This window comes from Diceros bicornis, chromosome 25 (assembly GCF_020826845.1).
Source record: "Diceros bicornis minor isolate mBicDic1 chromosome 25, mDicBic1.mat.cur, whole genome shotgun sequence".
Lineage (NCBI taxonomy): Eukaryota > Metazoa > Chordata > Mammalia > Perissodactyla > Rhinocerotidae > Diceros > Diceros bicornis.
This window is the reverse complement of record NC_080764.1, coordinates 21,884,377-22,028,555: the sequence shown is the minus strand read 5'-3', so window position 1 is coordinate 22,028,555 and position 144,179 is coordinate 21,884,377. Positions and strand designations below refer to the sequence as shown.

The window sequence follows — 144,179 nt, the reverse complement described above, 5'->3', positions numbered from 1 at the left end:
GGTTATAAGGGTGCATTCACTTTATGAAAATTCATCCATCTGCACTCTTATGTGCATATTGTAATGTATATTATAGTTTAGTAAAAAGATTTTAAAAACCACTGAAATTGTAAAGAGACCTAATTTTCCATATTTACTAGAATTTCTCTTGGAGAGAAGTTTCTATGTGGTTGGAAGCAATATTTTCATGGGATGCTGGATAGAAAGTAGTATGGTAGACAGTCTCTGTTTTGCCTGCCCTGTATACCTTCTTGCTCTTCTGGAAATGAAATCTCAATTTTTTTTTTGATAACTATCTATTACATGATGAAACTTTCAGATACAATGACCTTTCCCCCAACTTCCCCCCTACAGGGGTACAAATGCAACTAAAGCCCCCCACTCAGAGAACCCTATCCATCTAGACACAACAATTGGTTCTAATATTGGCATATATCCCCAAAAGGGTCAATCAGAGTCCTTTTTAGTAGATCTGAGGTTGAGGGTGTTGGCACACCCTTGGACGCTCAGGTATGTCGGCCAATAAATCCCATTTTTATGTAAGCTAGTTAGAGTGGGTTTTGTTGTTTGCAGCCCAAAGGGTTCTTGAGCAGTACAAGTGATGAGGTCTCTGAAGGGTATGTTCAAGCAACACAGTTGATTGCCAAATTACCTTGTAAGAAGGGTGGTTCTAGTTAACACTGGAGCTTTGGCTAGGTAGTATATGCAACCTTCCCTGCTCAGTACTTTATTAATCTATCACTGTGTAATAAATTACCACAAATTTAGTGGCTTAAAACAGACCATGTTTATTACCTCCCAGTTTCTGTGGGTCAGGAATCCAGGCATGGCTTAGCTTGGGGCTCTGCTTCATGGTCTCACATAAGGCTGCAATCAAGTGGCAGCCAGGGGTGGGGTCTCATCTGAAGGCTTGACTGGAAAATTGAATACAAATTTAAATAACATCAGTTTGAAGGGGCACCAAATTATTAGCCTGCCTGGACCACATGTTTTGGCCTGGTATATATTCACGGCTAGTATAAGTATTCGTTGAGGATGGCTGGGGGTCTAGAAGGTCAGGAGCTTGGAAATGATGCATAGCAAATTAAATTAAATCTCTAAACCAAAGTGGAAAAATGCTCTGTAATAAGATACTTCTGTACTTCCAAAACCTTGAGAAATCAAAGGAGTATCATAAACTTTATAAAAGTTTTGCTATAAGAATACTAACAGTCAAGCACTTTATTTTTACATTAAGCACTTCAAATTGACTTTACATTAGTCATGTATTTGGATTTCCCCATAAGATCTTAGACATGCACCAGAAAAGGCAAGATAAATTGGTTAAGATCAGATACACCTCAAATTTAAAACTTGGAAAGGATGGAAATTATATATATTTATATATATATATATAATTTATATATAATTATTATAGTTAGAGTATAATTTTTATATTTTATATAGTATATACAGTACATTATATACTAAATATAATATACCACATAGATATAGATAGATAGGTAAATGAATAGATAGATAGAACACACTATTTTCCCTTTAGTTTATAAATTCTATGTTTATCTCCACCTTACCTCCAGTTCAAATTTCACCCTTTTGAGCTTATGGGAAGGAATGGAGGAAGAGGACTTCTATATCTACATTTGAGTGGTTTAGGGCAAGGGAATTTTTGTCAGTCAAACACAGGGATAAGAAAATAAAACCCTGTTGGTTCATAACCAATATGGCATGTCAGCTTAATGCTGGCACACATTCCCAAATTCACAGGCAATTTCCAACTTATGAATAGGCAATGTTCCAAAAGCTCATTTGTAACCATTCACTAAATAGTTCCTACTATTATTATCAGAAGTACACATGACTTATGATAAATATGAAACAACTCTGAAGATATAGTTAGTAGCAATTTTCTCTGTGACAGAGAAAGCACGTGTATATTCTGGAAGGTCTGAATCAACAGCATGGAGCCCTTGGTACTAGGTTCCATGTGCTAGGACTCATCAATAGTGTGACTTACGTGAGGTCCTAGGATCTCTGTGGAAGCCTGTGCTTTGAGTCCTATCTCCCCTCCATCTATTGAAAGGCTAATAAGACCAGAAGCTGAAGAAATAGTGGTAGCAGGGAGAGACGTGAAAGAACAAAGCACTGCAAAAATCCAGGGTCTCCTTTTCCATCACAGTCTAAGTGAATGCTACCCTTGGGGCAGATCCTAAGTTCCCACACACATAGAAATATCTGAAAAATGAAAGAGTAAGGCCACTTTTGGGAGACCTGTAATGAACATCTGCTGTTCTGCCTGCCCAGCATTACTTCTTCACTCTTTTAGTAACAGCGCTTCTGGTTTTCTTGGTTATCTACTCTCCCATGCTCTCAGTCCATGCAGCTCAGGTGAGCTGACCACAACACACCAGAGCTACACAGATGAGTGACTCAAGCTAAAAACATCAGAGTCACAGTGATCGGCTCATGGATGGGTATGTGGTCACATGGCCCGATTGAGATCACTGAGAGTCAGCCCTGGGACTTCTGGCAGGACAATTACAAAAGAAGCACTCTTTGGGCTTGTAAAATGGTAGGATGTAGAGCCAACCTGAGAATTAAACTCCCCTGGGACAGGGTTGAACCAACATTTGAGTAGCAAATCCCAGTGAGACACCAAATAAACGTCCTAGGTTCTTCACCTTTCTTCTCATTTAGGGTAGTTTTCAGTGTCCTTTGAATTCCCCGAAAGGCTGAGGATGGCCTTCATCTCAGCGGTTGTTAAGGAGCTTGAACTTACTACCCCTGGATCTAATCTCTACTTCCCAAAGTCCCCTTTAATATTTTTTTCCAGATGGCCAGTTGTGTCTTTATACTTCCGAATTCCTGATAACCTACCTCAATATGCCAGTGTTCAGAGAATGTGTATACAGACCAAACTTAACACAGTGAAATGCTCTTATTTAAGATCGAATTTTCCAACATAGCTCCCTAAAATGGAATAGGATTTTTCATAAAGTTCCATGTCACTGGAGATGTTCTGTATCACTAAGACTGAGCAGGGCTAAGTAAATTGCCCAAGATCACACAGCTGGTAAGTGGTAAAGCCAAATAATAACCAAATCTGTCTGATTCCAAAGGCCGTGCTCCTTCCACCATGCCAAGCTATATCACTTTTCTAATTTTTCTAGTATAGATAGATTTGCAATGGTGTTTTGCCTTTCCTCTGCCTCTCACTCCCTTTCAATCATCAGCGGTGTGCATTTCCAAGATGGGTACCCAGTATATGACCACAGAACAAATTGTGACTAAATTAGACATAGTAGATTGATCTAAAGTTATGCCTAATTTGAAGCATAATATCACAGAATCTCAGTTTATTCATCAGTAAAATGGGTGTAATAAAGAATCTGACTCCATTTTTTGATGTTTCACTACTGACAACTTTTAAGCCTCACCCATTCTTCCTGCTCCTTCTGCCCCTCATCTAGGCAAACTGATAGGAAAGCCCAAGTGCTCCCTCCTTTGGTGCTGGTGGGAAGTTCAAACCATGTGTGGGAACCCTCACCCTGGTCCAACCCCCTAACCACCAAAAAAACCCCAAGCCAGTCTCATTCCTTGCTCGCTCTCAAGCCATTTTTGATCTGCTTGGGAGCCACCCTGCTTTCCCCAGAAAGCCTCATTATGTGAGTAATAAAACTTTTCACACCCTCTTGCTGTGTACATAGCATCATCAGTCTTGACATCCCAAGACTTGGGGTGGGGGCTCCCCCTGTTTCTGAGGAGTGGTCACACAATGGGAACACTATTAACTACCTTCAAGGATTATTGTGAAAATTAGAGATAATGTAATAAAGCACAATGCTTTATAATCACTTAGTAGGCGTCCACAAGGTTGTGATAAAGTTGAAATCAGTTAATAATTATAAAGCAACTTAGAACAGTGTCTAGGACACAGTAAGTGCTTTCTAAGTTTTTGATAAAATAAAGAGCTCTTGTTATTATTTCTGCTAGTGTGTAATCAATGTTTTAATTTCTGCACATGAAAGAAAATCCGTAGTTGATATCTAAAATTGCATCTAGAAAGCATTTACTTAGAAGATGATACACTCCTAATCCACTTATAAACCCATTTAAGGAAAACAAAATTTCTGATTCCTAGATATCATATTTATGAGCTCAGGTGTAGATATATATGGATAATAATGTGCCTTTATGTTTCCTCATGGTAATAAACTGGAGAATATGCAAGGTGTCTGGCATCACTAGCACAGGTAGAGTTTTGGTCCATTCAGAATGGATACTTCCCAACAGGATTCTGATGATGTAAAACAATGGAGTTGAATAAGGTTCAACTCACCCCACCTGGGGAAGAATTCAGTGACAGAGATTCACACACACGCACCTAACAAACTGTCCACCCAATGGAAATTAAGAGGAGAAGGGATCTAACTGTATTTTTTAAAAGTCCCAAGATTTCCAGAGGTACTATAACTGAGGGCAGCCTCAGAAGAAGCTTTGATAGAGACCAAATTTGGGCATGTTTCCAATTTGTACTCTCTCATGCAAGTTAAATATGCATTTAATGCAACTCCACTATAAGCATGTGGTTGCAGCTAATCTGTAATCCTTTATCAAGTGAATGTCTGCAGTCCTTGACTTGAAGTATCTATGAACTGCAGGGAGACACGAGAGACCTGAGTTGCATCAAGGAGAACTATCAGAACCTACCTGGAGGATACACCAACAGCTGCAGGCAACGGCCCGGAAGACCTGTAGGAGGAAGAACCTGCAAGGGCAGAAACATCATCAGGATTGTGAGCCCATGTTTGGGAGAGGTCAATCCAACCATTCCCTGCTTCCCCTCAAGAGATGGTCGATGCCTCTATTAAAAAAGACTTCCTCCAAAAACAGTAAGTGATATTAGGACTATGATGGGCCATTGATCCTCATCCCCATTGACTTTGGTAGTAAGGCCCTTTCACTCCTTTTCAGAGGTAGAAGGAGGACAAGACATTGTAGTCAATGTGCTTTCAGTGGGAAAATCTTTACCATACACATTAAATTGAAAAGTCTAACACATTAAATTTCTGCATGGAAGACTATTTCTTCCATTTTTCATGACTGGTATTACTAACAAAAAAACTTGTACATGCAGCAAATGTCAAAATCATGAGAAGTTTCTCCTCCAATACAACATTTTGCAATGTGTGGACTGATGTATATTATAGGAGATAATTTCAGGTGACAGCTCAGACAGGCATTAACATACACTGAATTATATGGGGAGAAAGTTATTCCTCTTAATATTCATTTCATTTCTTCTGATTACTTCCAGGATAAACTCTCAGTTTGCTGTTGGTCTTTTAGCAGCCCTCTAAACAGGGAGCATGCCTCAGGCTTAGATACCAGGACAGAAAGATTTAGTTCAAATTTTGTCTAATGTTTTCTTGGTTTTCATTAGACTTAATTGTGTGTGTGTGTGTGTGTGTGTGTGTGTGTGTGTGTGTGAGGAAGATCAGCCCTGAGCTAACATCTATTGCCAATCTTCCTCTTTTGCTGAGGATGATCGCCCTGGGCTAACATCCGCGCCCATCTTCCTCTACTTTATATGCAGGATGCCTGCCACAGCATGGCTTGATAAACGGTGTATAGGTCCGCGCCCGAAATCCGAACTCACAAACCCTGGGCCGCCAAAGCGGAGCTGGTGAACTTAACCACTACGCCACTGGGCCAGCCCCTCATTAGATTTCATTTTATAGTGACATTCAATTTTAGCAAATGATACTTGGTCTCCAATTTTATGATAGTGATATGAAGTCCCCTTTAAAACAATTAATTTTAAGAAAGTGAGTTGATTAAAATATCAAACCAATACTAGCACAGGTGATACAAAGTTATAGGAAAAATTACGAAGGTAGCACAGAATGACTAAACTTTGGGAACCACTGGCCTAATGCATATTTAAAGCATTACAAGGCATAAACAATTCCCAGAAGATGATGTCTTCAATTAGTTCATCTCAATTCTAAATCCTGACCTGAAATATCTAAGAAGCGTAGGGAGGGGTGAAACCTGAGATGCCAATATGCTCTCTCCTGTGACTCTCCTTTCTCTCTTCCTCCCCATTCAACTTCCCAATATGCCTGCTTCATCTTCAACTGCTCTTCAAAGCCAAAATTTCACCATAAGATGTCAGGGGAGTCTTGTTTTAAGGCTAATGGAAATAACGTCAATGTAACCATTTTAATTAAAAGGTTATTTTCATCAAACCCATAGCTGAATTCAGCCCACACTGCTAAAAACATCTTGAAGTTTAAAGGACGATAATATTAAACTAACCAACTCTGCAGTTATCATATGATAGTAAGTATAAAATCAATTATTTGATATAGAAATTATGGGATGGTCTTCAACTGAGACCAACGTCATTGTAGTTTTAAATGACATGAGCTTTAGCAAAGATTAGATAGACAGACAAGTACAAATATCACATGTATATATTCATATCATTCAATAATATGGAGCACCTACTATAGGCAAGAGAGTGTGCTAGCTGCTGTAGTGGATCTATAGATAAGTGAAGACATGGCCCTTGGCCTCACAGACCTTAATCTAGTCTAGGTTCCCCAAAAGACAAAGTTTTTAAACATCCTGGCACAGAGAAAGTGCTAAATAAACATTAACTCTCCTTCCTCCCTCTCCCCCTTCCATGTTCTCCTCCTTAATGCAAAGTGAAAGAGCCCCATGAATTCCTTTTAAATAAAAAGGAATGCACTGCGGGAGCCTGTTGGCCCTTCTAATAATGCAAGTGACTTAACAACATGTACAAAATATTTAACTGGAATAGAGTCAGAATTTTCAGAGTAAATTATTTGTAGCCTCATTATACTGGCTGGAGGAGAATTTTTGGAAAGCAGAACAGAGGCCGCCCCATGGGAAGCCAACAGGGCAAATTCCAGGAACTGTATGTCCCCACACCACGACCCGTCCTAATGTCACCATACACTGCCAGGGCTGGCAGCTCTGACCACAGAAGCATGTTCAGGAAAACACTGACCACAGAAGCATGTTCCCAAAACACTCCCCACATTATTCATTCTTGTGAAGTGACAGGGTTCTCTGCAGGTGAGCCACAGAGCGTGGTCACACTCCCAGGATTCCTGCTCTAGATAAAGGGAACTCCACAACCCCACTCACAAAGGTTCTTGAGAAGACATGTATAGTCAGTTTTTCTTTTTTAAAGAAATGGAAAAGGGGCATATTCTAGGTGCCCAGAGCCTAGCACAGTGCCTGACATATCTAGGCAGCCGGGATATCATATGTTGTTTGTATAAAGAATGAACTAAAAATCTCACTTAGGAAATTGCCAGTTCTGTTGACAGACCTGTTAGGACTCTAATAAAGGGATAGTAGCTAACACTTACATAGCTCCTATTATATGCTAGACGCTGTTTTAAGTGCTTGAAGTTATTACATTTTTTTTACCCTTGCAACAACATTATGAGCTAAATAGAGTTATTAATATGAGCAACTATTATTATACTCACTCTACAGGTGGAAAATAGAAACTCATAACAATTAACTGACTTGCCCAAGATTGCCCAGCTAACAGTTGGTGAAGCTGAATTCAAGCCCAGGCCGTCTGGCTCTGGAGTCAGTGCTCCTAACCACTAAGCAATACTGCCTCACAAGAATAGTAGAAGCAAAGTTTCCACTGATACTATACTCTTCTTACAAAGAGATGCTTGAACATGTGTATAGCCATGTGTGTTTTAGTAAATACACACCTACATCCTATGACAGTAGCACAATTTGAAATCCTGAACCGTCCTCATCTAGTGAGGGCCCAGAACTTAAAAATATACTGTCCCTTTCAATTGGGTTAGGAAGAAAAATCTCACAGTTCAAACTAAGCAATAGTTTGCAAATGCACACCTTTACATACCAACCTGTGCATAAAAATTCATGAACCAGACTTTGGTTTGAGATCCTACTATGAAGAATAACCATATATTTAACTTACCAAAGACCCCAAACTGGCTTCCTAAGTGCAATCATTAACTCCAAACAGGTCAAGGCTCATGTAGAGCCACAGAAAAAGAAGTCCAGGCCGTGACTATTTCTTGAAGCTCCCAACTGTATAAAAAAGGGAAGAAATGCAAACACATGGTTACGTGATGTGTAGGTTTTCTTAAATACTCATGAGTTAATAATGTAACAAGTTAATTTTTAAACAAAACATAATATGGAGTACAAATTGCACTATTTAAATGGTAATTAAAAATTTATAAAAACATTAATTCAAAATATATTATTGAGGATGTGACTTGCTAATAGGACACAAGTTTATAAAGTTGCTGGTAGATGTAGCCTTTGTGAATGTGGGTAAAATCTCATTTGGAGATGGAATTTTGAGGCCCTTCCTGAATGACATACCTTGAGCCAAATGGCCTTCCTAGTATGTAGACCCTAGTGGAATCTAAGCATGTACCTCCTTCGCTCCTGCATCCCTTCCTTCCTTCAGTTGCACATTCCAAACAGATTATATATCATTATATGTTCACCTGATTAAAGAATCTAAAAATTTAAAAATAATGACAGTGAAGTCTCTCTCCCACCTCTGCCGCCTACATCCAGCCAGTTCTCACTCTCCTCCAGTAAATGATCAATTCCTTGTATAGTGTTCCAGAGATAGTTTCTCTGTATACACAAGTGAATACCAATATATGTCTCCTCTCCTTTATACTCAAATTCACAACATACCGTAGACATCCCTCTGCACCTTCTTTTCTTCACTTAATAATATGTCTTGGAGATTCCTCCATATCAGCACATAAAGAACTTCCTCACTTTTGCACAACTGCACAGTATTTCATTATATGCTCATTGTAAAATATATTTGGCCAGTGCCCTATTGATGAATATGTAGGTTCTAGCCCATTCTTTTATTTCATACAATGTTACAATGCACAAACATGTCCATTCATCATTTTACTTGTGTAAAGAAACTTTACGGAAAAATAGGAATGGTTAACAAACAAAGACCTCCATTCAAAGAATTATCTTTGATAAAGTATAGGAAACACGACCCTACTGAAAGCTTTTGTAATGGAAGACCTACCTAGAATGGCCTTATCCTTCTCTACTCTCCTGTTGTCCAACTCCTCCAAGGCTTAATGTCCACTATCATCTACTTTTAAAATGTGCTCTGGGGATTATCTGAATCAGAATCACCTTGGGGTGAGTATGAGAAAACGTGGATGGCTGGAGCCCACCCCAGACCTGATGAATTAGAATATTTTGGGATGGGGCCTGGGAATCTGCATTTTTGACAACTCTCTCTTCTCTCACTCATAATTCGAATGCAAACTAAAGTATCCACTGTGGTAGTAGAACCTATATCCTTGAATCTCCATCACGGGTATCAACTCCCTCCTCTGAATCCCTGAGGCATTTATCTCTCATAAATTCACTTCGAGCACTGCCTTCCCTCTTGCTGTTTTTTTGTGACTCTGTGAGAAGTGAAATATATATATCTGAACTCTGAGCCTTATCCTCTGAGTCTCAGGATGTGATGTTTACTTAAGGTTTTAATTTCACATTAACTGATTTACAATTCAGCCAGTTTGCAAGTTCCGAGTTAATGTATGAGGAACAACTAACAAATGATCACTAGAAAAATAAATGACCAACTTATCTTCAAAATGTTACTGATTTTGTTGTTTTTCTCAATTTGGTATTGGTTTCAATCTCTATATTTTTGTCGAACTCTTGTGGCTTTGAGAGCGACATTTGTTGCTATGCCTTTGGCCAAATAAAGTTTATAACAATTATCCATGGTTCTTAAAAAAAATCAGTATTAACCAATGACAATCATCATTGATAGGGATGCATAATACTGTGACACAAGCATTTGCTATTCTACCAAAATTAATAGTTTCCGAGGCCCTTCTTGACACTGCCTTTTATGTTACGAAAGGAAGAGCCAATTTTTGTTGAGTGCTTGTTATTACGAGGTGTTTACTATGAGAGGTGATATAACATAGTCGAGGATCTGAGACAGACTACCAGGGTTCAAATCCTGGCTCTGCCACTTCCTAGCTCTGTGAGCATTAGCAAGTTATTTAAACTCTCTGTACTTCAGTTTTTTCCATGTATAAAATGGGGATAATAAAACCATCTTGTAGATTGTAAAGGTGACCACAAATTCTTCCCCTCCCTCCACTTATGCCTTTGCAAGACTATATTGTAGATACCCCGTCAAGAGGTGGAATCTGTTTCTCCACCTCTTGAGTCTGGGTTGGCCGTGTGCCTTGCTCTGGCCAATGCAACACTGGCAAATGTGACACAACCGGATGCTTGTAAAGCACTTGCAGAAGCAGAGAGCCTAACTGACCAATAGATGAATGGAGATCCAACAAGCCCAAGCAAGCCCAGCAGAAGAATCACCCCACTGAGCCCAGCTCAAATTGCTGACTCTGATTGATCTACCTCCTAACCACGTCTGTTTCCTTGCTGGATTCCTTCCACTGTTCACTTTAACTATTGGTATTCCACAGAGTTTTTTCTTCTAATACTATAGTTTCTCTTTAGGAAATCCCAATTACTTTCATATCTCAACTATTACCCACATGCTTATGTCTCTAAATATATATCTTCAGTTCCTACCTCTTTCCTGAGCACCCTACATCCAACCATGTAAAGGACGCTCCAAACCTAACATGTCTAAGTACCAAGATACCACCTTCCCCCACAAACTGCTTTCCTCCTGTATTCCTGTATCGGTTACTGGCTTCATTTGGGTGAAACTAGAGTCCTTCAAATAGACATCAAATACTTTATTCTGCATCCTAATGGCTATCATATCCATCTGTCTCCTCTTCATCTCTATATATTTGCCTTGCTTTAGTCTCTGGTCCTCTTTCACCTAACTTTCACCTTCTAACTGCCCTCCAATTCCAAAATAGGTATTGCAGACTGAAACACCTTCAGGCACCGAGTATGTAACGTAATTGAGTAAAATAGGTCAGGTGAAGAAATTTTGGTATGGTGGCAAACTGGAGAACAGATGCTTTATCTAAAGTACTTCCAGATCTTTAAAGTAGGTGCAGAACTTGGGTTGTCAGATTTAGCAAATAAAAATTCAAGACTCTCATGCAATATTTGGGACACAAATAGAAAATTATTCTTTGTTTAGCTGAAATTCAAATTTAATTCTGTATCCTGTATTTTATCTGACAACGCTATCTAGAAATTTATTCTGAGATAAGAAGAAGGAAGGTAGAGGTGACTGATAATACAGGATAACAGACAGTGGAGTGGAAAAGTTAGGCTGTTAACTTAGGAAGGTCTCTGGTTGATCTCAGGGGTAGAAAAGTCAAAGTAGGCAGGAGACTAGCAAAAGTGTTAGAATTTTGTGTAGTGGATACCAGTTGGATTGCCCATCTGTTGTGGGTTGAATTGTGTTCCCCAAAAAGATATTTTCAAGTCATAAGCCCTGGTACCTGTGAATGTGACCTTATTTGGAAATAGGGTCTTACAGATGTATCCAAGTCAAGATGAGGTCACACCTAATCCAATGACTGGTGTCCTTATAAGAAGAGGGAAAATTGAACACAGAGATACAGAGAGGAGAATGCTATGCAAAGGCATGGGCAGAGAGTGATGCAGCTATAAGCCCAAGAACACCAAGGATTGCCAGGAGTCCACTGAGGCTAAAAGAGGTAAGGAAGGATTATTCCCCAGAGCCTTTGGAGGGAGCACAGTCCTGCTGACACCTTGATCTTGGACTTATAGCCTCCAGAACTGTGAGAGAATAAATTTCTGTTGTTTTAAGCCACCCTATTTGTGGTAATTTGTTACAGCAGCCCTTAAGAAACTAAGCCTTAGAAAACTAATTGGCCTAACCCTCTCCCTCTGTAACCCACATGGTTAGAGAGGATGCTCTCAGCAGCAATGTTGGTACGTGATTGGTCTGAGGCAAGGACAACAGGAGTAAAACTAGTGACTGCAGCTGAGCCACTGTCTCTTTGCCCTGGTTTGGTACTATGAGATTTTGGTCATTCTCCAGGTAACTGGACCTCAACTATGTAAACTTGGCAACCTATCTGTCCTGCTACAAGGTCTAGAGACTCAAAGCCAGTCCATCTGCAGAGATATGGCCACCCTTGAAAATAAATGAGTCCCTAGTTCCAGTTTGTTCCTGTGGCCCAGCACACAACTCTGCCCTTGGGTTTCTAAGACAACCATTCACCCTTATAATAAATTCACACTTTCACTTAAACTAGCTTGAGTTGGTTTCACTTAAGGTCTCTCTGTCACCTGCTACCAGAAGACCATCCGATACAGTTTATAATGGGCTCTGTGGGGAATGGGAAAGAATCCATGTAGGTAGGTGTACTAGTTTGCTCGGGCTGCTGTAACAAAGTACCACAAACCGGATGAGACTAGAAGTTCAAAATCAAGGTGTTGGCAGGGATGGCTCCTTCTGAGGGCTGTGAGGGAAGGATCTGTTCCAGGCCTCTCTCCTTGGCTTGTAGAGGGCCATTTTCATGTGCATTTAGCATTCTCTCTGTATGTGTGCCTGTCTCCAAATTTCCAAACTTTTTAGGAGGACATCAGTCATATTGGATTAGGGCCCACCCTAATAACCTCATTTTGACTTGATCAGCTCTGTAAAGACCCTATCTCCAAATAAGGTCACATTCTGAGGTACTGAGGTTCAGGACTTCAACATATTCAACACATATATTTTTAGGGAGACACAATTCAACCCATAACCCTAGGAGGCCCATCTGAGACTAGAAGTCCTGTGACATTTGCAAAAACTTACCAAGTTACTTTATACCCAATGGTCAAACAAAGTGCAGGTTATTTTTGGCAGTGGCCTCACTTTGTTTTCAGAATACAGCTGAGATTTGAGTCAAAGAAAACTGTGCCAACTCTAATTTCACCCAAGACTTAAGCACAGGAACTTGGTTTAATCCTCTGCGTTTCTCACCACCCACTGAAACTTCAATGCTCTCAAAATACCCGCCTTAGACCTCAGAGGTTACATTTCTAAACTCACAAGGTTTCACTTTGTTTTGATCACCATCTTTGATTTTAAAACTTTTACATTTAAAGAGAGATATCAATGAAGGAGAGGCCAGCTTGCTGTTCAGGCAGGAGTTTGCTAGTTCCTTTCAGGGTCAGGGGTAGAAGAGGGTTCCTAGTCTAGGATCCGATTTGCAGGGGTTGAAATAACAACCTTATTTTTTTGTATCTTCTTTACAATTTTCTCTGTAGATAACTACATTTTTAAGAAATTTCTATTACTCAGAAAATGTCATATTTATAGAGAGATAGCTTAAATAAAGAGTCTTATAAATGTCTTCAAATGGCTTTGAAATATCTCAGCAGGATAAGATTCTAAGTCTGGGTCTCAAATTTTAGGTTCAGAAACCTACTTAGACAAACTCACACTCACCAAGCTGACAAAAGACTAAAGTATAAACCAGAATGTTAGCTATTTACCCATGGTGGGGTATAGAACTTTCAGGGAAGAGCATACTCATGTTTGCTATTCAGGAAAGCCCCTTTATATGCAGCAGATGGATTCAAGCAGCACCAGGTGTAGACCGTGATGGATGCTGGCATGCACCATCCGATCTCCCCTCCAGGACTGAAGCACTCATTCCCTCAGCTGTGGAGGCCATGATGGCTAACAGTCACACTGCCCTCACCTCTTCTACCAAGATCATGCCCCCTTCTCAGGAGCAGCCTGCATGCCTTGATGGTTGATACTTTAATGAAAAGCCTTGGTCCCTTGCTCCAGTTCAGGACAAATCTGCAGGGCCATTCCTGCTCCAGAGATCCCTGTGGGATTAGATTAGGCCTTTGTTGTGGCAGCCTTGTAGCCCAACTTCTTCCTCCGCCATATCTTGTTTCATTCGTTAATCTAGAGGTATTGATCCTAACAGCCCTCCCCAACAAATTTCCTGCACATAAAACTATATCTCAGAGTCTGCTTCCCAGGTAACCTGATCTGCAAATATGCATACCTGGAGGTACTTGCACTATCATTTTTGACTAAAGATAAGAGAGGTAATAAATACAATGATCATAACAGCTGCTATTTATCTGGCAGGACCTGGACTCGATCCTGGGGATAAAAAGATGAATAAAACCATTCTCCTGCCTTCAAAGAGCCTACCAGTAGATATTCTAACATACAGAGCCACAGGGTAGAGAAGTCTTAGGGAAGCTCAAGGTAGAATCAAGGAAGGTTTTCTGGAGATGATGCCCCATCTGACTTTGGAGGGGTTAGTTAGAATTCACCAAGGGAAGGAAGATAAGAAAACATTCCAGGTAGAAGAAAGCATGAGCAGTGTAGTCAGGGCAATCATAATTATTGCTGAATTTATCAGAACATAGATTTGGCTGGAAGAAGTTTTATGCCACCAAATTCAGTTCATTCAGTAAAGCAGCCGCAGTTACAGAGGTGGTGGGCAGGTGAGTGGAGTGGCACTATAGTATTCTCAGTGCTTAGGTCTCAAAGCTTTAGAGTTTAAGAAGGGAGATGAGAGTGGAGAGGGAGGGCAGCAGTATTGCCATCCAATATGTGACCTCTTCACAGTGTTCTTTACTTGGATCCTGTGGGGCGGGACGTCCCTCCATCAACCATGCACAGAGATTTTCCCTTGAGTCATCCATCAGTCCATACCAGCTGGGCATCAGGGAATCTCTTCCCTCTGGACGCCTTCTCTCCTCTTTTTCCCAGCGTCTTATCAGTTTTTTTTTTTTTTGCCCCTCTGTCCTACCCCAAGGCCTCACTTATTCTTTCTAGCCTGTCAGTTAGAAAGACTCAAGCCACTAGTCAGTTGGGGCCATCTAGTTTTCCCCTTGGTGGAACAAGGGGCAGTCTTTGGATGGGGGAGAGAAGAGGCTTCAAGTGCTGTGCTTAGGAGAAGGGGATGGAGGAAACAGCCCTTTCATGCCCAGCCTCAGAGTGAAACATCACAAGACAAACCAATCACCTGCTCACAGTGGCCTCCTCCCATAATATAACTCAGATGTTCTGTCACGCAAACTGTCTGAATTTTTCCTTCTCTTTTTAAAAAAGATTTGTTTTCTCCTCCCCTTTCTAAATTCTAGTTTGGGATGGGCCAGAGCTCTAAAAGAGGAGTAGAGAGGCACCCTACCGCAGTGAAGGGACATCCTGATACATAAAGTGAGGCTCGGAGATGCCCCAACAACTAACTGATGAGCTAGTATTCAAACCCTAGTCCGTCTGACTCCAAAGCCCAGGGATGTTTCACATCACTGTTGTGAGGAATGAGAGCAAGCCAGGAATCTAACACGTATGGAGCATTTGTTAAATGCCAGTCCAGTGTCAGACATCTTACATGGGTCACCTCATCTAATTTGCCCAACAACTCTATGAAGGAGGTATAAACTCAAGAGCAATCATTCTCAAACAATTCCATCAAACATGCCCTTACCATGCAGAGGAGGGCCAGCTCTCATCCTTGTGTGATCCAGGAGTGAGCATCTGTGAGCAGATGCTGCAAACAAGAAATATTTGTGTGGCCTCATGTTTCCTCTATAATTTCATTAAAAATGTAGGCCTCAACTCCATAAAATGTTTAATGTTCGTTTTAATTTTAAGAGGTGATGTTCTTTCCCTCTTAAATCCTGAAGTGAAACTGACATTCCATAAAGATCTCCCTGTTTACGTTGTGGCTTCCTTCACCTTGCTTCTGATGCATCACTAAGTGGAAGCTTTAGAGGCATGAGCAATAAGTTTATAAATGTATCTTATGGTGGTTTACATCAGCAAATAGCAAGATGTAAGTTGCATGGGAAGAGAAACCTTGCCTGTCTTGTTTACCACAGTGTCCCTAGCACATGAAACAATGCCTAGAACACAGTAGGAACTTAAAATATACTTGCTGAATGATAATAAGAGGCAATCCTTAGAGTGTAGGCTTTTCATAAATAATTGAATCACTCTCTTAATCCCCATCTCCATTTAAGAAATTGAGGAACAGTCTGTACAGCTGCATACTATGCAAACATTATATGTATTGGTCTGGAAAGACAGTCAGGATTAGTCTAAAGCTTGCCCAAATTAGGGATATAGCCCCTCTTAGCAAGATTTTATTTTGCTTCTTGTTTTCTTTCAATGAGAAGGATATCGAGGACACAAGAGATGGCAGATTGACCAATAGGTACCATTTTCCCTTGGTTCCCTATGAAATGCCTCACCAAGTAATATACAGACACTACCTGTACAGCTTACATCTCTCAGACAGGGGTGAGATTCCTCAATCATCCAAACAGTAGCCTGGTTGCCTGTCTAAGCCCCTGTAGAGCCATCCAGTTATTATTTCCAACAAGATGGATCATAGAGGGTAGAGGTATTTTGCCCCCTTTTTATTACATTCTCTAGGGCAGAAGTCATGGGCCCATAACAATATCTGTTATGGACTGAATGTTTGTGTCCCCCTGAAAATTTCTATGTTGAAGCCCTAACCCCCAATGTGGTGGTATTTGGAGGTAGGCCTTTAGAGGTAATTAGGTTTAGATGAGGTCATGAAGGGGGTGCCCCCATGATGGGATTAATGTCCTTATAAGAAGAGGAAGAGACCAGAGCTCTCTTTCTCCACTGTTTAAGGACATAGCTGGAAGGCAGCCACCTGCAAGCCAGGATCTTCACCAGGAATGAAATCTGCTGGCCCCCTGACCTTGGATTTCTAGTCTTCAGAACTGTGAGAAAATAAAGGTCTGTTGTTTAAGCCACCCAACCGATGGTATTTTGTTGTAGAAGCCCAAGCTGACTAACACAATATCTAATCACAGGTTTCTTCTTGCCTTGTGTTGAATACAAAGGGATAAGTTTCTTCCTAGTTTTTATAAAACTGTTAAAAGAAAGCAAACATGATTTCTAAACAAAGGGGCTCCAAGAACAGGATTTGTAGACGTTTCTTGTTTTCTTTCTTTATAGCAGCTACATGGCCTTTCTCTGGGAAAGGGGCATCAAAATTTGGGTACAACTTAATAACAATAGACAATTGTCATAGTGTGTTAGTCTCAACCGCTTCCCATGACAAGGGAGAATTGTTACCTGGCCTTGTCGTGAAAGAGATTTTCCCAAGGATTTCCCATAATAATGATCTGTTGTATTTTTTTTAAAAGCAGGTTATAAAATAGTATATATTGTATAATTATATTTTTAATAATATAAGCATTTATAGGCATAAAGAATGTTCTGGAAGAATACACCCAAGGGTGTTAACAGAAGTTATAGCTACATATTGGAAATTATGTATAATTTTTTTAGTCTTTTCTTTTTGCTTAGCTAAATATTCTAATTCTTGTGCCACAAAAATGTATTGCTTTTGTAATAAGACAAAATGTTTCAACAGCTAAAATAGTACAACATCCTGAAAAGCTACATAAATAGTTTCTGAGAGTACCAAAATTACACTTATATTCTGTGCTTTCAGAAGGGGGTAAGAAAATTAACATTCATTAAGTACTTGCTATGTTTCAGCAGTCCTGCAAGGTGAGTGTCATTATTCCCATTTTACAGATGAGGATACTTGAGGTTCAAGAAGGCTACATAAATAGCCTAAATCATATACCAGTACAAAGCAGAGCCGAGATTAAACCAGATTCTTCTAATCCCAATGGCCACACTCTCTCTACTTGACTAGACAGCTTCCAGCATGGCGTAATAGAAAGTGCCAGAGACCCGGTTTTACTCATCACCATTCATGGCGCCTTGTACACAACAAGCTGTCAATAATGGCTGTACCTAAGCTGCATGTGAGTCAAGTTTCTATCTTATAGCTCAGGGAAGGAGTGCCATGTCAGGCTCCCAGGCACTCCATTCGCCCCCTTTACTCATCCTGAGTCAAGACTAATGGCTCTGAGAGTCTTGTTAGCTACAGCACGATATGCTGTGTCTTTTGAGACTAAATGTGGGTTACATTCTCTCTGATTGTGGTAATAGACCATTATTAGGGTGACTTAGAGCCCTTTGATAATTCTGAGATACACGTGCTCTCAAGGGAAGCGTCTCTACCTAATGGTCGCCTGACAATTGGCCTCTTGTTTTAACAACTGGCAAAACATCACAGCGTTGCCTCAATTGTCCTTTGTTTTCCTTCTGTTGGATGTTTTGTTAAGTATTAATAGGTCTTTGATTCCTCATCTCATCAAGGAGCTTCAGTCAACTTATTTATGATCTCTCCTTGCTGTCACATCACTTCAGGGAAGAACATAATTGCTAAACACTGTTTTCCCATCACTAAAATGGATGCAGTGGGGCATTCCATGCTGCACCTCATGGAGTAAGTTTGGCAAAGTGGCAAGTGGTGAGTGATTGGCAAGAAGCCAATGTTACAAGTAGGCGAGAGCAGACTCTGAACAGAAAGCGGGTGAGTGCTGACACATAGGGAGTGGAGGAAAGATTATGTGGGATGTGTGGTGATGGAGGGAAAGTACCTGCATTACAGCAAGGACTATTTATGAAGCTCTTACAATGGGCCAGACCCTGGGTGAGTGCTTTAGATGTGTTTCATGATTCATTCCCACAAGCAGAAACTGACGCAAGTTTTGTGAGACTCTGAAGATTATACACTTTGGAGTGAGAGTGGGAGTCTCTTAGATTACAAAATTAAAAATAAAACATGCTGGGGGCTGGCCCCGTGGCCTAGTGGTTAAGTTTGCATGCGCCGCTTTAGCGGCCCTGGGTTCACAGGTTCGAATCCTGGGCGCAGACTGATGCACCACTCATCAATCCATGCTGTGGTGGCATCCCACATACAAAGTGGAGGAAGATGGGCTCAGGGCCAATCTTCCTCAGCAAAAAAGAGGAGGATTGGCAGGATATGTTAGCTCAGGGCCAGTCTTCCTCACCAAAAATAATAATAGTAATTAAAAAAAAACTAAAACATGCCGAAGGCTCCCCGAAGAGGGGCCCATACCAATGAGGTACCTTGAAGCTTAAACTTCCTTGGCTTCATGGTAAACTCATAAACCCTCTCAAGTATATATTATCCATTCTACATATAAAGAAGCTCAACAGGGTTAAGTAATTTGCAGGGCCACAGAGCTACCAAGTGGCAGAGCAAAGATTCTAACCAGGCTTCCAAAATCCTTAAGAATTTCCCAAAGTCCCCAAATAGGTAACTCCCTTGAAACAGCAGTGTGACACCTTGATGTGGTTCTGAGAGTATGCTGGCGGGGCCCAGCCCCTGTCAAAACCTGCAGAACTTGGGGGTGTGGAATCCTGCCACAGACCTCTGCAGGAATTTGCACCTTTCAGATTCATAGAATCTGTAAGGAAAGCCACTGTTGAGGGAGAGAGAAAGACAGGTCTTAGTGACTCTGTTCTTTATACTTACAGACCAAAAATCAGGGGAGGAAAAGATACACATTTAATTAATCCACAGTCCTGGATAAGTAGCCACCAGTGATGAAAGCTAGATGCAGTGATGTGCTGGTAAACCAGCTCGAGGTGGCAGAAGGAGCCTCAATTTGTAGTGGTTCCCAATTTCTATGGTGTCAATACTTCCACTATGGCCGGTTTCAAGCTACCAATGGCTAGAAAATTCCTGAATATTTAGCAAACGGCTCTTACATAAGCAGGTACAAGCCACTACAGCACACCACCGGCTGGATGTTCACCTTGGCCCTGATGGTCATGGCCTCAAGTCCTTCAGTTATTATGAAAATCTTTCCTCTTCTTCTTTTTTTTTTTTGGTGAGGAAGATTAGCCCTGAGCTAACATTCATTGCCAATCCTCCTCTTTTTCCTGAGGAGGATTGACCCTGAGCTAACAGCTGTGCCCATCTCCCTCTATTTTGTATATGGGACGCCTGCCACAGCATGGTTTGATAAGCGGTGCATATGTTCACACCCGGGATCTGAACCTGTGAACCTTGGGCCACCAAAACGGAGCATGGGAACTTAGCTACTACACCACCGGGCTGGCCCCCATGAAGATCTTTCTTAAAACTCAGAGACAAATATTCTTGGCTCTGAGATCTTATCTAGTTGGGACTGTGGAAAGAGGACTTGAGATTAATTGTTAAATCTCAAGAATATTAGGGAAATGAGTTAGGGATTCCTCATGGTCCACCATGACCCATTTATAAAATCTTTCTGTAACACGTACCCAACTACTAATGCAGAGATGGACCCTCAGCCCCTGTCCCTCCCTAGGCACCAGACCTACTGACCCCCTTCAAGCCTCTGCTAGCCCCCCACTCTATGAGGAACTGCAACTGCTGAGGATAGGACAACTGATAAAAGCAAAAAGGGAGGAGTCCAACCTGCTCATTTTACAGATAGGGAACTGAGGCCCAAAGAGAAGAAAAGTGACAAAGGTCACATAGGATTTTAAATATTAGAAGTGGGACTAAAAGTTAAGTCTCCTGACTGTCTGCAATCCTTTCTAACACCTTGCTGTTTAAGCCATTAAATCTTATAATAAACATTTCATGATAATATCTTTAAATGGTATCGTATCTTCCAGATTAATTTTGTAGCAACATCGGGAAAGTGTTAATTTGGCTGTTTGGGGCCCTGATTCATTTCCCCTGCCTCTGCTGTTTTCAGTTTTCTAGTGCTGAAAACACTCCTCACTGCACAGGTGAGCCCAGGGCTGCCCAATGCAAAGACTAACAGAAAGCACAGCCTGAGACAGGGGCTTGTGCGGAGGGAGTTTATTTTGGGTTGTAATCCAGGGAAGCAGGGAAAGGCAATACAGGTGTGTTATTAAGCTCTGGGAAACTGAGACTTGACCCCACTGGGAATCCATGAGGAATCTTGTAGAATGTGTTTCAGAATTAGGGGGGTTCCTGCAACGTGGGTCCTTCAGTGTGAAAACTAGGAAAGTCCCGGGAAAACCAGGATGAATTGGTCACCCTATCAGAATCGTCGGCCCAAGAGCAGGAAGGAGGAACGCTTATCCACTAGCTCCTGTCCTTCAGTGGTTAAGTTGCCCCGTAAGATGCCAACTCTCTTGCACTTGCATGTTTGCATATGTGAAACTCAAAACACATTTCTGCAGGTGTCCAAAGTTGTGGAATGAGAACAGCTCCAGGGCAGAACGAGACACAGTGCACCTGAGGTGAGGCACTGTAGGCTCACACCTCTGGCAGCTGGTGACGCAGCAATGGCTGGAGTAAGGCTAGACTGGGAGGATGTAAAGTGGTGCACCAGGGCATCCAAAAACTCAAATTTGGGAAGTCCATTTAAAAATGTTTTAAAAATGTCACTGCAAATTCTTTGAAACTCTTTCCATCAAGAGATGTGATCTATGTCCTTTCCCCTTGAATCTGGATAGGCTTGTGACTGTTTCAACCAATGGAGTATGGTAGAAATGAAGCTATGTGACTTCTAAGGTTAGCTCATAAATGGCCTTGAAGATTCTGTCTTGCTTGCTGAGAACACTCATTCTAGAAACCCTGAGCCACCATGTAAGAAGTCTGACTGCTCCAGGCCACCATGCTGTAAGGAAGCACAAGCCACACAGAGAGGCTTATAAGAGGAGGCAAGAGGGTCAGAGAAGGCAATGAGACAATGGAAGCAGAGAGAGAGGAGATGTGATGATAGAAGCAGAGGTTGGAGTGATGTGGGCCATAAGCCAAGGAATGCTGGCAGCCTCTAGAAGCTAGAAAAAGCAAGGAAACAGAGTGTCGCCTGGAGTCTCCAGAAAGAACACAACTCTGCTAACCCATTTTTGACTTCTGATCCCCAGAACATACATTGCTTTAAGCCACTAAGTTTATGGTAATATGTTCCAGCAATAGCAAACTAATACAATGCCCAACTCTGCGCACACCCTCAGTAAATATTTGTTAGTAAATAAACGGATGAACTAGGCTACCAGCATCTCTTCTTATAAACGTGGAATTGTAATCCAGCATAATTTTAAAAGATTTTACTCTCTGACATGTAAATATTAGGAATTATGATATGTTGAGTTCCCCTAAACTCTTAAACCTAGACTAAATACAGGCAGGAGCAAGCCAAATAGAAAAAAATGCTGTTTTAAGAGACAATAACAGCTAAAATTTATTGAACACACACTATGTGCTTGATTTACCTTCTCTCATTTAATCCTTACAACAACCCTATGAGGTAAGCACTACTACCACCATCCACAGAAGGGTAAATAATTTGTCCAAAGTCTCGTAGCTCCTGAGTGATATGTCCAGGACTAGAACCCAGGCTGACTTACTCTAAAGTCCAAGCATGTATCCTCTACCATTTCCTGCCTTGGTGTGGGAAGGGAACAGCACAAGATGATAGACAGCCTGCACTGGGAGCCACCAGGTAAGGGTCCAGATCTCTCTCTGCATGAGTCTGGGAAAGTTCCCTGACTTTGGGGTCTGGTTTCTTCTTCTGAAAAATGTGGAGGTTGGGCCAGATGACTTTTAAATTCTCTTTCAGAACAAGGTTTCTGTGTCTACTTCCAGGGTGAAGAAAAATCACACGCACTAGAGGAGTGAAATAAGACAGGATAGTATTATATCCTGCTTGATGCACTGAAGGAATTTGCTTTCTTTGGTGAGCACCTGGTTAAGTTCCAGTATCCACCTGCTTATTTTCTCTTTACCACCATTGTTTTATAAAGGGAAAAGGATGAGTGTGGTAGACTGCAAAAATGGCTCTAATTCTCCATTCCTCCCTATAGCTATACCCCTTGCAATGGGAATTTGCAGCTCTTCCCATCAAGAGATGGAGATTATTTCCCCACCCTTTGAATATGGGCTGTTCTTGTGACTTGTTTTGCCCAGTAGAATACAGTGCAAGTGGTGGTGTGACAGTTCTGAGCCTAGACCTTGCATTCTTCCAAGCTCTCTCAGGCCTCTACCTGGCCATGAGAAAAGCCCAGGCTTGCCTGCTGGATAATGAGAGACCACACAAAGCAGAGCCATTAGCAGCCCCTGACTGGTCGGTCAGCAGACCACAGATGCATAAATGAGCCCAGCCAAGGTCAGCCAAGACCAACCCAGAACATAAGAACCACCTAACCAATCATAGACTTGTTGCATGCCACTGTGTTTGTTTTTTTATGCAGCTTTATTGTGACAATAGATAACTGATAATTACCTTCCAGGCAAAGCAGAGTCTGGTATATGAATTATGCCTGTATTAATCAGAAAAATTAATTAATCAGGAAAATTAATCTAGGTTGCAAGTGAAAGAAAGTTGACTCAGATTTGCTTAAACACACAGGGAATTTATTGGCTTACGTTATTGAAAAGTTCAAGGGTAGACACAGGTAGATCTAGATGCCCAAAACTTGGCATTAGGAACTTGACTCTTTTCATCTCTCATTTCTATTTTTGTCTGTCTTAGTTTCATTCTCATGCAAGTATTCCCTCATGGGGCAAGATGGCCACCAGCAACCTCCAGCTTATCCTCTATTGTATCAGCCATTAAGTAGAAAGAGAGTTTCTGTTTTCCAATAGTTCAAGTAAAGGTCTTGGGGACAACTTTCATTGGACTGACTAGGACCACATACCTACCCCTGAATCAACCACTTTGTTTTTTCAGGGAGATACACTGGGCCTGGGCCTGGGCCTGGATCATGCATCCAACCCTGGGGATAGGGCATGGGTTGGTATTGAAACTACACAGACTAAGAATAAACACAGGGGATGCCCTAAAAGAAAACTGCAGCAGTGCTACCAAAAGAATAGTGAATAGATGAAAACCAAATATGTCTTCTATACTCCCCAGTATTACTAATGAATTAAAGAAAAAGAGAGTAAAGTGATGACTTCTCAGCATTGATTCTTCTGCAGAACAGTAGGCGGTTCACTCCTACCTGTAAAAAATTCTCAACGTTGCTGCCAAAGTAGCTATCATTATGCACAATGCTTCTTCCACCCCACCCAGATGACTGGTTTAAAAATCAGATTGTGATCACATTTCTCTACCATTTAAGTAGATAATAAGATCAAGAGGCCATACAAATCAAAGGAAGGGCTTGTGATAGTCGTAGGGGCTATGAGGTATCTGAACTTGATCTCAAAGACTCTTTAAGTGTGCCCATGAGCTACCTGAATCATAAAGTTGCTTCCAAGCCCTTATTGGAGAGGCAGCATAGTGCAGTGGCTAAGAGCACATATTCTGGATACAGCCTGCGTATGTTTGGGCCCCCCCGACTGCTGTATGACTATGTGACTTTGGGCAAGTTACTCAGTCTCTCTGTCTCAGCTATCTCATCAGTAAATGAGAATAATAACAGAATTTCCCTTGTAGGAAGAGTAAATAGGTCATTATACGCGAAGCACGTGGAACAGTATCTGGTATATAGTGAGAGCTATAAAGAGTCAGCTATTAATCATCTGGGAGTCTGCACGTGTCAACAAGTCCTTTGAACCTAGAGTAAAGAAGTCTGGCACCATTAATCAGACATGTGACCTCGGCTGAGTCACTTATTTTCTCTGGGATTATTTTATTTCTTCATCTATAATATGACAGAAATTGTATCGACCCTACTTACCTCACAGGGCTGCCATAAGGATCAGAGGAGAGGATGGATGCTAAATTCTTTGAAAACCTCCAAGTCCTTTGTAAATAAGAGGTCTTATTAATACTAATTATCTCCATCCAAATTGTCTGATTTGTGTGTAATCAGGGCAGTTTTTCATCCCACACTGTTTTACACAAAGAATCATTAGGAAAGAAAATCTGCTGCTGACATAAAATAATGGATTCCCCAACCAAACTCAGTTCAAAGTCATTAGCATTGTTTCGTGATTTGAAATGTCCACCATCACCTCTCGCACCTAGCATGAAGGGAAGTTGATTGTAATGGAAATGGTATTAAATTGGGGATCAGGGCATCTGGATGCTAGTTCCCAGTTCTGCTGTTAATTTATTGTGTCATCTTGGGTAAGGCATTTTATTTCTCTGGGTTTCCCAGTCTGTAAAATGATGAATGCTTATAATGCTGTGACTGCATAGCTCTTGTGACAGAAATGTTCCCAGTCATTAGGGTTCTGGTCACTTCTTGGTGGAGTATTACTCATCACTTGGGATAAATCCCCACTGAACCTCTGGAAAATACATCTTCTGAGGCAGCATTTTATTGTAAATATAATATTTGATTAAGAGACTACATCCAAGAGTATATATTGAGACTACAATGTCTTTGTCTCTGGAATTTCCCACGAATACAAGCACAGATCAACTTATAGGCGCTCCAGAAGGAGATGGCAATCTTCCTTTTTCTGATCCTACAAGTCATCCGGCAATGACCTCTCTTCCATGGACATTCTTTCATTGTCCTTGCCTTGGGACTCTGTCAGGTTCTTCTAAGAAGCTGTTTCAGCAATTTCCTACTATGGTTTATAAGGCTCTACGTGATCTGTTCCCCCACACTCTCTCTGACTTCCTCTCCTCCTCACTCACTGCGTACCAGACAAGCTAGGCTCCTGGTTAGTCCTGGACCAGACTGGAGCTCAATCCTGCCTCAGAGCCTTTGCACTTGCTGTCCTTCTGCCTGGAATTATCTTCACCCAAATAGCCCCATAGCTCCCTCGGTCCCTCCCTTCCTTCAGGTTTCTGCTTCCCTGACTACCTTATATAACATAGCAAACCCTACCCACTTTGCTCTGTTTCTCCGTGAATTAGGTACCAGCTGAGCTGCAATAACAAAGAGGTCCAAAAACAAAGTGGCTTATATTATATAGTTTATTTCTCTCTCATGTAACAATCAAGAATTAAGAAGTCTAAAGCTGGGGGCTCTGCCATCTTCCACACTTGGCTTCTAAGGATGCTCCAGTGAATGCTATTTCTCAGCCATTGGGAAGGAGAAAGAAAGTGTCCAAGGCAAGTGGCTTTATCCTTCAGCAAATGACTTAGAAGTTGCACAAAACACTTCATCTCATATCCCACCGGCTTGAACTTGGTCACAATGCTACACTCACTTGCAAAATGGAGAGAAGGAAACGTAGTTTCTAATGCACGGCCATGTTACCAGCTAAAACTTGAGATAGGGGTTCTTTTTCTGAAAGATGAAAGGGAGAATGAATTCTGTGGAACAATTAAAGGTTTTTGCCACACTCTATCCACCAGCTATATGTATCTCCATAGCACTTACTGCCATCTGACAGTCTATAGATTTCCATGTTTCTTTTTTGTCTCTCCACACTAGAATATGAGCCCCATGAAGGCAGGGACTTTGTTTACTGCTGTATCTTCAGCCCTTAGATCAGTGCCTGACACATAATAGGCACTCAATAAAGATTCATTGAGTGAGTAAATGAATTTTTTTTTTCTAGCTGGTGTTCTGAGGCACTCACTTCTCTTCTAATTCACTTTGGATCTCACAGATCCAAATTTTCTTCGTTTTCTAGTGTTAATGAGATTCTGGTCCTATGTCCTCTTGGAGCCCCCAGGATTCAAGAGTGGAGTGTTGTCTTTCTAGATCCTATCTCAGGCAGCCATGACGTTCTCCAAAGGACTTTGGATTTAGAAGGAGAAGGAGTTAAAAGAAGACGCAATTTTTTAAAATTAGTAGGCTCTATTTTTGGAGAAGTTTTAAGTTTACAGAAATATCAAACAGAAAGTATAGAGAATTCCCATATACCCGCTTTCTCTCCCCACACAATTTCTCCCCTTATTAATGTCTTGCATTAGTCAGGTATATTGTTATAACGGAGGGACCAACGTTGATACATTATTATTAACTAAAGTCTAAGTTTGCACTAGGGTTCACTCTTTGTGTTGTATGGTTCTATGGGTATTGACAAATGTATAATGTTATGTATCCACCATTACAGTATCATACAGAATAGTTTCATTGCCCTAAAAAACCCCTGTGCTTCACCTATCTTCTCTCCCTTCCCTACTACCCAACCCCGGAAACCACTGATCTTTTTACTGTCTCTATAGTTTTGCCTTTTCCAGAAGGTCATATAGTTGGAGTCCTACAGTATGTAGCCTTTTCAGATTGGCTTCTTTCACTTAGCCATAGGCATTTAAGCTTCTTCCGTGTTTTTTCATTACCTGATAGCTCATTTCTTTTTACTGCTGAATAATATTCTATTGTACGGATATGGTACGGATGTACCATAGTTTGTTTATTCATTTACCTATTAAAGGACATTTTGGTTGCTTCCAAGTTTTGGCTATTATGAATAAAGCCATTATAAACATCCATGTGCAGGTTTCTGTGTGGACATAAGTTTTTATTTCATTTGGATAAATACCTAGGAGGGTGATTGCTGGATTGTATGATAAGCCTATATTTAGCTTTGTAAGAAATAGGAAACCATCTTCCAAAGTGGCTGTACTATTTTCCATACTCACCAGCAATGAATGAGAGTTCCTGTTGTTCCATATCCTCTCCAACAATTGGTACTGTCAGTATTTTGAAGTTTAGCCACTCCATTAGGTATGTAGTAGTATATCATTGCTATTTTAATTTGCAATTCTCTAATGATGTATGATTTGAGTATCTTTTCATATGCTTATTTGCCATCTGCATATCTTCTTTGGTGAGCTGTGTGTTCAGATCTTTTTCCTTTTTTTTTTTTTTGCTGAGGGAGACCAGCCCTGAGCTAACATCTATTGCCAATCCTCCTCCTTTTTTTTTTCCCCTTTTTCTCCCCAAAGCCCCAGTAGATAGTTATATGTCATAGTTGCACATCTTTCTAGTTGCTGTATGTGGGACGCCACCTCATCACGGCGGGAGAAGCGGTACGTCAGTGCGCGCCTGGGATCCAAACCTGGGCTGCCAGTAGTGGAGCGCGCACACTTAACTGCTAAGCCATGGGGCCGGCCCCTCTTTTTCCTATTTTTTGGTTTTTTTTATTGTTGAGTTTTAAGAGTTCTTTGCATATTTTGGATGCAAGTCTTTTGTCAGATATGTGTTTTGCAAATATTTTTCCCAGTCTGTGATTTGTCTTTTCATTCTCTTAAGATGCATTTTTAAGTGTATCTTTAAAGGTACTCTATCACCCAGATCAAAGAGTGGTATACAAGAAACTGAGAAGCATCCCATCCCCCACCATCCCCACTAATATTGAAAACATACCATTGTATATATGCAAAAAATTCTGGTAAAAATTCTTTGACTTCACATAATGCAACATTTAAAGCATGTATGTGTACATTACTTCTTTTGATGCGGGATTAATTTCACAAAGTCACATAACTGAGTGACCCTCCCAGGATTAGAACCCAGGTTTTCTGACTCCTGGTCTGATATTCTTTCCAATCCATCACATTGAATCCTATCATCAAGATTTTGTATTTGACTTTTCTGATTCTTACTCACCATATAAATATCTGTGTTCAGAGGAAGGCTTAAGTTTCCAGACTTGTTTATCAGCAACATAAAAATTTTAAATTAGCTATACAGGTATTGTTTAGGTTGCAAATGACAGAACCCAATTTAAACTGGCTTAAGCACAAAAGGGTGAATTAATGAACTAAGGTAACTAAAAAGTCCAAGGACCGGATGGATCCAGTGGCTCAAATAAATTAATCAGTTTCCTTCTCTCTCTCAGCTCCATTTCCCTTTGCAGAGACTTCATTCTCCAGGAGACCTTTCCATGAAGTAACAACAATGGCCACCAACAGCTTCAGGCTCCTATCATCTTGGCAAATTCTAGAAAAAGAGGCACCTCCTGCTCTGTAGGTCTAGAAAAAGTTCCAGGTAGTGCTCTTGGCCCAGCTTGGGACACATGCCCATCTCTGAACCAGTTACTCGGCTAAAGAAATACAGCCCAGGACACAGACTCTCCCTGGTGCTTAATCTGAACTTCAGACACTGAGAATGAACAAAGAGCGATTCTTCAAAGGCAAATCATGATGCTGTTTCCAGAGGAAGAGAGAAGAAATACTGTCAAGAAATCTACCAATGTCTACCACAGCAGCCAAGCTTTTATTTCTCTAAATCTGTCCCTCCTAGTTTACATTCTTAAGATGTGGGACAGTAAAAGGCACTGAACTTGAAGTTAGGAGACCCGAATTCAAATCCCTCCACCACTTAGCAGCTCTGCGAGTATAAGCTCTCAGATCCCTCATACTCAAAATGAGGATAGTACAACCTACCTCGTAGATGTGGGTAGGAGAATTATATAATGATAACAGCAAACACTAATATAAAGACCAAACGGACATAATAGTAAACTTTTACTTTCTATAGCATCTGGTAAGTGCCAGACAACGTTATAAGCACTTTAACGTAAGTAAGTCAGTGATTCTCAAACTTGAGCCTGTATCAGAATCACCTGGAAGGCTTGTAAAAGCACAGATTCCTAGGCCCCACCCCAGAGTTTCTGATGCACCTCCAAAGTTTCTCAGGTTTGGGGTGGGGCCTGAGAATTTGCATCTCTAACAAGTTCCCACAGGGCGCTGATGCTGCTGATTGAACACCACACTTTGAGGACCGACATATTAGGTCAGTGGCTCCTCAAAACAACCCCATGAGGGGCACTAGTATTACCACTAATTTGGGGGTGAGTAAACTGAGGTTCACATAGCAGTGGCAGAGCAAGGGTGTGAGCCTGGGAGGCCTGGCAGCAGAGTCCAAGCTGGCCTCTCCTTCCAAGAAGCAACTAGGATGTAACAACCAAGGCAAAAACCAATTTGGATGCGATGATAGAACCAAGGGGAGAGCGGGAAAATGGAGAGGGGGCGATAAATCAAAACTGTGGGACCCCTTATCCTGACTAAAAAAGAGGTCAATGGTCTAGTTAAGGATAGAAATAAAGATTAGAAATCACAAAAATGGGTAGGTAAAAATATGCAGATGTTTAAATTGTTCAAAAAGCAGGTTAATTTAGCTTATCCTCTGACATCTCCTAAAAGAAAATAAGGAATTTAAAGTTCATCACAGAAATGCAAATGGTGTGTGAAAGTGAGGAAGGAAAACAAGCCGAACATAGAAGGCAATAGTGTGTGTGCGTGCGTGTGTGTTTCAGGGGGTGGGGAAGGGTGTTACAAATATTTTAACACCGACTGAAAAACTGCACCAACTCCTCTGTAAAAAGTTGAGTCACTCACTGCATTAAAAATAAAAAGCAGAAGGAGAAGCAGCAGCAACGATCTGCAAGAGGCGTGCTTAAAACCGAAGACAAGAACAGTGTTGTGGATTTTTTATATTTTTCAAGAGAAGCTGGAAATCTGGATTATTACCTGTGAGGCCCACCAATTTGCCATTTCTGGTCTAACGTCTCTGATGCCTGAGCTTTAAACAAGGGAAAGGGGAACGGAAGCTCAGTGGTCCCAGGGCTACAAGGGATCTTGAGATGCTTTATGTCAAAGGATCTCCTTACCAACCAGTAAGTGAAAAGGCAGATTTGGTTATTACGCCTAATCTAAAGATGAGGAAACTGAGACTCAGAAATTAAGTCACAAGTGTAGGTATCAGCTAATACATGGAAAATCCTAGAAATGTGACCCAGGCGTTCTGAATCCAAACTTCGTGCTCTTGCTGTCTCCCGATTTACACACAACTGTGAACAGTACACAGGTCTCTCAAGAAGGGCATGATCTGTGGATCAGCTTTCCTTACTACCATAATTGAGCTACTAAAATATCCTCCTTGGCCCCCTCTTTCTTCTTTTCCCTTCACTCTCCTCTATTGGTTTCAGATCTCACTTCCTTGGTCCCTTATTCTGAGTCAGGATCATCTCCGGTTTGATATATTGCATCCTCTGAGCCCCTTTTTAGACAAGACCATGCCACCAGGCAGACCTGTCCCCTTCCTGCCCATAACATACAATATCTTAGTTAATCTTTCAACAGCCTTGGATTACTGTTGTCCCCTCTTTATAAATAAGGAAACCAAAACTCTCCCCACATCTGACTTTCACCTGGTCCCTTATGTTTTCCTTTTTATTAGCCCAAGGATATTAAGGATGATAACATTGCCATCCTTGACAAGGTGTAGCTTTGGATTAGGAACTAAAAGCAACCAAATTTGTACTCAACACTTTGAGCCTTTCATGTGCTGTTCCCTCCCTTTTATATTCTTCCCTCTACCTAGCTAACACCATTCGTGTCCATGCTCCTCCCTTGCCTGGCTAACTTCTATCCATCTTCCAGGCCTCAGCTTAGCTGTCACTTCCACCCCGAAGCCTTCTCTGGATTCCGCTTCCATGTCCAGGCTGGGTAAACTCCTCATGTGCTCTTATATTCCCCTGGGCTTGAAACTGCAGTGCAATAGGAACTAAGGAAACAAAGACTAAAAAGCAAAACTTCCAGGAGTTCCCAATCAAGCTCAAGAAGGAAAGAGTGAAGGAATTACGTGTATAAGTTTCCTGGCTGGAATGGATGGGGCAGGCAGAACGATTGTGGAAAAAGGAAACAGAGGATGGCACGGGAGTATTCAAGGCCTTGGCACAGAGGGCAAAAGCTAGAGGCAAGGAGATGCTCATAAGTAAACAATGGTCTTTTCAAGGCTGCCTTGGAACCTCAGAAACTTAGCTTTGGGAGAGACCTTAAAAGTCATGTGGTGCAACCTATATCCAATGCAGGAGTTATATTACTCTTGAGTTTGTCAAGGTTAAACCAAATATTGCATGCTTTGTTAATTCAACAGGCATTCATTAAACAACTCTTAAGTTCAAGGGATGCACTGGTGATACAAAGTTGAAAAAGTACATGGTTTCTGCCCTTAAGGAACTTGTCCAGTAGCCAGATAGTAGAGGATAAATGGTCACTTATTTATCCATTCAGCAAACATTTATTCCATGCTCTGTGTGTCTACACAATACCCTGAAAGATTGGTATTATTATCACCTCCATTTAATAGATCAGCAAGTTGGGTCTCAGAAAGCTTAAGTAACTTGTCCAAGGTTATACAGTTATGGTACCTGGCACCATTCTAAGTATCTTTCATTCATCGGCTTATTTACTCTGCACAACACCCTATGATACAAGTACTTTTGTTAACTCCATTTTACATATCAGGAAATGATGCTCGGAGAGGGTAAGTAACTTCCCTAAGGTCACACCACTAACAAATGGCAGAGCTAGAATTCAAACCCAGGCAGTCTGGTTCCAGCATCCATGATCTTAACCACCATGTTATATTGATTAATTGTTCAACCAGAGTTGTCCATATATGAGGATCATATAATGAGTAACAACGCAATACATAACTTGTGTCAGTTCTCTTAGCGTCCTTGATTTTCCTTTTTCTCTCTTCTCTTTACTGTTCCGTTAACTCCATTACCAAAAATAAATAACAGAGAAGGAAAACAACACAGTTATCTGTGGGTGATTTTAGCAATAAGTGGGGAAATTGCTTAGAGTGGGAGCTCCTACCCTCAGATAACGCAGACTTTTAACTCTCTGAAATCATCTACACATTTTAGTATGAATGCGCTTATTTGCCTTTTTCTGAGGAGAAGGTCTATAGCTTTCCTAGACTTCCTTAAGGAATCTGTGACCCATCAAGGTGAAGAACCATCCAAAGAAAAGAAAAAGCCAATTAGCCTACTGGAAGCCAGCCAAACACTGGGCACTTCTATATTTTATTATTATGGGGGGGGGTTGGTGAGGAAGATTGGCCCTAAGCTAACATCTGTTGCCAATCTTCCTCTTTTTGCTGATGAAGATTGGCTCTGAGCTAACATCTGTGCCCATCTTCCTCTATTTTGTATCTGGGATGCTGCCACAGTGTGGCTTGATGAGCAGTGCATGGGTCTGCACCCGGGATTCGAACCTGCGAACCTCAGGCCGCTGAAGCAGAAGGTGCAAACTTAACCGCTATGCCACCAGGCTGGCCCCATATTATTAAAAAATAAAATCCATAAATGCTATGGAGCCATTAAAAATATTGCCAATAACAATACAAAAGTGTTATGTCTACTTCACTTCTTCACCTGATTCCCTCCTCAATCTATGCATATTTTGCTTCCTTTCCTCCATACTGGACTATACTCGTCAAGGTTACCAGTGACCTTCACCTTGTCAGATCCAGCAGATACTTCTCTATGCTCAGCTTTCAGTATAGTTGGCCACTGGCTCTCCTTGCGTGCCAAGACTAGTCCGCTTCTACCTCACTGGCTCTCTCCCAGTCACCCTCCTGGTCACTGCTAAATGCTGGAGAACTCCAAGGTTCAAATTGGGTCCTCTTCCCTTCTTCATCCTCCTTTTCATCACTCTCTCCCTAAATGATCTCATCCAGTTCCATGGCTTCAAATACTTCAGAAGTTAAGCATATGTAAGGTATTTAACTCACACCTCCAGCCCTCACCTCTACACTGAGCTCTAGGCAGGAATGTACTATCTGTTTAACAGCTCTCCTTGGCAATCTAAGATGTAAACACCTCAGACTAAATATTCCCAAACAGAATTATTATTATTATTGTTAATATTATTAATGTCTGTCTTGTGTAACTCACAGAACAGTGCTTAGCCCATAGTAGACTCTCAAGAAAAACGTGTTGAATGAAAGAATAAGTGAAATATATATATACATATACACACACATACACAAAACTGTTTGTACAATTATGTTTACCAACACGACATTACGGTGGTAGGAAAAACAGCAAAATGTTAACAGTAGTTGTACATGAAATTATAAGATTTTTCTTTAAAATTCCTCTTCTATTTTTATTTAGAACGTAGTGGTTAAGCACATCAGAATCTTGGGCAGAGTGACCTCCGCCAGGCTGCCACTTACTAGCTGCACATCTTTGCTTTCCTCCTCTGCTAAAGGGGCTTAAAAATATGTACCTCATTTATACTCATTAAGCGTTCACAACGTGCTTTACTGTGAAACTCGATGTAAATAGCTTTGCATGATGCAGGGTACACAGTGAGGGACAGTGATTGTTAGCTGATTACAGGCATTTCTTCTTTTACAATAAATATGTAAAAAATACATATTTTTCTTGTAAACCTTTACCAAAGAGAGTACAAACAAAAACCTCGCCCAACAAGCGCCTCCAAGACTCCGACCGGCTGCCGGGAGAGTGCGCCTGCTCCGTCCGCTTCTTCCGCCCACGTGACCAGTTCAGGCTCCACCCCGTCTCCAACATGGCGGCGCCCAGTGGTTTCAGCTGCACGTGAGAAAGAGTCTGCGCGCCTGGGAATCGGAGAGTGCAAGTGTGTGAGCCAGTTTCCTCTCCTGTCGTCGGTAGCATCCCTTCGACCCTTCCCTAGGTCCTCGCGGCCGCTGCCCCTTTGCAGCCATGAAGACGAAGCCCGTTTCGCACAAGACCGAGAACACGTACCGGGTGAGCGAGGGAACTTGGGCCGGGAACCGTGGGTCCCTGCTGCCTCAGCCGTGGGACTGGCTCTGAGCGGACTCCCGGGGCTGCAGTGTTCTGGGCCAACCGTGAGTCACCTGCCCGGAGGCTCTGGCAGAAGAGGGAGATTTTTCCGGGTGTAGTAAATATGGGGTGGGGAAAGAAGTCTGGACAACAGATTTCGCTCGTGGTTTATGGGGTCTGGCCTGCCTGGGAATTGTTTTTAGTCCAGAGTTAAATTCATTATCACGGACTAGTTGTTTAGGAGCTCTTCTCCTCTGCTCTTTTATCCTTAAACACCGAATTGGGGGGCGGGCCGGCCGGAGGAGGTGAGTGATTTCCAGCTACTGGCTAAAGACCACTTTATCTGTTTGCCCATTGAAGGTTTCCTTGTTACTGTACAGCCGTAGGTCTGTATATATTTTAAAAAACTATTGTTGCAACGGCTGAGCTAGATACCTCTGGTTGTAGGGGGATATAAAACCTAACAATAGATCTGTCGAGGCCACGACGTCAGCTTTCACCCAGGTCCACCACAGTTTAGGTTGGACATTTTATATATTGGAAGTGGCGTAACTGAAAGAACTGAATATGTTCATAGAAGTATTTCATTATTTTCATGTGGTAGTGCAGTGCATTTAACACTATATCTTTCAGTTTGTTTTTACACTTTTGTGATTCATCTGTGATGTCTACTTTTAGTTTCAAAACTCAATTATACATTTTATGATTAACTGAAAATACAAGTTTGAAATACTGTTATTTGTAATGATAGTACATGAGGAGGCTTATTGAAGGTTTAACCTTTCTGCTTTCACAAGAAAATTGTCCACGTGTGATTATTATACAGCATTCAAACAGATATTCAAGGTGTGATAGGTATTAAATGATGTATCTTAAATATACTCTCCCCACAGTTTCTTACATTTGCTGAACGACTGGGGAATGTGAATATTGATATTATTCACCGGATTGATAGAACTGCAAGCTATGATGAGGTAAGAGAATGTTGTATTAGCCAATATTCAAGTAATCATAGTCATTTTTTAGTCTCTGTTCTTAGTAGAAGTGAATTGTTTTTCAGGCTGTTCCTTTCTGAACATGACACACATTAGACCTGTGCTGTCTAATACAGTAGGCACACATGGCAAATTAAATGTGAATTAAATTACAAATTCAGGTGCTCAGTAGCCATATGTAGCCAGTTGCTACCGTATTGGACAAGTGCAGATATGGAACATTTCAGTCATTGCAGAAAGTTCTCTTGGGTGATGCTGTGTTAGACAATTGACTTGATACTCAGGTGGCTTCTGTATTCCAGCTTCTCCCTTTCCCGTGTGCATTCCAAGCACTGCTGCAGATCTGTATTCCTGAAGCTACAATTTTAAAGAGATTTTGAGCAAGTCACTTTCCTGGGGCTTAGTTTCCTCCTTTATAAAAAGAAAGGAGGTAGACTACATCATTTTTTCCTGTTCTAAGCACTCTCTAACTCAGTCACACCTCTACTCAAAAATCTTGCTTTTTGCTTCATCAAGACATTATTTTTCTGCTAGCCTTTTAAGGTCCTTTATAATATGCCTTTAACTTAGGGATTCAACATCACTTCTTACTGTTCCTCGCTTGGCTCTAGGCAGACTCTGCTCACTATCTGTTTGAATGCCTTGTCTCCAGTGTGAATTCAGTGTGTCAAGTGATGTTGTCTAGATAAGCGCATAATGCTTTGGGAACTGTTAGTGAAAGGAGTCTAACCTAAATTCTTTGAGGGTGTAAAGTGGGGCGTCAAAAAAGATGATGTAGACAAGGTGATACTTGAATTGAGTCTTGTTGTTTTATAGGTTTTAGCATGACCAAGAGGACAGGAAAGGCTGTTTCAGGCTGAGGGAGAAGCCTGTGTAAAGAAACAGAGGCTAGAGAACGCATGTCACGTTCAAGAAACTGCAAAACAGTTCAGTGTGGTTATAATCGTGTGTAGGGTGTTTGTGTGTGTTGCTGGTGACTGGGATCAGGGAAGGGGGATTGGTGAGAGATCAAGCTGAAGAGATGGTCAAAGATCATAAAGGGCTTCATAGATCAAACTAAGTCTGGATTTTCTTGTGAAACTATGGGATATCATTCTAGGACTGTAAGGTGGGGGAGTCAGTGACATGATCAGGTGTAAGTTTTAGTTCTCTCTGACTTTAGTGTGGAGGAAAGAGCAGGACTGGAGTCAGGACAACCAGTTGTGAGGATTTGGTAGTCATCTAAGTAAGACATATTATGGTGGCGGCAGTCAAGATGGAGAGAAGGGAAGGGTTTCAGAGATATTAAAGGAGTAGACTGGCTAGAACATGTGACCTGCTGGGTGTGCAGGGAGGAAGGGAATGGGGTTAAGGTTTTTGGTTCCAACAACTGGGTGCTTGAGGATGTGACTTATCAAGATAGATTTATAGGAAGAGGAGCACGAGGTTTGGGGCTTGTTGAGTTTGATATACCTGGGGCCATCCAAATGATGATGTCCAAAAGACATTTGGATATATGTGTCTGGAGGAGTACAGGTGACTTCAGAGGTGGAATTACTGATTGAGCATTCAGTATATGGTTTATAGTTTATGCCACAGGAGAGGTTGAAAGTACTAAGGGGTAGAATGTTAACTTAGAAGAGAAGAGAGCTTAGGGTAGGATCCCGGGCTGGATGGTGCAGAATGGCCTCAATCACATGTCTAACTGTTGACTAGGGCTTGTCCTCCTGGCCTCTTATTCTCCAATAAACTAGACTAGGCTTCTTTTCATGTTGGCAGAATCTTTCCAAGAGAGCAAAAGCAGAAGCTACAAACGCTCTTAAAGCCTAGCTTTGGCAGTTGCAGAATCACCTCCATTGCACATTATTGGTCAAAGCAAGTCACAAGGCCAGGCCAGATTCAAGGGGGTGACTCCATCTCTTTGTGGTAGGAGCTGCAAGTCACATTGCAAAGGGACAGGGGTATCACAAATGGCTGATGTGTGCCAGTCACTGTTCTAGGCTCGGAATGCCTTCTACGTTTAGGTTTTAAACTCTTAGGTATATTTCTCTTCTGCCTTAAGAGACACTGAACAAAATTTAATGAGATTCTCTTTCTTTCGCTCTATTCTGCCTAACTATTGATTTTATTTCTTTTTTTTTTTGTTAAAGATTTCCAAAGCATAATTTAAGGGTTTACCTTTTTTTTAGGTTGTGGAAGATTTGGCATGCTGTTTGTGTGTGTGCCTAAGTATTTGCACTCTCTCTCCATATATATATATATATTCATACACATACATACACATGTATGGTAATAATTTAATGATTTTACCTTTCAAAGTACAAAGTAATATATACTGTGTTGGGGCTGGCCCCATGGTGTAGTGGTTAAGTGCACGTGCTCCGCTGCTGGCGGCCCAGGTTCGGATCCCAGGCATGCACCAACGCACCGCTTATCGGACCGTGCTGTGGCGGCGTCCCACATAAAGTGGAGGAAGATTGGCACAGATGTTAGCTCAGGGCCAGTCATCCTCAGCAAAAAGAGCGGGATTGGCATGGATGTTAGCTCAGGGCTGATCTTCCTCACACACACACAAAAATTATATATATATATATATGTGTATATATATATATATATATATATATATATATATATATATATATATACACATACACTGTGTTAACAAGCTAAACAACATAGTGGTGAACTTAGGAAAACCTGTTGTTTCACCACTCCCACCCCTTATAGCCAAGGAAACTAATAACTGACAGTTTGATATACATGTATTCTTCCATACTTTTCTCTCACACAAATATGGGCAAGCATTTATAGAGGTCATTTTTTAAAAGAAAAGTTCGTTCCTACCTTATGTTTCACTATGTAACTTACTTTTATCTCTTTGCAAGTATATCATCAACATTCTTCTAATTTAATATAGATATAACTCTTTTTAATAGGCACATGATATACCTTAGTGTGTAGAGACCATAAGTTATACCAACCATTTTCCTATTATTGGATATCTAGACTGTTTTATGTTTTCCCCCCACTATAATAAAGTGAATAAACATCTTTATACTGAGATGTTTGCAAATTTTATAAGAAATATCTCCAAAAAAGAGAATTGCCAGGTCAAAGGACATACCTGTTTTTAATTTTAATAGAAATGCCAGATTACTTCCCTTCAAGGTTGTAGCAGTTCATATTTCCAAAAGTAGAATGAAAGAACTATAAGAGTCAGCACGTTTTTCTGGGCCTAAAATTGTAAAAAACAGAAAACATTTTTTTTCCTTAGTGTGACTATTGCATAGGTTTTAGAGAATTATTTGCTGCAACCAAGTCAACAAAATATCGTTTTTATAAATCATCTGCCCGTATTGTATACCTGATTGCTCTTTTAAGTGTGTCAGTTAATACCCTTTCTTAAAAAAAAAAACTAAAAAGAATTTTTAAACTCTTGATCATTGTTATAAGATATTGATATATCATTATTCTTTCTTACTTTGATCATAGTTTTTCTTTGAATTATCTGATTAATGGACTACTTTAATCTTGGCAGGAAGTTGAAACCTACTTTTTTGAGAGTCTGCTGAAATGGAGAGAATTGAACCTTACGGAACACTTTGGTATTTTCTGTTTTGTTTCTATTTTATTCACCTATCATTTGCATCGTATATGGTCAAAACAACTAAATAGTGGTGTGATAGAAAAGCAGAACATATTCTTTTTTTTTTCACCCAGGGAAATTTTACAAAGAGGTTATTGACAAATGCCAGTCATTCAACCAGCTGGTCTATCATCAAAATGAGATAGTTCAGAGTTTGAAGACTCACCTGCAAGTCAAGAACAGTTACGCCTATCAGCCCCTTTTGGAGTAAGTAACATGTTGAGAGAAAGCTCAATGACATTTATCTGAATTTTAAGAAAAGTTACGTTTGATAGCTACATATGCCTTAGATCTGGTATTTGTAATTTAGAAACAAGAATTTACCTTTTCTGTTAGATCAAAATATTAGTATATTGCCATAAAGCAGAATCTTACGGGTATACTTTTTTGCTTTTGTTTTATACTTTGGAGAGAATCCCATTTTCCTTTGACACTATAGGAATGGTTGACCATAACTTGTGATGGAATGCACCTTCTTGCTCTGGCCTGATTTTGTTTCTGAACTCTTAAAATGAAAAATTTTATAAATCTCTTGAGATTTGGTTTGAAAGGTTTAATTAATCCTGTCATCATAGGCAATTTACTATCATTTGTGAAATAGATGTGCAGTCTTTGTTTTTTGATCTACATGTCTCAGAATCAGTTACTTCTACTTTTTTAATCCAGTTTAGTTGTACAGTTGGCACGAGATCTGCAGACGGATTTCTATCCCCATTTTCAGGATTTTTTCCTGACTATCACCTCAATCCTGGAGACTCAGGACACGGAATTGTTAGAATGGGCTTTCACTTCGCTGTCGTATCTTTACAAGTACCTGTGGAGACTGATGGTGAAGGACATGTCCAATATATACAGGTGACCCTTTTCTTTCTTTAATATGGAGATTTTTGGTTTGTTTTTAAATTTTATTTACAATTCAGTGCTATTTAGTAAATTTATAAAATTGTGCAACCATCACCACAATTATGAACATTTCCAGGCCGGCCCCGTGGCTTAGTGGTTAAGTGCACGCACTCTGCTACTGGCAGCCCGGGTTCGGATCCCGGGCACGCACCGACACACCGCTTCTCCGGCCATGCTGAGGCCGTGTCCCACATACAGCAACTAGAAGGGTGTGCAACTATGACGTACAACTATCTACTGGGGGGCTTTGGGGAAAAAAAAGGGAGGAGGATTGGCAATGAATGTTAGCTCAGAGCCGGTCTTCCTCAGCAAAAAGAGGAGGATTAGCATGGATGTTAGCTCAGGGCTGATCTTCCTTACCAAAAAAAAAAAAAATTTCCTTCATCCTCAAAAGATTTCTTATGCCTGCTTATAGTCAATCCTGCTCTCCATCTGCATCAGTTTTGAGAGCAAAAGCCCTATACACATGCTGAATATACACATGCCTTTGTGAGAACAACTGTGTGCTTAAGTAGAATGATCCTCCTCAATAATGAGATTTTATTAGCATTTAAGTTTTGTAAAGTTTTTATTTTTCAGTCAAGGGCAGTCTTAATTGATATTGACAACCATGATTTCTGACTCTCACCCTGTGTTTAGTTAAGACATGCATAACACCTGTCATGCATGCCTGCTGACATGGCTGCCTGACTCTAATATGTTCTTTAATTGCCTTTTTCCTGGCTTCTGTCTCCAAACTACCTTTCCAGCTCAATCTCTATTTCCTTATACAAAGTTGGTTCTCCAGCCAAAGTGGTCCACAGTTTATTCCTCCAGTCTACATTGACCTGACCTTCCCTTATCTCCAGCTATTGAAATCATACTCCCACTCTCAAAGCCTGGCTTGGATTCTATAACCTCCACAAATATTTCCGGGCACCTTGGCCAGAAGTGAAAGCTTTGTACTCTGAACACCTCTGGCATTCTATACCACTTATGTTACACAACTTCTATTATAATTGTTTGTTCATAATGTAAATCCTCTACAAACCTGGAAACTCTCCAAGAACCCTGTCTTAAATATCATGTTTTCCCAGCCCCTAACATACTTATTAAGCCAAAAGAGACACTCAGTATTTATGAGCAAATGTGGGCAGGGAAAGAGAATGAATTCCATAGTAGCTTTTTGTTTAAAGTAAGGGAAAGATTGTTTATAATCTGTTTCAGTCTGGGACTTGACGGAATTTTCCACTTGGTGGAATGATTATTTCTACATACTTTAATTGCTACAGGAAAACATAGGATTAACCCTTGACTCCCCCACCCCTATTATAGGTGTTGGTATGGGATAAGACTGTAGATTTTGTTTTTGTGCCACCTCCCTTCACCCTACTCTCCTTTGAACAAAGAATGAGAAAGAAATATTTTTCCGGCCTTTACTAGTTCTCTATGAAGCTTTTGGTAAAATGTTTTAGAAACCAAGATTACTTCATTAAAAACCAGCAAGATCTTGGGGGGAAATACAGTTTATTGGTTTCATGACTTTTACTGTTACTTTTTTATCTCCTAAGTCAGGCTCTCTAGTTCTAAATTGATTTGCTTTCAATATGACATCTTCAACAGCCTGAATATTTTCCTTGAATATTACTGAAACCGAAGTCAACTCATTCCCATTCAAGCCAGCTCTTTTCATTCATTCATATATTCAGTAAATATGTACTCTATGCCAGGCCCTGTTCGATTTCCCAGTTTCTGACAGGGATACCATCATCCTTCTCATCACTGAGACTTGGCACCTTAGAGGCATCTTTGACCCAGTTGTCTTCAAGGACTCCAAATCCTCTTGATTCTGTTATTCGCACATTCAGTCAATTCAGTGAATATTTATTGAACACTGTCTGTGTGTCAGGCACTTGAGATACAGTTGCAAATAAAACAGATAAAAATTCCTCTTCTTGCAAAGTTTGCATTTTAGCAGGGAGAGAACATCTTGGGCACATGCGTGGCATCTGCGGGGAACAGCAAGGAGGCCTGGGTGGTGGAGCAGCATGTATAAAGGGAGAGTAATTAGGCGATGTCAGAGATATGGTGATAGGGGCCCAGATCATAATGGGCCTTGTGGATACTGTAATGTCTTTGGTTCCATTGCAGGGACTCTTGAAATGTCTCTTGGGTCCATCTTTTGCCATTTCCCTCTACAACCGGCCTCTTGCGTGCCCTTGTTTGCCCAAGCTTGTGACTTGAGCAGCTTTCTAGTTGGACTGGCAGCCTTTTCTTTCTTCCTTTATTTCATCCTGTATGTTGCTGCCAGATTAATCTTTCTGAAAATATTCATTACTTATTCAGCCAATATTTATTAGTACCTTCTGTGAGCAAGGAATTGTTAGGTACTGGAGATATGGTAAAAATAGAGATATATTCCATGCTCTTCTGTCATGAAGGAGACCAGTTTAAACAATGTGATTATACAAGCAATTATTTAGTTATAGCTACATGGCTATATGACCTTGAGCTGATTGCTTAGCTTTTCTGCCTCAATTTCATTATCTGTAGAATGAGGATAATAATATCACCTACCCCATAGAGTCGTGCTGATTAGATGAAGTAACGTAAATGTAAGCTTGGGTCCAAACTCCTCTGCTTAGTGTTCAGAGCCACTTGTTTACCTGGGCAGCTTTATCTGCAGCTGCCCTCCCCAACCACATCATCCTTCCTCTTTTAGACTGGCCTCCTTGATATCTCTTGGCCATGATCATTTCTGCACACCCCATCTTTGATCTTGCTTTTATCCCTAGTAATATGCACTCCAGTACCCGCCTGAATTCTTCCCGTCATTCAAGGCTCACTACAAGTTTGAACTTTTCATGGAGTCTTTCCTGTAACATCAGCACCACCAATCCTAGGATTCTTAATGTTTGTGACTTTCAGTCTTCTGTTCAACCTGAGGTTGTCTTGGTAATCTAATGAGATTTTAAACTACTATTTCATACCTGCTACATATTCCTTACATACCTAGCACAGTGTTGGACATATAGTTGACATGTCCTACATCTTTATTAAAATTATACTTAATTAAACATGTCTTCTTTTCTCATTTATAGCATGTATAGTACACTCCTGGCTCATAAAAAACTACATATAAGAAATTTTGCTGCTGAAAGCTTTACTTTTTTGATGAGAAAGGTTAGTTTAATAATTTATATGTTTGTTACTCATTAATCCTCAAGAATCTGATGAACAGAAGCAGATAGTTTTTATAATGTGGTTATTATGGACTAATGCTTTTTTTATATAAACAGAAACCTGTTACTATTTTCGGTTTATCTCACCGTAAGGTCGTCTTTGCTCACTAATATGAAATAATTTGGGTCACTCTTTTATTGTTATTTAGGTTTTTGGTAGCTCTTAGTGTATTTATTTTCTCTAACTCAAGTCAGTTAATACATGAACAGTGCGTTTCACAGGAAGTTTTATAATAATTTCCTGAAAGGCACTGATGGCATAGTGTCATTTGTGTTTGTTTCCGTGGTAAATTTTAGAGGGTTTCTATAATAAAACAAAGACACTGGTGTCAAATTTCTTTTATATTCATAAAATATAATACTTTAGAAGACAGAATGTTGCCTTATGTAGTTTTTCTTGGTACATACTTTGATATTATACTAAAGAATTAATTACTCTTTTGTGTGACATTACAAGTGATAGTACGCTGTTATAGTAGTTTGCAATCATTGCAAGTGTCTATTCCTTTTAGAATTTTGTCTTAATTACATTTAAATATGAATCTGTGGACTAGCAAATAATAAGTCTTCATTTGCATATGTTTATGTTGTAAATACAATTTTCCATTTGCATTTTGTTTTAGGTTTCCGATAAAAATGGTCTTTTCAATTTAATGTTTTTTGATCTTGAAGAACATCCAGAAAAAGTAGAAGGAGTCGGACAGTTGCTCTTTGAAATGTGCAAAGGAGTTAGAAATATGCTCCACTCCTGTACAGGGAAGGTAAATAACCGGGAGGAATACTTTGAGTTTGTGTGAAAGGTATTAAAGAGAAAATAGATAATATTTACACAAACGATGTGGAGAGAGAATTGCCTAGAATAAATAGAAAGCACTAAATGGGGAGCAATAGGGCTTTAATAACAAGGCTTACCTAATGTAGGCCCTGGATCATTAGGTATTTTTACTTACAAAATCATTGCTCTTTTCTTTATTCTGTATCCTAGTAGGTAACATAAATTGGTTAATGAGTGAGGGTGGTGGGGAGTAGGCAGTTATATGATAAAATTCCCCATCCTACTTTGGAAATACATAGTTAACCATCAAAGCTGCCATATCCTTGATTATTCCGGATCAGATTTTAAGGTAGCTTAATCAGAGTGGGGAATAATCAGAGTAGGAAATAACAGTCTAATACTTGAAAATGAGAGTGTATTTGTTCATGTTAATGACTCTTGGATTCCCACAGGCAGTGAAGCTAATTTTGCAAAAGCTAGGACCAGTTACTGAAACAGAAACTCAACTACCATGGATTTTAGTTGGAGAAACACTTAAAAGCATGGTCAAATCCACTGTGTCCTACATCTACAAGGAACATTTTGGTACATTTTTTGAATGTTTAAAAGTGAGTTCTAATTTTTTAAGGATTTGTATGTAATGAGTCCAAGAATTGATTGTTGTTGCCCCTAGTTTAGCAGACCACTCCTGGAGATTGTATTTTATAATTGTTGTCTTTATACTTTTACACACTTATTAGGATTTCCCTTCCCTCCACCCCCTGTACTATTTTTATGTGACTATGATATCTTGAGATACAGTAGAGCATAGTGGTTAAGAGCACAGGTTTTGAAACCAGACTGCCTCTGTCTGAATGTTGGCTTTGTCACTATTCCTCAGTCTTTTCATCTGGTAAATAGTGGTAATAATATTCCCTACCTCTGGGTTGCTGGGAGGAGATACTTGCAAAGAACTTAGAACAGTGCATTCAGAAATGTTTGTTGTTATTATCATTAGTGACTCCCAGTAAATGTGTCTTTTTCTTTCAAAGCAAAAGAATGTGAAAATTTGAACTGCTTCGCACAATATTTTCATTATTGAATTAACAGATGAGTTTGATATTTTATGCTTATTGTCCGTTAAATTCTTTGTTTGCAGGAGTCACTTCTGGATCTACATACAAAAGTAACCAAAACCAACTGTGGCGAATGTTCTGAACAGATAAAAAGGTTGCTGGAAACATATCTGATACTTGTGAAACATGGAAATGGATCAAAGATAACCAAACCTGTTGATATTTGTATGGTGAGTTCCCAACTTAATTTGCTTAGAGTCTGTTCATTAAAAGCTGATTGCTAAGTGTGCATTGTTTTTTCTTTTATTTTACAGGTATTGTCTCAAACATTACAAATACCCCATCTCTCCACATCTTGCCGGGAGACCCTCTTGGATGTAATTTCTGCTTTGATCCTAGGAGAAAATGTTTCCTTGCCAGAGACCCTCATCAAAGAAACCATAGAAAAAGTAATTTACTTCAACAAATATTAATTGAGTATTTAATAAGATGTTTAGTATTGGGTAAGCCTCCTGGGAAATACAAATAAAGTGCAGCAAAGGCTCTGTCCTCAGGGAATTTATAATCTTGTTAAGAAGATGTGAATTGCATACTGTAATGGAAATAAGAAAACAAGTTGTGGTAAAAGCTAAGTCTGTTGAGCAAATATTCACCAAACAGGTATAGCTTACCATGTGCTGGGTATGGATTAGGTATCCCAGGGTGGATCCTGTGGTGCCTGTGATTTTTGATTGTTAGGGAGGTGAGCTCTGGGAGTGAGTAGTTATAATCTGTTGAACTGATCCATTAATGTCATGTTGAAACATAGCAATTAATTCTGCCTGGGGTTGAGGAACCGAGAACACTTTTCAAAGGACTTATATTTGGGATAGTCCTTGAAGAGTACATAGCAGTCTACCAGTCAGAGAAGGGGTTAAAAATGCTAGGAGAGGGAATAGCAAAGATGTGTTCAAAAATGTCTGCCATCTGGGCACGTGGACGTATGAGGAAGTGCAATGTGTATCAGCAAGGTTCTCCTTGGCTTTGAAAAGTTAGGTTGGATTTTATCCTGCAAGTAGTGGAAGGCCCTAGAAAAATGTTTAGCAGGGAAATAATTTGATGAGATTTGTATTATAGTGAGTCGAGAAGATGGATTGGAGGGAAGTGGGATTGAAAATAGACAGATCAGTTAGGTTCTTCCTAGCTTTATTCAGTGCAGCATAAAGTATAAAGGAAGGTATAAAATCATGCTGCTTGCCCTTTTGTAATTCTCTGTATCTGAGCAGCTCTAAGACAGATCCCTGTGTAATCACTAGAAATGCAGTGCCCTTTGCGTCTGTGTAAGTTCTTTTGGAGAAGGCCGAGCACGTGGACAGAATACTCGTTCCCACCGTTCCCTTACTCTAGTTGCTTTTCCGAGGAGGGCTCAGTGCCTGTGTCTCACACCTGGGTGTGGCCCTCTGCACAGTGGCAAGTGCAGCCAGCATGTTCTTTTTGCGTCCCTTGACTATATTAACTTGTATCAAGCATCGCACTACTTCCTGCTTGCAAGGTAGAGCACCTTGAAGGTTTTGGCTGTTTTTTATTTTCAGGAACAGGGAAAATACTCTCTGTGTACTTACGTTAATATTTTTTATCTGTGATCCGCAGACTTTTGAGAGCAGATTTGAAAGACGTTTAATTTTGGATTTTTCTGAAGTCATGTTTGCTATGAAGCAGTTTGAGCAGGTGAGCAGGATATTAAGTTTTAGATTTGTTTTGTTTTGTTTTTCATCTGTCATGATAAAATAATCAAATTTAAAATCCTGTGATGTTTTTTTGTTTTTTTGAAAGGAACAGAATAAGTATTTGATATTTTAGTCCATTTTTTTTAAGGCAATTATATTCCAGTTCTAGGTCACAAGTGAAACTTGATTCCATATGCTAAGGCATTTAAAATGATTAGGTAACCAATTTGTTTTTTAATAATCCTTTGAGAAGTTATAGAACCATGTGGTAAAATTGCAAAAATGGTTTGTGGAACTTTTATGTGAATTTGAAGCATAGAAAATAGTTTCTGAAATGGTTTGCATTGGAGGAATGTTGCAAATTCATTTCATTGCTTCCAAATAGATACCTGGGGGAATGAGGTAGAAATCTTTCTCATCAAATCCTTAGTTTATTTTATCTCTTTTCCCTCACCCCCACCAGCCATTTGCTGCTCCTTATAACTGAGTAACCCCACAGTATACTTCATGGAAACCTTTCTCTGTATCTGTTCTCTCATTTTTCCCTTTAGTCTATGATAATATACATTCTCATTTGTTTCAAGAAAAAATTCTTTGTATGTGTCTTAGTCCTGTTCCTTCTTGCCCAGTGAGGGCCCTTTATCTCACTCTGGTTTTCTTAGCAACTGCATCTTTTTCTTCTTGCCTGTTCCCTTTGGTCTTTTTAAAAAGTCTTATTTTGGTGCCGGCCCTAAGCCGGTGGCTTAGCAGTTAAGTGCGCGCACTCCGCTACTGGCAGCCCAGGTTTGGATCCTGGGCGCACACCGACGCACCGCTTCTCCAGCCATGCTGAGGCGGCGTCCCACATACAGCAGCTAGAAGGATGTGCAGCTATGACATACAATTATCTACTGGGGCTTTGGGGAAAAAAAGGGAGAAAAAAAAAAAAAGGAGGATTGGCAATAGATGTTAGCTCAGGGCTGGTCTTCCTCAGCAAAAAGAGGAGGATTGGCATGGATGTTAGTTCAGGGCTGATCTTCCTCACAAAAAAAAAAAATCTTATTTTTGTTAGAGTACTCTATGTATGTAGTTTAAAAAGTCAAACAGGGCTAAAAGACGGTGACTTGATTTGCACTTCCGTCTTACTCACCAGGAGCAATCACATCTAATGATTTTTAGCTATTTCTTTCTGGTATTTACTTCATATTTTTTACTCATCTGAATACACTGCTTTTCCTTGATTCATTAGTTTTCGTCCTCATCTGTAGATTTCCCTTTATGGTAGATGGATTTTGGTTCTTTTACACCTCTCATCCTCTCAGTAGAGTTACAGTACAAGTTTTGGTTGAAATCATGTTCATCATATACTTAATCCTTATAAACAAGGAGTATTTTATAATTACATTTCCTTTTTTGTATACCTTTTCATTTTTCCTGAAGTTACCAATTGCTTCATTCTTTAAAAACTGAAAATTGTTTTCTTTAAATAGCTGGTCAGTGAGTCTGTCTTCCAACAGCATAGTAGAATGCCTTTCACGTGGCAGACTGTCAGATAATTTAGCAGCTCAATTTTTCTTTTTTCTTTTTTTGGAGACGTTCCTCCTGGAGCATTTCAAGTCTGAATGGGTTGCTTTCTCAGCCCACTACACAGATGTCATACAAGGACTTCCGTCTGCTTTTCTCCTGTTTCCTGGATCCCATGTCTTCCTCTTGTTATAGTTTACTCTCTTATTTTGATGGAACACATTCTCCAGAGGTTCCTAAGAAAGAGTGGAAGTAAAATTTTGAGATTTAGTATGTCTGAAAATGTCTTTATTCTCCTCTCACGCTATATTGCTAGTAGGCTGGGTATAGAATTCTAGATTCTGTTATTTTCCCTCAGAGTTTTTTAGGCATTGCTCTGTTGTCTTCTAGCTTCCATTGTTCCTGTGGAGAGCTCTAATGCCATTATGATTCCTGATCCTTTGTTTATGATCTGCTTTTTCTCTGTGGAAGTGTTACAGTCTTCTCTTCATTAGGTGTCTGAAATGTATATCTGTTAATAAATGTGATTTCCATTCTTATTTTTAGCTTTTTCTACCAAGCTTTCTCTTATATATTGAGAATTGCTTCTTGATTGATGATGCTGCAGCCAAAGATGAAGCTCTGGCCATTTTGGTCAAGCTCATTTTGAACAAAGCAGCACCTCCCACTGCTGGCTCGATGGCAATTGAGAAGTACCCTCTGGTTTTTTCACAACAGATGGTGGGGTAAGTTGTAAGTCTTTATTCCCTATGATGTTGGTAGGATTACCTATTTAAAAATAATGCATCAAGAATACTGCAAAAAATGAAGATCTATATGTATCAACTGGAAAGATGTCCATGATATACTGTTATGTGAAAAAAGCAAGTTGTAGGGAGTATGTGTAGTATGATTTTTGCAAAGTTAAAACGTATATATAATCATAGGAAAACATATGGAAGGATACACAAACAGGTTAACTTGGTTAACGTCAAGAGGATGGCAAGTGAAAGAAAGAGGTGACTTAATTTTCTTTAATCTTTTATTCTGAAGTTGCAGTTGGAAGAAATAGTACAGAGGTTCTGTGAACCTAAGTTTACTGCAATATCACAACCAGAAAATTGACATTGGTACAGTCCACTGACCTCATTCAGATTTCACCAGTTTTACATGCGCTCGTCTCTGTGTGTGTATGTACATGGATATATAGTTCTATGCAATTATATCACACGTGAGGATTTGTAACCACCACCAGAGTCAAGATACACAGCTGTTCTGGAACCACAGGATCTCTCATGCTACCTTTGATAGCCACACTCACCCTGAAGCTCCCCACTCCATCCTTAACCCTGGCTACCACTAATCTGTTCTCCATTTTTATAATGTTGTCATTTCAAGAATATTATCTAAATGGAATTATACAATACATCTTTTGAGATTGGCTTTTATTCACTCAACATTAATTCCCTTAAGACCCATCCAAGTTGTATCAGGAGTCCCTTCCTTTTTATGTTGAACATCTTTTCATGTACTTGTTGCTGAGTAGTATTCCGTGGTATGGATGTAGCATAGTTTGTTTAATCATTTACTTGTTAAAAGACATTTAGGTCATTTCTAGTTTTTGGCTATTATGAATAAAACTGTTATGAGCATTCATGTGTATAACTTTTTGTTTCTCTGAGATAAGTGCCCAAAAGTGGAATTGTTGAGTTGTATCGTAAGCGCATGTTTAGTTTTATGAGAAACTGCTGAACGGTTTTCCAGAATGATTGTACCATTTTACCTTCCCACCAGCAGTATGAGTGATCTGGTTTCTCTGCATCCTCACCAGCATTTGGTATTAGCACTGTTTTTTTTATTTTTGCCAATCTGATAGGATGTAGTGGTATCTCGTTATGGTTTTAATTTGTGTTTCCCTAATGGCTAATGATGTTGAACATCTTTTCATGTGGTTATTTGCCATTTATGTATCCTCTTTAGTGAAATATTTGTTCATTTCCTTGGCCCATTTTCTAACTGGACTGTTTATTTCTTTACTGTTGAGTTTTGAGAATGCCTTATATATTCTAGATACAAGTCCTTTTGTCAGATAGGTGGTTTGCAAATATTTTCTCTCGGTCTTTAGCTTGTCTTTATTTGCTCAACTAGATTTTTCACAGATCAATATTTTGATGAGGTCCAATTATCAACTTTTCTTTTATGGATAATGCTTTTGATGTCAAGTCTAAGAACTCTTTGTCTAGTTGTAGGTCCCAAATATTTCCTCCTATTTTTCTAAAAGTTTCATAGTTATTTAAACTTACTTAAGTCCATGATCTATTTTGAGTTAATTTTTATATAAGGTGTGAGGTTTAGGTCAAGTTTCTTTTTTTGCCTATGGATGTCCACTGCTTTGGCAACATTTATGGAAAAGGCTATTCTTCCTCATTGAACTACTTTTGTACCTTTGTCAAAAGTCAGTTGGGCATATGTGTATGGGTCTATTTCTGCGTTCTCTATTCTGTTCCATTGATCTATGTATCTCTCCTCCTCTAAGATCACACTGTCTTATTACCATAGCTGTAAAATAAGTCTTGAAATCTTGAAAAAAATCCTCCCACTTTATTCTTCTTTTTCAAAATTGTTTCAGCTATTCTTGGTCCTTTCCCTTTCTGTATAAATTTTAGAAGAAACTTATTTATGTCTACAAAAATCCTTGCTGGGATTTTGTTTGGGGTTGCGTTAAATATGTAGATCAATTTGGGGAGAATTGACATCTCCCTAAGGATACATAAAACCATTAACTTTGTTTATGTCGGAAGGATGGTAAGGTGAAGAAAGAAGTGACTATTAACTCTTAGATTATATACCTTTGCATTGTTTTGATTGTTAAAAGGGCCATGGAATACTTTCTTAATTTCATTAAAAACAATGCATACCCTTTGGAAGTTGAAAACAAAGTTTATATAAACATGTGAGAGGATTCCGTTTATCATTTTTCAAGTAGTTGAGTGGATATGATTCTAGAAATTATAGATTAAGAAACAAGTTCCCTTATCATTCCTATTGTTTATACATAGGAATACGTAGAAATAAATAATTTTCTTATTTCTGTTGCATTGGTTAGACCTGTTGTCAAGACATTCCTTGAATTTGTGCTGAGTACTCAGCTTTGAAGCACCACAACATCCCATAAGGTGGGTGTCATTGTCCCCACAGTCACCCAGCAGAGTTAGTTTTTGAGTCTGATCGGCTTGAGATTCTGGAGGAACCCATCCTTTTTACATTTTGCTCTTCTGCTAACCTTAAAGCAGCTCCTCTATCAAAACACGCTAACAGATTCTTGTTGGTTTCTTACTTTGCCAAGCTCTGATTCCTGAGGGATGAGTAATGAGTAACTCCTATAGTCTTAATTCCTTGGAACTTTTCTCTTGATTTTGCGACACCTACCCAATCTCCCACAGTCAGATTCCTTGCAAGTGGCCAAAACTGTGGGTTCTGGGCAGTGAAAGTGAAGCTGCCTTGTTGGCTTCTGTGAGGTGAAGCCGAGGGCCTGGCTGAGGCTGTGGGTCAGACCTTCTTCCGCTGCCATCTCAGCCGTCTCACATCCTTCTTGGAATGTGGCGTGATAAGAATAAATAAATACATGTAGGCGTATTAACTTAAGGCAAGTGCTGCAGCTTCTGTGTTTCTTTCTCTGAGAAAATATCCTTCTGCCACCTCTACAAGCACAACACATGTGAATGGTCACCTTTGTCTGAATGTTCTTAGTAACGCTCCACTCTTACAGATTTGTTTTGAGAATAAAAAGAGATAATAGATGTGAAAAGACTCTTCAGAAGATAAATTTATTCTGTCATTTGACCAGTATTTATTGTTATCAGTTACTGTTCTAGGCTTTGAGATATAATAAGGAATCAGAAAAAGCTTCCTTCTTTTGTGGAGATGACGTTCTTGGAAGGGAGGGATGTGAGGCAGATAAACAAATAAACAAGATAATTTTAGAGAGTGATGAAAAGAAAAATAAAACAGGGAGAGGGAGAGTGAATGAAGAAGCAGCACTACCGCTCTCTGGAGAGGGGACCTTTGGACCAATTGTAATGATGGAAGGGTCCAGCCTTGCAAAGATCAAAGTGAAAGGCTTTCCAGGCGGAGGGAAGAGTTACTGCCAAGGCTCTGGGACAGGAATAAGCCCAGTATGTTTGAGGAACAAAAAGAAAGCCTGTGTGGCTAAAGAGCATCAAGCAAGGAGATGAGGAATGAGAGGAAGTGAGAAAGGTAGGTGAGGGTCAGATCACAAAGGGCCTTATAGGATAAGGTAAGGAATGTGGATTTTATTGGAGGAGTTCATTGGCAGGTGTGATGAAGCAGGGAATGACTTTCTAACTAATGACACTTTTTTTAAAGCGTCTCAATATTTTATTTGTAAGATTTTTGCCATTCATCATTACTGCTAGAAAGACTACATATTAAGGTGTAGGGACTTAGAAATTGCTGATTAAATTAACTTAATTATCTACCATAATTTCCAAACATTCAATATCCTGGTAAATATGAAACAAAAGAGAATGCAACTTTTGGGTTAATTTTAATGACAAAAAGAGCACAGGAATAAAAACCTGATATTCCACTTCTGTTGCGTAACAAGCTAACCAAATTGGACATGGAGGATAAATTATAAAAGAAATCATTTTACTTATTGTTTCTGTAACTTTTTTTGATTAGATTTTTGTCTTTCAAATAGGATTAAAGTATAGTTCATTGGCAAAAATTAAAAGAGGCAAAGAATAGTGCCAAAGTAACATACCTACAGCTGAATGTCATGCAGAAAACGTCATTGAGTAACCACTTATCAGATTAAAGCAGCAGAGAAGGTTACTTCTAAATCATAATCGTTTTAGTGACATTTGTTAAATTTACCATGATAACTTTGCAACGTCATTCTACATTTGTGAAGTAGTAAAATTCATGTCAAAAAGGAAAGGGAGAACGGAAGAAGTCAGTTCATTGCGATAAATTTACCTCTCTGGTTCTTAAAAAAGTGTCCATCAGCACAAAATTCAGAAATAATACCTAAAATTAGAAGAGATGATGTGGGCCGGCCCCGTGGCTTAGCGGTTAAGTGCGTGCACTCCGCTGCTGGCGGCCCGGATTCGGATCCTGGGCGTGCACCGATGCACCACCTCTCCGACCATGCTGGGGCCGTGTCCCACATACAGCAACTAGAAGGATGTGCAGCTATGACATACAACTATCTACTGGGGCTTTGGGGGAAAAATAAATAAATAAAATTATTTAAAAAAAAAAAACAAAAGAAGAGATGAGACTTGGTTAAGTTATGTAGCAAATTAAAATAGAAGATAAAAGAAAATAGAATGGGGGGTTGAAAAAGCCTCTCACTGAAAATCAGTAAATAACCCACATTTGTTTAGTTATTTGTATTCAACTGCTACTAGTTCCCTCCTCCCCTCAAAAGCTCCATGCGGAAAGGAACCAATTTTATTTCAAACTTCAGAGGGCAAGAGCGTTTATATTCTCTCTTATTCTAAACTTTTATGTATCTTTTCTTCCTTCAGATCCTATGTAAGGCAGAAGAAGACTAGATCCAAGGGAGGAAAGGAACAGATTCCAGTACTGGACCATCTTTTATCTGTAATTCAGTTACCCCCAAATAAAGATGCTATTTACCTTTCACATTCTTGGGCAGCCCTGCTTGTGTTACCTCATATTAGGTGAGAAAATAAACTGTGTCTAATTTTGAAAGAGATACATAACATGCTGATGAAAGTATTTGTGACCATTTCTTGCTATTCCCGTGAAAAAGCCATTAAAGGCCAGTTTGAACTTTTTTTCCCTTTCTCCCCGCTTCTTGGACAGACCTCTTGAGAAAGAGAAGGTGATACCACTAGTCACGTGCTTCATAGAGTCACTCTTCATGACTGTTGACAGAGGGAGCTCTGGAAAAGGTCAGTTACAATCACCATTTGTTCTCTTCTCTCTTTTCTGGCACACCTAAAGTAACTCTAAACACACAGAATACCAGAGAATAGCACTAACAGTGTGTTCTGGCATAACCTCCTAAAAGATAAATACGGAAAAAAGAAGATAAGATGAAGATGTTGCACTTGCACCTTATAATGTGGTGACTGGGTCAGGGCGGCTTGAACATAAGCTGAATCTGAAATGTGAAGTATCACAAGGGTGCCGTGGCATATAAGATCCCTCGTTTTCATTATGTCTTATTCCCCGTCTCCCATGCCCACTCTACCCTGGTATACAACTTACGCTCCAGGCATTTGCTTACCCTGAGCAAGACACTTTCTTTTTCAACCCTCTGGCTGCCCTTCGCATGTCTTCCTTCTACCTAGAGTCCTTTCTAGGTCTTTGTCATGTGGTAAACTTATACTTATCTTTCAAAATTCGGCTCAAACACAACACCTCTAAGAAGGCCTTGATGACTCTTCCAGGCAAAATTAGGCTGTCCTGCCCAGAACACCCTTTCCTATTGTATACTTGCACATCTCCCCCCAGAAGACTGAGAAAAGCAATTTAAAAGTAGGTATTTTGTTTTATTCTAGCACAGTTTTTTTCCTAATGCATGTGGTGTAATAGTCATTCATTCATTTAAACATTAATTTGCTAGGTTCTGTGTTAGATACTAAGTAGATATAGTAGAGAATAAAGCAGATTCACCACATTTCAAGTGCTCAGTAGCCGCAAGTGGCTAGTGGCTACCATACTGGTTGTGGCTACATATTGGCATTGACATTTCTACCATTACAGAAAGTTTTGTTGGACAACACTGTTCTAAAGTCTAGAGCAGGACTTGGCAAAATTTTTGTGTAAAGGACCAGATTATAAATATTTTAGGTTCAATGGGCCACATTCAGTGTTTGTGGCATATTCTTTTTATTTGTTTGTTTTTTATTTTAAACAACCTTTTAAAAATGTAAAAAACATTCTTAGCTTGCCAGCTATATAAAAACAGACTACCTACAGTATCTGACTTATGGGCCGCAGTTTGCCAACCTCTGGTCTAGGATTAAATGAATGTCTAATATTAATTGAGTTCATTGTGGGTAGTAGCCATTAGATTTGTAACTCCTTATAAAGTGGAGACATAAGAGCAACATGAGTTTTATACAAAGATAACTTCTTAGCTTTCAACAAGGCCAAGTCTGCTCTTTTCAAAAGTTCTAATTTGATAATGACGGTCAGTGGAACCCTTAAACTCACTCCTCATCTCAGTTAATGGAACATATGTTTGTTTGTTTTTGTGAGGAGATCAGCCCTATGCTAACATCTGCCAGTCCTCCTCTTTTTTCGCTAAGGAAGACTGGCCCTGGGCTAACATCCATGCCCATCTTCCTCCACTTTGTATGGGACGCCGCCACAGCATGGCTTGGCAAGCAGTGCGTTGGTGCACGCCCGGGATCCGAACTGGCGAACCCCGGGCCGCCGCTGCGGAGCGCGCGCACTTAACCGCTTGCACTACCAGGCCAGCCCCTGGAACGTATGTTTTTATTCTCTATTTTTGAATATGTTTTTCTCCTAAGAAAGTTAAAATATAAGATTTGAAACCTTCTCTTTCCAGTTCCTTTGTATTATGTTTTGACATTTGACAGATGATTCTTCAGAAGGCACAAATTAACTTTAAAAACTTTGTATAAATAGCAAGTGTTAGATAAATGAGATGTCTGATAGCTATTGTGTCAAAAATAAGTAATGTGGTTTCTCATATTTTTCTGCCCTTAGGAAACTTATTTGTTCTTTGTCAAGCTATAAATACTCTGCTAAGTTTGGAAGAATCTTCTGAACTTCTTCATTTGGTTCCTGTGGAACGCGTGAAGAATTTAGTGTTGTGAGTAAACATATCTTCCATTCAGCTTAATAAAGCTGAATAAAATATGAAAGCTTCTGTTTTTGTGAAATCTTAGACATAATAAAAATCCTTGTTTTGATCTATTTAATACTTGAGTTGTATTCACATAGGATATTTAGTATTGATTTAAATCCTTCGCTTAAAATAAGTACATTTTTTGACACAGTCTTTAAATACAGATTCATTTTTTTTATTGTTGTCTTGTTTACTTTTGGTGAGGAAGACTAGCCCTGAGCTAATATCTGTTGCCAGTCTTCCTCTTTTTGCTGAGGAAAATTGGCCCTGAGCTAACATCTTTGCCCACCTTTCTCTATTTTGTATATGGGGTGCTGCAACAGCATAGCTTGACAAGCGGCGTGTTGGTCTGTGCCCAGGATTCGAACCTGCGTGCCCAGGATTCGAACCTGCGAACCCAGGGCTGCTGAAGCGGAGCATGTGAACTTAACCACTATGCCACCGGCCAGCCCCCAGATTCATCTTTTATTTATTTATTTATTTATTTTTTTTGTATGAGGAAGACCAGTCCTGAGCTAACATCCAATGCCAATCCTCCTCTTTTTGCTGAGGAAGACTGGCCCTGGGCTAACATCTGTGCCCATCTTCCTCTACTTTATATGGGATGCCGCCACAGCATGGCTTCACAAGCGGTGCGTCAGTGTGCACCCGGGATCCGAACCTGCGAGCCCTCGGGCCGCTGAAACGGAGCATGCACACTTAAGCGCTACGCCACAGGGCCAGCCCCCCTCCCCCAACCCCCGAGATTCGTCTTTTAAAGGGGTATCTTATTATATGTCTAAACTGGTGTTTGGAGCGTAAAAGGGCATATAACGCTGATTACTCCCAAACGTAATATTGCAAGTGTTGACCTTTTGTAACTTTCTGAGTGGTTCCAACGTACTCAGTCCTACTACTTTCATATTCTGTCTCAGCTTGACACAATCAGCACTTCAGAAAACTTTCCTGTAGTCCTTGTACTGCATACCAAAGCAATCCAGTTTTTGTGTTTTTTTAAGTTTATGTTAGCCAGCTCCTGATTTGGGCAGTAGTATAGGGCTGTTACTGGGAAGCCATTGACTACTCAGCTTAGCACTCTTTCTAAAGGTCAGGCTTTTTGAAAACCTGGTAAAGTAGTTAACTTCTTTTTTGGGAGTCTAGTCCATTTTATTCTCATGCTTTTTAAAGCAGGTTTACTCATTTACTTCATTCAATAAATATTCATTTGGGGCCCGCCTCGTGGCATAGTGGTTAAGTTTGCATGCTCCACTTCGGCGGCCCAGGGTTCACCGGTTCAGATCCCGGGCACGGACTTACACACTGCTCATCAAGCCATGCTGTGGAGGCATCCCACGTACAAAATAGAGGAAGATGGGCATAGAAGTTAGCTCAGCAACAATCTTCCTCAGCAAAAAGAGGAAGATTGGCAGCAGATGTTAGCTCAGGGCCAATCTTCCTCACCAATCAATCAATCAATATATAAATGTATAAATGTATATATCTATAAATAAATAAATATATAAATAAATAATTTGTGTGTGTGTGTGTGTGTGTGTATGCATTTGCTTTTCTCACACACCAGCCCCTATTCTAGGCACTGGGAGAGATAGTCAGTGAATGAAACAGACAAAATTCCTTGCCTTCATGGAGCTAACATTCTAGCAAGAAGAGACACTAAACAAAAAAGTAAAATATATAGCATGTTAGATGGTAGTAAGAAAATTAAGGCAGAGTCAGGGGATAGGGAGAATCTGGAGACTGGGGAGAATAGCACTTTTTTAAATAGGGAAGTCCTCACCAAGAAGGAGACATTTGAACAGAAACCAGGAAGCAGTGAGGGAGTAAGCCACGAGGATATCTAGGATCTGAGGCACTCTTTTCCAGATGAGGGAGACGTGAATGCCGACGTTGGGGCAGGGGGTGCCTGGCTTGAGCAGCAAGGAGCTCCTGGGACTGAGCAGAGCAAGGGGTGGTAGTAGGAGAAGAGGACAAGGAGGTGGTGGTAGCAGACAATGTGTGTCACCTTTGGCCATTGTGGGGCCTTGGCTTTTACTTGGAGTAAAAGGAGAAGAAGCCACAGGAGCATTTTTGGCAGGGGAGTGACTTACGCCTAAACAGGATCACTCTGGCTGCTGTGTTGAGAAAAGGCTGAAGGGGAAAACAGGAGACCGGTTAGGAGACTTATTGCAACAATCCAGAATCTCTTTACATTTCCAAATCTGGGCAAAGCTGGCATTTCTCCAGGGTTCATTGAATTGGTTTAAATCCCTTTAAGGAGGAGTTTTTCTTTGATATCACCCTACATATAATATTATGTATTCCCTTTTTTTCTTTATCGTTCTGTTTCAACTTCTCACACTATATTCTTTGGTAGAAACAAGGCATCTGTAGAGGTTTTGTAACAGTAAGGCACACATCACACAGAGCGGGACCAGTATGTCCCCTGCGGAAGGCCAGCTGGCCTCCCAACCAGGTGGCTCTTAGCCTTGGAGGTCCAGAAACCTCTAATAGGAGTGGATCCGGCTTTGAGGGTGGAGGTGTAAGCTTCCAGTTGTAAAAGTTGTAGATGCAGGCCTCTGTGCTCAGTGCTGTGCTAGTTACTGTTTAAGCGCATAGGTTTCACAGCCAAGACAACCTGGATTTGAATCTGGTCTCCACCATTTACTAGCTCTGTAGCTTTGGGTAAGTCAGTTAACCTCAACTTCATTATCTCTTGAAAGGAAATAGCAATACTTCTCTCCTGGAGATTAAGTTAGACAACACCTGCAGTAATAGCAGTATACAAATTGCATTTATTGTGTCCTTATATGCCAGTCACTGTTCTGAGTACTTTACATACATTATTTAATTTAATCCTCACAACAACTCCATGAGGTGTAGGTACTGTTGTCTTTATAGATGGGGGAACTAAAGTTCTGAAATAAATCCAGAATCCAACTACTCAGTACCTGCTGCCGCCTAGTCTACCACCATGTCTTATCTGGATGCTGGCATTAGCCTCCTAACCAGGTTCCTTGCTTCCATCCTTGCCCTGCTGCTGTCTGTTTTGTACCCACCAACCAGAATGATTCTTTTAAATGAAAGACAGATTGTGTCACTCTTTTGCCAACAACTCTCTAAGACAGTAATTCTCAACCAGGGGCGGTTCTGGAGACATTTTTGGTTGTCATAAATGGGGGCTGCCACTGGCATCTAGTGGGTAGAGGCCCAGGATGCTGCTAAGCAACCTGTACAGGACAGCCCCCCACAGCAAAGAGTTGTCTGGCCCGAAATGTCAGTAGTGCCACTGTTGAGAAACGTGGCTCTAGTGGTATCCATCTAACTCGACACAGAATCCGAAGTCCTTATCTTGTTCCTCAGGACTCTGTGTAATCAACCCCTGGTATTTCTGACCTCATCGCCAGCCTCTTCCCTGTTAACTCAGTTCCTGCTAGACTGGTCTCCTTGGTTATCCTCAAATAGACAAGCACTCCTGTCTGGGACTTGGCATCGCTGCTCTGTCTGCTTGGAATGCTTTTCTTCCAAATATCTGGTGGCTCACTACTTCCCTTTCTTTGGTCTCTGCCTCTATGACCACCCCCATATCAAAGAGCACTCCTCTTTGACCCCTCCATCCCAGTCTCTCCATCTAGCCCTCTTACCCCGATTTACTTTTCTTCACCAAACTCATCACTGTCACACTTATTATGTATTAGTTTATTTATTTGTTGGCTTCCTTCCTCTATTAGAATATAAGCTCCAGGAGGATAGGGACTTTGTCTTCTGTTTACTGCTACATCCGGTGTCTAGAAAAGTCACTGGCACATAGTAGACACGTAGTAAACATTTGCTGAAGGAGGATGGTACACAGAGGGTAAGCGGCTTGCCCAGGGTTACACTGCTGTTGGATGATGGAGTTGGCTTCGAACGTTGGCTGCCCTACCCCAGAGCCCCTGTGCTGGACCCCTCCTCTGTACTGCTTCCCTCATTAGCTCAGTGCCTGGCACATGGAAAACACTTAGTAAATAGTATGTATCCCTCTTTTTGTCTTTGTCGTTTACAACTATTTGGATCGAAAAGACAGCATTGGATTTTAGTCATAATACCATCTTCTCATCCTGCCTCTGCCTCCAGCTGGCTGGATGTCCTGGAGCATGTCACTCATGTTGCTAGGCCTCAGATTCTTCATCTCTAAAATGATGCTACATGTCCATGTAAAATTCCTACCTCTTATATTACTTTCATCAGTGATAACTTTTCGTAGTTTCTAGTGTAGTCAATACTGTGGGGTATTTGGTGCAGTTTGGGTCTAATAAATATCTCGTTGCAGAACGTTTCCCTTGGAACCGTCCGTGTTGCTGTTGGCTGATCTCTATTATCAGAGATTATCCTTATGTGGCTGCAGAGGCCCACTCTCCGAGGAAGCTTTAATGGAATTATTTCCCAAGTTACAAGCAAACATTTCAACTGGTATATCCAAGGTAATACTGTTCTGCGGTGTGTTCTCGTTTCTCATCTTTTGTTTCTATATGTATTGCCAGTGGTGGGCAGAGCTCCTTAATCAGAAAATGCCACTGTGAGGTGATTTCTGTTTAAAGCAGCAATTCCTAAACACTGACCTAAACTGATTACAGCAGGATTAATTGGGGAGCTTAATAAAAATAAAAATTTGGGTCCCCACACCCCAAAATTCTGATTCAGTAGGGTTGAAGTGGAACTGAAAAATCTGCTTGGTTTTTTAAAGCCCTCGAAGTGATTCTGCTGCTCGTTCAGGTGTATAGAAATACCTGAATACATTATGTAGAAATAAAAATCACTAATTTTAATGGCATTGCAAGCTTAATAAGATTCTTTGCATTTACTTACAAAGATGCTTATGGTGTCACAGTTCAAAGAAACAACATGCTTTTATGGGCAACCTTGTCTTCTCTGTCTAGTCTGGTCATTAATTATTCCATGTGCCATTTGAATAAGGTGTTGATTGGTGTTGAATATGAAATAAGGGATAGAATAAACATGTATTACTCTGACAAGTGGTATATTTTTCATAATTCCATAAAGCTTAGATCTCACTGACTGTTAATCAGTTTCTTCTTATGTTTAAACTTTAGAGTTTGAAACATGCCTTTTACTTTCTCTAGATTCGGCTTTTGACAATAAGGATCCTAAACCACTTTGAGGTTCGGCTTCCGGAATTGATGGAGGTACTTTAACTGTTCAATTTGGATAACTTTTTTAAAATGTAATTTGAGATATATTTTTATTTCCAAAATGATAATTTGGTAGAAAATTCAAACACTATGTAAATATCTATCATAAAAATTGAAATTTCTTTTGTAATTATTACTCCTGCCTCCCCGTCCACCCAACAAGGTCACCACTGAAAACCCACAGTTAATTGGTGAATGTTCTTACAGATGTTTTGTATACAGACACATAATTTAAACAAATGGTGTCATGGAGATTTTTCTGTGTCAATACTTCTAGTCCTATCTCATTTCTTTTGAAGTTTGAATAGTACTGTACAGTTTAAAATATCTTATTTAACCAATTTCCTGTTGATGGGTGCATAGGTGAGTTGTTTGTAGTTTTTCATTGTTTCCAATAATACTACAACGAACATCCTTACACAGATATCTTCGTGTAGGGAAATATTTTAAAATGCAAATTACTATTTCCAGAAGTAGAAATTATTTCTATTAAAAGTGAATTGTGTAGTGAAAGTATATATACATTTTCTTTGTTTCAACAAATTGTACGAATTAATTTGAGTCATTTTGAGATTTACTTTCCTGTTTTTTACTTGTCATTACTGTGCTAGACACTAAACCTAACATCTACCAAAAAGTAAATGGCGTGAAGAAAAATGAATCATTTACCCAAAAAAAGTGTTGCTTATTTAATTTAAAACATTAACATATGCCAGTTTTTCTTTTTTAGACCTTTGGTTACATTATTGTTCTTTTTGGCAAATCGAAATACTGACCTGCCTCCTTGGGTTTCTCTGGTTGTTCAGGAGGATGGGCTCTCAGAGCGTCAGTCTGCCTTTGCTATATTACGCCAGGCAGAACTTGTTCCAGCAACCGTGAACGATTACAGAGAGAAGCTTCTTCATTTGAGAAAACTAAGACACGATGTGGTACAGACTGCAGTCCCTGATGGGCCATTACAGGAGGTATAAAACAGTGTCCTTTTTTTTGCTTAATTTATACTTTAAGATCTGTTTAGCTGGCTTTTGAAAAGAGGAGCATACCAAGTAGTCACAAAAAAAAAACAATTTTTAAAACTAGATAAATCCTCAGGTTTCTTAGATGCTTTGAGTTAAACAGCTCTGCCAGCCTTTTCAACAGTAGAAATAATTTACTGTCCTCCCTTCTCCTGAGTATGTGTGTAGTATGTGAAGGTAGGTAGGAAGAGCCAACAGGAGGTCTCAACGTCAAGTTTAAAGCCTGATGTTCTCCAGATTTGTCCACTGCTTCTCCGGATTTGTCCACTGCTGCAGGACATCAGCCCTCTACCTTTTGTATCGAGAATTTCTGTCCATGATCCTTGAAGATACATCACGATCCCTTGGGGAATAAGGCCAAGTGGAGGCATTCTCCGTTCCATCAGAGCTGTTCTGTTCTTAATCTGTGTTGTATGTTAGTGTCCTGTGTAACGTTTCATTTGGAAAAAGAGTTCTGCTACTAAAGTAGATACAAACACCCACCCCCAAATAATAATAGAACTGCCATTCTACATGATGCCTCCCTCGTACATGGGGATGCTAGTGACAATGACTGTTGTTCCAAAAGGGAACTGAGAAAACTTTAGACCCTCTGAACAGAACTCCTTTAATGCACAGTTTTGAGAACTCAGACATCTGCTTGTGAAGCCTCAGCCACCATTCACAGCATACTTTCTTGGGTTCTTTGGCATCTGCTTTACTGATTACTGTTCAAGTTTTGTCTTATCAGGTAACGGCAGTATTTGTTAGGAGGGAATGTAATCAGGAGTCACATCTGTTTATTCAAATATATCCTTTATGCGTGAACATCTGGAGTGAGTTTAAATACTATGTTTGCTTTAGTGATTCTTCTGTGTTAAATAGCAAGTGACATTTTGGGGAAAGGAGGAAAAGTATTATATACTGGATTTTGGATTGGTGCCTACAACTTTTTTCTTAAAGCACAAGCTTCCTTCCAGACCTCAGGTTGTGCAAGTCAGGATCTTTGCATTTTGGGTGCCATTCTGTTATAGTTCATTACCCATTTACTAAACTATTCTCCTATAATTGCAGGTGCCACTTCGTTATTTATTAGGCATGTTATATGTTAATTTCAGTGCTCTGTGGGATCCTGTTATTGAACTCATAAGGTAAGCATGGGTTAAATGGATGAAGCTGTTATGCCTTAACTACTACAGAATAATGGGGCCGGTATTATACTCCTAGGTGTGATTTAAAGGAATGAGTGTGTATAGTATTTATAGCTACCTTAAATCCTTTGTGGGACAAGGTGAAGAAAAAATAAACATTAATTATTCTCTCTAATGCCAAGTTTTTCAAAGGTTCAAATGTTATATGTATGTTTCTTTGTACATTGAAATAATTTTGGAGGACTTTCTCTCTTTACTTTATATGATATGTCTGTATTTAATTTTTTTAAGTAACAAAGTATTATATAATAATTGCATAATTTTATTTATATATTATTGAGTCATTGAGCCAAACTTTAAAAATAAGAACTTTTTAAAACCCTTGCTGTCTAGTATCCAAAATCCCTTTAGCTCTAATAAAGGACCTTAATAACCACATAGAAAATATATATGTTGTGCCTCATATGTAGAAATCTGTCCATTTGGAAACATTTGTCTTCAGACGGTCCACCCTGCTTTTTCTCAGATTGGAAATACATCATATAATTTTTATTTATTTATTTTTTTCCCCCTAAGCCTCAGTAGATAGTTGTATGTCATAGCTGCACATCCTTCTAGTTGCTGTATGTGGGACGCGGCCTCAGCATGGCCGGAGAAGCGGTGCGCCAGTGCGCGCCCGGGATCCGAACCCAGGCCGCCAGCAGCAGAGTGTGCGCACTTAACCGCTAAGCCGCGAGGCCGGCCCCAGAAATACATCGTATGTCGCCTCTTAAAACCTTAAGTATTAGTTCTTATTTGACAGAAGCAGAATAAACAAATCCCTTTCCAATTTGGAACCAATTTGTCTGCCTTTTACTGCCCTTCAAAGACATCAAACCATTATGCTGAAAGCAAAGCCTTCCAACATCAGCTTCATAATTTTTTTTTCGTGCTTAAGCAAGATTCTGATTTGTGTTACCAATAGCCACTATCAAAAATGTTAGCTCTTCAATTACTGAATGCCTTTAATGGTTCTTCATAGCTGGCTGGGCTGTCTTCCTGCTGGGTACATCTTTCTGTCTGAAAATTGGTTTATTTTTTACGTATAGTCACCAACATATATAGTTCATGTCTCATGTAAAGTTTATGAATATTCTTAGAAAATTAATGACAGAAAGAATATAAACGTTTTGAAAATATTGTTGCTAGGATATCAAGTTATATAAACACTTGTATGATTCATCTAGTTTCTTCTTTTTAAGTTCTGAAAGTTATGTTTCATGTAGTTAGTGAATATTTATTTTGCCCTTGTGTTAATGATAAGTATATTTGAATTTGGTGGAGGAAAAACCAACATTTTAAAGTTAGCTTTGAACAAATTGAGTTTTCTCCCTAAACAGAGGTCTCTCCTTCCCTTAATGGGGCATACCTCATACCCCATACCCCATTCCCATTACTGTGCCTTTAAAAATAGTTGTCTTATATGGATCTACTTAGGCTTTTAAAAATAGCCTTTGGTACTTTATGACTATAAAAATGAATTGTGCTCAGTGCAGGCATTTTGAAAAATATAGAAAAGTATTGGGGCTGGCCCCGTGGTGTAGTGGTTGAGATCGCGCACTCCACTTCGGCGGCCTGGGATTCGCAGGTTCGGATCCCAGGCGCAGACGTATGCATCACTCGTCAAGCCATGCTGTGGCGGCGTCCCATATGCAAGGTGGAGGAGGATGGGTGGGCACAGATGTTCCTCAGCAAAAAGAGGAAGATTGGCAGCCGATGTCACTCAGGGCCAATCTTCCTTGCCAAAAAAATATATATATATAGAAAAGTACAATAAGTTGTTTACAACCCTGCATTCAGGATAACTTAACATTTTAGTTCTATCTTTTCACTCTTTTTTTTTTTTTTTTCCTGTGAGATATTTCAAAATAAGGACCATACCACATGTTTTGTTTTGTGATCTTTTCTCTTAGTTCTCATGCACATGAAATGGAAAATAAGCAATTTTGGAAAGTCTACTATGAACATCTAGAAAAAGCAGCTACACATGCTGGTATGTAAGGAGACATGAAGCAGGGCTGGGAGGAAAAGTGTCTAACTGTTTAATTTTGGCTGCTTAATTACATATGAAATTGGGAAACCGAAATGAGAAATGTATTATCTTTGATAACCTTTGGATATGGTTGATTGTTTCCTTATATTGCTAGAGAAAGAAATGCCATTACTTGAGGAAACACATAGGACAAATGTTAACATTTCTCTAGTGGTTATGATGACTTTTTTCTTTCAGAGAAAGAATTGCAAAATGATGTAAGAGATGAGGAGAAGCCCATTGGAGATGAAAGTTGGGAGCAGACTCAGGAAGGAGATGTTGGAGCTCTTTATCTTGAACAGTTGGCGTTGAAAACCAACTGTCAGGAAAGACTGGACCATACCAATTTTCGGTTTTTACTCTGGCGAGCTCTGGCAAAATTCCCAGAGAGGGTAGAGCCACGGTCCAGGGAACTTTCCCCACTTTTCTTGAGATTTATCAAGTAAGTGTTCTCTTCTAGGAATATGTCCCTGGTAGAGTGTGAGGAAGAGAAGGTACAAAATATTAGGCTCCCAAATTGGCTGAGTTCTTCTTTATACATCTGTTGTGTTTTCATATCATTGGCACATCTATAAAGCACTGGCTCTATCAGATAACAACTAAATTACTTTTGTTCACCACTTAATTTTACATGAATCAAAATTTAGCCAGCCCATAAATGGTGTTAATAAAAAATTCCAGGTTACAAAATAAGAAGGGCCATATTGAGTTAGATCAATGTACAAAGGCCTTGTTATTTCTTGCCCTGTTGTTTATTGTTTTATTGCCTGCCTAGGGCTTAAAAGTATTTTCCAGTAATCCAACCCCAGCCACTCTGTTTTGAGCCTCTTGATATTTCCCATGATGCTGAGGAATGTACTCGCAAAGTATCACAAGAACTTTCTGGAGCATTTTTTTGTTTTGACTAGATATGCTGTGTGAGAGTCAGATTGCTTTAAAACTCTAAAGATAAGGGATGTGGTGTACAGAAGAGTACTAATCAATCAATAGAAAGTATGTTTTCCAGTAGTATTTCATTACATAGGAAAATGCTATAGGTTAGGGTAAGCAGGCTGCAAACCACAACATGCCTGGCTTGTTCAAGGAACAGCAAGGAAGTCTGAGTGGCTACAGCATAGTGATCCAGAAAGAAAGTAGTTGGAGAGCCGGCCCCGTGGCTTAGCAGTTAAGCATGCGCGCTCCACTGCTGGCGACCCGGGTTCAGATCCCTGGCACGCACCAACGCACCGCTTCTCTGGCCATGCTGAGGCCGCGTCCCACGTACAGCAACTAGAAGGATGTGCAACTATGACATACAACTATCTATTGGGGCTTTGGAGAAAAAAAAGGGAGGAGGATTGGCAATAGATGTTAGCTCAGAGCCGGTCTTCCTCAGCAAAAAGAGGAGGATTAGCATGGATGTTAGCTCAGGGCTGATCTTCCCCACAAAAAAAAAAAGAGAGAGAAAGTAGTTGGAGATGAGGGCAGAAAGCTAACAGGAGACCAATTTGTGTGCGGCCTTTAAGTGATAGTAAGAACTTTGGTTTTTGTTTTTGTTAGGAAGATCGGCCCTGAGCTAACAGCTGCCAATCCTCCTTGTAAAAGTCCAGGCAAGAAATGATGGTGACTTGACCAAGGTCATAGTAGTGCAAATGATGAGAGGTGGTTGAATTTGGGGTATTCTTGGAAGGATTTCAATTGAATAAGATATATTTTTGAAGGATTACAACTAGATCAGCCTTTGGGATTCGATCAGCCAGCAGATCAGCTGTGGTATCTGTTGGATTGATCAGCCAACAGATCAATCAGATGTAGTATGGGTGTGTGTTGGGGAGATGAGTACAGGCAGGAGGAAGGGGAAGAATTGAGGATGTCTCTAAGGTTTTGACCTGAACAACTGGAAGGAGAGTTACCATTTACTGAGATTGGGAGGAATGCAGAAGTTTGCAGGTTTGTGGAGAAGATCAAGAGTTCACTTTTAGACATGTTAAGTTTGGGATACTGGATAGACATCTAAGTAGAGATGTCAAGTACACAGTTGAATTTGAAATTTCAAGTTCAAGGGGAAGGTTTGGTCTTAAGGTAATAAATTTGAGAATCATCTATATGAGGATGGTTCTTAAACTTAGGAGACAGGGAATGAAGCCACGCCTAGAGAGTGAATGTAGAGAGAGACTGACACCAATGTTTAGAGGTTGGGAGATAAGGAACCAGCAAAGGAAGCCAACAAAGAGTGATTTAAGAAGAACCAAAACCACTTAGTATCCCAGAAGTCAAGTCAAGAAAGTATCTCAAGGAGGGAGTGATCAATTAAATCAAATGTGTCAATCAGATGAAGCATAAGGATTAAGTGTTAGCTTTGGAAGTGACTTGAAGAAGAGTTGTTTTGGTTAACGTGGTGAGGATGAAAGCCTGATTAAAATGGGCCTAAGAGAAAATGGAGAAAAAAGCTGGAAACAGCAAATATGGACAGTTCTTATAAAAAAAAAGAAGCAGACACAGGTGGAGGGAGACGTGGGAGCAAGGAGAGAGCTGCTGTTGTTGAGTTGCTATTTAAGATTTAAACAGCGTGTATGTATGTAATGCTGGTGTGGATGATCCAGGAGAGAGGGGAGAATTCATAATGCAAGACGGGATAAAATTGCTAGAACCATGTCTTTGAATAGGTAAGAGGAGATAGGATCCAGTCATAAATAAAAATATTTTCATGAATAGTTCATTCTGGCAAAGATACAGGCAGGTCAGTAGATATGGTGGTGGAAGAGTAATGATTTTCTCTTTTTCACATAACTCTTTGGGCTTTAATTTATTTATAGAATGAGAAGAGTGTTATTTAGCTTCCTTGCCTTGCTTTGAAAATCATATATAATAATGTTTATCAGTCATTTTATGAATTGCAAAAGGCTCTGCATGTGCAAACTTGTGTTAATAGTGTTGGTAGGATATGAATTTCCTACCATGTTAATTTTCCAAGTTTTTCCCAAAGAAAGAAATAGATTACTCCTTACCCTAAGGATAAAGACTTTCCTCTAATCGTATAAGGTACCGTGGGGGTGGGGATGGAGAGAAGAGCCTGTAACAGAAAGTGGGTCTCTGGGTGTAAGAAGACTTACAGACTAAAGATACACAATTTTTTAAAATATTTAAGATTAGTTGGCAATGATTACCTATGAAAAATACTTTTATAGGTGATTCAAACTAATGGAAAACCCAAAGGTCACCTTTAATTCTGACTTTGAAATATATTATGGGCTTTTTTTTTTATTTTTTGGCTAGAAATTTATATTTCTAAATATGTTTCAAACATTTTGATATTAAAACTAGTTTGTGAATCCCTTGTAAACATTCTTTGAGAAGAACCAAACCAGAAGCAGGAATGAATAACAATGACAACAATATCCCAATAATAGATGACATTTAGTGAGTGCTTGCTTTGTGCTAGACAGTCTTATAAGTCCTTTGTGTGAATTGTCTTATTTAATAAATGAAGGCATGAACATGTTGTGCATGGAGATAAAGTTTAAAAATATGTCATGTGGTTAATCGAGTGTTGAGAGTATAATAATGGTGTTATTAAGTGGATGATGGTACAGTTTGTAAGTGACAGAGAAACTTTGCTTGTTTCATTCATTCATCCTTTTTTTATTTTTATTTTTTTGATATTCTTTTTTTTTTTTCCTGAGGAAGATCGGCCCTGAGCTAACATCTGAGCCAATCTTCCTCTTTTTTGCTGAGGAAGACTGGCCCTGGGCTAACATCCATGCCCATCTTCCTCTACTTTATATGGGATGCCGCCACAGCATGGCTTGCCAAGCGGTGTGTCGGTGCGTGCCTGGGATCCAAACTGGCGAACCCCGGGCCGCCGCAGCAGAGCGCGCGCAGTTAACCACTTGCACCACCGGGCTGGCCCCAATCTCCCTCTACTTTTATATGTGGGTCACTGCTACAGCATGGCTGATGAGTGGTGTAGGTCCGCGCCCAGGATCCGAACCTGTGAACCTTGGCCACCGAAATGGAGCGCACCAAACTTAACCACCAGGCCCCAAGGCCATTCATCCATTTTTTATTAAGTGCTAGATCCTGCTAGGTGAGAATACAAAGCTGAATGTGATAGTGTTCCAGCACTCCAGCTGTGTATTAACCTGGAGTTGAACATGTGTTAACCCGGAGTTTCTTCCAGGTGCTATCCTCAAACATGTTATTTTATCAGTGTACTTTTGAGTGCAGACTTTAAAGTCTTTCTGATCAATTTCCTTACATATAGCCCAGTGCCATGCACAAAACAGACAACAAACTAATAATTGCTGGATGAATGAAAGTGACACAAAATTAATACACTGAATGACAGTCTTCAAGATATTATTAGTTACCTGCAACAGTGGACCAAAATTGAAGGGCTGGAATTTAATAAAAACAAATGTGAATACCAACTGCAAAAGCTTAGTTTAGAGGAGATAAAATGTAAAGACTTACTGATTTTCATTTCCAGGACCTTCAGTTTGAGTCTGTGTCGTGTTGTGGCTGCCCCCAAAAGCAACAGTTGATAATCAAGTTCCATTTATCTTATCAGACCATACCCGCCAGACTAAATTTTGTTGAGGTACTGTGTTTTTGAAAGGACATTGGCAAAGCAGAATGTATCTGGTGGAAAGTGACCAGCATGGTCTTTATACTTTAGTATAATCCACTCCTTTACCCACCTCCCCCAGTTGTGGTTTCAGAGATGGGGAGGCTGCTTTCAGCTCAGTCCAAAACAGACATTTCAAATATTTTCAACAGTGTAACAATGGAATGGGCTGTCTTCTGCAGTTCATGATTGACTTGTCAAATAGGGTACTTAAGAAGGGCTGAATAACAAAGAATAATGTTATAGAAGAGGCTTGACTGAGGTGCCTCTGATGTTTCTTCAGTGTGTGATTCTGTGAACTGTGGACATACATCTGTCATGAACAGAAAGGACATTTCAGCTTCATCTGTCTAACGTCACTCTCTTTCCACTGCAGCAATGAGTATTACCCAGCAGATCTGCAAGTTGCTCCCACCCAGGATCTGCGAAGAAAAAGCAAAGGAGTGGTAGCAGAGGAAATAGAAGAGGAGCCTGCTGCTGGGGACGATGAAGAATTGGAGGAAGAGGTGGTGCCCCAAGATGAGCCTTCACAGAGGAAAAAGACAAGAAGAGCTGCAGCAAAGTAAGTTCAGCATTGCTGATCAATCACAGATCCACAGTTCTAGGAGGAGTGGGAAGAGATCTCTAATGTGAAATAACCCTAGACAAGATGAACTGCTCAGATAATTGTTTACATAAGTGCTGCATCTTTCTAGAATTTTCTTTTACAGCCCAAAGAAAACCGCCAGTAATCTGAGTTTTTTGTTTGCTTGCTCATTATTATTTATTTTTTCTTGTTTAGCCACAGTCTGTTAGAGTTGGGGGGACTTTTGGGGTGATCTAGTCATAGCTCCTTTTATAGATGAGAGCGTTGGGACCTGGAGCTGTTAAATGCTCTTTGACCTCTGTCGTTCGCTTTCCTAGCACCAGGGCATTGTGTTTGTGTGCTAGGGGAACACGTAATGGAACATCTTTTCTCTTATAAATAAGCATGTCAGCACTTTTACTTTGCCTTTTGACTTATCTCCTTCTGGTTACTTTTTTTTTTCATATTGTTAACATTCTCTTTCTCATTCTCTGGGCATTCTCTTTCTCATTCTCTGGGTTATTCATTTAACCTAAATTGTTGGAAACTTTAGCGAAAGAAGTGATCATGCTTTCAGAAAGTACTCCAGCTTACTTGAAGATTGTCTGAATTGAGGTCAGAGATCCACTGGATTGGTGCTACTGTGTTATTTTAACACTTTAGATCTCAATCTGGTATGCCCATTGTTGAGTCTTTCCCATGAGCCATTTATTAGTTCATCCATTCAGCCACTGTGTTGAGTGCCTTTTGCTAAGTGCTGGGCTATGTAGATGGGTGGTGCACAGCCTCTGCGATGCAAGGAGCACAGTCTAATGCCTGGTGAAATATTCTCTTAGGAGAAATATTTTTAAAGGAGTTATGGGAGCACAGTAAAGAATGACTTAATTCTACCACAAAGAGAAGACTTTTACAAAGGAGAGGGCACCTTTGAAGCGGAAAGACGGAAGTTTGCCAGAGGCAGCTAGGGCAGGGCAGGACTTGCCAGCTAATGGAAACAGTGTATAAAGCACGGGGCAGGGAAGATCATGGCCAAGCTGCATGAAACTACAGTTCCTTCTCTTCCTCTACCTTCTCGTAACTAGGAACATTATATCCCCCACTACTTCCTCTAAGACAGAGATTGCTGTTTTCTTCTTAGTATCCTTCAGCATAACAGCTAGCAAAAGATTAGTTCTCGTATTTGTTTGCTGAATAAATGAATAAGCTGTTTATGCATTCACACCTCTTCCTTTCTCACTCCGTGACCTTTGCTGTGTCCTTGCCTCATCTCTACCAGGTGAAATTCTGTTCTCACTTTAAAGCACTGGATCCCATGCTATTTCTTCACTGAAGCTTTTCCTGTTTTTTAAACTGAAAGCTATCTTACCTGGCTTCAAACTTTTAAAACAGCATTCATACCTCTGTCATGGTGCTACTCCTTGCCTTGGATATTAGTTAATTTTTTATAGATCTGCCATGTAAATCAGAAGCTCTTTAAGGTCTATGTCTTAATTAATTTTTCTGCCCCCTGGAGCCAAACCTAGAATATTGATAATATAAACCATCATTGAAAATCTGAGTATATTGATTACCACATTCTTGGTGCCACGTCAATGTATTCGTAGTGGAAGTTTATAATCCTTTATGGAACATGCTCCTCACTGGCAAGTATTTATTGAGAACATGTAAATTAGCTCCTGTTCTCTTTGGCTCTTTAAGGCTACATGGCACGTAAAAACCATACTTAATAAATGTTGGGGATAGTTGATGTTTCAGTAGAAAATTTTAAAAGTTTATTTGTAAAACTGGAAGGGCTCGGTGATAAGTAATTACAGGGACATAATATCATTCAGGGCTCTCTGGAGAAATGGAACTGATAGGATGGAGATGTATGTATATATAGAGAGATTTATTTAAAGGAATTGGATCCCATGATTATGGGAGCCAGCCAGTCCAGAATTTGTAGGGCAGGACAACAGGCTGGGAACTCAGGCAGGATTTGATGCTGTAGTCTTGAGTCTGAAATTCATAGGTAGGATATCTATGTTAACAGTCTTATGGCAGAATTCCTTCTCTGGGAAACATTGGTTTTTGCTCTTGAGGCCTTCAACTGATTGGATGAGGCCCATCCACTTTGTTGAGGGTAATCGCCTTTATTTAAAGTCCACTGATGGTAGATGTTAACATCTACAAAGTACTTTCATCGCAATATCTAGATTAGTGTTTCATTACATAACTGAGTACTGTAACTTAGCCCAGTTGGTACATAAGACTAACCATCACAGACATTTAAACTAAATAGAAATAATAGTGCTACCCTTACTCTTATTTCTCTACAATATCTAAAGAGGTCATAATTTCCAGCTTATTTTCTCTATATTAGGTAGTAGGACTTTCACAGTTTTGCTTTCTTTTGCCTAGGAGCAGAGAAATGCATTGTTTGCTAAATTCTTAGGCGCAGAAGCCCCACAACTTGTATTCTTTCATTTAATCCTCACAGAAAACCCAGGAGGTCTTGTCCTTGTCAAAATTAGGAAACTGAGACTCTGCAACATGAATTAAGTAACTTTCCCCAAAATCCCACAGCTCAGGATGGCAGAATCACACACGCAGCATGGTTTCCCCCTCTCTTCACTTCTCCCTGCTTATGTTCTTGAAATAAGCAAATAAAATCTCTTCATATCTTAACAGTTTATTCATTCAGAATATTTTTAAAGTTCTAATACATCTTATAAATTATACATAGAGAGAAAACAGTTTCTCAAGTATTTTTAAAGCCTCATGAAGCCTATGAATTAGGAAGTTGAGTGAGTAAATGCAGTAGAAGCTCCCTTCTCGATCTGTTTTAGTGGATAATGTAATTTGCTCTGAGGCAGTCCCATCTTCAAATTTAACTTTTGACCAAAGAAAATTGCTCTTTCTTCTTCCTTCTTGGTCAGCAGGAGGCATGGTGACCTAAACTTGGACCTCTGTTGCCTGACATCAGTATTTTTGTTAAATGAAAATGAGGAAGAATATATTTTACCACTTTCTTGTCTTCTGCATAGAAACTAGAAAAGGAATCATTCCAAAAATCATCTGTATTCAACTTTGGAATGTATTATTGTTTTGATTACTTTCTGTGTTTGGTTTAATTTAATCTGTTCTAAGCACGTTCTGAATGATTTTCTAGGGTGGGGTGCCTGGATTTCAGGGGAAGGCCTGCCTGAGATTTGGAATTTCTGGAGAATAATTTTCTAAATAATTAAAACCTGTTGGTGCAATTAACAGTGAAACTATAGTCAAGGTGTTTTGGAGCACTTGTCAAAGAGACTAAAATTGGTGGGTGCTATCATCTTAAGAAAATAATCTCTGTTTTTTAATTCTGTAGTGCCTGCCTTCTGCCTTTTTATTTTTTTCCCCAGGCAGTTAATTGCTCATTTGCAAGTTTTCTCTAAGTTTTCGAATCCACGGGCCTTATATCTGGAATCCAAATTATATGAACTGTATCTTCAGGTAAGTGAAACAGATTCTTGCCACTACGGTTCTTTGACCTTTTCTCTACCATTTTCTTTGCCAAAGCAACTTTTGGTTTTCAGTAATTGTTGAATAGGGCCCATGTTTACATTTTAAATATAGTTTGTTTTTAAATTAATAGACTTTTTCTTGTATCTTGAGAAATAGTTTTAGACAGCACTAATTCAGTTGATTTTAAAGGCATTTTGGGTGACTAAACATTGATCAGCTGTATTAACAATGAGTGTAGCAAAACGTTAATTACATGGTGAGAATTAGCTTTTAAAAGGGAGCGGGGGGTTGTGCCAAGAGCACTTACCTACTTTTCACTTCTAGGTAAGTTAACCTTATGGAACTCTAGAATTTCAAGATCTGTTAGATTAAGTTAAAGCCGATAATTGGAATAATAGTCTGTTGCAGTCACAATATATGACCCTGAATTCCAGAGAAGATTGTAGAAAAAATTTAATTTCAGAAGCAGAGTAAGCATTGGATGTCATTCTAAGCCATCTGGGGAAACAAAGTTTTCTTTTTCATTTGGATGTTTTTTAGATGAAACTTATATCATTTCAGTAGAATTTATCTGTGTTTTGCCCATAATTTGGATATAACTTGTTTATAAAGCCAGAGCTCAAAAGTCTCAGTTACCCACAGGAAGCAAAATTCTGAACTGATGTCAGAAAGGCCTCAGAGCTGGGTCTTGTTTCTGGCATCGTACTGACTGCCATTACTTTCCTAGTATTATATGAGATTTTCCTCATCACAGGACCAGCCCAGTTGAGGTAAATCCAGATTCATGTAGAGAATTGGTCTTGGCAAAGACTGATAGACCCGAGCATCTGGCATGTGGGATGCAGATGTCAGAGCTTTGTTTCCGTTTTGTTCTTTGCACATATTCTTTACCTCCAGGAAAATGTAAGGCTGTTGTCAGGAATTAGCCTTAACCCACGTCTAAAAATTTAGATTCTAAGAAATCTAATTTAGCAAATTAACGCAAGTAAATTGCTATCCCATAGTATGTGTATACGTGACTTCATTAATTTGTTCTATAAAATATCATTCTTAGTTGTTGCTACACCAGGATCAAACGGTGCAAAAAATAACCCTGGACTGCATAATGACATATAAACATCCACATATCGTCCCTTACAGGTAAGTTATTTGAAGCTAAAGAAATGCTATTTCTTTGGCTGATTTTTGTCTTTCTATCTGAGGGCCTCTTCTAAAATAATTTCATGAAAGCCTGGGAAATTTCCCTCTTTTCTAAGGCGATCGTAATGCTATTTTCAGGTAAGACATGAAAGTTGGAAGTATGTTTGTTTATTAAGAGTACTTCTCCATAGATAAGAAGACAGGAAAGAGAATATTAATTGAAAAGTATGTGTTGAAGAAGGTGATATCATTTCTCCTTGCTTATATAATGTCATAAAATATTGGTGATTTCTTAGGGAATCACAATAAGCATGCTCTAAGAACTGAAGACAGCTTTTGTATTAGGCTCTTTTAAACAGCTGAGTTATTGACTAAGTCTAACCCCTTACAATCTCTTTTACCTTTTAAAATTTGAAAACCTGTCATTTTGGAGGGTATTTTAGTGAGGATTTTCCTTTATGGCTGTCAACCACAATAGAGACTGTTCTTTAATACCTGTTTCAGTTATACACATTACTCCACTGTTTTGCATTTTTTAAAAGTACTGTTGATTATTAAGTGATGATTTGTGCTATATTCTATTTTTAAAGGGAAAACTTACAAAGATTGCTTGAAGACAGAAGCTTTAAGGAGGAGATAGTGCATTTTAGCATTTCTGAAGATAATACAGTAGTGAAAACAGCCCACCGAGCAGATCTGTTTCCTATTCTGATGAGGTATTTACACTGTGTGAAAACTGATTTTTTTAAAAGTTGGTCACAAAAACAATTGTAAATATTAATATTATGATTTTTTTCTGCAGTTGTAATGGAATATTTCATTTTGTATTGTCTTTTGATTTTTTTTTTAATTAGACCTTTTGGGGTAGTCAGATTGTTATAGAGACTTACTTCAGAATATTTTGTCCCTAACATGAGGAAAGATCTTGCCATGGGATTTTTTTTTTTTTTTTTGTGAGGAATATCAGCTCTGAGCTAACATCCATGCTAATCCTCCTCTTTTTGCTGAGGAAGACCAGCTCTGAGCTAACATCTATTACCAATCCTCCTCCTCTTTTTTCCCCAAAGCCCCAGTAGATAGTTGTATGTCATAGTTGCACATCCTTCTAGATGCTGTATGTGGGACGTGGCCTCAGCATGGCCGGAGAAGCGGTGCGTCGGTGCGCGCCCGGGATCCAAACCCGGGCCGTCAGTAGCGGAGCGCGTGCACTTAACCGCTAAGCCACGGGGCTGGCCCGCCATGGTATTATTTTAATAATAATGTTAAAATTAAATCCAATATTTCTCTAAGTGTTACTATTGAGAAAGAAAAATAATTCATTCATTTGGTATGTAACTAATTATGAGATATAAAAGCTGTTGATTTTTTGTGTTATTTAACCATCCACGGTACAAAACTTTATTAGTTTTAATAGTTTTCCTTGGATTTTCTTGATTGAAAAAATAATAGTAAATAACACTTGTCAGATTGTTAGTCCCTTGTGTAAAAACCCTTTGAGGTCCTATTCTATGAGAATAAAATGGAAAGTCCTTACTACTCCTTAGAGGGCCTAGTATGACCTAGCCCCAGATAGCCTCTCTAACCAATTTGTTTCATTTACCACCCACCTCAGAGCCCAGTTCAGAGTCTTTGGAATTGCTCATCCTTCTGCTTGGAACACACGACAGCCAACTCCTCTTCTTCACTCAGTCTCATTTCAAATGTCATATTATCAGAGATGCCTCTTTATGTAAAATCACTCCTTTCCCTAATCACTCTCTAGTCCCTTACCTTCCTTTGTTTTTCCCCTTAATACAGTCATGTGTCACTTAATGATGGTGATATGTTCTGAGAAATGTGTCGTTAGGCAATTTTGTCATTGTGCGAACATCATCGAGTGTAATTACACAAACCTAGATGGTATAGCCTACTACACAGCTAAGCTATATAGTACTAATCTTATGGGACCATTGTTGTATATGTGACCCGTCATTGAATGAAAGGTCGCTCTGCGGTGCATGACTGTACTTAATCATCCAACATAGCCTTTTCCTTATTGTTTATCTCCCTTGCAGAAGGTAGACTCCATGGCCCTTAGTAAATATTGGTCAAATTAATTTTGTTCTCTTTTTTCTGTATTTTAACCTGTGTATTAGCTACGTAGTCTAGAAGAATTGACTGTGGTGGTAGTGGTTGTGGTTATTTGCTTCCAGAGCAGCCATTCTGAAAGTGTGGTGCGCTGGTTCCGGACAGGGGCCTGGCCCTGAGACACTTTCAGCAGGTCCACAAGGTTGTAACTTTTTTCATAATGCTGCTAAGACATTATCTTTTTTCATTGTGCTAGCATTTGTGCTGCAAGGCAAAAGCAATAGAGGGTAAAACTGCTAGTGCCTTAGCGTGAATCAGGACAGTGTCTCCAAACTACTAGTCATTCTTTATTGCCACACTCCTGGAATTTAAAAAAAAATCTAGTTTCACTTAATGTCCTTGATGAGTCTCAACCCTTGAATACATGTCTTTTTACTATTCTGTATGACGAAGTGGAAAGTATGCATAAAGCTCTTCTGCACACTGGTTGTCTCAGGAATGGCATGTTTTCCAAATAACTGATGCGTGTTACAGAACCACGCATGGGTGAAAGATCCAGTCAAAGTGCAAGATAGATGGATTTTAATGTAACAGAGTCCGCAAAGTACATTGGTGTGGTTTCAGATTCCACATTGTGGCTAGCTTTAAGAAACTACCACTTGTGAAGGTTTGGTGTAGTATCAAAGTAGAATATCCACAATTATCTGAAAAGAATTATCTGAAAGTTAAAAAAATATTTTTTCTTCTCCAACTACATATCTGTATAAGGCTGGATTTTCTTCAACCACAATATATTGCAATAGATTGAACGCAAAAGCAGATATGAAGATCCAGTTATCTTCTAATAAAGCAGATAATAAAGAAATTAAAAAAAAAAAAAAAGTTAAGCAATGCCGCTAGTCTCTCTAATTTTTGGAGGGGAGAGATTTGGAAAATATAATTATTTTTCATTAAAAATGTGATTTATGTTAACTTGTTTTAATTTCTACTATGATAAATATCAATAGATAAAACTCATATACATAAAAGCTCTTTGGAGACCTCAATAATTTTTAAGAGTTTAAAGGGCTCCTAATATCAAAAAGTTTGAAAACCACTGTCTTTGAGTTTTAAATAAGTCAATAAGTTTTATCATGTTAAGAAAGTATTTTCTATTACTAAGTTATTTAGAATTCTATCAGGAACGGATGTTAAATTTTATTAGAATGCCCATTGAGTGTGTATTAAAATGATCATCTTAACTTTTTCCTGTGAGCCATTGATCTATATTAATCTAATAGGTTTTACTAATGACTCCTGCATTCCTGGGATAATCCTTATTTAGCTTTAATATAGTTTTAATGCAGCACTGGATACTGTGTTTAGAAATGTTGTGTATTCTGTCTATAAGCAAGATTAGTATATAGTTTTATTTTTGTTCCTTAACCAGTCTCAATATCACAGTTATACCACTGTCATAAATGTAAAAAGACTGTTTTCTTCTTTCTCTCTGCTATGAAACTTTATAGCTTGGAAATTATTTTTCCTTAAAAGTTTAAAAATTTACTTATAAAACTATATGAGCTCCATGTTTTCGTTTAATTGAAATCTTTTCAGTTTCCTTATTTTACTTACAGTTCTATTCTCTAATTTTATTTCCTTTTAATCTGTATATTCTTATTTTCACTTTTCCTTGATTAGACTTACCTATGGCTTACCTCTTTTATTGCTTTTTTCTCTCACAAAGAACTACCTTCTGGCCTTTTTCTTTACTATTTCCTTCTTCCTGTTTCCCTTAGCCTTGTTTTCTTGTGGTTTTTCTAAATTTGTATGCTAAGTATCTAATTTCTATTTTCATTCTTCCTTGTTTCATAATATATCAATTTAAATCTGTTGCGTTGCTATCCTAGCCTTTTATAAGAACAAAAGCATTAGTATTATGTTTTAGGATTAATATGCAAACAAATAGTGTTCTTTTGACTTCTTAGAATTCTGTATGGCCGAATGAAGAATAAGACTGGGAGTAAAACGCAGGGGAAATCTGCTTCAGGCACCCGCATGTCCATTGTTCTGAGGTTCCTTGCTGGAACCCAACCTGAGGAGATCCAGATCTTCTTAGACCTGCTGTTTGAACCTGTGAAGCACTTCCAGAACGGTAGCTCTCAACTACCTCTCACTCTGAATGTGTGTTGTCTGCTATAGACTTCTAATGTCTCAGGCTAGGTTTCCCATGGTCAGCGTCTTTCTAATGGAGTTGCTCCTCCCAATCTCAATGATGGTCTTTTTGCTGAAATGCAATTCATTTTAAACTTTGATTGAATTAGGTGGAGCTCACAGTTGATGCTGGGGATTATCAGCATGCATGTGTTTATAAGCCCCTGATTAGAAAATGTGTGCCTTTTTTTGTTGTGCATTTAGGCTATTTGAAAAATGGTAAATACTTATCCATATACAATGAATAGGTTTCTAAATTAATCTTCAATGTTTTGGCATTTACTCCTTCATTGGGTCATTCATAATTGAGTATTGATTTGTTGACTATGTTCTGTACCCTGGACACTCTGTTGAAAATAGACAAGTGAGTATTTATAATCTGTGCCCTCAACCTCACAGTCTAAACAAAGTGGGTGTAGTAAGTGTGTACAATGAGCTGTAATGCTCTGTGGTATATTCTCTGGTATGCATTGTTAGTAAGTAATAGTAATAATAGCTAATATTCATTGAGTGCTTTCTTCATGCCAGACATTATAATGAGCCCCTTTACACCCTACTCAATTGCCTTAAAACAACCACATGAGGTGTCATTACTTGATTGTCCCCATTTTACAAATGAGGAAAGTGAAGCTTAGAGAGGTAGGTATTTTGCCTTGTGGCCACTCAGCTAGAAAATGATAGAGTTGAGATTCGAACCCAGATCTTTCTGACTACAAAGCCTCTGCTCCAGTCCCATAATTGCTTTGCTTTAGGCAAACGTAGATATTTATTTGTAGGGTAGTGTGTTGCATATGTTTTGTATTTTTTCTATGCTCATGGATCCAGCTGTTTAAAAGGTTTTCATTCAGTGTAATATTGCCATGTGAAGGAAGTTGGCTCTAATGAATACAAAAGTTTTTGTTCAGTGTAATAGCCTCCGTTGTAGGAGGGTAGCTATAAATGATACTCTGATGAGTGGACAGCTTAGGTATACGAATCGGTAAGTTCATGATCTCGTACCAGTTGGTTTGAAGTAAAGCTCAAGCAATAACAATTCAAGTCTTTTAAGTAAATTATGGAATCAGTATGGCAGCTGTTTATAAAGGACTATTGTTTTATTTATTCACCAGGGGCTACAAGAGAAATAAAACATTTGGTTCTCAGTCTCCAAAGAGCTTATAATGTAACAAGACGTTTTCTATGAAACTGCCAAAGTCAGCATAGTTAGTGAAAGCTGAGAGTAAGAAAAATGTATGGAATGTCGTTAGATGGAATAAAAGACTAATAGTAACTCACATTATGAGGAATAGTATACATAGGGTGACAATTGGGTTTGGAAACTTACTTCTGTCACAAGTTTCTTACTCTCCTTTGCTCCTCAGTTTCTTCATCTATAAAGTGGTAATAGTAAAACCTGCCGTACCTAGCTCACTGAAGATTTGGTGAGAATCAAAAGGAGATAATGTATGAGGAAAGTACATTATCGTCTATAAATCATTATAACAATAGAAAATGCTATGTACTATTGAGAGGAATTGAAAGGAAGCTATAATTATAAATAGTAACAACTAATGTTTCCCTATACATGATATCTCTGTTCCTCTGTTTTCACTAGGAGAATGCCATTCTGCAGTCATTCAGGCAGTAAAAGATTTGGATTTGTCTAAAGTTCTTCCTTTGGGTCGTCAGCACGGTATTTTAAATAGCCTTGAAATAGTATTGAAGAACATTAGTCATCTGATCAGTGCATACTTACCAAAGATTATGCAGATATTGCTCTGTATGACAGCAACTGTATCACACATCCTTGACCAACGAGAAAAGGTGAGAGAGCTTCACTGGAGATACTGTCTTCTTGGACTAATATGAGTCTGTGTCTTACTTGGGAAGTGGGTTGGGGCCTGAATATCTAACACCATTCCAGGTTAAATCTTTGCTGTGTAACCCTTTGAAAGTGTCTCTTTAAAACAATCTTCCATATAATGGCAATCTTCATTGTTATAAACAATTATGTATAGTTAGAAAATGCAGGGGCTGGCCCCGTGCCATAGCGGTAAAGTGCGTGTGCTCCGCTGCTGGCGGCCCAGGTTCGGTTCCCAGGCGCGCACCGATGCACCGCTTGTCAGACCATGCTGTGGTGGCGTCCCACATAAAGCAGAGGAAGATCAGCACAGATGTTTGCTCAGGGCCAGTCTTCCTCAGCAAAAAAAGAGGAGGATTGGCATGGATGTTAGCTCAGGGCTGATCTTCCTCACAAAAAATAAATAAATAAATAAATAAATAAAGTACATTCGCATTGTCATGCAACCAACCTCCAGAACTCTTTGGAAAAAAAATGCAAATTATATCAAGTGTATATTTTAAAAGGAGGTGAAATAGTAGGGAGTGAGTTAATTCTGTATAGGTCTCAGAAACCAAAGTCAGGGATGGTTGAGCCAATGTTTCTTAGATTTTAATTTCAAAAGTCGAGAGGTGTAGGACATCTTCCAGCTCTCATCTGTTCAGAATGGTTGGAGAATGAATAGAATACTGTTAGCATCATCCTTGTTATTTCGAGATAGAGTTGCTCAGAGCTCTTTTAAAAGTAAATGCTTGCCTACTATAAGTCCAGTGTGTGAATAAAGGTAAGCAGCAAGATCAGGCAAGACAAGCCAACTGGCTAACTGCCAAGGGGCTTCAGGAGGAGGTGCTCACTAAGTATTTTCTGAACTGTATTAAAGACTGTATTTATGTTCTGTTGAAACAGGTATGTGGATATAATTCTACTCTTTGGAGTTTACAGAAATGTAATGTCTTTATGGACTGAAGGTTTCTTGGAGAAAATGGGATTTGAACTGAAGATCCAGACTCAGACTTCTGCTGTTGATCCTCAGTTAATGATAAACAGGCACAGTTTTAATTTGGCTAAAATTCATTTCATTTGATTTATGGATGTGCCTGATGAACTGCCTCTCACATATGGCCATGATCACTGAAAATTGACAACCAAAATTTTATGTTGCTTTTTTGGGCTATGCATAAATATAGATCTGCTTTTGTAATGAAATAATATCCCCTGATTACCAAGATCCAGAGGTTTAGAACACACTTTCCATTTTGGTAGGCACCATTTTGTTTTCCTCCTCATTCTTTCTTTCATTCCTTCAGTGAATATTAGTTGAGCCCCTACGAAGTGTCAGGCACTATTCTAAGCACTGGGTATGGAGCAGGAAACAAAGCAAAGAGAAGTTCTTGTCCATTTATTTATTCAGTAAATACTTACTACATATCTACCACCTACCAGACATTGTTCTAGGTGGGGAATGAGGTAAGGACTCAGTATTATGAGGAGAAAAATAATAAATAAATACACAAATAATTAGAATAATGTCAGATGGCGGTAAGTTCTAAGAGGAAAATAGAATGAGACCCATCTACAGATCTCTGAAAATCATTCTCTATGTAGCACTTCCCTCTCCAGTACTCTGCCCTGTGAATGCTGGCCCCCTTGGCCTCCCCAAGCCACACAACTCTGTCTTCTCATCCTGGGAAGGTCGCAGGATTCTGCCTGGCTCTTCCTTTCTGCACTAATGCCTGAAACTCTCCAGGCAGGAAGCTGGGAATGTGTAGGATTCACCTCATTTGTTCCCTTCTCGGGGCTTGCTGTCCTCTGCTGCCTGCTGTCCAGTATCTAAAATGCAGTGTGGCATACACTCAGTGCAGTTTTTCAGTTGCTTGGGAGGGAAGGCTAAATCTGGTCCCTGTTGCTCCATCTTGACAACAAGCAGAAAAACCACCAGAAAGGAGCGGGCAGAACAGTCCTCCAACTAAAACAGGGCTAGGAACAGCTCATGTTCCCAACAGCCAGAGCAGAAACCTGGTAATACCCAGGGCATCAGGGAGAGTCCTCAGCAGGAGGTTGCCTCAGCAGTGGAGCCAGATTAGCCCTGTAATAAAGGCTGCTCTGGCATCGCCTAACAAGGCTTAAAAATATCAAACTTGTTCCAAGTAAATTAACCACATCCCAGAACAAAACTCAAAAATTTGAGTGATTTAAATGGAAATGAAAGTTACAGTGTTTGACATCCAGTCAAGCTGTACCAGGCATGCCAAGAAGGAGGAAAATTTTACTCATAATGAAGAGAAAATACAATCAATAGAAGCAGATTCAGAAATGACACAGGTGATAGAATTAGACAAGGACTTAAAACAGCTATTAGAAATACACTCCATATATTCAGGAAAGTAGAAGAAAGCATGAGCATGTTGAGGAGAGACATAAAGATGTGAAGAATTTAAAATAAAATGAGGGAATATGATAGGAGGTGACCAAACTGGGGGTGGATGAGTGCTGCTTTTACTTTGGTGGTCAGGGTCCTCTCTAAGGAGGTGATACTTGAGCTTACACCTGCCCACCCATGAGAAGGACATTTCAGGCAGAGAAAATGACTAGTAGCACAAAGTCCTTGCGGTGGAACAATCTTGGCACATTCTAAGAACAAATGGAAGACTGAGATGGCTAGCGCACAAGGAGTGGGAAGAATCATATAAGATGAGGTCAAGGAGTAGCTAGGTCTTCGTGGGCTCTGAGGAGGAGCTGGGTTTACTTCTGAGTGTCGTGGGAAACCTCTGAGGGGTTTGAACAAGGGAGTGATACGGTCTGCTTGATGTTTGAAAAATGTCACTTTGCTTTGTGGAAAAGAGGCTGTGAGGGGCCAAGAGTAGAAGCTGAAAAGAAGTCTTAGACAGTTTTTTCTCTATGTTATATGAGAGCTTCAGGGCTATAGGGGGAATTATGTGAGAATTTTCATTTTTGCCTTATAGTGAGTGATAGTGACTTTACCTAGACACGGATATATTAAATCAGGAAAAGTTAGAGGTTTTTTAAACCCTCTATAAGTCCTCTGACTTTCTGGTTAATTTAGAAGAAGTTACTCAGTAACTCAGCCTTACTCCCGAGTCAACAATCAGTAACTCAGAGGATCATTTATGCAATTTCACAGTTCATTAGTTAGTGAAGTGCCAAGGTTCTTGACAGACAGGGCTTTCCTTCTTTTTGTCTTTTGGTTCTTGGATGAGTCCAAAGAATTCTTTGAAGTGCTGTCCTGAATTATTGCACAGTAATATTGCTTAAGTGAGTTAAAGTTCTACATTTGTGTGTTTGAGCTAAGTTATACATTTACTTTTTTGTATCTTTCAGATCCTCCAAGGAATTGACTGACACTGAAATGTGTATAGTGAGGGTTGTTTTGGTTTGGTTTTATTTTTTTTTGTACATTTAAACAATGGAGTAACTTGTAAATGTATATAAACTCAGTCATATTGACTATTCCTCCAGGAACTAAAGTCTGCAATTGCCTATTTTCAGGGTTTTTCTCCAGTTTATTCCCAACAGTTATTGAGTAAACGGGGCAGCTGGCACTGTGGTTACAGAAGTGAATAGAACGTGCAGATCCTACCTGATGGGGAGGAGGGCTGGTGGAACTGGGGAGAAGGTGAGGGGTGTCTGGTGTGGCATCATATTTGCTAAGGTCAGTTTCTTACTTGCTCCAGGGGATCATGATACCATGTTTTTTCAAATATCAGTAATAATTGTTATCTTTCACCAAACACAGTACAGCTGATAATGAAAATATTGCCAGTAGAATTGGAGCAGAACAGAATGAATTCTGTGTCACCTTTTGTGCTTGCCTATCATTTCCTCTGTCTTTGTAACTTGTACAATCAGATAATTAGCCAAAAGTAGATGGTAGAAACTTGATGGGTATGTGAAATATCATGATTCCTCAGACTTGCACAGCAAATTAATGACATCCTTGTTCCTATTCACCTAAATTTAAAATATGCTGTTTCCGATTCAAATACTTCTGTTGATCAGAGTATCAGGTTTTCATGACAAATAACTTCCCTATTAGTTTTCCTCACGATATCTTGGCCATATGACTTGATATTCACTATATTAGAGCATTCGTGTTGTCTTTATAAATTTCAGGGTGGTTTTTAGATTTTGATGTAGGCAATTAAGGTCGTATGTAAAAGTAAGTTGCCACTTATGTCTCCAGAGCCCACAGTATATTAATCAAGTGGAAAAACAGTTAGAGGTTGAATCTTCCCCCATTTGTTTGGTTTTTACAAAATTCTGTGCTTGGGAGAAATCTCTTCTCAAATTTATAGTTCCTCATCTATCAGATATCTTTGGCATTTTCAGTCTCCCACATAATTTAATAAATTTTCCTTCAGTAAGATTTTAAGTTGGTGGTCTAGTGGTTAAGATCCGGCACTCTCACCACCATGGCCCAGGTTGGTTTCCTGGTCAGGGAACCATGCCATCCATCTGTTGGTTGTCATACTGTGGCAGCTGCATGTTGCTGTGATGCTGAAAGCTATGTCACTGGTATTTCAAATACCAGCAGGGTCACCCATGGTGGACAGGTTTCACCAGATTAAGACAGACTGAGAAGGACCTGGGCACCCACTTCCAAAAAAATTGGCCATGAAAACTCTATGAATAGCAGCAGAGCATTGTCTGATATGGCGTCAAAAGACCAGGCAGGTTTCCACTCTGCTGTACACAGGGTCGCTAGGATTCAGATTGACTCAAAGGCAATAACAACAACAACGATTTTAAGTTGAGGTCAGGACTATGGCTATCATACCATTGGACCCATTGGTGGGAGCTCAATAAATTGTTCTACTCTGAGCCTGGACAAAGTGGCTGCATGTTTGTGATTTTATAACTCATAGGGAAGGAAATGCCAGTAGAAGTAGCAATATCTATTGTAAAAGAAGTTTGCTGTTAATTCACATCCACCCACTCCAGCCTCTGTGCCTCTAGATAGACAAAGCTTGTTTTTTTCCAAATTGTATTTTTCTTTGAACTATATATTTTGAGATCTTCACGTGCCTTAATTCAGTTGCCTCATTCTCTTTTACTGCATGAAGTATTCCACTGTATGGAGAGACCATAAATTTTTTAACTAGTCCCCTAGACTAATTTTAACAAGAATAATTGAAAACTCCTAGTCTTAAAAAAGGTAAAAAATAATACAAGTATGAAAACAAAAAAGAAAGTGACTTTCATTTAAAACGAAGGTCTAATATATTTTTTTCTAATCTAAGGTATTGTGATGGCAAAAAAAGTTTTGTTTAGAATGTTCTGTTCATAGGAAGAAATCAGAATTTTATTTGAGACAATTACTTGAATAAAAAAGTAAAACAATGTAGAACACAAAACAGCTGTTCCAGTTGTGATTTTTTTTTCCCTTTAAGAACACTCTAGTGTGGTTTACTGGGCAATGATAACGGAACACATCTCACCATTGGATTTTTTAAGTCTCTGCTTTCCCATCTTGTTCAATGAGAAAAGCAATGACTTTCTCAGTTGACATTTCCATGTGAATCAGAGCCAAAGTCAGCAGACTTAATAACAGGATTTCCAGTTTGATTCTTAGCAATCTGAATGCTAAGAGTGCCTCCCTGAGGAGTCAAGGATAAAAATGATGTATATTTTTGTAATAGAAGATCTTTGTTTTACAGATACAGCTGAGGTTTATTAACCCACTGAAAAGTTTGAGACGTCTTGGAATCAAAATGGTGACTGATATCTTTTTGGATTGGGAGTCCTATCAGTTCAGAACAGAAGAAATTGATGCTGTATTTCATGGTGCGGTTTGGCCCCAGGTAAACCTTGATTTCTACATTCTGCCTAGATACCTTCTGCTGCTTTTGTTGAATACCTTTCCTGGTCTTTTCTTTTATATCGAGCCTTTCTTTATTTCTGGAAGTTTCAGAACACTTTTCTTTGCCTCCACTACCACCGGAAAGCTCAAGAGCTAGTTTCTCCAGTGCCATGGCATTTATACTTAAGGCTAATTTGAATATGATTGTGTCTCTTAAGCAAATGTAACATAACTTTTGTAGCAGGTCCCATGATATGCCTCTGGATCTTGACAGTCACAAGGGAAATACACAGGTATTTTTGTTACATATTCCTTGTTTGATTTCTCTGGTTGTAACAACTTGATGATGATAACTGGTGTAGTTATAGCTAGGAAGACTGTTGGAGAGACTTGATTTTAGGAAAAATTTATAACTGCTTGAGCTCTGTCACTTCTGGTCTACTGAAACCTAAAGTACTTGGTTCCTTTCAAGTGTCTAGCACTTCCATGCGCTATCTTGGCGGTTTTTCCTGAGTAGATGTTATTTTGGATTCCTTTATTTTTTCCTCAGCTGTCCTTTAAATGTTAATCTCTGTCCTTTGGCTCTTTTATCCTCTGGTGTGGTCTCTGTGCTTGTTCTGCTTTTAGTTGTTTTTTTCTACAGTTGTGTATAGGTTTTCATGTTGCATTCTGTTTTTGTTTTGTGTCCTAGATCAGCAGGCTTGGATCTGAGAGTCAGTATTCTCCCACTCCTCTGCTGAAGCTAATCAGCATCTGGAGCAGAAATGCAAGGTATAACCTTTTTGTTTTCAAGTGTTTTAGACACATCTAGTCAAAATTAGTCAGGAGAACTAATAATTTATTATCTTTCCATAGTGAACTACTATAGGTGCAGATACAGAGAGTAGTAAGGCAGCTAAATCTGAAAATAGACAGTGTAAAGAAAAATACAAGTTGCTGAACAATATGTATAGTGTGATCCAGGAAAAATGCCGTGCATGTGTGTAAATAGAAAATGAAATAGAAAATGTCTGGAGGGATACATGAGAAACTGTTAATGTTACCATAGCATGTGGAGGTTTGGGTGGGCCAGAGAGGGGAAGGGAGACTCTTCATGATACATCTTTGGAGTGTTTAAATTATTTATAATTTAAAAAAGGAAAAAAATAGGTAAAATAACATTTTGCAATTTAATGTGAATAAAAACTGTAGTGTGTATATTATATCAAAATTTACACATTTTTGCTGTTTTTACAGTTTCATTAAAACTTGAAAATTAGAAGTATTGGAGTTGATAGGGATGTTGTTCCAATGTGTAATAATTCTGTGAGCAGTTTGATTTGGCCTGGCAAAGGGAAAAACAGAATGTGAAACACACCAGATAATTATATCAGCACATAAATATTATCATTTTTTGCACGCTTGATTGAAAATAAAAGCTGATTGTAATTTGGCATGCTTTGTCTTTTTCCCAATGCCCACTTAAAATCAGAAAAATTTCATAGGCTTTTTAGATTTTCTAGACATCTTATATTCTTTGTAAAACTCCATCTAAATATACATACAGCTCTCATGGTCATAAGTTGTGTATCCTTTTGAGGACATTATGAGCTGTTAACAGGATCTTCATCTACTGATGGTTCAGAGATGCTGTGTTACAGACCAAATGCATAATTACTGAGGAGTGTGGAAACTTGACCTATGTTGTTTATCTCAGTGATGGAAACAGACTTAAGTTTGCCCTGATCTGTTTTGAAGAATGAAAGACAAAATAAAAGAAAACGTTTTATTATTGTTCAGTAATGTTAAAATCTTGGCATCGGTTTTTACAAAATTGGAATCATACTGTATAACCAGCTTTTGATTTTGTTTTTTTCATGTACCATTATGGCATGAACATTTCCCCATGTCATTAAATAGTCTTCAAAAACAAACGAAGACCTTGACACTCTTCCTCGGTAAAGCCTGTTTTAATTTTACTGGTAGGAAGGGTTCTTTTCATTTATTTCCCAATTTAAGAAAGCAGTTACATGTCTTGTTTTATCACTAGACATTTATAAGCAGCACTTTAGGCATATTTAAGAAATGTTTTATAGTTGTGTAATTTTATGCAAATAAGCCATAATGAACTTTCATCCAAGAAGACTTTACAATAGTGACTCAGTTTTGTATTAGTTGCGTCCTTACTCAAGGTATAGATCCACATCATTGGATGCCACTTCATTCTCTTCTGCAATTCCTCTCTCATTCTTGGTTGGAGAAAAATAGAAGTCACACAGCAATAGAGGCAGTAGGCACCAGAGCTTTTTTTCTTTTCTGTGTAACACACTTACCTGAAAGAAATCTTTAGAAGGGTTGACTTCCCTTGAAATCTCCACAGCAATAGCTGTGCGTTATGTAGTTGTGTGTGGAAGAATTAATGAATGAAAATTTCAGAACCACTTGATAGGAATGTTACTTTTCAATAAAAAAATCAATTTTTGTGTTGAAGTATGGCTACAGTTTACATAATGTCAATCAGACATTTAAGCAGGTTTTCATCTACAGAGAATTCTAGCATTTTATTTTGTATTTGGATAAATGCAGGTAGATCTGAACTATAGCCAATATCTTTAAGCTTACAACTTAGGTTAAATTGTCTCAGAAATTGAGTGAACTCAGGACAACAAACACTTGCATACTAACTAGAGTGATCATATAATCTATTGTCCCAACGGAAACATTCCTCAGGGTGAAAAGAGATGCTATGAATAATTAAGCCAAAATAACCAGCATGAACTGGGAGTGTCCCTGGCTACTCTCTCAACAGCTGCTCTGGTTCTGACCACCATGACCTCTGTGTGGCTCAGTCTCTTCCTTCTCTGGGCTCTTTCCACTCCTGGAAGGCTCTATGATCACATGCTGCCTTTATTGCACTCATCTCTCTTCTTAGCTTACCTACCTAAAGCTCCTTAAGGGCAAAGACCATTTTGCATTTGTTGTATCTTCCTCCGCAGAGGGTTACCCCTCTTAAACCATGGTTAGTTGGTATTGACTGCATGTTGAATGAGTGATTGAAATTTTTGATTCAGCCATATACTTAAGCGTGGAGCATGCCCAGTGTACTATGGCATCAAGTTATATTGCTGTTCAAAAAACACAGTTTGGTCACTTAGCACTTGCATTGGATTTGAATGGGCTCTTACTAGGACCTTGCCAGCAGTTGAAAGCAGTTCCCTCACTTTTTTTGCTTGAAAAATTTTAAGATAACATACAGCATAGTGGTTAAGAGTACAGTCTTTGAAGCCACACAAACCTAACTTCAAATCCTAACACCACTGTGTCTCCTTAGGCAAGGTTGGCGTCTTTGAGTCTCAGTTTTGCTACCTGTAAAATGGAAGTAATAACAGTACCAATCTCATTGATAATAGAGATGATAATATGTAAAGCATCTTGCATGCTGCCTGCCCATGCTATGCCCAATATCTGTTGGGCAAAGATGTATATTGGGCCTGCCCCGTGGCTTAGTGGTTAAGTGCGCGCACTCCGCTGCTGGCAGCCTGGGTTCGGATCCTGGGTGTGCGCCGACACACCGCTTCTCTGGCCATGCTGAGGCCGCGTCCCACATACAGCAACTAGAAGGATGTGCAGCTATGACATACAACTATCTACTGGGGCTTTGGGGGAAAAATATAAATAAATAAAATTATTTAAAAAAAAAGATGTATGAATATAACCTCTTACAATTTTTCTATCAGTTTGTCAGTACTAAGTACGTTAAAGTGCTTGAACCCTTTTTCTAGTGATGATGAATTGATAAAGCCAAACTATCTGAATTTTTGTTTGACTTTCCTACTAATTGTTAGGATTGCGTCTCTGAGTGTAAAACAGCTGCTAGTTTGCCCTTGGCTGGAAAGCCTTTGTGCTCTCTACCTGTATCAGTGTGTTTCCACTGGGGGGGATGCTTATATCATTGGAGATGGATTCATCTACCTCCCCTGACAGATGATCTTGATCTCTGAATGTTGTGTATCCTGACACAGCAAGTGTTTGTTTGGTTTGTACTCCTAATTCCCATGTTGTAGTACATTGGTTTTTATGTGAGTGTATAACCATTCGCATTCTAGAAGGCTTATAATTGAAAAACAGGCTGTCTTCAATACGTTTCTTTTAGAAAGGGCTTAGACTGTGGTTCAAATCTCAGCTCTACCACTTAGCAGCTTAATTGCTTATGTTTGTTAGATACCTAGGATTATTATCCATCAAATTTTAGATTTTAAAGCAATTTCCCCTTTGAGTAATCTTATTCGTGTTGATACACACACACATATATTTGTTGAACAACACGAAAATTCATATGGAACATGTTTTTAGAAATAAACCTACTGAGAAATGTGATGACTATTTCAGTGTTTTTTTCTTGCAGATATTTCCCTTTCCTGGCTAAACAGAAACCTGGGCACCCAGAATGTGACATCCTGACCAATGTTTTTGCAATTCTCTCAGCAAAGAATCTCTCTGAAGCCACAGCTAGTGTTGTGATGGAAATAGCTGATGACCTTCTTAACCTTCCAGATTTTGAGCCCACAGAAACAGTTTTGAGCTTGCCAGTAACTGGATGCGTATACACAGAAAGTGCAGATGGTATGTATGCTGTACAAAACACATGATTCTTAGACTTCTGAGGTAGCGTTTGTTCCCTCAGAAAGGAAAAAGTCAATAGAATTTGATTCTTAATAGTTTATGCAATTAAAAGAGTTTCTTTTCTCTAGGAATTAATACCAATTCATATAAACTGAATTTTCTTTGCAGTACTAGAAATTCAGATTACTTACGGTCTGGAAAGCTCAACTATCCTTCAGGAAATTATCAAATGATTCCCACTATCATGTCTCTGAATTCTTCCTTCCATATTATCCTAACAGTTCTTTTGCTATTACCAAAAATCGTTGAAATAAAGCCTCAGGGGTCTCGTATATAAATTTTTAATTTAGCTAATGGTGTAGCTATTTGACTAAGAAGAAAGTTATTTAATCTTTAAAGTTGAAATTTAAGTTTCATGGTAATTGAGTGCTTTCCTTGTCTGTCATTATGAAGATACTGTACAATTATCCTTTAAGAGAATAGTTAATTAAAATCAAAACATTTATTTCAGAGTCTATCACAACAGGAGGACGATTAATTCTACCTCATGTACCTGCAATTCTCCAGTATCTCAGCAAAACCACAATAAGTGCAGAAAAGGTGAAAAAGAAAAAGAATAGGGCACAAGTCAGTAAGGAACTCGGCATTCTTTCAAAGTAAGTGATATATTGGTCCTTAAAAGTTAACATTACCATTGTGGTTTTAATGTTTTTTAAAAATTATATCTGGTTTTTCCATGGTTTTAACATGGTAATAAGAAGCCAAAAAGGTCTTCAGTATTTTAAATGCCCTCCCTTTTTAAGTTAATGTAGGATTGTTTCTCTGCTGGAGTATTCATTGGAAACCTTTTATGGCCTCTGCCTTCAATTAATTATTAAAGAGAACAGACTTTTCAAAATTCTAAAGTACACTGATAGATTTGCTTGTTTCTTAGCCTTTGCTTGTTTTGTTCAATTAAGATTTTGAGTTACATGAGATCACAGTTTTGATTTTTTTTATTTTAATTGATAAAAGTTAAAAGAGCAGGTTGTTTTGTTTGTTTTTAAGAGTCAAGAAGATCTTGCAAGAGTTTTTAAAGATTCTCTTTGGCAACAGACCTAATAGTATGTAATTGTGATTTCTAGAAAGTGGAAGGTTGGTAAACCTGAGCAAAAAATGATTGTCTTAAACTCTCAGTTGTTATAGGACTTGGTTGTGGAAAGTTTATTTTTTCTGTTACTTTGGGCAACAACAACAAAAAGTGATATACTAGAATCTTCCAGAAACATTTTTTTTTATTTTTGTTTGTGAGGAAGATCAGCCCTGAGCTAACATCCATGCTAATCCTCCTCTTTTTGCTGGAGAACAGCTCTGAGCTAACATCTATTGCCAATCCTCCTTTTTTTCCCCAAAGCCCCAGTAGATAGTTCTATGTCATATTGCACATCCTTCTAGTTGCTGCATGTGGGACGCGGCCTCAGCATGGCCGAAGAAGCAGTGCGTCTGTGCGCGCCCAGGATCCGAACCCGGGCCACCAGCAACGGAGCGCGCGCCGCTAAGCCACGGGCCGGCCCAGAAACTTTTTTTTTAAATGTTTTACTTATGCTATTGTATTTCTGAGTTATGCAAAATGGGAAACCACACTAAATACTTTAACTCATTAAATTTTATCACAGGCTATGTGCTAATGAAAAGATGATGAGCGAGATTAGGCACCAGAAAGACCAGGGTTTGAAAGACCTGCTCTATCTCTTCCTAGCTGTGTGACATCAACTGCTCTGAGTCTCAGTTTTCTCCAGGCAAAACGGGGCTATTAATTCCTACATTGTAGGGCTGTTGTGGGAGTTAAATTGAAATAATCTACATAAAGCGTTAAACAAGTCTTGACCCTTAAAAATGTTATTTCTGCAAAATAAGAAATTACTAATTGCCAGATTATAGCGTTGGAGTTTGCTATAACCCAGCTACACAATCAGATGTTACAAAAGAAATAGAGTAGTAGCCATGAGCCTAAATTGGAGAGAAATAAGAGTGAGTGAGCACTGCTAAATAACTGAGTTAAACTTTTTATACATGCGCACATACTTAGAAGCCACCTGTGTCCTTTGTCGCTGATGTTTTTCTACAAAAGTTTAACTTCTTAGAGGAATACTCTTAACTTGTTGTATATCTTCCTTACATATCAGTTTTTTTCCTTCTCTAGGATCAGCAAGTTTATGAAAGACAAAGAACAAAGTTCTCTACTCATTACACTTCTCCTTCCTTTCCTGCACCGTGGCAATATTGCTCAGGTATAAATTCATAGGACATTTACTTTGTCTTTGAATTGACACTTTACCAGTAGGTTTATTTGTGCACAATAATTTTACGGGTTAGATTCTGTGATGTATTTGTCCCGAAATATTTGTGTAAAGACTATACAGAAACATAAAACTTAATAAAGGAGAAAAATTGGGACAGAAATAGGAATGGGGGCAGGCAAGAAGGTAGAGACATCATCATCTACCGTAACAGTAAAAATCGTCTACCTAAACAGTATCTAACTATAACATCTACCTTTGTTTTCCTGTTTGGCTTCTAATCCATTTCAAGATTTTTTTTTTCCTCTCTGACTTTAATCAATAACAAACCTGGAACCCAAGAAGTGCATTGTATAATCTTAAATATGGATCACAGTGGCAAAACTGAATGAAAAATCACATTGTTTTAACATTCAGACATAGCTGAGAGTTTCTGATATGATTTTCAAACTGTAGTTCAGCCTTGATTTAAAGAGTCTTCCCATGGCTCAAACTCATGTATAAGGCCTTAGTAGATATACTGAACATCTCTTACCACATTGTAATTTGGTGTAGAAGACCACAGATCTGCAGACAACCAGAAGTGTGTATTTTTCTTTGGCAAGCTCGTTTTTCTTGGCTCTTTTTTTTACTAGAAAATAGAAGGAATTATGTTTTGAAACTATGCATATTTTCCATTAGAATTAAAGGAGGAAACTGTTAATGGATGTTATTGTGGGTTTTACGTTAAGTTAAAAGGCTAAGAACTTTTTAAAGACTATGAAATAACTTTTTCAATTACTGTTTTTACTTCTTGTTCATAGTTATTTGTTTTCTGTGCTGTCATCTTAAAGCTAAGTCGATCAGTTTTATAAATTACTGAAATATGATTCTCTTAATATTTTTTCTTAAGGATACAGAGATTGATATTCTGGTGACGGTACAAAACCTGTTAAAACATTGTCTGGAGCCTACAAGCTTCCTTAAATCTCTAGCAAAACTCTTCTCTGTTATTAAGAACAAGTTGTCAAGACAGTTGCTTTGTACAGTGTTCCAGGTCTGTAATATTCATTTTTACTCCAAATCACCCCTTTTTAAAAAGATAACTGTGGCATGTAAAGCATGTTAGCAGCTTTCTTGGTGTCCATGTGCTGTTTCTACATAAATTTGTTGGAGGCAGGGAGTTGAAGGGAGGAGGGCAGAAAAGTTAAGGCTTTATTCACTAAAAATATACTGTTTTCATTTCTTTTAGACTCTTTCTGATTTTGAGAGTGGATTAAAATATATTACTGATGTTGTCAAGGTAAGAAAGAAAATCTTATTTCTCTTTTACTTCAAAAGTATTATCATTTTTGTTTATTTAAGATTTCTAGGGCCGGCCCCGTGGGTTAGCGGTTAAGTGCACGCACTCCGCTGCTGGCAGCCCGGGTTCGGATCCCGGGCGCGCACCGACGCACCGCTTCTCCGGCCATGCTGAGGCCGTGTCCCACATACAGCAACTAGAAGGATGTGCAGCTATGACATACAACTATCTACTGGGGCTTTGGGGGGAAAATAAATAAGTAAAATCTTTTTAAAAAAAAAAAAGATTTCTATACCTTCATTTATATGGTTTCAATGGCATTTCTCGTAGCTTAACGCCTTTGATCAAAGACATCTTGATGATATCAACTTTGATGTTCGCTTCTCGACGTTCCAGACCATCACCTCTTATATTAAAGAGATGCAAACCGTGGATGTTAACTACCTGATTCCAGTTATGCATAATTGTTTCTATAATCTGGAGGTAGGTTGTTATAGCAAAAATTTATGAATTGTTTTTTATTGTTTTGGTAATGCAACTCCATGACCTAATGTCTTCATTTGTGTTTTGAGGAGAACAAGTTTTGTTTTTTTTTTTTGTGAGATCAGCCCTGTGCTAACATCTGCCAATCCTCCTCCTTTTTTTGCTGAGCAAGACTGGCCCTGGGCTAACATCCGTGCCCATCTTCCTCCACTTTATATGGGATGCCGCCACAGCATGGCCTGCCAAGCAGTGCATCGGTGCGTGCCCGGGATCCGAACCAGTGAACCCTGGGCCACCGCAGTGGAGCACACACACTTAACCGCTTGCACCGCCGGGCCAGCCCGAGAACAAGGGTTTTTAGTATAAAATTTCTTTCAGTTGAAGAATATTTTGTTTGGCAAAGACCATATTGTTATTCTCATGATTTGAGAAACAAATATCTTGAATAAAATAATATATGTAGAAGCACTTTGAAAAGTCAAAAAGCTGTATGTTAGAATAGGGAAATCTGTAGAGACAGAAAGTAAATTACCGGTTACGAGGGGTTGTAGGGGGAGGGATGAATGGGGAGTGACTTCTGATTGGTACAGGATTTCTTTTGGGGGTGATAAAAATGTTCTGAAGTTAGATAGTGTGGTGGTTGCACAACCTTGTGAATATACTAAAAACCATTGAATTGTACACTTTAAAAGGGTGAATTTTATGGTATGTCAATTATATCTCAATTTTTCAATGTTATGTAACTATATTATTTGACAGTTTGCCCTCTTTTATTGATAGAGTGGAAATAAAAGGGGCTTGGACTATATTAAGTACCATGTTGCTGAACTGAATTAAAACCCAAAAATGGGGAAAATGAAACCCTTGATTCACAGTGAAGTGTGTCATGGCATCAATAATCTCTTTGTGGCATTTTATAGTTACTCATCTGATATTAAGGATTATGTAACATATGAAAAAGTAATCTCCCCATTTGGGACTCATTCTTCATATATCATGTCAAATTTCAACACAAGGGATTCTGAATCACTGCCTGGTGGGCTGAGTTGGGAATACTTTCTCCACACTCACTACCTACTTTCCTCAAACCAGGAACTCTAGTGCAACTAACCAGAATTATACCAGCCAACTGTGTCATTTTCAGTGATCACTTGTTATTAAATATTGAAAACTAGCTTAAGTGAACCTTTTGTTCTGTTTGCTTTGAGAAGTAAAACTAATTAAAAAGTCTATTTCACAGTATTTTCTGAAATTGAGTGGCACTTCTCATTAAGCATGATTTTTCAAAGTCACTTACTATGTTCCTCACAACTCTACGTTTGGTTCTTCCTTAGGAAGTACTTGTGGGACATTTCTTAGTAGAGATTTTTACACAGAACAATGGCAAAATTTTGTAAACTCTTCCATTGGGAAATAATATTCCATATTATAGTCATTACACAGAATAATTAGGAGTTTTTTCCTGTTTCCAGTTAGGAGACATGTCTTTGAGTGATAATGCCAGCATGTGCTTGATGAGTATCATCAAAAAGCTAGCTGCCTTGAACGTCACAGAGAAAGACTACAGAGAAATCATTCAGCGTTCACTCTTAGAGAAACTGAGGAAAGGATTGAAGAGCCAGACAGAGGTATTGGGGTTTGCAATTGTAACTTTTTCTTTTAAGTACTACTATCTGCGGTTTGGGGTTTTGTTTTTATTTTCCCCTACCTCTGCTGTTGTTGTCTAGAAAAGTGATAAGGATTAGTACATTTAATTAAAATCCTTAATTGCGTAAACATTCACCAAACTTTTGACAGGGAAGTGGGAATGGAAAGGAGGGCAGTCTCTTGTGATTTTATATAGTTTGTTTTTGCAGTGGGAATGTTTTACTTTTAAAAAAATTTTAATGGCTTTTTTTGTGTTTGTTCATATTATTTAGGAAGCAAATTCTTTTTAAAATTAAAAAAAAGATTTTTTTCTGAATTTGCAGAGTATTCAACAGGATTATACGACACTGCTTTCCTGTTTAATTCAAACCTTTCCAAATCAACCAGAATTTAAAGACTTGGTACAGCTTACTGATTGCCATGATCCAGAGATGGACTTCTTTGAGAATATGAAGCACATTCAGGTAGAAGGCAATTCTGCTTTTTTCTTGCCTATAAAATAGGCATTTCAAACACTTCTGTCTTATTTAAAAAGATATATTTTAATTTTCCAAAAAGTTTTAAGCTTCTCATTTCTTGGTCTTCATGATCAGCAGTCACATTTGCATAAGAGATGATCATTTCCTGGAGTCTGATTTCCTTGGTGGTGTCACAAACCACAATAATAGTGTCACTTTTCTCTGCCATTTCATAAGAAGTGTAAATGCTTTCGGATCCATTGTTAAACAAGTGCTATGGATTATGTCTCTGGAAGCAAATGAAGGCACAGGTGTTTGCTCATGTAACACATGGCCTGTATTTCACTCCTTTAATCTTTTCGTAGAAAAAGAACATGATACTGAAATAGAGCTAGTTGTAAGAGAGATTAATCAGTAACTAATTTGTATTTTATCTAACTCATAGATCCACAGAAGAGCAAGAGCCTTGAAGAAACTGGCAAAGCAACTACTGGAAGGCATAATCATGCTATCTTCTAAGTCTCTTCAGAATTACATCATGCCTTACGCCATGACTCCAATTTTTGATGAGAAAATGCTCAAGGTAGGGCATTAGATCTAGAAACCAGTAAACCTCTACCCTTACATACCATGACACACTTCCAAAATGTAGATGGGGTTGGTAGCATCCATATTGATGTTGTCACCATGATCAGAGGCTTAGAATAGGTCTAAAGCCCTTAGAATTGTGCCTGGCACATAGTAAATGCTCTATAAATGGTGGCTATTATTCTTATTTTCACTATTGTTAGCTTACAAAGGACAACCACAAAATATTTTCCCCTCTTAGAAATGATCACGTTACTAAGATGGCACTCTTTTATTTTTATATCATAGGGCTTAATTCTGGTAAGCTCCGCTAATCAGCAGAGTCATTGTTTTCCCAAATGGCTTATAAAAAATTAAATAAAACAATGGCTACCTCTTCTTTAGCACTGTACTGGATACAGGCACTATTCTAAGTACTTTAACATATAATCTTACTTCATCCTCACCGCAACTCAACCCTGTGGGGTAGGGACTGTTATCACTATTTTACAGCAGAATAAACTGAGAATAAGTGAGGTTATGTAACGTTCTCAAAAACACACGGTCAGAACTGGTATTTGAACTTAGGACTGTCTTTACCACTATACTACGCAGTGCCTAGAACAGTGCCTGGCACGTGGTAAGGACTTGATAAATATTTATTGATTAAATAGACTAATGAAAGACGGTGTCCAGAAATTCAAGTCTAACTGAGGTAATATCAGGATTTGTGACTTGAATTTATTCTGTGTTGATTATATGGTCTTGTGGAAGGATAGGTTTCCTCTATTGTTTCAGGATTTTCAAAAATTTTTGAAGAATTACCTAAGTAAATAAAAGAATACTCCCCTAAATTCCAGTTTAAAGAGCCAATGAGCACTACCAACTCAGAGTTTAATGGCAGTAAAATAGGAAAGAGGTGTGGGTGGAAAAAATAAATCATACTTAGCTTTGCTTGGTGTTAGCATGTTATATCTTTTTATAGTCTTTTATTTTTAAGCTATTTGTGACTTTACATTTAAAGTTGGTTTCTTGTAGGTAGTGTATAGCTGGGTCTTGCTTTTTTATCCAGTCTGACAGGCTCTGCCTTTTAATTGGTTTTATACCATTTACCTTCAATATGATTATTAACATGGTTGGGTTTAAATCTGTGATCTTCTTCTTTTTTTTTTTTAATGAGGTGTGCCCCATTTAACATTAACTTTTTTTTTTTTTTCCCCCCAAAGCCCCAGTAGATAGTTGTATGTCATAGCTGCACATCCTTCTAGTTGCTGTATGTGGGACGCGGCCTCAGCATGGCCGGAGAAGCGGTGCGTCGGTGTGTGCCCGGGATCTGAACCCGGGCCGCCAGCAGCGGAGCGCGCACACTTAACCGCTAAGCCACGGGGCCAGCCCTGTGATCTTCTTCTTTATTTTCCATTTGTCCCATTTTGTTCTTTCTTCTATTAGATTAATTGGATATTTTTAAATGATTTTATTTTATGTCTTTTGGCTTATTAGTTTATCATTGTGCTATTTTTTCAAAGGTTTTGCCTCTACATTAGTTTTAAACTACACAATACATTGTTATTTTTGCTCTAAACAGTCAAGTGTCTTTTAAAGAGATCTTTAAAAATAAGGAAAAGATCTTTTATATTTGCTTACATATTATAATTTCCACTGCTCTTCATTCTTTTGTGTAGATCCAGATATTCATCCTGTATCATTTTACTCCTGACAGGAAGACTTCCTCTAAATTTTTTGTAGTGCAGGTCTACTGGTGATGAATTCTTTCAGCCTTTGTCTGTCTTTTCTCATCTTTGTTTTTGAAAGATACTGTTTCTGGGTATAGAATTCTAGTTTTAACAGGCTTTTTTCTTTTCGTACTTTAAAAATATTGCTCTACTGTCTTCTGGCTTATGTCATTTCCAACAAGAAGTCTATCTTATTTACCTGTGTTCCTCTGAGTGTAATGTATCTTTTTTTTTTCTGGCTACCTTAAAAATTTTCCTTTTATATCACTGGTTTTAAGCCATTTGATTATGATGTGTCTTAATGTAGTTTCCTTTTTGTTTCTTGTGTTTGGGATTCATTGTGCTTCTTGGATCTGTAGATTTGTAGTGTTCATCAATCTTGGAGATTTTTCGCCATTATTTCTTTCAAGATATTTTTGGTTCCCCTTCTTTCCTTTGGAGACTCCAGTGTATATTAGGCCACTCAAAGTTGTGCTATAACTCACGGAGGTGCTTTTTTTTTTTAACAGTTTTTCTGTTTCTGTATTTCATTTTGTTTTATTTTTCTATTGTTAGGTCTTCAAGTTCACTTATCTTTTCTTCTACAGTGTCTCATCTGCTGTTAATCCCATCAAATGTACCCTCCCTCTCAGAATTGTCTTTTCCACCTCTAGAAGTTCAATTTGGGCGTTTTTTATATCTTATGTATCTCTTCTTAGCACGCTCATGCTTTCCTCTCCCTTCTTGATCATATGGAATATAGTTACATCAATTATCTTAAGATCTTTATCTACTAAATCTATCATCCGTGTCATTTCTGGGTCTGTTTCTATTGGTTGAATTTCCTTCTCATTAGAGATATTTTTCTGCTTCTTTCTATGCCTGCTAATTATTTATTAGATGCCAGACATTGTGAATTTTACCTTGTTGGGTGCTGGGTATATTTGTATTTAAGTATTCCTGAGAATTGTTCTGGGATGCAGTTAGGTTAGTTGTGAGTAGTCTGATCTTGAGGCTTGCTTTTAAGCTTTGTTAGGCAGGAACAGCCTATAGTCTAGAGCTAATTTGGCCCTACAACTAAGGCCCTTGCTTTCTGTGTACCTAAACACCCAATGCCCCATGTGATATGAGGTTTTTCACTCTGGCTGATAGGAATGTGAACTATTCTTGTCCCTGTGTGACCTTTGATGATTGTTTCACCTGTTATTTTTTGGTGGTTCTTTTCCTATCTCTTTCTTACTCACATATACGGATCAGTACTCAGCTGAAGACTCAAGGGGTTCTTTCTCAGACAGCTTTCCTCTCTGTGTTGCTCTCTTTCCTCTGGTACTCTGTCCTGTGGACTCTATCCACCATAGCCTCAACTCTGCCTTCTTAACTCAGGAACAACACAGGGCCCTTGTTGGGTTTCCCCTCCTGTGCAACAACCTGACAGTTCTCTCCACACAGTGAATTGAGGTAATTATAAGGCATACTTCATTTGTTTCCTTCTCTCGGGGAACACTGACCTGCACTGTTTGATGTTCAAAGTCAAAAACTTGTTTCATATATTTTTGTCTATGTTTCTAGTTTAAGGTATGAGGGTAAATCCAGTCCCTCCCTATTCTCCATCATGGTCTAAAAGAGAAGTCTCCATGGCAGTATACTCTGAATGCTCAGCAACGCAATCTATAGTTAACTTTGGTGTTTATCAGCTTTTACGCCTTGTATTTATTTTATGCACCATCTATAGGCTTGAACCCATCAGGGAGGTTTGAGTAGAAAAGAGTCCAAAATGTGTTAATATTCTTTAATTAAAGGAAGATGTCATTCCTTTAATTGACACAACTTTGCTTAGAGCCAGGGGCAAAAATGGAGTATAGTTTGGGCGTTCTTTCCTTTCTGTAACTGCTGATCACCTACTGTCTAAGCTTTTTAATGTACCAAGTTAGCTCTGTATTTTATTAGCAAATATTTGTTCTGTGTTAATGCTCTTGATTTGTTTTGCAGCATGAAAATATAACCATTGCTGCCACAGAGGTTATTGGAGCTATTTGCAAACATCTCTCTTGGTCAGCATATATATATTACTTGAAACATTTCATTCATGTCTTACAGACAGGACAGATCAATCAAAAGTTGGGTGTCAGGTATGGTCAAACCTTCTTACTTTTATTTGGTTTTTAAAATGTGAGTTTGGGATTATTTCCTGAAATAGTCTTTCTATAATCTCAATTTACTTTTACCTTGTATTAATGAGGTTATGCTAATGTTTATTAAAGTCAAAAGTACTTAAGACTCGTGAAAATAATTTTAATGTTTGTAAGTCTTTAAGTTTCCTCTCCTGTTTTAATAGTCAAATGATATTATTAATCAAATGAACATTTCCGTGTACCTTTTTTTTCAATAGTTTGCTCGTAATAGTGTTAGAAGCATTCCACTTTGACCACAAAACTCTTGAAGAACAAATGAGAAAAATTCAGAATGGAGAAAGTAAGTTTTTAAAACTTTCTTAAGCTAGATTTCCATCTCATTCTGAGATAATTTATGATGATGAATTAAAGATGGAAAAAGTCAACTTATTGCCTCTTTCTGCTCTTACAGTAGTGACCAATGAATGAATCAGGAGGAAGTTAAAATGAATGGTTTGAGTGTTCTTATAGAAACTTATTTAACAATAGAAGAGACCAGTCTAAATTGTATGGGTGAAAATTATTCACGTAGAAATCCAATTTTATCACCTTCATGTGTGGAAGGAGCATTAAGCAAGGAAAATATAAGAAAAGAATCAAAAATTACAGCAATAATTAATGAAATACAAAGTATACACAATAGAAAGAATCATCAAAACTAAAAATAGAGTTTTGAAATTATTATAAATTGGCAAAGCTCTGACAAGATTGATCAATGAAAATAGAAGGCATAATAAACAATGTTACGAATTTTGAAAGGTCACAATTAAATGAAAAAGGTAAGATAATATGACCTTTGTACTTATAAATTTGAATACTGGGGTGAAGTATACAGATTCCTAGAAAAATAAAATACCAAAACTGATTTTAGAAGAAGTAGAAAATCTAAATGGATCTCTAACCATCGAAGAAAATGAAGTTTAAAATTTTCCCCTGACGACAATGCCAGACCTAGACTGTTTTATAGGCAAGTTCTACAAACATTCAAGGAGTGGGTAATTTCAACCTTATACCAACAGTTTCACACGGTGGAAAAAGAGGAAGCGCCCACTAACTCATGAAGTTGGTGTAACTAGTTAATGGAATTTAATGTATTAGCATACAAAAAACATGTAAATAGATACACAGTAAACAGCTGATTAAATTCAATATCCATGCATGATAAAAATAATCAAACAAGGGATAGAAATTTCCTTAACGTGAAAAGATATGAACATGACCTAGTCTATACAGAAGTCAAAATATAATGATGTACATCTGAAATTTATATAATGTTATAAACCACTGTTACCTCAATAAAAAAAAAAATCCCTAAACATATCTTACTCAAATGTTAAAGGATTAAAAGCCTTTGCTTTAAAACCAGAATGAGGCAAGGATACCTACTACTACTACTTACATTGAATGTGGGACTAGAGGTTCTGGCCAGCACAGAAAAATAAGGAAAGGAGTGAACACTTATATAGGTCAAAGTATTTATCCTGATTATTTTGGCTAAAGATATTGAAAGATTCTGGCTCCCAGTTTGCACTATTGCAACATTCCTTCCTACTCGAAATTTTCTAATTCTTTCATTCATGATAAAGTCACTCTCAAGCCACACTAATGAATAGAAAAGACTGGTTTGAATTTGTAGGAACCATTTGTATTTTAAACAATTAATGTGCTAAAGCCCGTTAACAGTTTATCTTCAGTCAGTTGAATCTGCATTTTACAATTTTACAGAGACAGAAACATGAAAAAATTAAAATGCTTAATTTGCTTAACTATCTCTTTTCTTCTTAGATATAAATGAAGTTTGAAACGTTTATTGATCAACTACTATGAGCTGGGCTTTTATAGACATTATCTCGTTTGTCCTCATAAGAATCTTACAAGAACTTTAGTTGTTAGTTACCCCATATTTTTATGAGAAATTGAGATTCAGAGATGTAAATAAACCAACTTTCCCAAAGCTACACAGCCCATAAACAAAATAAAGACTAACAGCTACCATTTTTTGAAAGTCATTGAAGTGTGAGACACATATTTTTAAGTACATTGTAGACTATCTCATTTAATCCTCACAATAGCCTTGCAAAGTAGGTGCCTTCTCCATTTTTCAGGTGGAGAATCCAAACCCCACTAGGCTTAATTAATTGACTATGATCACAGGGCTTGTTAGCAGAATCAAGTCTAGACTTGCCTAATACTGTACTGCCTAGTTTTCTTTAATAAGCTGAATCCTGTAATGAAGGACATTTCTGCATGAGAACTGTTGGCTGCCATTATGGTTTTCATGCTCACGAATGTAGGTTTTTGCTTTTGGAAACCTCCAACCACAGTACTTTGGAAGCTTTGTTTTGGTTAAGACCCTCCTGCCCCACATCCTCCCAATGTTCCCAAAGTACCCTGTACTTGCTCTTCCACACTCTTTAATAATTGCCCGTTTACTTGTCTCTATCCCTCATTAGACTCTAAACTGTGAGGAAGCAAAAAAACCATAACCCTCTCATTTACTGCTGTTTCCTCAGCACTTATCTCACCTGCCCATGGTTGGTGATTAGATATTTTTTATTGGACATTGGTAGAAAAGAGTACTTAACACAACTGTGTTGTTTGCTTACTTGGTTTAAGGTGACTTTTGTTGTTTACTAAACACAGACACAATAGAAGTGACTGAGTTGCCAGAGGAGGAAGCCATGGAATTAGAGCATGTGGATGAGGAAGAGAAGGAAAATAGATGTAAGAGTTTGTCAAACAACGATGAAGAACTGGGAAACCCTGATCCAGGGGATTGTGAAGGGACATCAGTTAAGGAATCCGAATGTATCACGAAGTCCATCTCTGTCCTTCCTCGGAATAAGGAAGAATTGGAGAAAACAATTAAAAATATCCAAGGCGCCATAACTGGGGACATCCTACCCAGGCTTCATAGATGCCTGGCATCTACGGTAATCATTTGGTTTGGGGCCCAGCAGGTCTGTGTGAACTCGGGTCTTTGTAGGGGCCTGTCAGACTGAGGCGCCTAACTGTTATCAATTGACTTCAGCTTCTGGGTTTCCTTTTATCTCAACATTTCATAATTCACCTCCTTTCTCTTATCTCGTCGCCTTCATGTTCATCTCCTGTTGCAGCTTAGGCAGTGTGTTCCTTCTTCATTATGATTTTGATATGACAGATAAGTATACTTTTCTATCTCCAAAGTAGATATTAAGATGACTCCTATTTCCAATAAAGGTTATTAAAAATTAGAGTATGTTGCCCTTTTCTACTTCTTCGCTACTTCTCTACTTTTCAAAAGCCTTCTTTCCCCTTGGTTAATAGGGGTAACACTTAGAAGGGCATTCTCATGAAGCCAGAGCCATTCCTTCTTTTTTTTTTGTGAGGCAGATCAGCCCTGAACTAACATCCATGCTAATCCTCTTCTTTTTGCTGAGGAAGACCGGCTCTGAGCTAACATCTTTGCCAAGCCTCCTCCTTTGGTTTTTCTTCCCCAAAGCCCCAATAGATAGTTGTATGTCATAGTTGCACATCCTTCTAGTTGCTGTGTGTGGGACGCGGCCTCAGCATGGCCAGAGAAGCGGCGTGTCGGTGCGCGCCCAGGATCTGAACCCGGGCCGCCAGTAGCGGAGCGCATGCACTTAACCGCCAAGCCACCGGGCCGGCCCCAGAGCCATTCCTTCTCACTATAAAACAGGTCGGCAAATTGTGGCCTGTGGGCTGAATCTAGCCTGCAGCCTTTTTTTAATAAATAAAGTTTTATTGGAACACAGTTACACCCATTCATTTTTATATTGTCTAAGTCTGCTTTTGCGTTACAACAGCAGAATTGAGTAGCTTCAACAGAGGCCATAAAGCCAAAAATTACTTAATATCTGGCCCTTTACAGACACAGTTTGTCAAGCGCTGGTGTAAAATATTGACTTGGTCATTTTGTATATTTGTAAATAAACCATATTTGCGACACTGTGTTTCATAATAACCAACAATGTCACTCAAACACTTGGAAGTCCCAGTTGACACAAATTTTATATGATTTTTATATATTTCATAGCAAACAACCCACATCAGTGAAAACTTGGCTTTATTTTTTTCTGGTTGCTCCTTTGAGAACATTCTTATTCCTATTACTTTTATAATTTTAAAGGATTATTCCCAAATTGCATAATTTTCTTTAAAGACACTAAACATAGAAATGGACATAAGATATGTCAAAAGACCTTATCCTTCAAATGCAAGGTTGCAGTGTTGGTAAGTCCCTGATGCATTTACTTTCGTTTTAGTTGAACCTAAATTTTTCTTTCAGACTAAAAGGGAAGAAGAACACAAGCTCATAAAATCCAAGGTTGTGAATGATGAGGAAGTGGTTCGAGTTCCTTTAGCTTTTGCTATGGTTAAACTAATGCAGTCCCTTCCAAAAGAAGTTATGGAAGCTAATCTGCCAAGGTATGTTGTGTGACAAATTAGAAAAGTTCATTGCAACTCAAAAATTGGTTCTTTCTCCCTGACTTTTGAATCTCCTTTGTCAGGAAGAGGAGAAGTACTGTCACAATTTGCTATGATTTAGGATCCTAACTGGGAAATTTGGGTTACAAGCAATTAAGAAACTAAAGGTTGTTTATATTTTTATTTGCTTCTATTTATTTGATTAGTCGTTTTCCAATTTCTCATTTTCTAGTATTTTGCTGAAAGTGTGTGCCCTCCTCAAGAACAGAGCACAGGAAATCAGAGACATTGCACGCAGCACTCTCGCAAAAATAATAGAAGATCTGGGTGTGCGCTACCTACAGTATATTTTGAAAGAATTACAAACTACGCTTGTCCGTGGATATCAGGTAAATTGCATCACGTGCTTTATATTCAATTTGGTTTGGAGTTCAGATATTTGCAGTTTGAACAATTCATGGTACTTTGGGTCTATCTTCAGTAAAGTTGATGCACTGAGATAAAAAGCAAGAATATTCAAAGGTTTTCAATCAGTATTTTAAAAATCTTTTTAAAGAGGCCCTGTATTTGATTTTTTTTTAAGATCCTTATAGGCTTGGGTTACATAAGCTTTTTCTCTCAACTCACTTGATCAAGTTTTGTATCTTCTGAGTTCTTAATAAAATTCTTGTTGAATATATATTGAATGTTTTGCCACGAGTGTGACCAATGAAGAACATACGCATTTGTTTAAAATTTGGAACATGTGACATAAATCTTAAAAATAATAAGATCACCAGGTGGAATACAAAGCTCTTTACTTACATGGCCGTCTAGCTCCTCGCTACTCTGGGTCCAGGACAGGCAGCATCAGCAGCACCTGGGAGCTTGTTAGAGCTGCAGAAGTTAGGGCCGTACGCCTGACCTAGAGAGTCTGCATTTTAATAAGCTCCCTGGGTGATCTGAAGTTTGAGAAACACTACAGCTTGTTCTTTTCAAGTCCCCAGCCCAGCCTCCTGGTAGTTAGCTTTACCTTCTATGTCCTATTTTGTTCCTATTCGATAGGTTGTAAGTCTAACACGCTAAAAATATCGGTATTTATTTTGACTCTCTCTCTTTGCATAGTTTTTTAGTAGTTGCTCTTACCATATACTTTAAGTTGCTCTTACCATACTAACTTTTAGTAATCTGCTGAGAATCAGTGTTTTACCCCTTCAAGTGGCATGTAGAAACCTTACGGTCATGTAGGTCCCTTTGTCCTTCTCCTTTTGCTTTATCGTTCTTTGTGTATTACGTCTCCACGTATCAAAAACTTCGTTAGGCAGTGTTAGAAGTTTTTGCTTTTAATCATCAAACATATTTTAAAGAACTCAAGAGCAGAAGAGTAGTCTGTTATTTTGCCCAGATATTTATCATTTCTACTGCTCTTCTTCATTTCTGAATTTCCAAGTTTCTTTCTGGTATCATTTCCCTTTGGTCTAAAGGGCTTCTTTTAACAGTCTTGTAGAGCAAGTATGGTAGCAATTCTCTTTTTTCCTTCATCTGCGAATGTCTTCATTTTACCTTTATTTCTGAAGGATATTGTCACTGGATGTGTAATTGTGCATTGACGGTTCTTTCTTGCAACACTTTAAAAATGTTGTGTCGCTTCCTTGGGCCTTTCTGATGAAGAATCCAGTTCCTCTCTCAGTAATGCGTCATTTTTCTCTGGATGGTTTAAAGACTCTCTGTTGTCTTTATTTTTTAGCAGTTTGATTAGGATGTGTCTGAGTGTGGATTTCTTTGGGTTTACCCTGTTTGAGGTTTGCTGAGCTTCTCAACCACCTTTGGGGAGTTTTCAGCCGTTGTTTCTTCAAATACTTTTTCTGCACTGTGCTCCTTCTCCTTTCCTAGGACTCCAGTGAAAAGAATGTTAGACTTTTTATTTTTGTCTCGCCAGTCCCTGAGGCTCTGTTCATACCTTTTTTCAGTCTTCTTCTTCTTCTTGTTTAGACTGAATAATTTCTGTTGATCTGTCTTCAAGTTTACTACTCCTTCGTCTTCCATCTCGATCCTGCTATTGGGCCTATCCGTTGAGTTTCTTATTTCAGTTATTGGGTTTTTCAGTTCAAAATTTCCATTTAATTCTTCTTTGTATCTTCTGTTTCTTTGCTAAGCTTAGTTTATTTTTCCGTTAGTTTCAGTCCTTTAGCAAACTGGGGCCTGGGGCTTTGTTTCTCCCACTTTGCCATGTACTTCCTACAACTGCGCCCAAATCAGGGGCCAAGTGGTGGCAAGACAGAGAACGAGAAAAGCAACTAAAGTTGCCCCACCCTCTCAGAACTGCAGCTCCAGTAAATGAGAGGAAGGTTCCCCTCCCACGGAGTTGTGGCTCCTGCCGTCCCCATTCAATGTCTAGGCCACTGCCACCACCATCACCACAGGATCACTAGGGGGCTGGGATGTGGGAGAATGGAGAAAAGAAAGAGGGAAAAAACCAAAGGATTTCCTCCCTCTGTTGGAGCATTATGAGTTCCCTTTTCTGCCCTTCAAGCCCAGGCCTTCTAGAGTTCTCTGCATCCTGGCACCCACTGCCATGTTGGCTGGGGGATACCAAACAGAAAAGAGTGGTAAACTCACTGGAAGTTTGGTGGTACTTGCATTCTGGAGTTCTTCCCCAAAAGCTGCTCTGTGCATCCTGTCCAGGTTTTATAGCTGCATTCAGAGGCAGAGAAGGATAGAGTGTACTTTCTCCGTCTTACCTGGAACCAGAGTGCCTGCTGGTGTCCATTCTTACTCTGTTTCTCATCCGACATTTATTTCATGGCCACTTTGTGCAAGGTGCTATGTTGGGCACTGAGCGTGCAAGGGTGAATACAGTACCACTCTGTCTTTGAGGATTTAGTCACATTTTAATGGAGCACCTGAAGTATTTAAATGAGTAGTCCTTTTTTCTCTAACCACCTGTTCTTCAAGTCCATCCCATTATTTGTTAAAATAATTAAAATAGGCATGAGAGAACAACTGGTTTGGGTTCTAGTTTTAATCACGTAGACACAACCAAAATTGTACTCTTCAACTGTCATTCTTCATCCCCCTAAAAGGATTTTTATAAATTAGATAAAGCCCTCAGCAAACATTTTGATATATAAAAGTACAGAAAGATCACAAGTAGTTGCACACGAAACTCTGCCTTTAAAATCCAGTCTGTGTACTGACAACCAAGTGTGTTTCCTTAGCCTGTGATCATCATCTGATGTTTACCTTGATAATCTGACAGCACTGGAAGCAGTATAAAGAATGCAGAAAGCTTGAGAGGCAGCATAGCATAGTGATGCAGAGCTGGGGCTCTGGCACCAGCGTGTCTGGTTTCAAATCCTGACTCCACTGCTTCATGCCCGTGTAACCTTGGGCAAGTTACTTGACCTCCAACCTCTCTGTGCCTCAGCTTTCTCATAGGAAAAGTGCAAATAATATAGCACCTACACCATAGATAGAGTGGGCGAGGATTAAATGATTCAATACATGTAAGGTATTAATATAGTGCCTAGCCTATAGTAAGTTCTTAGGAATGTTAGGTATGGTTACTATCGAGGGCAAAAATTTATTTGTTTCTTTCATAATATTTTTTGTACCAGCTTTGATTACTATATTCAACATTGGCAAGCTCCTTAATTTGCAGGTTGGTTTTTAAAGTTCAAGACTCTTGCACCTTTCTTTATAGATCACTGGCCAGGTTTAGTCACAATGATAGATCCTAAGCATGGTAATGTGTTTCTGAGCATCTTTTGTACAAAGTCACCATTTGGTTAGAGAATTTTAGATAGTGGAATGAGTATGAGTTTTTGTCAGCGGTTCTCCCTGCAGTAATGACAGATACATACTCTGAGTACTCTCTTTGCAGTACTTCTTAGATCTGGTTTTTTCCAGTGTGGTGTTCTTAACCATTCATCTTCTTATTATGTGTTTCATTTTAGGTCCATGTGCTGACTTTCACTGTTTACATGTTGCTGCAAGGCCTCACCAGCAAGCTACAAGTTGGGGATTTGGACTCTTGTTTAGATATAATGATTGAGGTAAGATTTAGAGAAAGGAATTCTAATTTTTTTTTAAGTGGGGAAAGGACACAAAATATCAGTTCACAAAATAAGAAACAATAATAGCCTTTAAAAACAAAAACAATGTATCGTTAGGTTAACAGAGGTTTAAAAAGTTGACTCAAGGGCTGGCCCCATGGCTTAGCAGTTAAGTGCGCGCACTCCGCTACTGGCGGCCCGGGTTCAGATCCCAGGCGCGCACCGACGCACCGCTTCTCCCGCCATGCTGAGGCCGCGTCCCACGTACAGCAACTAGAAGGATGTGCAACTATGACATACAACTATCTACTGGGGCTTTGGGGGGAAAAAGGAGGAGGATTGGCAATAGATGTTAGCTCAGGGCCGGTCTTCCTCAGCAAAAAGAGGAGGATTGGCATGGATGTTAGCTCAGGGCTGATCTTCCTCACAAAAAAAAAAAGTTAAGTGAAGTGAGATGGGCACTCTGCCATTGCTAGTATGTCGTAAGTTGGTATAACCTTTCTAGAAAGAAAGTTAGCATTGTGTATCAAGGGCTTTTGAAATGGGCACAAATTTCAACTACTTCCAAGAATCTGTTTGAAAGGAATAATCAGAAATGTGGTCTAGGGTTTATATAAAAGTATAGAAGAGGTATATAAAAAATATATGAGGCTTATTTATAATAGTGAAAAAATAATAATAATTAGCTTATAAAATTGGATAATGTGATAATTTAGGAGGTAGAATTAGGAAGACACTGAATTTGCCACAAAACCTTTTGTTTATTCGTCAAAAAATGTAAACACTTGCTAACATTTTGAATTCAGTACATTGATTTTGATAATTGAGTTGCAAATATGAGACTTTCTTAAAGAGAAAGTAAGGTGCTCTTACTATCAAAGAAGAAGTACCTGTCTGCATTACACAATTACATAGTAGTCTTCTTCTCTTTCCCATTAGTATAGAACTTCAGGTGTTTCTATATTTGTTTGTTTTTTAGTAATTGGTTCCTAAACTACATTGAAAGAAGTGAAGTCTAGTAGAAACTCCTGCCATCTAATTCCAGTCCAACTTATTTTCCTTGATTTGGACCTACCAATGCTCTTTTCAAAGACTGCTTATATCTTGCTGAGTGCATGTAATTGCCATTTGGCCTTTTTCTTTCAAAGATTTTTAACCATGAGTTGTTTGGAGCTATTGCCGAAGAGAAGGAAGTAAAGCAAATCCTCTCCAAAGTCATGGAGGCACGAAGAAGCAAGAGTTATGATTCTTATGAAATCCTGGGCAAGTTTGTAGGAAAAAATGAGGTTACAAAACTTATCCTTCCATTGAAAGAGGTAAGGACGTGAAAGCAATACAGGAGATCCCCACGTTATGTCATGAGTTCTTGAAAGGAACCCTGCAGTGCAAACTTTGACACCGCGCTTGCTCACCATGATTTCCTCTGGACACCAGTACCGTATGGCCACCAGCTGGCAGCCCTGAGTTGGGCATTCTAATCCTAGAATCAGAGTCCCTGATGTAAACCATGAGCTGCAGAAGGAAAGGCAGTAAGATTGAAGTGCATGTGAATTTAACAGCTGGGTCCAGTTAAAGCAGCTAAGAACATAGCCTCTGGAGTCAGACTGCTTCTCCCAGATTGGCCAAGAGGAAGAGAGCTGGCATTTGTTAAACATGTATTCTGTTTTGAGCATTGTGCTGCATTATCTCTTCTCCTCTGTACAACCACCCTTTGAGATCAATGGTACTTCCATCTTACAGATAAGAAAATTCAGGCTCAGAAGGGTAGAAAGGAACATGGTTTAGGAGGAAAGTCAGGATTTAGTTCCAGATCTTTCTGATCCAAAAGCTCACATTTTCCACTGTTTCGTTCTGCCTCCTATGAGGCAGGGACTGTAATTTACCTACCTTTAAAGTGTTCTCTGTGCCTATTGCAGGAGTGAACATTCAGTGAACAATATTAATTCATTTTATTACAGTTTTATATACTAAAACTACAGCAAAAAACACTATCTAATGACATGAATTAACTATAATTCCAAATGTTTTAGTGCTAGATTAACTCCATAATTGTTCCTGGAAGGCATTTAGCCTTATCTGAGCCTGGTGGAAGAAAGTTAGATATTCTCTGAGGATGAGAGAGAGTCAACAGAGCACATATATATTATCAAGTCCCTCCGAAATAATGAAAGTTATTAATACCATGTCCTATACGAGGGAATAGCTGTGAAGTGCTGAAGGTTTTGCTGGAGTTGGTGGTCCTGGGTTCCCATTACGTTCCTCTGATTTGGCCCAATAACTAATATCAAACCCTGAGGCTTGGCCCCTCACCACTTCATTAGCATGGTTTCCTATGAGTAGTAGCACTGCATTTTGTTGATGTTGTGTGTGTGTGTGTGTGCACGCACTTGCCTAAAATCCACCCCCTTTAATGCACTTGGAGGGTTGACATCTTCCAAGTGTCACATCATATGTCCAGCTGTGTGCCCTGAGGCCTCACCAACAAAGAGAGCACAGAGGGAGTGCAAGAGATCCAGAGGCACACACACTGCTGACAGTGGTTATCTCTTGGGTTGAGATTATGGGTAAATTTTACTTTATATTTTATATCTATGTTTGAAATTTCGTTAAGAATGTGTTTCTTTTTTAATTAGGAAAAAACAGATTGAAAAGCAAATATATAAGAGAAAACTACCATTACAACAACTCAAAATGCAGTTCTCTTACCCCAGCATGCATTTATGTTTGACTTTAGATCTTACAAAATACCACGAGTTTAAAACTGGCCCGGAAAGTTCATGAAACCTTACGCCGAATCATAGCAGGATTAATTGTAAACCAGGAAATGACGGCAGAATCCATTCTATTGCTCAGTTATGGTTTGGTCAGTGAAAATCTCCCCCTGTTAACAGAGAAGGAAAAGTAAGTTCGAAAAAACTTTATGGTTTAGGTGCTTGCCTCTAATAAGCATTCACTTCTTAATTACTCTTCAGTGGGTTCATTTAATAATTTGCTGTAGTAAAATAATGTATATATTTATCTGAGTTATAACATTGTATTGCTTTGTGGTGTTTGGGCTAAAGTCCTTCCAAGTGATATATCTCAACATGAGATTCTTTTTCTGATGAATGAGTAGTTGTGACAGCAGCCAATTATTTTGGCATTTTTCTGATACTATTTTTGTTTTGGATATTTATTGAATCAAAGTTAGGATAGATTTTAAACATATACCTTTTGTTCTGATCAGACAGAGATTTAGACCTTAAAAGATTTTAAAATACCTTATTATTGAACTTCCTTTGCATTTTGCCTCTGTGTTCCAAAAGAGACTCCTTGGCATTTGTTTTCAGAAATCAAAGAAAAGGAGTGTTCCCTTACTGTTCATCTTAATTTAAATGTGTGTTCCTCGGTCTAACCTGTTTCTGGGGTTGTCCTAGTAACCTTAATTAACAATCTAATCATCTGTCTGTGTCTCATGGTTAAGGGAGAAAAACCCACAGCAGACAGCACATTATTTAGTGCTGGACTCCCATCCCCAGAGAGGGCCACAGTAACTCCTGGGAATGCAGTGTTCTTCCTCTTGTTTTTCGTTCTGTTGTGATTGACAGAAATCCAGCAGCCCCTGCACCGGATCCACGTCTGCCACCGCAGAGCTGTCTTCTACTTCCCCCAACTCCAGTTCGAGGCGGGCAGAAAGCTGTTGTGAGCAGGAAAACCAACATGCACATATTTATTGAGTCTGGGCTTCGGGTAAGAATTAACCTTAAAGTGAGACTTGCTGCCCATATTGAGTCTGTGTCTTTTAATCTTCTGCCGAATTTCCAGTATTGCTCATTTCTGTAAGTGCCTTACTATAAATAAATTATGGAATTTTTTTAAGTGCATTGGTCCATTCACTGTTTATCTCTTCTAGTACTTACTTTGATGATATAACTGTCTCAGAATTAATGATTCTGACCTAATATTTATTATGGCTTCACTGTCACTTTGCCCATGAATACTATTGAATTACTTAATATTTTTAAAAGATGGTGAACTTCTAAAAACACAAATCTGATCATTTGATTTCATTTTAAAAGCCTTCAGGGGCTGGCCCATGGCATAGTGGTTAAGTTCGGCACGTTCCACTTTGGCAGCCCAGGTTCATGGGTTCAGATCCTGGGTGCGGACCTACGCTACTCAACAGCCACACTGTGTCAGTGACCCACGTATAAAGTGGAGGAAGATTGGCACAGATGTTAGCTCAAGGCTAATCTTCCTCAGCAAAAAAAAAAAAGAGAGGAAGATTGGCAAAAGATGTTAGCTCAGGACTAATCTTCCTCAGCAAAAAAAAAAAAAAAAAAACCTTCATTGCCTCCCATTTTTCCTAGGAGAGAGCCCAGTCCTTCATTTGGGTTATAAGGGCCTGGCCCCATATTGTACCACTCCAACACACATTCCAGCCACACTGGCTTCCCTTCAGTTCTATAAAGTCGCAACACTCTTCCTGCCTCAGGACCTCAGCACCTACTCCTTTCTCTGCTCAGGTCCCCACAGAGCTCTCAAAGCACCCTGCATTTACAGTTAGTTATTTCCTGGAGTCTGTCTTCCTGGCTGAGATCCATCAGGGCAGGGACCATGTCCATCTTGGTCATTGCTCTGTCCTGCCTACCAAGCCAGTGCCTGGAATCAAATGCTGAGTAACCATTTGGTAAATGAACTTAGAATCTCAGCTGCACAGTCACTCCCACCTTCTTTACTTACTGAGACTCTCCCAGGCAGTTTCCCATTTCTTCAAAATTTTTGTCACTTCACATAGAAGCATCTTAACATTCCATGTTTATTTCTTAAAATCATCTCACCTTTACCTAACTCATTTGGTCCTGTGGGCAACTGATGTGACATATCTTTTTAAATCATTTAGCTTCTGCATCTGAGTCTGAAGACTTCCAAGATCAAGTCCTCAAGTGAACATGTTCTGGAAATGTTGGATCCTTTTGTGTCTCTCCTCATAGACTGCCTGGGTTCCATGGACGTGAAGGTGAGAGTCTGTTCCTTCACAAGAGGTGTGTTGTGCAAAATACCTAGAATCTACTTCTAGGCTCATGCTTCACAAAATGGTTGAGTTTTTAAAGGGATTTATGACGTTATGAACCACCTCTGTTCCCTGCATTAAATTGCTCCCCAATTTAATAATCCCGTATGATGGGTAGCCCTTAGCAGTTTTAAAAGCTCTTCCAGGTACATTATTTCATTTGACCCTCGAAACAACTTCATGAGGGTGAATGGTGGTGTCCCCGTGTCAGTAATTATCATCATCATCATCACTGCTACTACTCACTGCTATGAATCCTCATAACAACCCATGAGGCATATATCACTAATGTTTCTGTTTCATAGATGAGAAAACTAGGCAATTAGGCTAAGTGACTTGCCCCAGATCACAGATCTAGTGAGCCTTAGTCTGTCAGACTCCAAAGCCTACACCTCTCCTGCTGCCTCAGATTGCCTGTTTCACAGTGAAGGTGCCAAGAGGTTAAGTAACATCTCTATGGTTGAACAGGTAAAAGCTGCAGAGCTAGGCTTTAAGCCCTGGTCTTTCTGACTGTTGAGCTCTTTCCTCTATGTCTTCATCTAATCCAGCCCGGTAAGGCCATTACAGCAATCAGAGCAGTAGGGGTCTGTTAGGTAGAGCTGAACTGGGTGAACTAGCTGGTCTGGGCAATCTCTAAGGTTTGGCCTGGAGGTTCAGGGATTCTTGTGTAATCACTTGGTCCCAGCACACTCTTTTCATACCTTTTGCAAAGCACTTAAATATATTAAATTATAGTTCATTGTTCCCATGCTTAATTTCTGAGCCTGCTGTCTGCTCGTTAAATGAGGGATGGCATCCTTTTTATCTTTGTATTTCTAATACTCAGTAGAATGCCTTGTATATGTAATACAAGCTTATAAGAATGGATTAAATTGAAGGACGATTCTGGAAAATAGAAAAGTCATTTATAATGTATCCCCTCCGCCAAAAAAATTGCTAAAATTGGCCAACCCATCCAATCATTTACCTAAATAGGTTAAGAATATGGTAAGTGAGCACCTTTTCTTATTTGCTTGTGATACATTTTTACTTGCCTTGGAGAAGCGGTAGGTTCTTCTGCAACAAGGAATAGGAAACTTCCCGTTCCTCTTACACTTTGGCACAGTTCTTCCAGAGTGGGCTGGGCAGAGCATTTCATTCTTTCGACTTGATTGTTCATAGAGTCTGTGCAGCCTCGGGTGCTGGGTTATTGGGTTTGGTCACTTCATAAGTTGATTGGATTTGTTTGTTTGTTTTTGTTTTTCAGGTGATCACAAGTGCTTTACAGTGCCTGATCTGGGTCTTGAGATTCCCTCTGCCTTCCATAGAAACAAAAGCGGAACAGCTGACAAAACACCTTTTCCTTTTGCTGAAGGACTATGCAAAACTCGGGGCTGCCCGGGGCCAGAACTTCCACCTGGTGGTAAATTGTTTCAAGGTGAGGTGTTTTCACTTGCACTTAGAAAAAGCCAGGACCAGCATTAACATCAAAGTTAGTTTTTCCCATTGTCCTTTGTGGTCTTGGTCAAAAATTTGTCCAGGTTAATTTGCTAAGGCCAGAGGGTTGGTATCCTGTGTCAGAAAGCACTGATGTTATATTAAGTCCTTATTATTTGACTGGATCCTGATTTGTGGGACATCCTGGCTGTTAACCTCACTATTGTAACTTGCAGTGTGTGACCATACTTGTGAAGAAAGTGAAGTCTTACCAGATAACTGAAAAGCAGCTTCAAGTTCTACTAGCATATGCTGAGGAGGACATTTACGATACTTCAAGACAAGCCACTGCATTTGGTCTTCTGAAGGTACGGGGTCACCAGAATGTTGGATTGTACAGTTTATGAGCCTCACGTCAGGTATTTAGAATAACATGGAACATAGAGTTTTGACTAGCTGTAGACTCCCAAATTAAGTAATTTATAAAGATGATGGTGGTTTTGGTGTATTGGTTATAAGTTAACATATCTACTTATGAAAAAGTTTGAACGTGAGCTCTATGTTAACACTTCCAGGGAATTCAGTACAAATACAAGTACTCTTCCTGCACATCATATTGTACGTTGTTTTTTCCTTTTTTTTAACTGTAGTAAAATATACATAACATAAAAATGACCATTTTTAAGTGTATATTCTTTTTCTTTTGAAGATACTTTCACTGTGTTTAAAAACTACCTGTGACTGCTTTGACATCAGGTCAGCCTACACCCAGCTGCAATAAAACATGAAATGAGTACGTCTTTCCCTTTTGTATTTTAGGCCATTTTATCAAGAAAGTTGTTGGTCCCAGAAATCGATGACGTCATGAGGAAAGTATCCAAGTTGGCAATTTCTGCACAAAGCGAACCAGTCAGAGTCCAGTGCAGACAGGTTTGTAGAGAGAGCTTATTCCCATAGCAAGGGTTGGGCCCTGCCTTCTCTGTTTGGTTTTAAGATAGAAAGATGTATCAACGTGGACTGAATTCTAAAGACAACTTTGTGTCATATTCTTGCTTTATTCTGAGACTCAGGAACCCATTTACACACCAAGTGTGAGAAGGGTGTCTGCTTGGTCTTAAGGGCATTTTTCAGTTAACAAGGAGCATTTTGTGGAGCATTTTGTGGGGCTGTCCCGGTGGCGCAAGCAGTTAAGTGCGCGTGCTCCGCTGTCATGGCCTGGGGTTGGCCAGTTCGGATCCCGGGCATGCACCGACGCACTGCTTGGCAAGCCATGCTGTGGCGGCGTCCCATATAAAGTGGAGGAAGATGGGCACGGATGTTAGCCCAGGGGCAGTCTTCCTCAGCAAAAAAAAAAAAAAGAGGAGGATTGGCAGATGTTAGCACAGGGCTGATCTCACAAAAAAAAAAAAAAAACAACAAGGAGCATTTTGAGTGTAGACCTCCATATGTGGCATATTTCAGATGTATGAAGAAGGACCTTTTCCTTCTGTAGTGTGATGGCCTGCAGCAAAGGCTTCCATCCCGTTGTCCAGTCATCGACTACTTACGCGTATCAGTGTTTACCAGGTGCTGCTGGAGGAGCCGTCAATAAAATTTTCATAGTCCCTATCCTACAGGAGACAGGCACAAAGCAAAACTGCCACGAATAGTTACTTAATTACAGGCATCCTAAGTGCCAGGAGGGGAAAAAGTGCTGTCATATTTCATCACTTGCAAGACACACCATTATTTATATACCTCATAGAAAAAACTATGACACAGGGGTAAGACACCATCAATTATAAGACACATCCCAATTTCAGATACGTTAAAATGTGAAAAACTGTGCTGCTTAGACTTGATAAAACACGGAAGAGCGTATGGTGAGAGCATAGTGTGAATTAGGGAAGGCCTTCCTGAAGATTGGCGTGTAAGCCAAGACGTGAAAGAAGAGTGAGGCTTCACCTTCCAGGAGAGGGAGCAGCCGGTGCCTGAAGGCAAGCCTTGAGCTGGGTGGGAGCTTAGCTTGTTGCAGGAGCTAAATGAAGGTGAGTGAGGTGGGGAAGGGAGCCAGGTCAGGCAAGACCTTGCGGTCTTGGTAAAGATTTAGGGCTTTGTTCTAAGAAGAGCAAAAAGCGGTTGAAATCGTGAGACGGGGAGTAACATGAGCAGATTTGGCTTATTCATTTGTCCGTCCCTGATCATCTGAGCACGTACCACACACAGGAGGTGGAAAGGCCTGAACTGGAGATACGAACTGGGAGGAGGGTTTGAGCTGCTGAAGAAGCCGGGGTAGAAAGGGAGGAAGTATGTCTTGAGGAAAAGTTGCCTTCATATTAGAAAGGAGGGCCAGCTGCTATTTATTAAGCACTAGCTGTATGCCTAGCAGTTAATGACTTCTATTTTTAACTACCTTGCAGGAGAAATAGTACTCCCATTTTATGGCTAGGGGAAAAAACAGACCTTGGAAAGTTTAATGATGTACCTTAGTTCTCACAGTTTATTAATAAAGGAGGTTGAATAGTATAGTTGTTTGAAAGCAGAGTTTTGGATGCAGATAGACTAGACATGGAATCCTGGCCTTGTCACCTGAGCAAGTTACTTACCTCTCTGTGCCAGCTTCATTCTCTTCATCTGTAAACTGGGGTAATATCACCTACCTCCTAAGGGAGTGATGAATATTAACCAAGAAACACTTAACACGATGCTTGGCACATAGAAAGTATTTAGTAAATGCAATAGTTATTATTATTATCACCATTATTGTTATTCAAGAGGAAATATGGGGTTGAACCACAGGCCATACTCAGTCCGCCACACCACTAGTAAAGAGAGGAGCTTCCAACGTGTGAGCTTAGATTTGTAGCCCTAAACAGCCATGCCAGTGGTGGGTCAGGACTTGACTCTTAATCAGGCACCTAGTGCAGTATCTGGGTAAGTGAAGTGGGAGTAGAAAGGAAGGGTTACAGTTGTTGACTCAGGAGGCAGACTTTGCCTGACTGATCACCCTTCTATAAGGTCTTTGTAACCTACCACTGTGTCCCAGAAAGCAGCTTAGGAAACAAGAATCCTGGAGAGACGGGATCGAAATAATCTTCTGTGTGACTTTTGTTCCTAGGTTTTTCTGAAATATATTCTTGACTATCCCCTGGGTGAAAAATTGAGACCAAACTTGGAATTCATGCTCGCTCAACTGAAGTAAGTTTAAGTCATAAATTACACAGGGGCAGAGGGATAGTTTCTTCTCTCCTTTTAATGTGGCGACTATCTTGAAAATGACAAAGCATAAACATAATGGCACATTTCTCTGAGAATATCATCTGAATCATTGACCTGATTATCAAACATCGTGCGTGGCTTCATATGGCAGTTCGAACTGTAAGTTGCTTTTCAATTGAGTCCACTTAGGAAAATGGTAAAAATCTAACAAAATTACATTTAAAACTGCACAGTAGCATGATGGATATATACAATCATTAAAATGAGAAAAATGGAGTTTTTTCCACCTTTTAGGAAATAGACTGACACCTTGAAGCAATAAATTTTGAAAAATATTTATTGGTAAATTTAAAAGATACTAACAAGTCCATCTAATAATGTTCTTGCCCTAGTTACGAACATGAGACCGGGAGAGAGTCTGCCTTGGAAATGATCGCCTGTCTCTTTGACACATTCCCTCAGGTACCGTGAATCAATCACCAAGACAGATTGTTCGCTGTGTTGCCCTTGAGCCCTGGGAGCCCATGTCCTCCGCCCACGTCCTCCCTTGTTATCTGAGCATCTGAGAATGATGAGAATTCCAGTCTGTGTGTGCTCATTAGTGCCTGTTTTCTTTTAGGGACTGCTCCATGAGAACTGCGGAATGTTCTTTATTCCTCTTTGTCTAATGATGGTGAATGATGACTCTGCCACATGTAAAAAGATGGCGTCCATGACAATCAAATCCTTACTCAGTAAAATCAACCTGGAGAAAAAAGATTGGCTCTTTGATATGGTTACCACCTGGTTTGGAGCAAAAAAGGTTAGGGTTGCTTTTCATCATATTTCAATGAAAAGTCTTAGCTTTTGGTGTTCAGACTTTAAATAACAATACATATTATACATTGTTGAATTAATTTTTCCCAAATAGCTGTATTATTTTTATTTGATTATGTTAATAATATATTCTTATAATAAAATTTCAGGAAATATAAGAAATTATAGAGAGTAACATAAAAATCACCTGTATTTCCACACCATAATTTTTGTGTGTGTGTGTGTGAGGAAGATCAGCCCTGAGCTAACATCCGTTGCCAATCCTCCTCTTTTTGCTGAGAAATATTGGCCCTAACATCCGTGCCCATCTTCCTCTACTTTATATGGGACGCCGCCACAGCATGGCTTGACAAGCGGTGCGTCGGTGCGCGCCCAGAGTCCAAACTTGTGAACCCCAGGCCGTCGCAATGGAGCGCGTGCACTTAACCGCTACGCCACCGGGCCTGCCCCCCGACTACATGATTAGTGTCGGCCAGTTGCTCCACTACATGAATGTATTGTAATTTACTTAACCAGTCCCCATTGATGAATACCTTTGTTTCCAATTTTGCTTATTCAGTTAATGGAATGTAATTTTTGTTGATGATTGCATCCACTTGTGATTCCGCCACCGTCATCACTGGCCTGTCTTTGTGAAACGTAAACAACACATGTCATATGGCTTTAAGTATTAAAGTCAGAAAGGGGGGCAGGGGGTGCTGTGAAACTTCTTTCCATTCTTTTTTTTTTTTTAATTTAAAATGGGAAAAATGTATTAAAGTATTCAATGGAAAATGATGACTGCCTCTTTTTTAAAAAATGTTATTCTTGGGTATGAAGATTTCTCTGTATTTTTCATGTTAGCCACCAAAGATCCACATTCTGTTGATTTCTGGCATCATAAATGTTCAGAACAGAGTCATGCCCACCTTCATTGTACAGTTTTGGAAACGGCCTCCCAACTTGTGTTGACATTCTCTTGTGGTGGTTTATTTTTGGTAGAGCTTAAATAGACAGCTAGCAGCCCTGATCTGTGGCTTGTTTGTGGAATGTGAAGGAGTCACTTTTGAGAGAAGACTTGGAACTGTTCTTCCTGTGATTGAAAAGGAAATTGATCCTGAAAACTTTAAAGATGTAAGTTATTTTCTAGAGAATAAAACTTTGGTAATTTTTATAGTTTTACTTGAGGTGATTTAGGTAATAGATTAAATATTATTTGTGTTTAAAAAATGTTTTTTTATTTTAAGAAAAGCAAGAATTCAATGCAATTGGATCTTCTTTTTAAAATGAGTGTTAAAGTAAATTATCTGCTATAGTATATGAGGATCAAAGGTTCTCAAGCAGGGCGATTTTGCCCCCTCAGGGGACACACTTAGCAATATCTGGAGACATTTTTGGTTGTCACACCTGGAGGGTGGGGGGGTGCTACTGGCACCTGGTGGGCAGAGGTCAGGGCTGCTTCTGATCATCCTGTAGTGCACAGGGCAGCCTCCCACAGCAAAGAAGTATCTGACCCAAAATGTCAGTAGTGTTGAGGTGAGAAATCCTGGTCTAGATTTACATGCTGGAGTAAAAATGTCCATCAAATACTGTGAACTGTTGTCTTAATTGAATTACATCCATCCTGTTTTTAGGTCATGGAAGAGACTGAAGAAAAAGCTGCAGATCGCCTTCTGTTTAGTTTTCTTACCCTGATAAGTAAACTCATCAAGGAATGTAACATTGTTCAGTTCACCAAGCCCTCTGAGACTTTGAGTAAAATATGGAGTAAGTATTTCCTTTTTATTTAAATTTAAAAATAAAGATTAGTTGTGATAGATTACTGAAAACAGATTTGGGAAATTAGAATATGAATACCTCAGAAAGTATATAAGGTCGGGAAAAAAAGTCCATGAGAAAAAGATTTAAAAGGCCCTTTCAGACTGACTACAGTGAAACTTTTTCTTTCTGAGAAAAATAGTATATATTTATAACTTCATGAGTAATACATTTCATTTATAAAAGAAAGATTATTAATTATGGGGGAGTAAAAGAAAGGAAAAAAATTTCCAAACGTCTTCCTTGCTACTTGATGATAATTTGGTATATATTTCCAGCCAGTCTTTCTGTTAAACGGCCATAAGTTTTTTAGAGAGGTTGCGTAGTTCCATATAAACTTTTATATCTTGTTTGTACCTAAATGAGCATATTACTATAACACTTAGTAGATATACTTATAAATAGTCCATCATACAAATGTGCCATAATTTACTAAGTCATTTCACTCCTATGGGACATTTAAGTTATTGTATATCACTCTTTAAATAAAAAATAAAATCCTATAATTTTTAATTTAACATACTGAATTTCGATTAGTCAATAGGCAATAGACATTAGAATGAATGTTTTAAGTACCCACCTGTTTTAAGAGAACTGGTGATCCTCTGAGAAATAATGCAATTACTGATTTACTATATGGCCTACTCTGGTATGGTTCCACTGAGAGATGGCCAGATTATTACAAAGGTTTATATAGAACAAAAGTAAAACCATGTTCATGAAATAGAACAGCATAGACTAAAACTCAGATATGACATGGCTCATCCAGAATTTTAATCCTGTTCCCCAACACCCAACAGGCTTTTCCACTGTACTTTCCAAGTGTGGTAAATGGAGAGTGGCCTTGTAGCATAAAAGTATGAGCTTTGGGGCCAGATTGAGCTGGGGCCCAGGCCTGGTTCTGCCTGTTACAGCTTGGCGCCTCACTTAGCCCCTCTGGAACATCTGTTTCCTCATCTGTAAAATGGAAATGACAATTCTAATCTCACACAACTATTGTGACGTCTAAATGAGATAATATATAGAACACAGCCGTGTGCCTGGCACACTTAGAAAGGCTCAATAAATGATAACTTTCCAGCTACTTGGAGCGACCAATTTCAATAGTTATTAGAAACAAACGTGTACATAATATACATACTTCCATTATTTAATTTGGAAATTGTTAATGCTACCTTATCTCCCTTGAATCTGAAACTAATTCTTATGGAACTGGTCTGTTTTTAGACTTACTAATAACTCTCGTGTCATTTACTATGTTAGGAGGTGGTTTTCTAGTTGTTTCCAGTGTCTCAACACCTCACTTCTCCCTGGCTCAAGAGCTTCTTGAGGGACTGTTTTGTTCATCTTTGGTTCCCAAATCCAGGCACATAATAGATACTCAATAAATGTCTAAATTAATCTTATATACCACCAAAGAGTCAGAAAAGCTGTGAGATATCTGAGAATGCATTTTGGTTCCCTTAGGTCATGTGCACTCTCACCTGAGACATCCACACAATTGGGTGTGGCTCACTGCAGCCCAGATATTTGGATTGCTCTTTGCTTCTTGCCAACCAGAGGAACTTACTAGAAAATGGAATGCCAAAAAGACCAAAAAGAAACTCTTACAACCTGTAGCAGTCAAGTTCCTAACAAGTGACCTTGACCAAAAGGTAAGGTTTCTCTAAAACCTTTTCCTTCCCTTGTGATCTGTGTGAGATGTTCATTCTGGTTCATGTAACTGTCTTGGTTGGCCCTTAGGAGAAGCTCTCAGCTGACAACTTGTTGCACATGTGAATCTAAAGGAGTGTTATGAACCGGAGAGGGGTCACCCTCAAGGCCAAGGTTTTTCAGATAATTTTTAGACCATCAGTGTAGTCAGACTTTTGCTTATTTAATATAAGATATTCATCTTCCATTATATGTTTAAGTTCTTTATCGACATTGGAAAATAAGATTTTTTTTATATTTTTGAAAGTAAGATTAATTCAGTCTGTCCTGCCTCCTTCATAACCTTGTTGATGACTAAATATTATCATATTCATGAAAATGTTTGGCAGGGACCATGTTATATCCATCTCTGATTTCCTAGGACGTAGACCACCACCTGGCACATAGTGAGAACTTCATAGACATTGAAAGAGTGGAGGATGGAAGGGAAGAAAAGAAGAAGAAAAAACTATATTGGGATGTTGCAAAGTTCTCTACTAATAATCTAAGGGATTATCATCTGTATCTCCCCAGAGCTTAGAAGTATCCCATTTCTTTGGGCTGAAATGCTTGGGGCAGGTAGAAGGGAACAATTACACAGTTTGTGGTCATGAACATTCCCTCTCCAGACCTGCACAAGTGGTCATTCAGAGCAAAATCTAATACCTCAGTTGTATTATTATGGTTACTAAGAGTTTTTAAAAACAATCAGAAATATCCTGCATTGTGTCGCCAATGTCCATTTTCTTTTCACAGATGAAAAGTATCTCCCTAGCCTCTTGCCATCAATTGCATTCCAAATTCTTGGATCAGTCTCTAGGAGAGCAGGTAAGTGTTGTAATCCTCTCAGTTTAATAGAAAGGACGTATTCTACCTATAGTCTAGAAATAGGCTCACATTTGATATTTGTGTTTTTTGTTTTTCCTATTTTAATGCTTGGCGAATTAAATGAAATATGGACATACCCTCAAATACATGTTAAGTTATACATATATATCTAATCAACTCTGGTGTCCATGTTGGGATTACTGTTGGCTTCATTTCAAATTCCCAATAAAGATGATGCAGTGGGAGGCTGGCTGTTAATCTTTTCATGTTCAGTTTTAAAATCTACTCCACATTATGACTGAAGCTTTGAAGGGTGCTGATTGATTGATTGTGATTGTTCTTATATTAAACTATAATACTGAATTTCCTTCCCTTACCCCTGGAAGTTGAAGAGAAAGTAATAATGTCCATGCTACAGTGTAGTCTGAGAATTGTCTGTCCTTAACAGAAGGCAGATAAATCACCAAAAAGTTTCATGTATTTTCATATTATAAAGTGTAACTATAAGGACAATGTAAATATAAAGAAGTGTTTATAAATGTACAGTAAATATAAATTACTTTTGAATAGTTGGTCTACTGCTCACTTTTATTTTTTCCTCTTTTGATGGAGCAGTAGGGCTGGTAGATGATGAGCTGACACAGATGTGGTGTCTGGATATGAGCAAGGCACCTGACCACGACTCTTGTCATTATGGGAAAGATGAAGTGATGTAGATTAAGTGTAGGGCATTAGAAACTAGGTGAATGCCATATCCAAAGAGTTATCTCAAGTGGCATGCCATAAATACTAATACTTTCATATGCTTCATTATATGGCAGGGTCAGGAAAGGAATGGATAGCTAGTCAATGGATAGAAAGTGAGGCCAAAGAATCCTGCCAGGGTGAGCATCAGGTGTGGTCTCACACAAATATCAGTTTTAATAGAGGCTTGATAGACCATACAAACTCAGGTCAGGGAGGAAGAGATTTACTAGTATTGACCCAGGATGAAAGAAATTATGGAATTTAGTTCACCGTAATCTTAGGGTGAGTTAACAATGTGAAGTGGCTGCCACAGGGGAAAAGGCCTCCAAAACTGGGACTGTCTTCATGGAGGCCAAGCTTTCAGAAGACGGAAATTATAATCTTGGCATGAACTCTTGATGGCCAGGCTAGACTTGGACAGTGTGTGGCGTTCTGAATACTGTATTTGGGGGAACTTTTGGCACACAGCACCTCTAGCAGAGCAGCCAGGATGGTAAAGGAACTCAAAACCGACTTGGTTTCCTCCTTCACATAATAGGTATGAAATACCTACATTAAGGATTTCATAAATGTCAGAGTTAGGGACTCAATAAATGGGTCCATTATTATAAGACTAAAATTGGTCCCTGGGCAATTTAACTGAATCAGATGGGATTTGAGGATGGAGCAGCTCAGTGTTTAAGAACTTGCGCTTGAATTCTAAAGACCTTTGACGCCTGACTGACCACTTACTTTGTCTTTGGGTGAGTCATTTAGTGACTCTGAGCCTTGGTTTTCTCTTCTGATAATAGTACCTAAGGGTATTTTAAATTAGTATGCCATCTATAAAGTCAGTGCTCAATAAATGGAAATTGTTGTGTCTGTGAAGGAATTTAATGGATGTGGATGAAAGCTCTCTTAAAAACGTAAATGAATGAAATCGTTTACTTATTCTGTGTGACCTTACAGGGTAGAACTAGGCCAAATGAATGAAAGTTACATGGAAATGGGTTTGGAAGAACTGAAGAATTATAGAAATTGGAGCAATCAATTTAATAGTGCAATACCCAGTTGTTTTTATTTTCTAATTGCAGAATACCTATTGTAGCTTCTGCTTTACAAGGCCATATTTATTTCAAAATCAAAGTCCAATTCCTCTCCTTCCGCATTTTTTTTTTAAGGTTGTTAAGAATTTGTTATTTGTAGCCAAAGTCTTATATTTACTGGAACCTGATTCTGAGGATAAGCAAAGTGAGATAAAAGAGGACATTGAAGAACAAGAAGCTTTAGGAGATGGTGTGGCCAGAGAGGAAGTGGAACACGAGGTCCATGCGGATAAGAAGGCGGAATCTGACAAAGAAGAAAATGAAGAGGCAAAGGAAGAAAACAGCAAGCCAGCCACGCTGCTGTGGTTGATCCAGAAGTTGTCCCGGATCGCAAAACTGGAAGCTTCCTATTCACCTAGAAACCCCTTAAAGGTGCGATGAATGTCCAGAATGACTGAAAGTAGTAATTTTTTTGAAAGGTATTTTAGTGGTATTAGTGATCCTCCCAAGACCCTGGGAACTTTTGAACCCAAAACTGCAGCAATAATATCTGCCCCACAATAGACCTTGTTTTCTAAGTTAACTGTTTGTATTACTGCAAATATAAGAGAAACACTTCAAATGAACGGTGATCTGTACTTTCAGAGAACATGCATCTTTAAGTTTCTCGGAGCTGTAGCCGTGGATCTTGGAAAAGACAGGGTGAAGCCGTATCTCGCAGTGATCCTAGCTCCTCTCTTCCGAGAACTGAGCAGCACCTATTCAGACCAGGGTAACTCTGCAGCCTCCCTTCTGAATATTTGCACGTTAGGATTCCCCACCTCTCTCCTGAATGCTTCCTTCTTCCTTTCTGTCCTCCCTCCCTGCCAGAGTTTAAGGAAAAAAATTTGCTAGGTATCAAGACAATTAATAGCAAGCAAATAAGGCATATTTGTGTTATATTTGACTGCCTTCTTCTGTATGCTTTCTCATGTCTAAATGTTTCTCTCTTAAAAGATAATGTTTTACTCCTAAGCATAGATTACATATTCAAAGACAACTATAATTTGGGGTGGTTCTAAACCTCATAGTGTTATGAACAATAAAATGTCATTACATTCTCAAGAATTATAAGGTAAAAGTATATGTATTACCATTTTTATATGAAAGTTTTTAATTTAAATACCATTTTTTCTATTTTTTCTTTTTTCTTGCCTGGTGCATTTGGTACATTTCCCTCAAAGATCCTAAATTATCTCTTTTGATAATCGGAAAAGAGGGAATTAGGGGTTGGGAAGAGAGAGGTAAAGTGAATGCAAGAGTTTTAAAATAAATGAAGTGAATGTCAAAGCAGGAGCTGTTATAGTCCTCCAACCTTGAAAGAAAGTTTCCTTGCTCTTAGAGGAAAAGCAGTGGTGAAGGTTGGGTCTGCTTTGGTTCTCTTTAGCCAGCATTTACTGAGCACCTAATATGTGCCAGGCACTGAGGGTTCAACAGTAGAAAGGGCCTAGTCCCTATCTTCATGAACTTTGCAATCTACAGCAGGTATCCTAGCTTTCCTGAAATTGATTGCAAAAATCTGTGGGTTATTTGCATTTGGAAGAGAGAAGGCAGGGAAGGGTAGGAGAGCATAGCTTTTCTTCAGCTCCTCAAAGGAGTCTTTGATCCAAAAAAAAACGTTATGGCCTCTAAGCCTCTATGACCCATGAATTAGAGAGGGCCCAGAGAAACACACTTACCTTTCCCCCATCTGCACAGAGCTGAGCGGGTTAATAAAGATAGCCTGAAACGTTTCTGTCAAGTTCTCAAATTACTTTAATGTCTCCTGAGCCAGCATTCCGCTGGGAAGTGGGCTTCATGGTCTCTTGATCTGTTGTTGCATCCTGGATGAGGTGGGGGCTGGGAGCACTGTGTCCAACACCTTCTGCTTGTTCTCCCATCTCAGAAACGCAGAGGCTGGTTTTAGATCAGTGTTTAATGTTGAAGTAATAAAAGTAATAATGCTGCAGGAGTTTAAATTTTGCATGTTGTTGATAATGGTAGCTGTTCAAACATGTCCTTTTCTGTGACCGTCTCTGATTATCACTCTCTGTGTGTGATTAGATCCTTTGCTGAAGAACCTATCCCAGGAAATCATAGAATTACTCAAAAAGCTCGTTGGGCTGGAAAGCTTCTCATTAGCTTTTGCCACTGTACAGAAACAGGCTAATGAGAAAAGGGCACTCCGGAAAAAGAGGAAGGCTTTGGAGGTAAGTTTGCTGGTGTATTCTTTAGGCGTAACAACTGTTTTTACCCAGGGGTGTGTACATGTGTGTGTCACACTTACCCAGGGAGGAAAGAGGAACTGGCTGTGTTTGAGAGGTGGGGACTTTATAACTGGGGCTCCAGACTTTCTTTGATGGGCATCTATTGCATTCATGTTATTTAAAGGTGAACAAAATAGTCCATTTATGCCTTTGATTTTTACTGGTTTAACATTTACTTTAAATTTCTATTCTTTTTTCAAGTTTGTAACTAATCCTGATATTGCTGCCAAGAAAAAGCTGAAGAAACACAAAAATAAAAGTGAAGCAAAGAAGAGAAAGATAGAGTTCCTGCGTCCAGGCTATAAGGCCAAGAGACAAAAGAGCCACAGCCTGAAAGATTTAGCAATGGTGGAGTAAACTGCTCCCTGTGCTGACTCAGTGTCTCAACTTACCCCAAAGCATGAACTTTCTGATCTATCTGCTAGTGTGAAATCACAGCAGATTTTATTATTAAAGTTAAACTTTGGCATAGGTTATAATATTACACAGTTTAATATAATCATGCTCCTATTTTTTTAATTCCTTTTTTTTTAATTTTTTTATTTATTTTTTTATTTTTTTGTGTGTGTGAGGAAGATCAGCCCTGAGCTAACATCCATGCCAGTCCTCCTCTTTCTGCTGAGGAAGACCGGCCCTGGGCTAACATCTGTGCCCGTCTTCCTCCACTTTATATGGGACGCCGCCACAGCATAGCCTGACAAGCGGTGCATCAGTGCGTGCCTGGGATCTGAACCCGGGCCGCCAGCAGCGGAGCGTGCGCACTTAACCTCTACGCCATGGGGCTGGTCCCGCTTCTATTTTTTTTAATTAAAACATTTCCTAATACTACTGTATCTTCAGTGTCTAAAAAGCATGTGACACTAGTGATAGAGTTTAAAATGTAATTTTTTTTTAAAAAGATACACTTTAAAATAGCAAGACAAAAATGTAGAAGTTAGAAATAAATCAAACACATGATATGCAATACCTTTATGGAATTATAAAACTTTATCAAAAGACATTAAAAAAGATCTGCACAAATGGAGAAATATTACTGTCTTCCTGGATAGGAAGATTCAGTATCATAAGATTCTTCCCATTTGGGCCATTGGTTAAATGCATATTCTGAGCAAAATCCCAAAAGAGTTGTTCATGTTATCCTAACAAGCTGATTCTAAAATTTATACAGAAGATAAGCCAAGAATAACCATGATGCTCTTAAAAAAGGAGAACAAGGTGAGGGGCTTGCCCTGTCAGATATCAAAAGTATGACACAAAAAGTGCTAATCTATAGAGGGAACGTGATCAATTCTACTGCATTAAAATTAAGAACTACTTATGAAAAGATATAATGGGATATGACATTTACCATATAGTGATAAAGGATTAGTAGTACTCAGGCTGTATAATGAATACCTATGAATCAACAAAGATAATCCTGTAGTAAAAGTGGCAAAGAGAGAAACAGGCATTGCACAGAAGAAATATAAATGGCCCTTAAACATTAACATTTCGCTGATATGGCTATAACGGTTCCTAAATTTTAAAGTACTATGTACTGGTTGGTAAGTGCGTGCCACCCTGGCATGAGTCCCTAGACTCCATATCTCCCCACACCAGAAAGTAAAGGATTAATACCTGGACGAGTAGGGGCCCTCCTGCATCAGCTATGTCTGTTTGTTAAATATTTTGAATCACTCCTATATTCAACCTCATTAATTAGGAAAATGCAAATTAACACCAGAATGAAACTCCATTTTGAACACTTCAGACTGATAAGGCTGACAGTACCAAATGTTGGCAAGCAAAGGGAACTCTTCTAAACCACTTTAGAAAGCAATTTGGCATTATCTTCTTCAACCATATGCTGTCTTTTTGCCTCACTCTACAGTTGATGTGAAAGCAGTATTCTTCGGTGCCCAATATATGTGGAAGGGAGGTGGGAGGAAGAGTCCATCCTATGTGCCAGGCACCTTGTATACATTCTGTTTAATCCTCCTAGTATTCCTGAGAGCTCCCTAAAATTGGTTCTTATTTTACAGATAAGGAAACTGAGACTTAAATAATTTACCTAAGGGTGACACAGGTTGTAGGTGGCATAATCAGGATTCGAACCCAGAATTGAAAGCCCATGCTCTTTATAATTTGTAATTATGGGGTTAGAATATTATAGCATGTGGCATAGGAATCAAATGTTCAAACATTCAAAAACTTCAGCAGCTGTGTTTTGATGTAGTTTGTCTCTCAAACAGTTCTCACACTTCCAAGGGATTTGTAATGTGCCAAAAGGATAAACATGGGGCATCCTGGAAGGCCCCGTTAATTTCAGTTAATTCTAAGTGATTTAAAGTGCATGTATTACTTGTATAAAAATTTTAAAAATCAAAAAAGTTAATACTGAGGCAAAAATCTTATAGTAAAAATATCTCGGGGATGTTGAACACAGCTTTGTTTTAATCACTAAATACTGAGTGCCTACTAAGTGCCAGGTGCACCACACTAGGTGCAAGGGATAGTAACAGTAAACAAGGTGCGGTCCCTGCCCTCAAGGAGCTTACATTTCCACAATTTAAAGTGCATCTCAGGTGTCCCGATAACAGAATTCCACCACTCTCAATTTCTCATTGTTTTCGGTGTGATCACATGACACAGCACAACTACCAACCAGATAAAATAGAAAGTTAGAGCTAAAAGAAACCTTTGATACTATTTGTCCAAGTCTCTTGTTTTAGGGAAAAAACTGAAGGAGTGGCCATTTGTGCCTAGAACTCATGTGTTCTGATTTCAGGTTTGGTGCTTTTCCCATTTTCAGGCTTCTCATAAAACAATATTCAGTAGATTTTTATAAATATCAACATTCAGACTCCTGTAACATACTTGTACAGTTGTTTCCTGCTAGACAAGGACCTTATAATTTATACCATATTAAAATAAGTGTCCACTCTCTTCATCTCATCCTATTGATGATAAACGAGAGGTATCAGGATCATCCAAGTGCTGACCTTCGCTTCTGCTTCATGTGCCTTCAATATTCAGGACAGCCAGGGCGATGTGCCCAGCAGCATCTGCCCCAGGGCCTCACTTCCCCATACTTCTCAGTGTTCCTCAACTGCTAGGGAATACTAAGCCACTTGACACAGAGAAACCAAATTATGAATGGGTGCTGGGGAATGAGAAGGAAAAGTAAAATTCCTACGTGCGAAGAGAAAGCCACATTTCCTTTGAGTTGAGAGGATGACCAAAAGTAAGGGAAGGAGGCCAGAGGCCAACATCTGGAAGGACAGTGGCAGGGATGGGAAATGAACAGTAGTGTTCCTGAGATCTGGGGGGCACATGCTATTAAGTTCGCTTTACCAGCATCTAATTTTTTAAATGCTGGTTGTCATGCAACTTGAAAACAATTCCCCCCAATTTTAGTAATTTTTATGGACTATATTCACTTCTGTCATACTGTAGCCAATCCTGTGGTAGACTGGGTAGTTAAAGAAGTTCCTTTGAACATGATTTGTTTTTGACAGCCTAATTTTTAAAACCAAGAATGCTTCATTTCTCCCTGTAGAAGCAGTAAGATTTTGACTTGTCACCAATCAAATTTACATGTCCAATTACAAGTAGATATAAAAGGAATGAAAGACAGTAAAGACATCTTTTTCATTGCTTCTTAAAATAGATCTTTTTTTTATTGCCTTTAATGTGAATTTTTTCTTTATAACCACATAGGACTGTTTTTACTACCTCTACTAGTATGGACAAATAAATTTATAGACATTATTTTCAATGTACTGTGTCTACTTCAATTAGCATAATTTTATTTAAGGAGTTAGGCTGTCTGTGTTGCCAGTGTTGGCATTTTCAGGTATTCATGGTGTAGTTTATGGGACAAGCTGTTCCCACCTCACTAGCAGGTGACTTTGGGCAAGCCAACCTCAGAATCTTGGGGGTCCACATCCATAAAATGAAGACATTACCACCTGTCCTACCTAAATCACAGGGTTCCTATATAAATCAACAAAGTCAATATACATAAAACTTTTTTGAAAACTATAAAGTACTATAAAATGACAATTACAGATAAGTGAGTGAAGTTAACCACCAAAATAATTATTTCAACTTCAAGCCTATAACCAAAAGCTTTTAAACTAAACAGCTTAAATAAAGTGGTCATTAAGCAAATGAAGACTATTACCCACACTGTCCTCTATTGAGTCTAATATTTGGAAAAACTTAACTCATTTTAGGGGGAAAAAATCTGAGTTAAGATATTTATTAGTGTTTATACAAACAAGCTGCAACCACTAATTCAAAAATAGGAGGGTTTTTTTTCCTCAATAAGAGTACATTCTTTAATAGGACTCTATTTAAAGAAGAATTCCATACAAAGAATATGTACCTTAACACAAGAAACCAAGAAAGGAATATTTTACATTACACAGGACATTCGGATAGTTCAATCACGATGAGTTACCCTTCCAACCAAATACTTATTTTTTATATTTATTACAAATGTTGCCGTCAGTTCAGTATATGCCAACAATCATACAGTTTTCACGTTTAGCAGTGTGCAGCACACTTAGCTGTTTCCAAAGGGATATGTGATGTGGTCTTCGTTTCAGAGGAGCAGAGGTGACTGAATTACTGTCTGCTCTTTAATGTTTCAACTAACCTGTGAAGAGAAAATGAACAGTTTCATAAAATTAATTCCAACCTTTCAGGCACAGAGCATGATCATTTATAATATATATTTTATACTGGAGGTGGATTCCAAAGCACTTTAAATGATGAAGGCTAAGATAGTTATATTAGAAGAATGAGGTTATGGACTCAATTTCCATGAGGGTCTTTTAGCTTTTACTTTGTGCTTTGAATGAATAATCAAAAAAGACCAAGTATCTACTTTCCAGGCTGCTACTACTACAGCCAGGCCAGATGTGGATAATTCAGAGGTGAACACTAGTCTCAGTCATCAAGAAGCTGATGATCTAATGACTAGGTGCACAAATCATTTATAAAGCAGTGTAACAAGTACTATTTACACTGATCTGTGACAATGACATCTAACTGTGTGTGGTAAGGCAGTGGGCATGGAGATATGTCAGGGACAACTTAAGAAGAAGAGAGCCTTAACCTAAGTCCTGAAGAATAAGGAATTGGAGGGTGAGGTGAGGCAGGGAAAAAGCTAGAAAAATGGCAGAGACTTGGTGTACCTAACTATAATCAGGTAGGTGTGGGTGAAATAAAAGCAGATGCACATGAAGACCAGCGGGAGAACAGGCTGAAGGAACTTAATAGGATAAGATGCTAAGTAATCTGAGTTTCATCCTTAAGACTAGAGGGAAATTACATGTATGTACACAGCTGCACACACATACAAATGCACAGATGGCTTCTGGAAACATGACACTTACCATTCCATTGCCTCATCAAGGCCAGTGCCTTTGGTTGCTGAAGTTTTGAATATTTGCCATTTTCGGTCCTTCAAGGCAGGTAACCCAAGGGAATTGGCCATCTCTGAAGGAGTCATGGCCTGTTCCATGTCCTGCTTATTTGCAAACACCACTAAAATGGCTTTTCTCAGCTCTTCTTCCTAAATAAAATAGAACATATTTAATTTCCTCTAATCAATTTGCTCCCTTCAGGAAGAAATGCAAAAAAATAAATTATTTTAAAAGTATATTTCCTAATTATTAATATATAATGTTCATTATAAATTATTTGAAATTACAGAGAAGTATAAAGAAAAGAAGCTTCACCCATAATCCTGCCTCCCAAACATCAGCACCGTTAACATTCTGGGTATATTGTCTACTGCTTTGTAGCTCACATACTTATAGTTTATTTAGTAAACACACTTATACATTTAAGATCACATTTAAATATAGTTCCATACCCTGCTTTAAAAACTAAACTAAATATTAAGTTGTAGATGTTCTTCCAAACCATCAAAATTTTTTCAAAAAAAATTAATGGTTAAATATACTCTACACTATGAGTGCACGCACCATAAACTATATAACTGTTTTCAACTATTAGACTCTTATTAGATTGTTTTCACTCGACTATTAGAGAAACCCAAGTGACAGAGTCATACAGAAATCTTTGTGTGAATCTCTGTTTCCTTAATACAATTCTCTAAAAATGGAATCAAAGTATGAAATTGTTTTCAGGCTCTTGTTACATATATTAATAAACTTTCCAGAAAGACTGTAACAATTTCAGCTCCACCACAGTGTATGACAGTGCCCATCTTCAATGTAGCCTTGGTAGAATTGAAAATTATATATTTTTCTAAACATAGCATCTCACTATATGTTTGTTTATTATTAGAGTATTAGGAAATACCAAATATTACTAGCAATATATTTTTCTCCTGTGAATTTAAGTTCATGCCTTTTGCTCATTTTTCTATACATTTGCAAAAGGTCTTGATATGACTAAGAATATTAATATTCTTAGTCACTGTAAAACTGTGTCCTGGTTCCGTTTTACCCTAATTTGTATTATTTGACATCTGAGCTTTTGGGATTTTTTGTTTGTATTAATATAATTAATTCGATCTTTTCTTTTGTAATTCCTTCCAATCCTCTGATTTAGAAAGACTTTCTGTATCCAGAAATTTTAAACATATTCACTTACATATTCTTACAGCTGATTTCCATTTTCTACATTTAATTCTTTACTCCATTTAGAATTTATTTTTGTGTACCAATAAGATAAAGCATATTGATTTTGTGTCTCTAAGATTTAATGTATTAGTCCTGACCATACTCTACCTGTACATCACCATCACATAATATTTATTGATTGAATCAATTGAAAGTTACTTCCTAAAGAATGAATACAATTTTCAGTTCTTTCTACATAAAATTATACAAGTCAAATCCTAATACCACAAATAACCTAACAACAATCCAGCACAACTCAAGAACCAGAAAATGAAAATAATCCATTTCTTTTATGCAATACTTTATATGATAAAAATCCATTAGACCATGTAAATTACATCTAAATAAAGCTTTTATTTTAAAAATCTATTATACCTAAGGCAATTAAACAGTCCTTTAAAATTCCTTATACTTGAATTTGGTCTAAGAAGCTCTTACGATAAATATGATGCTATGTTGTGAAAAAAACTAAGCAAAAGTTTAAAACTATTAGGTCTGCAATTTATAACTTGGAAGCCATTAAGAAGTCAGTAGTCCAAGAAATAACAAGTTCAAGTATTCTGAGAATGCCTCTACCTAAGTAATCAAGTGGCCGAGAACTTCTATTCAAACATTCAATGATTGGATAAATGGATAAATTCAGAATCATATTTTGGTGGGAAAAGGAAACTTAATAGCAAAGGCAACTTAATTATTAATTAAATTAACCATTAGTACAACTGAAAACTTATTTAACAAATGGAGAGTTTTAAAACTTTTAATTGATTATTTAATGTATCCTCTGAATTAAGTCAGTCAGTTAGCCAATAAATTATCATGAACCTTAGTGAATACAACATACTGACTTCTTAATTAAGTGCTATACACTGTTCCACACATCAGGGATATTAGGGTAAACCTGAAGAACTTACATTTTAGGGTAAGAGACATAAGTAAACAAATATATTTTAAGATAATGGAAAGAAACAAGTGGTACAAAGAATAAAGTAGGATAAAGGGTTAGAGAATAATAGACTCCTCTCTGGGGAAGAAACATGTGAGATGAATGCTGTCAAGGGAGCCACGCAAAGATTTGGGGAAAAGCATCCAAGCAGAAGGATGAGCAAGTGCAAAAAGCCCTAAGCCAGGTATCAGGTGTGCACACTTGGTGTGTTCAAGGAACAGAAAGGTCAGAGTGGCTGAGGCACTGTAAACACAGGGAAGAGTAAAGAATGATAAAGCTGGGAGAGGTAAGCAGGGCCCAGAATTATGCCAGACACCCAAAAATACATATTTCTCTGGACTTTAATGCTTCTAAAACAAACAACTATGCTTTCTTATTATTTATACCCTTATTTGCTTTCATAAACTAATTTATACATCTAGAAATAATGACATTTTTAAAAAATCACTTCAGGGCCGGCCCCGTGGCTTAGCGGTTAAGTGCACGCGCTCCGCTGCTGGTGACCTGGGTTCGGATCCCGGGCGCGCACCCAACGCATCCGCTTCTCCAACCATGCTGAGGCCGCGTCCCACATACAGCAACTAGAAGGATGTGCACCTATGACATACAACTATCTACTGGGGCTTTGGGGGGAAAATAAATAAAAAAATAAAATCTTAAAAAAAAAAAAATCACTTCATAGGAGTGACAGAATAGTTACTTCAGTTTGGAAAGAGTTCAGCTCTGAATTCCTGGAAATCAAAGAATCTAGTTTAAAGGGAGTTACAAGGCTGGATTTTTTTTTTGGGGGGGGTGGTCACCAACCCTCTCCCCAACAGTATTTCTGGAATAGGAAGTAATTTGCATAAAAGAAAATGATAGTAAAGGCATGGGGAAAAAAATCCCTGCTTTCCTTTTAATTATTCCTGCATGTGATAATAAACAATGGAAACAGCAAGCAAATGTAAATGACCTCCTCACATTTTAATAAAGTTTTCTTACCTCCAACATGGCAACTAACTCTGATTTGGAAATGCCAATTCGGTCTCGGTCACAACTGTCTACTACATAAATGACTGCATCTGTGTTTGAATAATAACATCTCCAGTATGGCCTAAAAAAATTCAGAAACAGAGAATATGTTATTATATGAAAGAAAAAAGTGATATGTCAGTTTAAACGCTAAGATTTGGCAATGATGCGGGGTCGGGGTGGGTTTACATGCCAATTCTGCCCCACTCATGTCAGAATCAATGCCATAATGATTCATTGTTTCTGATGGATATATCTCATACCCCTCAGATGTGATGGGGTGGAAAGAATGTTGATAAACACTAAATTACAGGACCAAGGAGTTTCAGAATGAGTTCTGACTTTAGGCTGAGAGAATATATTTGCAATCTATAAAATCAGTAAATGTACTGACAAAGTTATACACAGATCTGATTGTTACATCTTATAAATCTTTAACTAGGAACTCCTTAAGAGGAATGGGTTCTTAAAAAAGTTTTTAATATGATTTTATATATTAAACATTAAATTGATCACTGAAGACATCACAAAGTAGAAATAGCTAAAATTAGAAATAGACTCAAAAGTGGTTCAAGAAATGAGTTAAACGGCAGCAAGATGCTTGGGCAATACACTACTATCTTTTAAGATGATACCATCCTGAGCAACCACTGACAGTCACCAAACATTGGCAGGTGCCATGTCAAGCACAGAATGCTGGGTGGGAGACCTGAGGGCATCTATGTTCACATTAGCCCTAAATAGTGCCCCTGAAAGGTTTTTGTATGAAATCCAAAATAGTTTGTCTCACAAAGGACGGGGCTGACAAGAACTAAATGGAGGACCCTTTTTAGTTAAAAACTACTGCAGTAATTAGATCTGGAGATTTTTATGAAAAGATTTTTCATTTACGTGATATCTGAAAAACTGGCTTCCTTAGATTTTAATTCAATTGAGAGAATAGGCAGTTTTACCTCATTTAAACTAGGTGGCTCCCATTTAAATTAGAGAAGAAGATATATTTTGGTTTACTGCTGTTATCCCTAAAAGAGCCAGTAAGTGTTAAATACCACAAAATAATCTGGTCTCTGTACCATACCTGATACTTGTCTGTCCTCCTAAATCCCAGACTTGGAATTTAAGGTTCTTGTACGTTACTGTCTCAACATTAAATCCAATGGCTGTAAGAGAAATCAAATCAGTAGTGTATGTAGACTAATGCATTCCACCTTCCAAGTATCCAATCTAATGGAGTTTCAGCAATTAATGGTAATTGTTCAATCACATTATTGGTTGAGAACTTACTCCATTTAAGATAAGACAATATGCTGTGCTATATACACACACACGCACATAGCAAGATCAGCGCTACCTTCAGGTTATATAAGAATCCCCAAATATATAATTCTTAGCTCAGTGGAAATCCTGTTATGTTAAACTCCCCTCATAAAACAGTACTAGAATACTAAAGTGTTCAGAAAGTTATATTAGAAAGGACAGTTGTAGATGTATTAACAAAAAATGTAATTTTGGTAGGTAGCAAATAAACGGAATAAAACCAAGAAAGCCTCGAGTCTAAATTTCAGTGGGTAAGAAAACAGCAATGGCTGTATTCTGCTTTATGGAAGCTCGGTTCTCTAAGGCTGGCAATCGCATGGACCCTCTGCAGACTTCCTCAAGAGCTCATCTGTAATAAGGTCATAGCTGGATGGCCAAAGGGCATCCCACCCCTTTGCCATTCTTAGGTGGAGCTCTGGCACCACACAGCTGAGGCAGGATACCACTCTTCATTGAAAGGAATCTAAGGGAGAATGAAGAGGATGCTAAAAAATCTTAGGAGTTATATATGCAGACATTACTAAGATTTTACAAGCTTAAAAAAATCAAAGTAAAAAATTATTTACAGCTGTAACTGGACAATTAATTTCTGTTATAGATTCGTTTATATTGGTAAATGATGCTTAGGAGTATATGGCAAGTATGCCTATTACAACTAAAAAATAACTATACTATAACAAACCCGAGTGAAAAACCATAAAGCAAGTTCATGATGTCTCCCTCAGAATTAGGTAGGAGTGTAATCACCATTTTCACCATGATTAGGAACACTGCTTATATGCAAAGGATAAGAGTGTGGTGTAAAGTGGCATTCACTGAAATGCAATCCACTGGGCTGTGTGCACTGCAGGGGCCACCAAGACTTAACGGTAGCAGAAATGGGCGATTTTGAGAAGCAAAAACCAAGGGAAGTGAAATTTATTGAAGGTGGCAAAAAGAAATAACAGATGCCAGAGGGTTTAAAAAGTTCTTCTTTCATAAAAGCTAGACACTTTTTTTAAATCTGGAAATTTAAATACTACTAAATATGGAAATACCTTGAGTGACAGAGTAACTTTAGAGGCACAATTTCAAATACTCTTGAGCTAACTCTACGAACTCTTAAACTTAGTTTAAATATACTAATCTTCTCTAAGTAAATTCAGGTCAACAAATGAAAAAAGTATAAATAACGGAACAGTATTCTTATGTAGTCAAACAGGACTGTTTAGACTATTTCTCTAAGATATCAACAACTGATTTAAAATTGGACTGTTTCTTCTCTGGATATTTTTAGGTACCAGATTAATTCAACCCTCAGTCTCTTCAACTCAGATCTTTACAAGTAATCAATGGAATTACTTAAGAGAAATGAATCTTAATTAAAATACTAACAAATACAGAAAAAAAAACACTTCGCATGCAATATCACTTAACATCTATATAATTCTTTACAGATATTTACAAAGTATTTTATGTACTTCATTTATTTCCCCCTCAAAACCAGTGGATATTTATTATCTTTGTTTTATGGATGAGGATACTAGCTCTCAATGAGATTAAGTGGCTTAACTCAAGCCAACTTTTAAAACAACTCTAAACAGCAAAACCCAGCCTTGTACAGGGGTCCTTAAATTATACCAAACTGCCTCTCAGCTTATGAGAACAAATTTACAATACTCATACTAGAACTTTACAAACCTTATCAATTATTTTATGAGTTATTTATTTCGAAATAAAGTGATGTTAGATGGAAAAAAAACAGAAAGCCCCTGTAATTAGTTTATCATACCAACACTTACTAGGAATAGTAGTAACGACTTCTCCAACCTGTAATCTGTACAAAATTGTAGTTTTTCCTGCTCCATCTAATCCCAATATTAAAATCCTCATTTCCCGGGTTCCAAACAGACTGGAAAAAATACTTGAGAAAAAGCCACCTAAAAAAATAGTAAAAGCAAAAATGTATTCAGTATCACTTTGTGAACTAGGTCCACCAAACATTTAATCTTGCCCTTTGAAAACTATACCAAATTAAATAATATTACAATATTTTCCTAGATTCATAGGTGCATTTTTTGCTCCCAATGAAATATATTATTTAACATCAAACAAGTTTTTAATTATTGATTGTTACCATGTTCTAGATACTGTATCAGGCAGGCACAGAAGATGCACTCAAGAATAAGCGAAATATGACCCCTGCCTTCATGGGGCTCACTTTCTAATTAATAGGTATACCGCAGCATGATCTCCTCACTACCCCTAAAAACCAAACAGCAAATCAGAATGACAGTGGGACAATGAGGTCCTCGAACATGAAAAGCAATTATTATTACTGCACAGCAGCAGTACCATCATAACCACCTTCAATCACTGCGATTTCTCTGTTTAGCAATATAACTAGCACAAGAAACTGAGACACAGAAGCCAAAAATAACAAAAACTATTGAGAGAAAACTCATTTTAAAAAATAATAAAGCTACATTCAAGGCATCACGAAATAATTCCAGAAAGCTTCCTATATGCAAGGTATTGCGTAATATAAAAGCACTTGCAAACAGAGGGTAAAATGGTGGTTACCAGACGCTGGGGGAGTGAGGGAAATGGGAGAGATGTTAATCAAAGGGTATAAACATTATAAGATGAATAAGTTCTAGAGACCTAAGGGATAGCACGGTGACTACAGTTAATAATAATGTATTGCACACCTGAAATCTGCTGAGAGAGAGATCTTGAAGTGTTCTCACAATATACACAAAAAAGGTAACTATGTGAGGGGATGAGTGTGTTAATTAGCTTGATTGTGGTAATCATTACACAATGTACACACATATCAAAACATCACATTACACACCTCAAATATATACAACTTTTATTCGTCAATCATCTCAATAAAGCTAGAAAAAAATTAAAGTTAAAATTAAAAAATTATGCTTTATCTCAGGAGGGCCTCCTGGTAACGGGTTAAGGTATTGATTGATTTCGCTTGTGTTTAAGTAAAATAACCCCTAAGAGTAAGGGAGGCGGAAATTTACACTCTTTATTATTCTTGTTAACAAAAGAAAGAAGCTTTTTTAAAATAAATTTTTTCTTTTATAATTACAAAAAAAAAAGCTTTTCGGCCCTTTCCCACCAAAAGCCATTAGAAAAGATTAAAAAGAAAGTTACACTAACAATATAAGGAACAGTTGACAACAGAAGTGATGCCACTCACAATACGCGGTTATTTAACAAAGAGATGGCCCAATTAAGAGCTGCGAGTCTGGATAAATGAACACAACATGGACTAGAGAACCTCGGGGAAAGTATAATAGAAAAGGCTGACTTAAAGTCTTTCCTATCTTTTACAAATAAAAAAGAGGCGGAGCAACAAAACTCAAGGGGGTTATAGAAAAAGACAGGAGAGCGCTTGTGATGTTCCAGAGCAGGAAGTCAACTCCCAAGAAAACCGCGGAGGGATTTAAATAAGCCAAAGAATTTGCACCATTTGGAGAGTTGTAAACAAGTTAAAGAATCTGCACCTTCATTTGGGCTCTAGCGGGGAGGGAGGCTTTAGCTGACGCTTGTGATGACAATGTAGTTCCCTCAATTAGCACCCCAAAAACTGAGATTCAAATTTCATTCACTGCCCAGTAATACTCTCCCCACTTCCTTCTCCGCCTTACTCTATTACCCACATGAAAAGCTATAGATAAGCACACAAATGCCAAGTTGGCTATAAAACAACATTACGAGCAGCAGCACCTCTGTCTGGATTTTTTTTAAACTGACGCAGTCCCAGCCACCAGGGAGGGAGAGGCAATCAAGCTTCCACTATGGGGTCAGATCTCATTTTTCACCCAACAAACCTCGGCGAACCTGCAAGTGACATGTCGCCAGGCTTCGCAAGACCAACTCTGCCCAGGGGGTGACTGAGGGGGTGAAGGAGTAGTTCACGGTCAGGGGAGAGGACTCCCAGGCTCCCCGGCCGCAGCGCTCCGCGGAACCCCGCTGCCCCCACCCCGAACCCGCCGCGATGAAGGGCTACAAGCGGGGGCGAACGCTGGAGGCAGGCTCTTGACCGCCCCCCAGGTGAAGAGCCAAGGTGAGCTAAGTTCTCAGCGACCCGTCGCCTGAGAAGCTGGCTACTCTGGGCTTCCCACGCCCGCCCCTCGACCCCCCCGCCCCAGCCCTCGGCCGCAGCCCCTCGAGCGCGCCCGGGCGCCCCTCGCAGATCCCTCACCCATGATGAAACGTCGGTCCGCCCTCGTCGATCGTCAGAGACAGGCCCCGGCCTCGCCAGCGACTCCTATTCCCGTCCCGGCGCCGCCACCTCCGCTCGCCTTGGCTCCGGCTCCCAGGCGGTTTCCTTGGAAGCCTGGTCCGCCAGCAACTTCCACGTCGGACTCCCGGCGGGGGCGGGAGCGAGGAGCCGCCGCGACTGCGCGCCGGGAACGGCGGCCTGAGCGTCCGCGTCGTCGCTTTCGACGCAGGTGCCCCGCGCGCTGGGCGTAGATACTGCGGAAGCCGGGAGACAGAAAAAAATTCAAGGGCCCCACGCCCCTCCTGCTTCTGTTTTGTTGGACGAGAAAGACTTCCGACACAGGGAAATTCGAATTTTCATTTTAAATTCTAGCACCAAACAGTGGCGAATCCGCCAACCAAGAATGCGAGTCTGGCCTCTATGCGGCAGTTCGACTGGACGCGGGCGCAGCCTGCCGCGTCGGCGAAGCTGCAGGGCCGGAGGCGCCCTGAGGGGGCGACTCTGCTTTCCCGGGTTGCGCTCTCCGATGAGGAACTAGGACTACGCAATAGTAATAGGAGGATTCCT

The 144,179-nt window shown here is 38.9% G+C and overlaps 2 protein-coding genes across 2 annotated transcripts; one reads left to right on the top strand and one right to left on the bottom strand.

Annotated features, from left to right (window-relative positions):
- Positions 1-33,996: 33,996 nt before the first annotated feature.
- Positions 33,997-133,225, top strand: UTP20 (UTP20 small subunit processome component). The gene is made up of 62 exons (XM_058568572.1): positions 33,997-34,202; positions 35,132-35,212; positions 38,751-38,817; positions 38,933-39,065; positions 39,525-39,713; positions 42,842-42,923; positions 43,606-43,743; positions 44,210-44,365; positions 44,896-45,042; positions 45,127-45,261; positions 46,442-46,519; positions 48,568-48,746; positions 53,556-53,711; positions 53,857-53,945; positions 55,735-55,840; positions 60,165-60,315; positions 60,976-61,038; positions 61,851-62,009; positions 63,114-63,190; positions 65,143-65,222; positions 65,460-65,703; positions 70,244-70,429; positions 73,816-73,906; positions 74,973-75,058; positions 75,649-75,774; positions 79,093-79,259; positions 80,913-81,121; positions 86,813-86,956; positions 87,647-87,726; positions 91,340-91,557; positions 92,069-92,213; positions 93,740-93,827; positions 94,729-94,872; positions 95,068-95,118; positions 95,449-95,601; positions 97,074-97,229; positions 97,572-97,712; positions 98,152-98,289; positions 101,975-102,114; positions 102,375-102,457; positions 104,800-105,089; positions 106,445-106,584; positions 106,817-106,973; positions 110,520-110,618; positions 111,767-111,934; positions 113,353-113,519; positions 114,206-114,347; positions 115,501-115,617; positions 116,918-117,088; positions 117,324-117,455; positions 117,907-118,017; positions 120,185-120,264; positions 120,678-120,747; positions 120,905-121,087; positions 122,083-122,214; positions 122,715-122,847; positions 124,366-124,553; positions 125,347-125,418; positions 127,326-127,622; positions 127,836-127,962; positions 129,273-129,418; positions 129,677-133,225. Exons 1-62 carry the CDS (start codon positions 34,158-34,160, stop codon positions 129,830-129,832), a joined length of 8,379 nt encoding a protein of 2,792 aa, XP_058424555.1. The 5' UTR covers positions 33,997-34,157; the 3' UTR covers positions 129,833-133,225.
- A 477-nt stretch (positions 133,226-133,702) lies between these two features.
- Positions 133,703-143,769, bottom strand: ARL1 (ADP ribosylation factor like GTPase 1). Its single transcript, XM_058568573.1, has 6 exons — positions 143,592-143,769; positions 141,169-141,306; positions 139,149-139,230; positions 138,041-138,152; positions 134,860-135,038; positions 133,703-134,117 (listed from the first exon to the last, which is right to left on the bottom strand). Exons 1-6 carry the CDS (start codon positions 143,593-143,595, stop codon positions 134,087-134,089), a joined length of 546 nt encoding a protein of 181 aa, XP_058424556.1. The 5' UTR covers positions 143,596-143,769; the 3' UTR covers positions 133,703-134,086.
- Between the last annotated feature and the right edge of the window lie 410 nt (positions 143,770-144,179).

Bases quoted from the DNA above. Each gene is read 5' to 3' on its own strand.
- UTP20 (XM_058568572.1), top strand. From the start codon at position 34,158: ATGAAGACGAAGCCCGTTTCGCACAAGACCGAGAACACGTACCGG. The intron at 35,213-38,750 runs GTAAGAGAATGT...TAATCTTGGCAG, and splicing joins GAACTGCAAGCTATGATGAG to GAAGTTGAAACCTACTTTTT. The intron at 61,039-61,850 runs GTACTTTAACTG...CTGGTTGTTCAG, and splicing joins GGCTTCCGGAATTGATGGAG to GAGGATGGGCTCTCAGAGCG.
- ARL1 (XM_058568573.1), bottom strand. The intron at 139,231-141,168 runs GTAAGTGTTGGT...TTTCTCTTACAG, and splicing joins AGTCGTTACTACTATTCCTA to CCATTGGATTTAATGTTGAG. The intron at 135,039-138,040 runs GTAAGAAAACTT...TATTTTATTTAG, and splicing joins AGTTAGTTGCCATGTTGGAG to GAAGAAGAGCTGAGAAAAGC.